A 144,179-nucleotide genomic window follows, 5' to 3' on the forward strand; every position below is an offset into this window, starting at 1 on the left:
GACATAACCCTTGGGTGGCACAAAAAAGAAGACTTTCTAAAGTTGTTAACAAAATTTTAAAAAGGCTTTAAAACTGTAGCTGGTAGCTGATGTCATTGAACTTTTAGTTCCAAGTGCCAGTGTTTCACTGGACTCCTTATTTAGAGTTTGATAACACCCACTTCTTGTCAGCTTGCTTCATTCAGGTTCATGTATAGCACTTAGTCTGGAGTGCTGCAAGAAAGTAACATTTCTCAGCAATCTTTGTGTTTAATTTTTTGACCTCTTGTCTTCACTGCAATCCCACTGTCTTATTTTTCTTTAATGCAAGACTTGGAGCTGTAATGTTATGTCATCCTCTGCTTGAAAAACATGTGATTTGTATGGCACTACTACTTTTTTCTATGAATTATCCTCAGCTTCCTAAACTGATACAAAAATTAAATTCTGGGGAGGAGGAGGGGATTTCCTCTCTTCCTGAACTGACTTCAGATATTTTCATTTTCTTAACCTCTATACTCATGTGGCAGACTATTTTATTACCGGTCAGTTCAGATGTCAACAGAGCTTTGGGAAGGAAACCCCCTAACAAATCTCAGAAGCACCCACCTTATTTTTGGAGTAAATGTTACATTATTGTCTATATAAACCTTCTTTGTTCTCTTAGAGAAGAGTTAGTAACTAGCAGACCCCATTGCCAGGAATCTTTAACATATTGATCCTTTAAAATATAAGACATGTTTAAATCAAATTATTGGGGCAAAATGAGAAATTGCAACCACCTTCCTTATCTTTAGTAATGTAAACTGCCCTATCTAACTCTTAAGACTTATATATGGTTTAAGTGAATACCTCTTCCTTCTTTAACCAGATTCTTTGTCCTGGTATGGTGATGTTCACTATTTCTTTTACTAATTTTCCAGCATTTTTAATTCATATGGGATCACTTGGACTCTAAAAAAGCACTGAAAACAAACCATGGAGAACCTTGGAAATGAATCATATTGTTGTGCTGTATATGCAGAATACAGCAGTAAACCAAATGCATCATGAGTGGAAACCTTGCTGTAGCATGTATGCACTAAATCATTGCAGAGATTTAAGAACACAGGTTACCAAATGCAGGAGAAAAGAGATTTTATTTAAAGATTAAAAGCAAAAAGTCTGTCTTAACCAGCGTCCAAACAGTAAAGGACAATACATTCATGGAAATATATTTGTAAGTACATCCTGCCTTCCCCCACTCAGCATCTGCACTTTGTGCGTGGAGGCCTGCCACAAAGGAGGGCAGAGACACCCCTGGAGACTTCAGGACTTTGTCTTGCAGGTCTTTGCAGGATCTGCCTTCCTCTAGTTGCGAGTTGGCTCTCACCTTCACAGCCCTTATGCAGAAATTACTACAGAAATATTTTAGTCTCCTGATGAAGTGAAAATGTGCCAAACACCCATCTTGGCAGTACTATAAGGGACCCCAGAGGGAAGGTATTATCAGTTAACTAAGTTAAAACTATTCATGAAACAACAGAGAAAGTGCTGGGTAACATAGAGCTTACTCGTCTTTGGTCCCAGCCAGGGGACTGTTGGAAAATGCTGTGAGAAAAAAAGAGAAGCCCTGGGAGAGGAGCTGCTGTTGTAAACAAGATCAATTTTGTCTGGTTTCATTCTGTGTGCTTCAATTACTACATGCAGCAAAACACTCACTGTTCATGAGGTGTCAGTCTCCTTACCTCTGGCTCTCTCAGTGCAGAAGCTTTCACCCTTCAAAAACTCCCTCTTGACTTCAGCCTTGGACACAGTGCTTTCCATGGTTGCACCATGATTTTAATGCAGCAAAGCACACAGCACACCCACTATTAGGAATTTGTTGGTTCAGCTACAGAAAGAAATTGCAGCATCCCAAATCCAGTGCAGTCAATGGGAAGACAGGTAGGTATAGATCTGTGTCAAACTGAAGTAATAAAAAAACCAACAGGGTAAGCTGAGGGCCATTCAGACTGGTGAAACAAAAGAGATGAGTACTCCAGTTTTTCATTCCTGAAAGAATGGCAGTCTTCATTCTTCTTAAAGTGGAAGGCTATGTTTCCCTTACTCCTACGTTCCTGGGCTATAACACTTTCTACATCCTAATTGTCAGCTCTCTAGCTAGACTTGGCACTGGCAAGCTGAAAACATTTTGCATTACTTATATATTTATGCACAGGGAAACGCTATTAAAAGAAAGGTTTAAATTAACAAAAGCTCTTACTCTTATCTGTCAATGAAGAAGTTACAATTTTATTTATTTATTTGTTTTAAAGGACTATGTGCGTGGAAGCTTGAAAATCTTGTCTTTAGAGTTGCAGGTAGCGAGGAAAAACAATGTTTTCTTACAAGCTGACAGACCTTGAGGAAAGGAAGAAGGATGATAAATGACCCAGCTGGATCAGAAGAAGAGTAACAGCTAACTTTAGACAGATTAGGAAGGCAGGAGTAATTTTGAAAGTCCTAGCAAAACAGAAGATAACTGTGTTCCTAAAGGAACTTGGTTCATTTTAATACTAAAAATCACATCCCCTGAGATAAGAGACCCTTGCCCACAAAAATCTTCACTCACTGGATGTGCATAATGAAATAAATATGTACTGTGTCTTAACACAGAGAATGTGGAAGCCAAGATATATATTATAGATATATAATGCTATCTATGTATATAGAAAACCCTGATTCTCACTGAAATGTATGGAAATAGGTAACTGGCAGACTGAGGGTGTGCTTGCTTTGTGGAGTTATCACCTAACACTCACCTTTGCATAGACACAGAATAAACAAATATCTCAACTTTGGGTACTAATCGGCTCTCTGTGCACCAGACAAATAACCCTGATTTTGGGGACAACATTATGACTATGACTTAATTAAAGCTTAGTATTTACATGGAGATTAAGTTTGCCTACTTAGTCTCTTTCCATAGGATTTAGCCTTTTCTTTGCTGTAATCAAGCAGTTGACTGCCGCTGTAATCAAGCAGTTGACTGCCACTGGAATGATGCATTTGTCTGTCTTGCATTCTCTTTGCAGCCTCTGCCCAATTACTTCTCTGTCTCTAACCCCCAAATTATACTGACCCTGAGGTAGTGCTTCAACAGCATTATTCACAAACTCTGGCAACCTGACATTCTGAAAGGATTTTATGTTCATTTAACAAGGGAAAGGGCAAAGCAAAATGCTGCAACAAACTGAAAATTTAATCTGGTATGTTTATGAACTCATTCTTGGTTCTTATGCAGATTTGGCAACTTCTGCTTTCCATTTAGAGCACAGCAGCCAATAATATAATATTTTTGTAATCTTGGTAGCATAATGAGGCCACTGAGCATGAGAAAGAAGTACCTGAGTGTAGGTTATTCCTACTTGTGGAACTTCATTGTGTCCATCCTCTTCTAAGTTAGGGCTCTAGATTCTGACATCTTCTGCAGCAGAACGTGGAGAGGTCTATTTTTAAGCTGTTCGTCAGAACTTCTAAGTTAGGGCTCTAGATTCTGACATCTTCTGCAGCAGAACGCGGAGAGGTCTATTTTTAAGCTGTTTGTCAGAACAGCCCCATAGAGGAGTAAGAGGGATGAAGATTAGTCTATAACAAAGCAGCATGTAGTGGTGTGTGACTAGGTCTGCTCTGCCCCTTTTTAATCAGAGCTGCAGTGTAGCTGTATTTCTCTTTCATCATGTTGCAGGTAGGCTTCTTGGTACAAGAGGTTGCACCATATTTATACACCTTGAGAAATTAGGCATGTGCAACCAGAGTTATTGATGGCATTCTGCTAAAGGCAGAATATTTGAGCTGTATTATATTTATCGTTCACTGCAGATTATGGTGCTTGATGCCAAGCTGAAACTTTTCATGGTTGTGGTGTGTCAGCGCCTTAGATCAGTCAGATTTGTCTGGATACTGTATGGCACTCTGCTTGAAAGGCTGTAGCAGTTCTCAACTCACAGGTAGGTATGAATTCTGAGGGGGAAAGAAAATTGACTAACAAATAATTGTGATAGATTCCAAATTGTCAGTGAGTGGCCTGTTACAAGAAACTAATTCCCAAAGTGACCATGCTATTCTGTACACAATCAACTATGGTTTGGAAAAGAAGTATGCAAAACAAGTGTTCTACATTTCACTGTACCTTTTTGTGCTGAGGGGATGTCTCCTAGTGCCACCTCCAGGACTTAGGAACTGAGTGTAATGTCCCAGACAGAAACTGCTTCCCTTAGAAGAAACTGTTCTGATGATAATGAATGGAATTCTGCTTCCATCCTCTTCACTGCAGTCTTCTCATTTTCCCTAGTACCTGCTGGATTTGCACTTGCATCATTTATATCCTGATAAAGATACAGCACTTGTGACTTATTCAGTACTTGGTACTTTTGGTCCAGGTGGTCAGACTGCAGTATCCCACCCCCTGACTGAACTAAAAGATAGGTAAGTCTCACTGCAAGCTGTATCTGGATCTGTAAATTTAAGTTACACAGAGCTGTAACACAAGCAAGACTTGGTAAAGCAATACCAGTTCCACAGCCTTAAGATCTCAATATTTTGTCAACAGAAGGCCACAGTGCAGGACTTACAGTTTTGGTTGGCAAGAAAAGAGTGATTTTGTTATTGCTAACTGTTTTTCAATTTGATTTCAGACAGCAGGAGACAAATCATGGATTCAACATTTCTGTCTGAAAATGGCTGTCTTGATTTGCTGCACAGTGATATCGATCCATCGCATCTGTATACTCAACTTGATCCTAAGTTATCTGGAAATGAAGAAGGTGACTTCTCTGCAGGTTAGTAAAACACTAAAAAATGTTAATGCTTGATTAGTTTAGTCATCATGCTGAAAGTTATTACCATCTCCTCTCAATTGCATAGCCATCTAACGGCAGTTTATCATGGTGGCTGAACAAAACACAGCAACACATGGTCTTATGATAACTTTGTTCATATCTGTATGTAAAATAGTGACTACTTCCAGAAACTATCATGTTTTTGAAACTACATGTTTACAGCTTCCTGCTCAGTGAGTCTAAGAATACATACTATAGATGTCATTCATCAAGGTGTGGGATTAATGTATTTGGTTTGGATATCGTTCCTGTAAGTAGTTTATTTGCAATTGTTCCTATTGTAAGCTGGTCAAATGTAATTGTCCACGTTTTTGTAGCTTCAAGGTAAAAGCTTTGAAAAACAGAGACTTTTAGGTGAGTTTGTGAGGAAGCCAGTCTGCAAGCAAACTAGCATTTTATTTCCTTCTGAGATCCTAAGGCATCAACTTTCATTAACGGTTTCCATTTTACAGCTTTTGGGGGCACAGGCCAATGATTTCATGATTCTGTGCTAGAGGAGAAAGCAGAAGGGCCAGGACACAAAGATGGTAGTTTCTTCATGTAAGTTCCTATAGCTAATCAGATTAGGAAGTTGCCCTGGATCTCAAACATTCTGCTCCTGAATTTGTGTGGAGGTTGTGGAACGTTCTGCTTCCCCTGAGTTTGCCAGCATAAGAGTATGAAAGTGAATGTGTGCTGCTAACTGTGTAGTGGAGCAATAAATGAGCTTATTTTAAATGACTGAGCTGGTCTGTGGGTTGAGATTGGCAATGAAAAGAGAACAACAGAAGCATGCCAGATATGAAGACCTATAGCTCTGCTTGATAGGTGTAAGAGATTACCAAATTGGAGGATATCACCTTGCATCCTTGCTTTAATGAGAGACCAGGGTCAGCAGGTACATGGGCAAATCAGTGGAGAACTGAGCACCAGAACCTGGAATCATCTTTGTGATTAATTATTTCCCAAGTTGAGCTTTGTTCTCTCAATTTCTGACTGTTAATAAAACCTGCAGGAGTGTTTCTTCACTCCCATCGTCTTACTTGCTCAGTGAAAGTAGGATGAGTTGGGGATCAAGGAATGGCTTTAGTCGTATCAGAGATGTTTCACTGTTTTGAATACTTCTAAGCCTTAGCAATGTCTGAGATGATGTAGATAAAGTAAATGTTGTCAGGACAAGGCACCAGTTATTGGAAGCTGAGTATCTCTGCTGTGAAGATGTTGGCATGGTCTCTGGTATGTTTCAGCCCTATTCAACTAGCAGCTTTACAGGCAATTTGTAGCAGTAGCTCGGGGGTTAGCATGGACCCAGCATTTTTCCAAACAAGGAGTCTTGGATGGTACCACAATATCCTGAAGAATAAGAAGGTTTAATAGTATTGATGAGTCTGGGCCATGTGCATAGGCCTTAATGGCATAGAATGGATTCTAGAACTATTTTATTTACTAGGAAAGATGAAGTCTCAGAGTTGAGCAAAAGTGTTGATTTCTGTTGATATATTACTGAGAGTTCAGTTCTGTTCCTGCTTAACCAACATAAAAAGAAGAGCCAAAGCCTTTTGCTGAAGTAACAAATCTGCCTTTTCTGCATGTACTGAGATCTGTTTTTTACTCCTTTGTTATGGTATTCATTGAACCAATGTGTTCTCGTTTTTGCTTCTAGATTCTGGATTTGATGCCAGTGACTATGATCAGTTCAATATGGATTTCCTGTATACAATAGAAAACAGTGAAAATGGGGATGAATTGGATCTCTGTTCCACCAAAGAAGCTTATGCTAGAATAGGTATGAAAGCAATTTTTCTTTTTTAAATCCTTGTTTTCCAGTCACTTGCTATAGCTATTTCTTATGAATTGCATTTTCAGTCTAAAGCAGTGGCATATACATAGTGTTCTGTTCCTCATGCATGGCAGATCTAGCCAGGGTACATAAACCTGCACTTTGTGGGGAAACAGATTAACAGTAGCTTGTGGTTGTTGGGGGAAAATCTCTCTATTAATGGCTCCTTCTGCTTAATACTTCCTGTCTCAACTTCTTCTTTTTCATTTTCTTAATTTCCTGAACAACAATTTACAAGAAAAACTTAATTTACCTCTGCAGAATTCTGTTAAAGAGGGTAAGCTTACAGGAGTTTTACTGTGAAATCACTGTGTGTCCTTACTATGTTTCTTCTTTCTTTTTTTTTTTTTTTTTTTGTCCCCTTCTTGCTAGCTGGATTAGCAGAATATGTGCTCCAAGATCAGCAGGAGATGCAGGTGGAAGACGCTTTTGGTAAGATTTATGTGGAAAAGATTAATTTTCTCCATTTTCTCCACATCCAGTGTTCTGGCTAACATCTGCACTGTACTTCATCCCCATGATTTGAACCGTAGTAAGGTTTTTATATATCTGGTATACTCTTCTTTCCCCCTTGAAACTGTATCCCAGGATTTTCATGGCAGACTTTGAGGATTTTCTGTATTGTTGCAGGCCTTTCTCAAAGATGGCAGTTTTGTCTCTGAGCAGTTGCCGATCACATCGCTATGGCTATAATGTGTGTACAGCTAGTGCAGTATATGCCCTCAGAGTCTGACTTATTCTAAGCACAACACAAGTGATATGCAGAAGTTCATTAAAGCTGAACCACCCAGAGGACTTATCATGCATTTAAGTTCTGTTCATGCATGCTCACTTCTGTCCAGGATGCAAAAAGCTGCCTGAGGAAGCATGTTAAATTTTACTTCTCTCCCTGATCAGTGCAGCAATGCTGTAGTATACATGTGGTAAATGATTCCTTCATTCAGTGCTTGACCAGAGATAATTGCTTGACTTTTTACTGTTCCCTGGTATGTTTAAAAATCAAGGCTTTTTGCACCTAATGTCAAAATTTATATTGGTTTTAGAGGAAACAAGATACAATATTAATGCTGAATTATTTGCCTGTAGAAGAATGGTACAGATAACTTCACAGTTCTTACAACACAAAATGTAATCTCGTAAAGGATCTAATCCTTTTAGTACCAAAAATGAGTAAATAACTTTGCTAGTACTGAGATTATGCTGTGATACAGCTATGATGTTTTATCCTTTTATCCATCATTAAAGCATTGAGAAGCGTTTAAGTTTTATTAGCCACTGAATTAATGGCAGTAGATTAATACCTCACAGTTCAGAAACCAACACAGGGTAACAGAACCTGCATTTAAAGCTCCGTGGGCTTTCTAAATCCTCTTGATCTGAATCTGTGTTTTATTGCATTTATTTGGAGCATGTTTAATCTTTGCCACCTTTTGGTATGTTTCTGTTACCTTTTCTCTTCCTATAATTTTTCTAGGAGAGCAAAGGCTGACATTTTTACATATTTTTAGCAGGGAACCTTATTTTGGATGAAATAGCAGCTGAAAACACTGAGATGCTTCCTGATGTAAAGGTGCAGAAATGTCACAAACGAAGTAAGTGAAAAACAGTGAGAGTTTGAAAGGCTGCACAATTTGAATCCTAAATTTGCATTTTGACACTTTGGTTTTAACCCAGCCTCAATGCATCTCTCATGTAGTTCTTCACTGATACAACCAGATGTGCTGCTTCTGATTTTGCTTACCCTCTGTGGGCTGGAGGTAAAAACAACTCCCACAAGCACATTCTTTACAATTTGCAGAACTTGTTGTCCTGTAACATTAAGTATGTTGTATTTCTTCCCTTCATCTGTGTGACACTGTTAACTTTGTTTTCAGTGACTTTCTCGCTTCGCAAGCATTGGCTGAACAATTCCCTCTTCAATATCAAGAGCAGCGCAAAAATCTGTACTGGCACAAAAATCTGTAGCCTAATTGAAACTTCACAGTCAGAGTGAAATAATATGAGGCTTCTCACATTTGTATTTTATATATTGGCCCCAAACATTCTGAAATAGCTGAATTGAAACTGATAACATCTCATTCTGCTTTAAAAGATTAAAATAAATTTCCATGGTGGAAACTTAAAGTTACCAAGCTGCTTCAATTTTTGTCATTTATCATCACTTCTCTTTCAGCATTCTTAGGCTCTGCAGAGAGTTGCTCTGATGCTTCAGAACCCAAATACAGGAAAATAGGTAAGTTGTTGGCTTAATAGGAAAAGATTATTGAACATATATTGCCTTATGTTCCAAAGTCTCATCCTCTGTTAGATATTTGATGATACAGCATCCTCATCCATTTTCATGTTTTTACTTCCAGCAGAGTAAAAATCATTGTAGAATCACATTCCTATGCATCTTGACTAATTTATGATGCAACAAATCTGTGCCCTCTTAATAGCAACTATTAAACTGCATCTTAGGACCAACTACATGATAGCCTGGGAACCTTTGGATCCTTACATTTCAGAAGCATATGTTCCTGATGTGTGATAGAAAAATTACTTCCCTAGCATCAGATGAGGCCTAGTTGAACTTCTCTAAATATGTCTAAAATCTGAGAGAAGAAAGCAAAACAGTGGAGGATTTGGTCAGGGTCAAATTTTGTTGTTTTTGTCACATATACCTTTTGTTTATGATGGGAAATGTGTCCCAGGCCATGGTTTGTTATTTCCTATATTCGATCCTCTTTGTTCTAAGCGTGTCACCTCCCAAAAATCTAGTCAAACATCCTAGTGAAAATAGTAAATGTGAAGAGACAGCTTCTTGGCCCAGCCCATGCTATACAGCTCTTTAAACCAAAGTAAGCATGAGAGAAAGGGAAATGTCAAGGTGCTGCATGCTGTTTGACCACCTACATGGCAGTACCTGCGGCCAGCAGACAGGCTGAAACTTGTTTCCTAGGTGTAAACTGGTGCTAGAATACTTAGTCTGGAGCCTAAATGGGTGTCTCAGGCATAGATAAACCATCAAAATACTCTTGCAAAATCCATGTGAGAGCAACCATCTTTGGGTGAATATATTATACTGTGTTTTGAAGTGAGGTATGTATTATTGTATGTTAGCACGCTTCCTGAGAGGAGCTCTGACTGTATGAAACCTGATTGGCTGTGTGCATGTCAGGGTGGGCAGCCAAAACCAGCATGTGTAACCTAGAGAGACATGCAGAGAATGCTTGGATTATGGGACTGCATCTCAGCAAAATTCAGCCTGACAATTGCCCAGCAATACTCAAGGAACTGGTATAGACTGGAGGAAATCCATCGAGAATACACACATGCACTGGGACTGTGACCCAAGCTGTTTTTCCAATGTTTGTGTGGATTTCAGGAGGAAGGAGGGAGACTGAGCCTCCGTTTATGCCACACTAACAATGAGAGTTTTCATTAAGGAAATGATACATTAATTCCTGATTTAGAAAGAAAACCAAACCAGTAAAAATGTCTCATCCTACAGGATTTGCATTTCAGTCTACAGTATCATCACAGAACTATCAGGTGCTTTGTAAAGCTGCACCTATCCTTTTCTTGACAGGTGGAAAGTGCTCAGAATATTATCAGTCTCTACCTTACTGGCCCATTGAGGGTGCTGAGGGAAAGAATATATATGTAAGGTAGTATACGTACTGGGCTAATTGACAAAAAGATGAGCTACATAACAAAATCAGGAATTTATTTAACCTGTCATAAAATGAGTGTCACAGAATGATCCTGCAAAGGGAAATGCATCAGGTCTTCAGAAGTGTAAGAACATGTGCAGTAAAGAGGCTAATGCGTACTGAAGTTCAGAGTGGTAAGCCAAGGATGAGATTCTTTCAAAGGAATTGAATGGAATTCATCTTTAGATTTGCCCAGCTGTTTGCAGCTAGCTGTAAGAATACCTGATCTCCTCTGACTATATCAGTGCAGCAATACTTACATGGGGAGTATATTTCAGAAAGCTATTGTGAATTGGTTCTACTTTTGGAAAATCAAAGCACAGCTGATCAGAATCAAGTGGTTTATGGTATCTCTTGAGACCTCTTCTTTGGCCCCCTTAACTTTTAGCAACGAAATAACTTTCTTCTTTTGGTTTGCCTTTGTTTTTTTTTCTCAAGTGGAAGTCCCTGCAGTGTCTGCAGGGAACGGCAGTTTCCTTACTATGCCTCTGAACACCCATCCAGCTAGCTCCACCTCACTAACTAACCAGCACATGTCCTTTTCTCTTCTTGCTGCCGATGTGTTGGAAAGGAGTTTCATAATTTCTGGTATGTACAGTAGAGCTACAGGTGTGCACCTGTACATGGGTTGATTTATACAGGGGGAAAACTCTCTTATAAATCTGGTTATTGACCATGAACAATGGTGGGGTAAACAAGCTTGGCAGCTGATTCAATCGAGCACTGAAAGTATGGCACTCACTAAAAGAATGAAAAATATTCGAAGGAAATTAAAAGCCCCTAATGAAACAGTGAGTCTTTCATTTGACTGGTGAAGTGCAGGTTAACAAATAAGAGAACACATTTATTTGCTATATGCTAATCTAAATAACTACTTGCTTGTATTAAGAATAGGAAATCACAAAATTTTCATTCCTAAACTTTGGGTTAGTTCCTTTCATCCAGGGGCTATCCAGAGGACAATTGTATTTGTAGTAGGAGAGAAAAATCTAAGTTGGAATTTTGTTTGTAAAACCTGAATACTAACCCAAGTGATGGGCTGTGTAGCCGCCTTGCCTTGACAACGTTGAGTAGCAGGGGGTGCTCATAGTACACTGGCAAGTGCTAATGACAAAGACAGAATGCAACACCTTTCACTGTTAAATCTATGCTGGAAAGGAACCAAAAAGTAGTGGATATGTTAGAAGTCTTGAAGTATGTAATGATAGCTGAAATAGCACAAAGGAGCAAAAGAAATTCTGTCACGCTTAGAGAAGCTCAGAACTATGGCTGATTAAATTGCAAGCACTGTATCATCAAAAAAAATTCCTAGTGCAGGTTCAGAAGGAGGATCCTTGCTAGCTGCTTGTACAAACAGCATGATGTGCAGTTATGTGGGAAAGATGTAGTGCAAGGGATGGTTAAATTAATTCAGGTGCACAATATCTATACATTTCCTCTCTTCTGGGTCTCTGGTCCATACATTTACAGATTTTGCCTTAGGCACCATTTGTTATATTAATAGGATTTCTCTTTAGACTATCAAAACCGGTAGTTACTAAAAGCTGGGTAATCCCTTGTATTTCACATTCATAGTACCTGTTAAGATTTTTTGAATAATGGATTCTGTGGACTTCATGTGAGCCTATGAATTCTGGTTCATTAACTCTCCACTGGGAATATTTGCCCAGAAGCTGCCAGAAAGGATATTTTCTTTAACTTGAAAACCTTTAGAAACCAGGAGCCTTTAAAAACAGAAGAGTTATTGCTCTGCACTCATTTCAGGACCTTCAGCACCTCTGATTTCAGAGTGTCTATCTGTTGGCACGAAAGGGAGCCAAGAAAACGCAGGCTTTGCAGATCCTCCTCAGCAGATACTTGGCTTTGTTCTTGGAAACGGCACATCTGATGTTCTAATATATCCAGGTGAGAGCAATACGCTTTTACTCACATAAATAGGCAGAAAGTACTGGAAAGTCAATACTGTCAACAAAGTATGAAGTTCCTTCATTTCAGATACTGACAGTTATGATAGGCTGAAAACTATCACTTTTTTTCTTGCCATCACTGACTTCTCCCACTGAAACATTGATATCCCCAAGTTTTCTATTTAGTTCATGTGCTACATAGAGAGCAAATTTGTATGTATACAGTACTCTGGATTGGGAGAGGGAGCAGATTGCTTCTGTCCAAAGCCAATTTTCCCCTTTGGGCTTTACTCATATTGACCTTATTGAGGAAAATAAAAATTAATGGTATTTCTTTGTATTGTTCACTGGCTGCTTAGTCTAGTTCAAAATACAGAGCAGATAAAGGGTTGTAGAACTAAGGATGTATGCTACGAGATGAAGTCTTCTTGTCCAGTTAAACAATACAAAAGGCTAGTGTGCGTCATCAGAAGTGGAAGTTGTGCTGGTACTGGCATGGCCTGAGCATCTTAAATGCTTGGTGCTGGAAGCCATATTGCAGTCAGTTAAAATGGAACCTCCAAAGCCAAAATGATGACTCAACTAAGCAATACAGAAGCATAATATACAGAAAGTCTTATAAAGAAATTGGAGCTTTGGTCAGGGTGTAACAGTCCCACATGTGGTATGAAGCTTTCCTCAGACGCTTTTCTTCCAGCCCTCAGAGAACTGTTACAACAGAGAGTTTGATTTCAGTGGGTGTTTAGTTTCTGGCCTTGCGGACCCTGGTAATTATTGCTGCTTGCTACAGCGTTCTGTTGCCCTCTGGTGGCAACAGAGCCCAAAATAGCATAATTTTAAAGTGGGGATTAACACGCAAATACCCATGGGTTTGGGGAAATACTTGTACTTTATATATACTGTTTGTGTGAACACACAATACTAATAATTCCAACTGATTTACAGCAGCACAACATTATATGCGTATGTCACAAACATCAGAATTCCAAATGCAGCAGAAAAATTATCACTTTAGCTATCAAGTCAGTTTCTTTTCCTTTTTAGAAAATTGTTAACATCTGATTGATTTGACCAATGCTGCTTCCCATCTAAATATCTAATTACAGTTTTTCTTGGTTTTCCGTTCTGTTGTGTTTATTTAATAAGTAATAAACCAAAACGAGACATTTGCCTGAGAACAGGCATGTCTCCTTGTTATTTAATATCTTCAGTAGATTTTTCTTCTACAAGGAGGCGAACTCTCTCTATCAAATGTATTCTTTCACTGGAAAAAGGACTTGCTTATTAAAAGTCTGAGACTGCTTCCCTGCTAGAAGCAACCCTGAACTCTAACCATTCCATCTATTGCTGGCATGTGGGGTAGGAAATAGTTTTCAGATCTCTGAAACTTTATTTTGTTTTTTAAATAACTTTCTGTATCAAGATGAACCAAATATCATGGTAATAAACAATTTGTCCAAATCTAGGTAGATGAACCTGTTGTAGTTTGGGGTTTTGCCCCACATCTCTGCTAAGTGTGGTTTCCACAAAACTATCGGTGAAATTGGGTTTGTTACAGCCTCTGTCAATTTAAATTCTGTCCTGTGTCTGCAAAGTTTTTCCTACCAAAAGTTTTGTCAGAATTGATACTGTCACCACGAGTCTGTAGAAAATATGCTTTCCCTGAAAAATTCCCAGTTATGTGTTCAGCAGAGAGGTGGCTCATCTGACCAAGTGCAAAAGATTGCAGTAGTTTGAAAACAAGCAGGCAAAAATAAAGAAAATTGGACAGTGACAGTACTTCATCAGGAAGAGCTATGGGTAAATTCTGCAACCAATAGTAATTTCTCTGTGACTTTCATCCTTAATGCTTGGTTACAAGATGTGGAATAGTAAAAGGAAGCTATTGCTTCTGATGATATAAAGAAGACCAGTGTGTGAACATAAATTTATGCAAACCCCTGACCTTTGAAAAGAACAAGGGATGTCACCTTGTTATGATACGTCTTCTGCTTCTTACAACACTGGAACAGCTGTCATCTTGTGTGGTGTCATGCTGCCTGTGACAGTTCATGTCAGCTGAATTGTATGGCTGAGGGTATTTTTCCTTTCCCTTGTAAAATAAACAAGACCGCTCTTTCTCTGGATGATCCATACTATATATGTTGCAATGAACTTGAAAATTTGCATTAGTCTTGATGTTAAGATTAGTAAAGCTGCATCAGTGACTATCTAGGTGTCTTCGTCAAGTATATTGTTTTGGTTTTTTTCAGGTTTAGAAATGCTCAAAGAAGTCCAAGTTCCCATAATTCCTTCTGAAGAACCTCTCAAAAGACCAAGTGAGTTTAGATCTCTTGTACTTAAAACTTCTGGAGTTTTTTGATTGTTTTTTCTGTCTTTCATTGCATAAAGAAAAGCTACTTGTAGGAATTGTCATTCAACAGTTTGTGAAGCTGTTCCAATTTTTTAGCACAGTTCCTGTTTTTAAGATGTTAGATTTGTCTACCTCTATATATCTAGCTGTAGTACCTACCTAGAAGGTCAGTGTACCTAGCTGGTTATATCATATGTGTGGATACCTCCAAAATTTTTCATTTCATGGTCTAAAGGTGTCTATTGTGCCTGTACTCCAAATTTAAGTACCTGCAGTTGCATGGGATAAATCCAAACATAGGCTCTTTACAGGAACTGGTATATTTTGACCATATTACAATTATGTACTTAAACCACTAATGTTGTAATTTGCGAACAGTTTTCTGGAGTTTATGTGTGCTTTCTATTTCTTTAGAGCCAGTGGAAGCTTTCTGTACATCACTTAAGCATTATTTTCAAGATGTCTGCAGATCTGTGGCCATGGAGCGTGAAGTAGCTCTTGATCACTTGTTTATCGATGGGACACTTGTTCAAAGCCAAACTGAAACCAAGAGCGGGAAGAATAGCATAAAGGCAATGGAAAAGGAGCTGGTAACATGCAGTCTGCAAGGGAAGGAAAAAGCAGCCCTTAAAATAAGCCAAATATTTCAAATCCCAGGAAGTAAAGATTTAGAGACTAGAGTGATTGTGGTGCTGGCAAAAGCAGGAATGGGCAAAAGCATTCTTGTTCAGAAGATCTGCCAGGACTGGTCCAATGGAGAATTTTCTCAATTTGAATTTGTGTTTTGGTTTGACTGCAAACAAATAAGCTTGCCTGAGAAGCAATATAGCCTGAAGGATCTGCTGCTTGAATTTTTTGTGAAACCTCAAGAGGGAAGCAAAGAGATCTTTGAGTATATCTTGCAAAATCCTGCTGAAGTCCTTCTGGTTTTTGATGGTTTTGAAGGGTTGCACGATCATGAGAATTTTCTTCGTTGCTCAGCCAGCCAGCCTGAACAAGACTTGTGTACTATAAAGGAGCTGCTTTCAGGGCTCATACAAAAAAAGATACTCAATGGTTGTACTTTATTACTTACAGCAAGACCAAAAGACAAGGTGTACCAGTGTGTGTCCAAAGTGGATAAGACTATTGAAATAACAGGATTTTCCCCTCAGCAGAGAGAATTGTACATAAGCAAATACTTTGAAGGATTACCCTACAGTGATAATGCACTGAAATTAATCAAGGAGTGTGAGTACTTGTTCAGTCATTGTTACAGCCCTGTTATGTGTAGATTTGTTTGTTTTCTCTGTGAGACAGTACTTGAAACGGGAGATAAGTGTCTTCCTTCAACTCTTACTACAGTCTTCCTGAAATTTCTTCAGCAGAAGATAATACCTATGCAAGCAGATGCTGCAGCCATGCAAAATCAAGAAAGTCTTGCTACGCTGGCCCGTATAGCCTGGTATCTTGGAGAAAAGCACCGAAGTGCCATAAAAAGTGATCTTCTTCCTTCTAAGGAAGTTAAAGAGTTTGCTCTGAAATACGGATTTTTCCTGCCATTTGCATTCCCCAAACATTCAGATGGAGGAGAAGAGGCATTTGGGAGCACATTCGCTGATTTTGTCATTCAGAATTTCTTGGGTGCACTTCACCTTACATTAGCAGAAGAGATCAAGGATAAAAGTCTAACAAAGTACCTGTCTTTTCCATCCAAGAAGAAAAAACCTTATAATTGGTTAGATTTAGTGCCTCGATTTTTGTGTGGATTGCTCTTCCTCCAGGATGACCCCTACTTCTGCTCCCTTTCAAATAAGATTGTAAAACAGTTGATCAAGAAGCAGAAAACACTGTTGAAATGTATTAGAAGGCTGCAGATAAATGAGCTCTGTCCAGAGAGGTTACTCAAACTCTTACAATGTATTTATGAAACACAAAGCAGTTATCTTTTGCAGCATGTGGCCTTAAGGCTCAAGCCAGACCTGTCTTTTTTGGATGTAGTTCTAACACCACCTGATGTCCATGTACTGCACTCTATTTTAAAAAGGTCAAGAAAAGAGTTTTCCTTGGATTTGCGAAACAGCAGCATTGACATGCAAGGCCTGAAAGACTTGGTTGGCCTGAAGAATGTGGCATCGTTCAGGTCGGTCATTCTTTGTAGATAGTAGTGTCATCCATAGGACTGTATGACTCGTTCATGCAACAGCAGCAATCATATCTGTTGATTTCACTTCACAGGGCCTCCCTCAGTGACACAGTCAGGCTCTGGAAGTCTTTAGAAGAGGCAAAAGACTATGAACTGATGAGAGCATCAACAGAGAAATTTGTTCTTGATCCCTTTAAGGCAAAGACAATGAAGGATGTCAGTGACCTTTCAGACCTTGTGGATATACAGAAGAAGATGATCAATTGGTAGGCTCATTTATGATCTTAATATACTAGTGATTTAAGAAAATGGGGGTTTACTGACAGTGCTGGAAAAGTGGAGTCCTCTGCTTGTCCAAAGGAAAAGTGACTAAGGCAGTACAAGCTCTTGTATCATCTCAGGGTGTTCTCCTACCCCAATATGTGGTGGTTGTCAGGGCAGGGAGAAGCAATGACAGCACCATGCAGAACATTTATCAAAACTGCCAATAAAAAAAGCCGGCTGTCATTTTTTTCTTCAGATTCCTTTTTAATCTCGGAGTATGCTGCTATCTTCCAATTGCTTTCACTTACACAACTTGGGCTGATTTTTCTCCCCTGTAGCACCTGGGCCATAAATGAAGGCTTGTTTTGCACCAGTCACAAATGACCTGAGTTGGCCCTTTAGCTCAGGAGGTAAAAGTTTGTGTTATGTGAAAGCCTGTGTTTCATCCCTGCTCATGATGTTGCATGGGGACTGGTTGCAATTAATAGCATGCATAAAGAAAGTATTTTGGTTGTTTTTGAATAGAAATGGGGACTTCCATTTTAACATGGGCAGAATATTTTGATTAAAATATATGCAAATTTTATGTTTGACAGAAGACACGATTAAGAAGAATGTGTTTTTAAGTTCTGTTGGAAAAAGAGCAGATGACTGCACTACAAAAGGTGCGGTCATTTGAAATTTATTTCAATCTGAAAATTGGAATGAATTGAATGAAGAAAGGTTGGAGCAGGAGTTATTCTGAAATTTCTGGTTCCTCAGTTAATGCAGAAGTGGTTTATTTCTTGTAAAAGTTTACTATGAATTTATATGTAAAGCGCTGTTTTGGTTGCTAAAATATTTATCATGCTCTGGTTCTGCTGTGATGTTTTTAGTGTGCAAGATGCATCTGGTTGCAGCAGCTATGAAATTCCTGCCATCAAAAACCTCAGGAAACTAGAATTTGCGTAAGTAATACACTTCTCTGTTGATTGATAGATGACTGCATTTAAGACTCAGAAGAATTATGGATATTGGCTACAGTCATTGAACTGATATACAATTAGTTTATGGTAAAGTATTAAGTAAACCCCATTTATTGCTATTTTGCTTTTCTCAACTAGATATATTAAGTTATGGCCTGAACTCACAAAACCTAATTTCTGGCTCCTGCTATGATACAGATTAACATGGTTTGATCTATTTTGTTTGATTTTCACTACAAGATAGCTCCTTATCACCAGGTGCAGGTCTTGTGCCATAGGGTATAAAGTATCTTGACTGTGATCCAGCTACCTGGGAGATACCTTTTTTTCCCCAGAACTGCTCAACATTTTTATCAGAGTCTTCTGATGTAATTTTCTGACCTATCAGAGCTTAGGCCATGAGAGAATAAGGTCAGAGAATGCTTCCCAAATAAAAAATTTATCACTATTTTCCTGGAAGAAAGAAGATTCGCTTGGAAACACTGACTTTAAACATGAGGCGTAGTAACATTTCTTCTTTCCTACAAACTGTAAGCAGCTTCCAAGGCTGTTCTACTGCTTAAAGTTCCCTGCCATAGTGTGTGAATTAGTTTGGGCAGAAATGGCACCAGTGCAATGGCGTACTCTCATCGAGTCTTCATCTGTTTCCTGCTCTTCACATCTGACCCAGTCTAGAGGGTATGCTTGGCCTCACTTCTGATTTCATGCTGCTTTCCCTTCCTGTTTCCTCTCCTACCTTCCATTTATTTTAATTTAATTTTTTTTTTTTTTGTTAAAATTCCAATCCTTTGACTAGGCTGAACTTGTTCTGATACCAAGGAAACTCCAAATAAGAGCTTAATGTCTGAGGGACAAATGCTTGGAGCTGGAATATTCCATTTAAGCTTTAAGCTGCAGTAAGATGTTGATCTTAAGTTAGTCTGAATTGCCAACAGCTTGGGGGGGGGATATATAGAGAGATTTTTTTCATGTAGATTATTAAGATTATAATACTTAAAAAAAAAAAAAAAAAAAAAGAAAGAGAAAAAACCCTGGAAAAATAGAAAAAGATCAAAAATACAAGAATCTAAACCAGGTAAGATGAGTCTCACAGAGTAAAAAAAAAGTGGCAAATGCATGTTCTGCTGCTTCTGTGCAAGCAGCTCTGTTCTGTCTGATCTTAGCCTTGTGGGGTTCTCATCTGGAGGCTTTGAAGCAGAAATCCTTGCTGCAGATGGTAGGGAATGGCTGTTTCAGAGGACTGTAAACTGGCTTGCATTTGGGTCTGCAGGGGAAGAACTGAAAAATTCATAACTTCTGCTGTTTCTGAGCATGTGAAAAAGCTGCTGCATGTCTGTATTTCTTTTCTTGCAGGCTGGGTCCAGTATGTGGCCTTCAGGGATTCTTAAAACTCGTGGAAATTCTTGCAGCATTTCCATCACTGCGGTATTTAGAGTGAGTAATGCTAAAGATGACATTTGCTAATGTTGCTCCTCAGCAACCCATGACGATGGGGGAGCCAAGAAGACCACTTGCTTTGAAACAAACTAACATAAAAACATTCAGAGAATACAGCAGCAGACTAAAAGCTAGCACTCTTCATCCTCCCTTAAAACACTCGGTAGTGGTTTGATACCCTTTCAGTCACTCCTGTGTGTTTCTCAGTGGTTAAAATCATGTGGGAAAGGTTTTCCACAGAGCCCCACTGGGTGCTCTCCCCTCCTGCCACAGCACTACCTGCATATTACTTCTTCATTCAAGCTCCATTATATGCCTGAGCCTCAGGCTCCCTCATGGTGAGGTTTCTGAGGGACTCACAGTAGTGTCTGCCACAGGAGAGAACAGGCTCCCTCTGGAACCAGAAGCAGTGTAAATTTAGGGGTTAATTTCAGTATTCGTGCCAGTGCTGTGCACCTTCCAGTGTCAACAAACATCCTGAATGTCTGGTGGAATTTGTAAGAGATTGAGCTGTGTGGATTTGATTCATATAAAAGGTATAAAAAAACCATACTCAGCCAGTATCTGCTTTGGTTCTGCCCATGTATCTTCACAGAGCCTTTGTCCCTTCCTTTACCAGGAGCAGTATTAGAAATAGGATTTTAAGAATTCCAGTTACTCTTCATTGTCTTGTATCCATGACAAACCAGCTGTCTGAATTTTAAGCTGCTTTAGGCTAGAAACCATTGTAGCAACAATAGTCAACATTCTGCTGTCGTCTCGTGGGAAGATTACCGGGTTTTGAGAGGGCCTTACTGGTTCAGCTCATGGGACATTTGTCTGTATTGTATCTAGTGTTTCCATGATACTCTGGGAAAACAATAAAGCTCGAAAACTGGAATAAGTTCGATGTATCTCAGCATTACCTGTCATACTAGAGGGGATCCAGTATTGTGACTGTAAAACTCTTTCCATCTCAATACCTGAATGAGGAAGAACTTCACTTCTAATACTCCCTATCTGGAGAAGGAGCTGGTTAGGCAGAGATTTACAGTGTCTGCTGCATTTTCAGTTCCATATTTTTGTGTGCACAGGAAATCTTATTTCAGCATAGCTGGAACACAGCTATTTCATAACCATTTAAATAATCTTGCATATCAAAGGAAATGGGTCAAGCCATTCAACTAGTAAAAAAAAATAAATCTTAGGCTGTAAATTTGAGAAGCAGAAAGCTGCTTATTAGGGAAGCTGTAATTTGTGTGATGCTTCTTCCTGATTGAGGCTACTGCAGAGAAGGATCTTCTCAAGATAGATAGAGTGGTCTCTGAGGTGAATAAACCACAAAAATTTAGATTAAAAGGGAAGCTAATTCTCTCATTGTCATCACCCAGCCTTGATGCTCTGAGTGAAAATGGCATAGGAGATGAAGGAGCAAAGAGTCTATCTGAAGTCTTTCCAACCCTGACATCACTGGAAACATTAAAGTAAGTGCAAGGTTAACAATTCTGGGAAATTTTGAAAAGAAGTAGATTAAACCTAGAGCCTTAAGGGACTGTGTGTTAACAATTACGGGCCCAACTAACCCATGGGGATGGAAGAACAACGAGTCTATGGACATAATCTACATTCATTAACAAATAGGTTAATCCTATGGCAATTTCTCATTTCCCTTCAAGGCCTGTAATTTATTGTTTCCCTGTATTTGGTCTAAATAGACTGTCCAAATCATACATAAAAAGACATAAGAAAAATAATTGTCTCCACATCGTAATAAATCAGAATAAAATGTGCTCAACTAACAAAGTGTTCTCACTTACCTACTGTAGCTTATCACAGAATAAGATAACTGATGTGGGTGCTGAGAAGCTAGCTACAGCTCTTCCTTCCCTGTCTTCATTAAAGACACTAAGGTAAGTAGTTGTGTCCTGTTCAGTTGTTTTATACAATATACCTCACTATCTTTGCCAGAAATTGCTGAATGTAAAGCAATTATGTACACTGTGCAGCAGCCAAGCTTTTGACTTCATTCCTGCATAAAGCCTTTAGAAAGGAGAGGAGAGGGATGTATGACCAAGCATAGACGTATGGAAGGGTATCTCAGGAATATAATGAGGACTGTTCTGATTCTTAAAGCCAATCAGTAATACCCACTTATGTACAAATGTGCACCCAGGGCCATGATCTGCTGCAAGCTTATGTGGAGCTTACTAAGCCCTAAGCCAGCAATAAGGTGGTGTGTGTTTGCTGATATGGGACCCGTGATCCGTCCCATTTCATTAAAATATCTGGCATAGGCCTGAGTGAAGTGTCTCAGTAGGGAATGCAAGAAACTGTGGTGTGCAATTCTGGAATAATATGCTCACATGTGAATCTTTTGAATGCTGTACCCCAGATATTTGAGCTTCATTTTCTTGCAGATTTTTAATTTGATCTAATGTAGACAGAAATGTCCCATTATTCATTAGGAATCTAGACTTGGTTTTGCTGTAGCTGTGCTAGCTGAAGAAGGATGTTGCCATTTGCCTTACTTGATACAGAAAACTGTTTTAAAGTAACTGCAATTAGATAAGGATAAATTGAAAGTTAAAATGTACCAGCCATTTCTGAAATTCCTTGATCTAATATATAATCTGTTTACATTATCCATTATTCAGTTGTGACTGTACCACTTGGCTTTTCTGCAGCTTATACAACAACAGCATTTGTGATTTTGGAGCAGAAAATCTTGCCAAAGTTCTTCCTGCAATGGCATCTTTGAGAGTACTAGAGTGAGTATGAAATCTTTTGAGATGGCCCAGGGAAGTTTACTTGCTTGGATAATGAACATTCAAATCTTCTGTGCTCAGGATAAAGGAATCAGAAATTGAGGAAGAAAACTTTAGGGAAATTTCACAGGCAAAATGTACTTATGCAGAGTCCAGATAGTGGTTAGAAAGGATTAAGGATAAAAAAATGAAAAGAATCTGGCTTAAGATGGGAGAATAGGATCATGGGGAGTTGGAGAAGGACCTTGGGTACACAGAATAAGGAATCCCTCAGATGAACTAACTGAATAAAGTTCCTGTTTGACATTTTGAGTATTTTATTAGAGGTTTTTTGAATCAAGGATCTCTTTCATTATTTTTCTTTTCCCTTTTCCCCTCATCTGCAGATAAGCCCATATGGTATTTTTTATTTTGAATAAATGTTTGATTACACCACTACATTTTGTGATCTGCTTTAACAAAGTTGGGTTTTTCCTCAGAGTTCAGTATAACAAAATAACTGGTGCTGGAGCCCAGCAGCTGACTGACAGTCTGCGAAAATGTCCCCATATAAAGAAATTGGTGTAAGTTTCTTGATACGCTGTTTGCTCTGTCTTCATTCTGTACATTTGGTTAGAATTCATGCTAAAGCTGTGTTCTGCATTTGTCACTTTTATAAGAGGCACAAAAAAAAGACATCAAGATACAAAAGCAGTTACAGACATGTTAAGAACTTCTGCGGCTTCAGCTGCATTAATTCCCATCATCCCAGGCAAGCAAGCTTCTTCTGCTTTAACCATAGTTTACATTGAGCCTCTTTTTATTATCTTCTACCCTCCCCCAGAGTGTGTGACCTACTCTGTGCTGCAGGACTTGTATTTGAATGAGCAGCCATCATTACAGGTTAAATAGACTGAAGCTGCCAGTACACATTCAGAGGAAGGGAGTTTGATAGTAAGCTGAAGAACAGTTATGGAGACAGGACTGTAGTGTGTCCTGTAACTAGAGTGAGCCAGGTTTTGGAGGAGTGAACTGCCTTCTTCTAAATGAAAATGCATTTTCATTTGTTCCATAGCTTAAATACTTTTATTGAATGATATTCAAAAGAAACAGGCAACTTAGCAACAAAATATATTAAAAAAAACCCAAACACAAATATACCAAAACCATAAAAAAACCTGAAGCAAATTATTATTCTTAAAATCTCTTTCCTTTCTGAATTTGCCCTTACAGGATGTGGAATCCCACCATTCCCTATGGAGTTCTTGAACACCTTCGGCAGCTGGACTCTAGGATCAGTGTGTAGATTCCAGATGATCAGATGATAAAGGTAACATAAACTCTGGCTCCCTGAGACAAAAAGATTTGTTTCTGTGGCAGCTGTTGATTATTGTCTCACTGGCAGCAGGCACAGTAACAGCACCAACGTATACATGGCTGAGTAAAGAGATGCTGCCCTAGAGTGGTACAGATCAACATCACATCAGGTCCATTTCTCCCCACTCACCTTGCACACTCTCATTTTGCTGGCACAAGCACTAGCAGATTGCAAGAGCTGCATCACCAAGAATGGACTTCTAAAACTCTTAGTTCAGGCTTGTTTAGCATCCGGCAGCTGGCCTGCTTACCTCCTCTTTTCTGTTGTTGAAAATTATATATTCCTGTGTACTTGTCATGTTTAATAGATGAGTTCTGTGCTTCTTAGAGATTGTTTTGTGTTGGATTTTAGTAAGTTCTTTCACTTCTGTTTAGTACAAAATCCCCAATAGCTGCTTGTCTCACTATGAAGCTGGGCCTATACTGTACTCGGAGCAAACTACTAATTCCTGCATGTCTTGTTCTCAGCCTGGTTTGTGTGGGTTTCTGCTATTTCTGCTAATTTTCTGCTACGTGCTTCCTCTTAAAACTACACACAATGCATCAGTGAAATGGTTGCAGTGAAGAATGAGGAGCCAGAATCAAGCCAGACACAAGATGCCCTCCAGCTTTCTTATCTGAAAGAAAAACACATTGCAAAGTGATCACCAGCTGTTTGGCTGTGGCTTGCATGGTCCTGGCACTGCTGCAGTTGGCAGTGGCTCCCTAAACTATGCAGTGAGCCAAGCTTTTGCATGACTCTGCTCTCAGTGCACTCATCACCGGATATAGACTGAGCTGTACATATGGCACTGATGAGGCTACGGGGTGTGGAAGACTCAGGTGCCACACCACCTTCACACTAGCCTGATACAGCAGGAGTAGAAAATTGTAGAGATCCTTAATAGCCTACAGTATAGCTAACTCTGTCCTGTTCAATAACTACAGCTACTTGGGAAAGGACACACTTGGTATATGAACACTGTCAGAAAACCTTACAAAAGCAAAGCTTTCTTTAACCTCCTGTGTCAGTCATTCGAGGAGAGCATGCACTAAATGTCTGAACATGTGGGTCAGCTCCCAAGTGACCTTGGTTCTCCTCTGGACACAGAGCAGTGGCAGTCAGTGGTAGAGAGCTCTGTCCTGTGAAAGTCGGTGGTTCTTGGATATTGATCAACTTTCACACCAAGCAAAAGATGTGTTTAACACAGTTCTGCATGAACAACCCCTTGCATCTCTCTCCACTGCTGTTCCATGTTTGCAGCATGTGCCTTTGGCACCAGTCACCACTTTAGTATCTGAGTATGTGAGGAAACACTCTTCTTCATTAGCACTGAGGACAAGTAACAGCAGGAACTCTGGATGCTCTCTCCCAAACTTGAAACATCCAGTATCTACCAGTCGCTGTTGTCTGTTTTCAGAGCATATCAAATATATGGTTTTGGTGATGTTCATCGTGTATAAGCTGATGGGCATACCCCTTATACTTTGTTTTCATCATTTCACAGGTAACAAAGCAGAGGGGAAGGTGTCCTCTGTATGTTCCCATCTTTTTGCTGCTTTATGAATTGGTGGCTGATTTTCATGATGGTGACAAGATGAAAAAGGTCACATTCAAGCTTCTGAGTGATGCTTGGAGTGGGTGAATGACGGAGTTAAAATTTTTTAAGGGTCATTTAAAATGCTACTCAAAGACCCAGTTGTGTTTCTACTGAAGCGATGAAAAGTTAAGCAACATCACATTTCAAAGTTGAAAAGAGCATCTGGAACTTGTGATCACCATTAAAGGTGACCAGGAATCACCAGGATACTACAGTATAAAATTTCATCATCAATTCATCAAAGAATAGACTGCAAGCTGCTGGACCTGCAACAGTGACAGATCAAATCTAGGTGTTTTCTGGTGTGAGTGGTAACTACAATCAAATTTGGTTTGATTTTGGACTTCCAAAGCTCCATGTTACAGATTTCACTTGTCTGTCTGGACTGATTTGAAGCATTAGTGTCGGGAGCATAAACAGAAATGATCAGTCTTAGAAAACAGACTGGGATTGCAAGATTATCCACGAGAATCTCAAAGTGGCTCTTTTCTTGATGCTAATCACCAATGCTCCCTTAAGGGATAGAAAAATATTTTCTATCCCTTTCTTGTTATATAATCCCTTAAAAAGACTTGGGGGTGGGGGGGGAGTTATTAGTAAAGAGAAGAAAGGGATTAAAACTTGAAGTATATTAAGGATTTTTCTGACATTATCGCAGAAGTCCAAATGCATGCACATAGGTTCAGTTTATTGCACAAAAATCCTCAAAGTGATGACAATCTTCAAAGGTGTTTACTCTGTCTCAAATAAGAACTTTAAATTCATATGACTGGATTTGGATTTAGTTTCTCACTTGTATGTGGCAGCATAAATGTACAAGCATTCATTTTATACTTGGCAGTGCAATCACTACTGTGTAGGGTTTATGTGGCCCTTCTTTCACAGAGCTATGAACAACTAGGCAATGACAGCCAAAAATGTATTCTAAAGCATTATCGTGTGTCTGTGCTGCTGGTCTCAATCATATATGGGCCAAATACTGGCTCTGCTGACTGCGATAGCAAACCAATTGTCTCCTTGTGTCTTCTATTTCAGCTCCATGAACTAGCATACTGACTCCCTGTCCAGATACACTCCACAGACCAAAGCTAGGAATATTTGATATGCCACAAATTGGGGTGGGATGTCTCTACTGCATGCTTAGTTCAACAGCCTTCTTGAAATCTCTTCTAGGAAGCACTGACAATACTGACCCAAGGATCTACAGAAACTGGAGTCTCTCAACTAACCTCTCAAATACGTTACTTGCTTTTTAAAAAGTCTCCAATTTCAAGAGTTCAAAACCACAATCTGTATGTTCTTTCTGGCAAATTATACTTCTCTGCTAAAGTTTCAGTGTCCTCCTCCAGAATCTTGACAGCAGGAATAAAGGGTGAACAAATTGAAGAAGGAAGGAAGGTCTGCTTTGTTTACTGTTAATCAAAGGTGTGCAGAGAACCAGCCATAGGATGTGAAGGAATAGTATGAGAGCAAGGTGGGAAAACTCTATGGAGAATATAACTGTAACTAGAAAGTGGTATTTTTCTTAACTTTCTGTATGTTTCTTCTCTCTAGCCAGAGTGATAGAATAAAAACTCACACTCCCCTCTTTCAGCTTCTTGAATGGGAGATAGCTTGAGCCAAATGCTCCCATCAGCCTGCAGCACTCCAGCTGTTCAGATCTGTGAGCCTTTTTCTTGGTTTAACTAAGCTCTGGACAACAAAATGCGCTTTTAGGCATGTGTTCTAGAGCTACCCTCCACTGTGACTCAATCTGAGGATGTGCTAAATATTACACAGGCAGCTGAATGTAACAGGACCTTGTCTGGACTGATCAAATCATGTTGGTTATAATGCTGTTCTCTTTCTGTGGGTTAGTTGGAGATGTTTGTTTATAATACAGGTTGTAAATCATGACATAGTGTTTTGACTGTCTTTATACATGTTGTTTTAAAGTATTAATAAAAGTGAGTGCTCCTTTTTACAGTAGCTTGTAGTACCTGTTGAAAATTATTTTTTCTGTTGGCAACACTATGAACCCACTGCTGGCTTCTGAACAGAACACCACGCTCTTCCACATATTTAATTAGGAATTGAGGATAGAATAATGAAGGTCAAAATGAAACTCGAATGAATGAAATGTGAACCAGAGCAAACTAAACTAGAGAAATTTCATTTAACAGAATTCATGGCAATGAATACATCTAAGAGCCATGCATTTTTATATTCAGATAGCATTACAAAAACATTAGCCTAACTCAAAAAACAGAACAAATATTTAATATATAACCTATTCCACGCTACAAAACAAGAGACAGTGATAACTAAAAGGGATGATTTTTTTCCCCGAGAGTTTACTAATTGATTGATCTGCATTTGGGGGAGGTGTCAGTTCCCTAAATGTATCTTTACATGTCAGAATATGACATGTAAGTGTCATCTTATATGTGACTTCATGTAAGTCCCCTAAGTGACTTCATCCAGGACTTGCAGGACAGGTATTGTATGGAACAAAGCACTTGTCAGTGTTTTAAGACCCCAAACTGTTTCTAATGGGACCTATCTTGGAGAAAAGCTACCCATTTCAATGACAGTGCTTCACCTCTTGCAGGAGCAGCTGGAAGTTGCATTTGGAGCACAGAATTATGGGGACTGGGAGCTAATTTCTACTGCAGTAGGAGTTAAAAAATGCCATTTGAGTGCAACAAACTGAGAGCATCAGGAAAAAAGATTTTGATATGCAAGTTTCTTTGTCATTGTCTCAAGAGAGATCTGAGCCATCACTCCCTTGTACCCTCATACTGGCTGTCAAGAGACTCATGACACCATCTGTCTGGATCTGAAAGCCTGAGCCGGGAATAGATGGTAGAGACACAGACTGCACAGGACAGACATAACGCACAGAGAGTTCAGGGAAATGTTTTCCTTTCTGCTTTATCTGAAATGTTCTTGATGCATCGACTTGGCTTACCAACTGCAGTTATGAAAATCAGAATTCAGGTCTGATTCAAATACTTGCTTCTGAGAAGGATTATCTATGCGCTGGCCATCTCAACCACCTGGAGCTATTTGCAGGTGCTTTTCCTGGAAAGCATATTTCTGTTAGTTTCTGATCAAACTGAAAAAGAACAACTCCAACACATGACTGTTTAACTTTTTCATGGAAAAGGTCAGTCTTTATTGTATTGCTTTCACATCTGTACATAGGAACATAGCTTAAACAATCTGCAAAGTATCTCGTGTTAGATAACGAATCCATCTGACTTATACAAAATTCACTCTCTGATCTATGTCAAAATTCACAATTTCAATAAAATATCTTACTAGCACAGTTCTTGCCGTAATGCTGCCCTGAACAGACCCTCCCTGCAGTCACTCCTGCTGATTGTCCCCTGAGAAAGCACTGTCTTTGAAGTACTGGCTGGTAGAGTTTCAGTGTGTGATTGTAACACTTGCTTAAGCAGTATGTAGAGCATGTCTGGGTAACATGGTATTTATTCAAAAGTTTATCAACTCTGAGTAACATCTTGATTTTCTGTTATAATAGAACATAGCTTATATTATTTGTTCATACAGTCCATCCCAGAATTACCTACGGAAGCCAAGTACGGTGCATGAATCACTGCAGTTACTGCACACTCAAGAGGCAATGACCATGGAGAAAAGTCATCACTGACAAGGTCAATGACAACTCTTCTTGTTGTCCCTTTGTCCTTCTTTCCATCTCCACATTTCAGAGTATAATTTCTTTCCATGATTGGATCCATGCACCTGCTCATAATCCATGTCAGGTGTTTAATGAATCTGTTTAAAAGAAAACACATAAATGCAGAGTAACCCTCTATACTTAAAAATGAACAGAGAAGTCAGTGTGTAGGTTAGGTACAGCACCATGCTGTTGACTTCTTAAAAAAAACCCCTCAAAACCCACCACAACAAAAACCTCCTGTGAATATGGATAATAACTCTGTGAGAATCACATTTCAGAGAAATCAAAGTAACAGTTTCTGTTCATGAGAGGGCACACTGGTCCTTACTGTAATTTTAACAGACATGAAGATGTTAGCATGCGGGATATGAGAAGAAGCTGTCAAACATGGGCCATCAAATCAGTTATAAGGGCTGCTTTTAAGAGATTACAACCAGCTGCGACATACAGTGGGACAGCCTATTTCATGCTAGGTTTGATAAATCAGACCTATCAAAACCGATTTTTGAACTGACTACATTTTCTCAGCCAGATACTGTTCATTAACACTGTTATTATTTGTGTAATTGTGTTAGTTAAACATTGCCTATGTTTGACACTGTCTGATTTTGGTCACTTTCTCTTCTTTAGAGTCACTTTGTTCAAAGCATTTTGGAGCCACTGGTTAGTTACAAGGTTAAATAAAGTGCAAATTCTTGGTCTTACTGACAAGAATCAATGCCTGTTGTAACTGCTTTATCCCAGTTTACGTAATTTGCCTTGACTGGATCAAAGTATCCGTTGGCTATTAAGAGGTGATTTTTTTACTATCTTCAGAGGTAAACACAAGGCCTGAGAAGCCTTCTTTAAGTAGAGCTAGAGCTGTGGATTACAAAAGTGCTGGGCACTACTGACTGTATCCATTTGAATCACAGAACGGTAGGATGGTTTGGGTTGGAAGATACCTTAAAGCTCATTCAGTTCCAGCCCCCTGCTACAGGCAGGGACACCTTCCACTAGACCAGGTTGCTCCAAGCCCCATCCAACCTGGCCTTGAACACTGCCAGGGATGGGGCAGCCACAGCTTTTCTGGGCAACCTGTGCCAGCGCCTCAGCACCCTCACAGGGAAGGACTTCTTCCTAATGTCTAATCTACATCTATCTTCCTCTACCCCTGGATTGGTATTGTGATCTTACAGATGAGTAATTAACATAACATAGAATGGGGTGGCTCTGAGAAGGGATGGTTGCCTGGGGATGAATCTGTGCTGAAGGAGAGTTGAGGTACAGCAGACCAAGAGCAGGTCCCTAGGCTGCCTGCAGCTCAGGAGATCATCTGCACTGTGTGTCTTTGAAGGACAGCTCTTCCCTCCTTCCATTCTGCAGGTATGACAGGCCTCCTGCACAGTGTGGGAAGGCAGGGGACCCTGCATGGGAAGGGAGCTAATCTGGTTGTATAATGGAAGAGAGTTTGTGGTACAGCAATAACAGCCCTGCTAACAGATCTGTAGCTCTGTGAAAAGGCTCTCGCTGGGCTGATGGCACAACACAGCCTCCCTCCTGTTCTTCTCCTGCTGTGCCTGGAGCAGAGGCTCAGCAGATCGCATGCCAGGGTGTCTGGCACAAGGGGCCTTGAGGCATGAGAGCTGTCACCATCTTGGGTGCAGAGGGTATAACAGTCTACAAGAAGTCTGAATGAAGAATGAAATATGATGGTTGCATGTTCTGCATGAGCATGAAGAGACAGAGGAATGCGGTATCGTGAACAAGAGCATTACAGGCAGCCAGAAGCGAACAGGTTGACACAGTACTGAAGGAAAGCAGACTGAAAGAGTGACTCCTATGGATTGAAAGCAGACTGAAAGATTGGAAGTAGAGAATAAGGCTTGGTAGGAAAGAAGTCAGTAGCAGCTGTACCAAGGACCAGCTTTTTTCAACATCACTATTAGTGACCCAGAGAAGTGAGCGAATGGAGAATCTTCCTTCCAGACTGCAGAAAATAGGCTCTTTCAGGTATTCAGATGCTGTACTGACAGCAAGGAACTCTGGAAGGATTTTATAAAATGCAGTGGGCAAAAGGTGGCAGATTCAGGAAACTTTTGCAAAAGGGCTGGGCAGCAATGTGCCCTCTAACATCCCCCATTCCACCATTGTGGATTCTGAGAAGTACAAAGAGAACAGGCTGCAGAATTTGGTCAGGATCATGCACTCTCCTGGAGAGCATCCTCTGCTGCTGTCAGTGGCAGAATACAGCGCTGGCTGAGAGTGGTCTGACTCATTCTGACATTCTGTATGTTCTTGTGTGCCACTTACTGTAGATGCTAGGTCAGAAACAAGAAGCACTTTTGCGTTCAGTGAGGTATTTCTGTCAAATGTCTGTCAGTTACAGCACTCTGCTAACAGTAGTTGTGTTCAAAATCCTGTTTCTCACACTAAGAACAAGAGAAGGGGAAACAGCAGCTGAACAGGTTACTCATTTGGTGTTTATGAGATTGCTTTCCAAGTTGATTTAAAAACTCTGATCTACAGCAGGTGGTTAAGGGGAATTGTTACTATTCTGCATCGTAGATCTAATTTTAGGTTGGCTTAAAAATAGCATAGCAAAACGTAGTGGGCCTCCAAATTAAAGTATAAAGCTTTCTAATGGAAGTTTCAAATATTGCTGAAGGGCTGCTAGTCTAAGATTGTAATTTGTAGTGGCAGATATTAAATGGGGTGTGAATGATACAATTAACCAGGATATTCAATCTTGCCTTTCTAGTCAGCTGATTAAGTCTTCAAGTTTCAGGTAAGTCTATTTTTAACAGAATTTAAAAAAACACTGGGAAATGAAAAGGTAGCAGGTATTTTTAACATCTCCAAACTATGGTCTTCCAGTACCCTAAAAGATTGCTGTATTTAATGGAAGGGCTATTATAGCCTACCTCCAGCATTAGAAGAAGAAACTCACTCATGGTATTTTTGTTAATTGTCTGCGAAGTTACTGCTCTTCACAACTGAGGCTGGACCAAAGGAAACACTGTGGCTCTGTTTCATATCCTGACATTGCTTGCTTGTTTCCTGGCTTCCTGCTGGAGTTCACTGCATTCACTGCACTAGAGCTTGTACCTGCCACGGACCTCTCAGTGCACTTCATAATTTCCCATTATACTGTTATCTTTCATATATGGCTGCTATTAGTCTATAACCTTTTTAACACATATATTAGAAACATGTTTGTGTTCTCAGAGAGCATCATTCAAACTATTTAGCTAATTTCTTCCCCCAAGTTTGTAGCCAAAGTACTAAAACTCAGCTGGGAAAAGACAGTTTGACAATTTTCTTGAAGAACTGGAAAAACTTGGCCACTTCTGTGTCCTCTTTAATTCTCTGAGACAGTTGTATTCCATATAAACTAGAATCATTACAAGCGGTCAAATGCCAAGAGTTGGACTGGCCAAATACACAAACTAAGTGTCTCTAAATTGCTCTTTTCTTCTATTTTAGGATTGCCAGTTGCTAGCTGAACTACAATGTCACTCCTTCAGAGGAAACAAACATGAAGAATTAAAACAGATTCATTTCTTAATTCCTTTGGCAGCTTAAAACTGGTAACTGGCGACTGCCTCCTATTGAAGCAAGTAGATTATAGTAAGCTTCATTTTTTGTAGGGAAGAACCATAGATTATTATTTTTTAATTATTCTTCTTTAAAATTACTTGTGACTGGGGCTTTTAACACATGAAATACTCAAGCCTGAACTATTTCTCTCCTAAATGGAATGTGTCTCTATATTCTATGCCTCATTTCATGTTATTAACAACAGCTTTTGGAAAACTTAAAAAAAATCTGCTTTCTCTCTTTGCATTACATAAATGAATGCATTTGGTAGGAAATCCCTTAGGACTGTCCATGGCTGTGGTTAATGAGTCTGTACAGACAGTTTATCAGTTAACCATCATTTTGTCTTCTCTCCATCTAAGATGGAATTCCAATTAAGAAGAGTCAAAGTACAAAAGTCTCTTTAAAACAGAGCTATCAGGTGAGTTGGAGCACTTCTATTAACTTTAAGAAGAACTCAAAACAGTTCTAAAAACCACAGCTATTGCTCTTAAGCCTGTTGTTACTCTAACTTATATAAACTAGCTGCCAGACTCAAAGTCTGAAGGGGAAGAAGTCAGGATCTGACGTGTTTTATGTGTATCCTGTCAATTCTAGTGGTAACATTCTTCTGATTTGTTCCTTCACCTGGCACCTCCATTTTAGAGAGACGGATCAGAGGCACGAGTTAAGCTCACAGCAGCCATCAGTAGCAGACACAGGAAGGAGTCCAGCATGCTTACTTCCCTCTCCACTAGGCCATGCTGTCTGTCATAGACACTGAGCCTACATTTCTGATTGGCACTATATTGATGAGCTAGTGAGTAAAGCTATGTCTTTGATTCAGGACTTAGGTGCTGGCATTCAGCAAAAGTTCTGAGTCACAAGATTTTGAGTTCTAAATTCTGCTCACTGAAGATGTTCATCATAAATCACACTGATGAAAAATATAGATAATGCTTCTACTGTAAGATTAAATAAATCCAGTATTTCCTATTCAGCCTTCATTACTGATTACTTTTGCTCATTTTCTTTCTGATTAGAATACTTTGTGAGGAGTCACATCTGATTTTAAGAAAGTTCAAGGAGAACGGTTGGATCACCTTATTCCAGGGGACTTAAAATATAATAAGGAACCTGGCACACTCACACTAAAACAGTAGATGACATGAGCAAGCTCAGTTTATACAAATGGATCTCTCCATCTGAATAGGACAGGGAGCTTCTTTCATCTGCTTAGTTGTCTCCCTTCAACCTCTGCCACCAGTTATGCCCAGAAACCTGGATGTAATTTTGCTTCTGTTGAGTTCTGTCAGCTCAAGAGAGGGGTTTGCTGCAAGAAAGAACAGAACTTTTCTGGTCCTTGTGCTCTCTTATTTTTACATCTCAATTAGCCTATCCACATTTGCTGAATCGCCTCTTGGGATTTCCCCCCTTTGTCTTCCTGTCATGCTGCCACTCACCTCCTGGGTGCAAGGCATCATTGCAAGGAGCACACTACAAGGTTTCAGCCAAGGCTAATCACAGCTTTTTAGTTGTTCTCAGTAATCACTGGTGAGTCACAAGAAGAACACTCCTTATATTTAACACAAAGCATATGCCTATGGATTTATCATCTCTGCTGGTTAGATTCTCATCTGAGACCCATTCTTTCCACAACTTCTTGTGAATGCTCAGCACATCTGGGTCCAAGTGAAGAGGTCAGGTGGGCAGCCTGTGTTGACACTCAGAACAGTACAGAATTTAGTACAGAGCTTAGGGCACTGCAGGCTAGGCACAACAGGGGTTTAGATCTTCTCTTTTCAGCGCCTGCCTTCTGCTCCCAAAGCAGAAAACACAGCTCCAAATTAGAGTGCTCTTCTGCCTGCCTTCCTAGGATACTGGTGAGGAGGAATGCCATGGAACAGCGAAGAAACCTGTAACCAGGATATTAACACAAATTCCTTTTCATGGTGACATGTTGAGTCTTTGCTTGGTAGCTATATAATTATGCAGTTTGTGGCCTGGCTGCTGCATACACAAATATCATTAAATATATAAATAGACAAAGCACAGTAATAGCACTTTTTTTTTTGCTCCCTAATAATTGATCTAACTTTAGGCATCTATGGTTTGATTCTCAGTGGCAACCACCACTAACATGACCACTTCCAAATTAAATGATCCCTGCTGGAGCTGGGACGTGTGCAACGCTCCATTACCTCAAGGAGGACATAAACCAGAACTCCTGAACTTTGTAAACACGTCTGCATTTTGATTTCTCCATGTGGAGGTGATATGGTTTTATAGTTAGAATATCAAGAAGCTTACAGAGCTGCTTATCCCATTCATATGACGGAAAAAATTAAGAAACCTATTTATACTGAACAGAACTGTGTTCAGGCCCTATGCTCTGTTAAACTATGTGTTCACGTAGTAGGAAAAATCCACTGAAGAAAATTACGTCTGTTTTTCTCCTTGGGTCTTCCTGAAAACTAGATGCAACTCATCATGACAAATCCTAGTCAGCAAAAAAAAAAGATTAAAAAAAAATGTTAATGCCTGCATTAGAATGGTGTCGGAGTCATCAGGTTTGGAGAAAGGGATTTTTTGCATCAAAGATTTTGCTTAAGTTCCATTAATTTTTATTAATTTCTTCCCTGGAATATAGAGCATTTGTAATGCTCCATGTGCTTCTGACCAAACTTTGTTCAGCTGTTTGTGCAATTAATGCTACTCCAATACCAAAAATTTCCACATTTCCCTCTGAACTACTGACCAAAATCAGCTACTGTTGCTTTATATGGAATCTGAATAGACATACTTAGGAGGTAGTTTCAATCCATACGAAGGGCAAGGAAGGTTGGTTTCTTGGGGTTTGGTATTGGATTTCTGGTTTTCTTTTTTAATTAGAAGTCTGATTAAAATCGTTTGATAGCTGTATGGTATTTCTATAGTATATTCACCAAGGTGATGTTTGCAACCTTGCAACAGGATTTCCTGTTTGCATAATTTCAAATAGAAAACAAACACGTATCCTGATCCGGTTTTCAAACTTACAAGCAATATTTTGCTAGAAATTCTACTGGCAGATTTGCTAACACATTTGAATTTAAACTGTGAATGCTTTCATGAACATACATTTGGCACAGAAAGTCCTAGCTAGAAATAGTGATTTTCTTCCCAATTGCATTTCAGTTTTTTAAAATGTTAAATCCTTACAACATTTCCAGAGTTTTAGAATCACTCAAAACTACAACAATAAATTGATCAAGCAAACCCTCCTGCTAGGATTACCATGAGAAGTACAGGGAGCTGGGTAGGTTTCTTATTACCCAAGACAGAGGTTTTAAAGGGCACCTGATTGAGATGTCTTTCTGGCTCGGCTCGATTATGGGCTCTGAATTTTAATAAACATTACCCTGGATGTTCAGTTACGTTCCGAGCTGCTTTCAAGAGTGGAGCAGCAAAGTTCTTTACCAGCTGTAAAGGTAACACCGAGTATAAGAGCTGCATTGGCTCACAACTGTGAATATCGGGCCTTAGGGAAAGGCATTCCCTCGCCGCGCCGCAGAGGACACGGAGCGGTCCCTGTACGGTGGTGCGGCGGCGAGAGGGTGGCAGGAGCGCAGAGGGCAGCCCTACCCCTGCCCTCAGAGCGCCAGCCCCAGCCCGCAGAGCTCCAGCCAAGCCCCGGCCCCGGCCCGCAGAGCTCACCCGCCTTGGCGGCTGCGGCGGTGCTTGTCCCGGCGCAGGGCCCGCTCCCTGCCCTTGTCCTCCGCCGCCCCGGGAAGGGCTGGCCCCGGCCCCGATAGCGTGCCGGGCGGGCCGAGGGCCCCACTGACCGGGACGAGCCCGAGTAAATGACTTACTTCCTCGGCGAGCCCTCGGCGTGTTCGCGGCCCTGCCCGGCGGTAGTGGGTCCCGGCCCCCCGCCCCTGCCCCGGGGGTGAGGGGAAGTGGAATTGTAAGGGAAGATGCTGCAGAAGGAGTCGAGCCGCAGCGACGGTACCCCGGGGCCGCGGCGGTTCCCTAGCTGCGGCCATGCCGGGACACACAACCTCAGTCCGGGGCCGGACGGCGTCACCCCGCAGTCAGTCGCTTTGGAGCGCCCCGGGGCGTCATTCCAAGTACCCATCAAAGACATCCAGCTCGCTGTCCGTCTCGTAGAGCACTGAGCCAGGGTCAGATAGCACCCCCAGATCCACCAGAGCCTGGTCCATATCCTCGGGCAGGAACACGATGCCTACATTGAGAACGATGTACTCCATCAGGAAGGCATAGTACAGGATCAGCACGTTGACAAAGAACAAGCCCACGTAAAACATATAGGGCAGCACCAGCAGCGCATGGAAGGCCCAGGACTCCAGCGAATCCAGACGTGCCGACACCGCGGCGGGCATGCAGCCGTGCGGGGCTCCGGCTCGGGCACCGACCTGCCCGGCCGGCCCGGGGGAGGAGCGGGGCGCGCAGGACAGCACTCCGCAGCCCCGGTGACGGAGAAGAGCAAAACCCCAGGGCCGGAGCTGGATCGAGAGCTGGGGAAGACGCTAGCCCCGCTGAGGCGGCACAGCCGCAGAGCGGCCGGTCGGTCCCCTCCTTTCCCAGGGGAAAAGGAGCCCCCGCAGGCGGGTGGCCAGCGCGGCTTCAGCGCCGCTGCCGCAGGCCCGCCGCTGGCAGGAGGCTCCGCAGGGGCATCTCCAGCGCGGCTGCTGCAGTCCCGCCGCGGCTCTCCTCCTCCGCCCGCCCGCAAACTTTGCGGAAGGGGCCCGCAGGCGCGCTCCCGCTGAGCATCTGCCGCCCTCAGCGAGCCGCCAGCCCCGGCCTGCGCGACAGGACCCACTCCTGCCCGCCCCTCTCCTCGCCTCCCACCGCTACAGCCAGACCGCTCACCAGCATCGCATCCCTCCGCAGCGCAGCCAGCCCGCGGCGGGGCTGACGGCCACGAGGGAACCGCCGCCTCCCGCTCCGCCTGCCCGGAGGCCAGCGCGTCGGTCTGGGGAGTTGGAAGCGTTGTGCGGTACCCGACCCCCGCCTCCTTCCCCGCAGCCGGAGGGTGGGGGCAGATTTAGGGTGTTCCTGTGCTCCTGGAAGCTGTTCTGTGTCCCGGGGGCCTCGGTGGGGGCGTTTCTTTGCTGATCAAGGCTTTACCCGTATCTATGTGCTGCCAAAGGCAAGGTTAAACCTGGGGGCTATCTCGACAGTGGCTGACAAACTCCTCAGCTGTACCAGGTTTAGTTTATTTATCCACTTAAAGTAATAATTCTAAGGGCAGACCAAGACGGTCATTAGTGGTCTCTTCGTCCCGCTTCGATTTTGTTTTCAAGCTGGTTCAAAAGTATGCAAGCATTACTGGAGGAACTTCGGCGAAAGCAGCTCCAGCCGGCGCCTCTCGTCGCGCCCCGCAGCTCTGCCACGGCGGCACGGGCCGCGGCACCGCTGCCCGCAGGGTCCCGAGGGCGCACGGCGAATGCTGGGCCCCGCGTTCACCTCAGGTCACCGCGCGTGTGGAGCACGAAGGCGCACTGAAACGCTGTTGTGTTGTTCTGGCTAAACGCGGCCTGCGGTACACGGCAGCGCGCCCGACCCCTCACAGCCTGACGGCGCCGCCACTGCCGCGCGGGGGGCGGAGTGGCTCCTCTCCCACACGGCGCCCGAGAGGGCCCCGCGCCACCGCGTCACGTGGTTCACCCTGAGGGGACCCGCGGCGGCGCTGCTCTGTGATAATCTCGACAGGAAACGAGGAAGCGCTGCGCTTCCCGGGGACTTCCCCGTTTCCTTGCGGCTGGGCGTCGGGCCCCGGTGGACGCCCCCCCGCAGTCCAGCTGTCCCGGACAGCGAGGGCCTGTGGTAACCGCTGCCCGCGCCAGGTGAGAGAGGACGCAGCTCTGCCGGTCCTTACGCCACTTCCCGCCCGGGTGACGAGCAGCGGCCGCACCGCAGTGCCTGCTGGGACCTGCAGTCCGCGGTTCGCGGCCGGGGCTCTCCGCCTCCCAGTGTGCCCCTCCGGCGCATGCGCCGTGGTGGTAGTGTCCGCTGCGGTTCAGGTGCCTTCCTGATGTGGGTCTTCTTGAGCGCCTGTCGGTCCTTACCCGTCCTTCCCCCCGGGGCCATGAAGCACTAGAGCCCTGCAGGTGCAGTAATCCTTCGCTGCCAGCATGTTCGGCCGCTCCCGCAGCTGGGTGGGCGGCGGGCACGGGAAGGCCGCCCGCAGCATCCACTCCTTGGATCACCTCAAGTAAGCGCGAGGCCGACGCGGGCTTGGGGCAGGTGTGAGGGGAGGGGTAGCCTGGGGGCGCGTGACCGCTGTGGCGGGGAGCCGGCGCTGGGCGGCTGTCTCCGGCTCTGAGGGACTCGGAGGGTACGGGGTGGCGGAGCTGCTCGGGGCAGGGTTTTACCTCAGAGAGGGCGTCGGAGCAGGGCTAGGGGAGAAGGGGCGCGGAAGGCGGCCCGAGCGGTCCCGGGGCTGTTCACCTGAACCAGGTGCAAGAGTAAACTCTGAGCGGTGCGGGTTGGTGTTTTTCTCACGGAAACTTGCCTCATCGTCCCAGAATGTCCTCAAGGCAGACGCAGTTCCCTGATGCCATGCTACGCTCAGGGCTGTGGTACTTGTCTGTTTGATTTTTCATCTTTTTCTTAATAATGTCACAGACTCATTCAGCAGAGTAGAGTGTGAGAGGTGATAAATACAGGAAATAGCACATTCCTCAGGAGGGAGAACTTTATTTGTTTCCTGATAGTGGCAAAGATAGGAAAGCAAGGAGCCTGATCCCATCCTGTACAGTACAATACAGACCTTCTGAGGGGTGTGTACATTTTAATAGTCAGCAGTGATTCATGGTAGTCAGGTTGGTGGTTTTGCAGGTCCAGGGACCTGCCCTGGTTGGAGGGCTCAGGAGCTGGCATAGAAGTACAGCTGTTGAGCTGGAGAATCGTGACGTTTGTCTCTGGAGGCTGACAGCCTTGTGTTACTGCTGTCTGCAGAGTGTGGAATAGTGTTTTTCTCTAGTTCTGCCACAGGAGAGTTGGAAGGATGGCAAGGGGTAAAACATTCCATATTCCATTTTAAGCATTTTGCTATTGTGAGAAAAACAGGATTCTCTATTATAGCTTCTTTTTCTACTGAAAAAGAGAAGGAGGTCACTGTAAGAGGAAGCATTTATAAATTAAATCAATGTGAATACATAGCTCATTGAGAAATGAGTGGCTGGTAGTTTACAAGTTTTGAATCTTGCAGTTACTTTATCAAGGTGATTTATAGATTCTGGTACTTGTCTTCAACTAGAAAAATGCTCAAAACCTTCCAGACTAATTGAAATGCATTATTTTTTACCAAAGATGGGGAAATCAAGTCCATAAATACAAAACTGATGAGGCAGTAGCACTGCAGAAAGTCATTTTGAAGCATGGTAGGTCAGACTAATATGTCAACATAGTCTGGCATTGCAGGAAAAAGGAAAACAGTCATGTTTGGATATAAACGTAGGAATGTTCTATTTAACATACAAGGGATAGTCACTGGGTGCTACTCATTGCTCATGGAGTTTTAGGTCTATATGGTCTATATGTTACACTTGAAGATAGAGCAAGAATGCTGATGCGTGATGAAATTTGAAGCAACTGAGTTAAAGTTTAGAAAAAGTAGGCAGGTGAGGGGGAGACTTTCAGATGTTAGAATCTTTCAGGCAAGAAAAATGTGATCATATGTTCTCTTGGGTTCCCAAAGGGTCAAAAAAAGTGATAACTCTGATTTGCAGTAAAAGGGACTTAGGCTATAAGTGTTGTTGCTTGTGGTTGACTTCTTGTCTCAGAATGAAGTGTATCATTCTCTGCTAAAATGCTAGCTTTTGTTTGTTTGCTTTTTTTGCATGTGATTTCTTTAATCATAAATTCTAAAATGGTAGTAAGTAAAGGACAGTCAAGACCTTTGATCTGTTTAGACTGTGTATTTTAAGTGTTTCTTTATCTATGCTGTATTAATTTCAGTTTGCAGCTACATGTCGACAGCAAAGGTAGCTGCCTACTGGTAAAGTGAAATTTAGGGCTTTTCTAAGGTAACGGTCAAAGTGGATAAAGCAACAGAAGGAAAAAGAGCAAAGAACCTTTGTTTTGGGGTCATGAAATGAAGTCTGTGACCTTTCTGTGTTCTCATCTCAAACCACCATGTTGTGTTCCATGTGAATGAGTAGAATGCACCAACATTGCTATTACAGGTTAGCTTAGCCTATAAAAAGTGTATTAGGCTGTGTTGCAAGAGTGAAATTAGCCCAGTCTGTCCTTACAGGAATACTTCCTTCTGCAAATATGCTGTAGAATGGATTGGCTGGAAGAAAATCATGAGGCTGCCTTAAGTGTTTTGATACAGTCTCTTGGTCTAGTCAAAAGTTACAGTATAATCCAGCTTTCTAATAGTTGCTGAATTGCAATCTAGAGAGGCTGTGAAACAGTACTATGCACTGTCTGAGTGCTTCTGACTGTTATTTTTCAGAGAACTTGGTATTTTTGTGCCCTTTGGTTAGTAATTGAGCAAGTGTCAATAACAATAAATAGAGAAAGTCTAAATATTCTTGAAAAGAGAACAATGTTAAAATGTTGTGAAAGTGCTGTGAAATTACTTTTTTATCTTTACATTAGGTTGTATCTGAAACCAGGCTGAAATCCACTTCTTAAAGTTGGCATCCAACAGTTTAAAATGAAACCCTGTTTTCCTTGCCTTTATGTAGTCCTCTGTTCATTGTATGTTTCCAGTTCTAAAAGCAAATACATCAAGGCTGGTCTACCTTTGCACGTAGGCTGGGAGTTCTCCTGTAGGTTAGGATTTCTTCCAGTTCTCTCCAGCTGCTGACTGTGATAGTCACTGTTCTCTGATTCTGCAGCTCCTCATCTTAGGAGCTGTGACCTATGGTTAAAATACCAGAAAGTCTTTCATATTTCCCAGTTGAGGGTAGTCTAACCTTAGTAGATGTATGATGAGGATTTATTAAAAGCATAATGGTATCTTAATTCCCCTTCTGTCTACAAACTTTGACTTTGCATTGGAACAGATGAAGAGGATTGATGTCAGTTCCCCCATATATAAGTGGTGATATCTTAAATGTTTCTGTGGAGTTCATCTGATAATACCTCTGGTGTTCCTGCTAAAGTAAAAGGCTTTGGAATTTAGGAGTAGTATCTTTGTTTCTAGATATGTTCCCCCCCCCCCCCAGTCTCATAAGTATTTTACATAGCCCTGTTGTTACATTCAAGTATGCTTCCCATTATTGCTTCTACACATGGTATTTTAATTCCATACTGATTGCTCAAAAGGTTTTATACCATTAGAGATGGATGCTGAACATTTCTCATGACTTGGTCAGATGCAGTGTCCATAAACATGTATGGTTGAAGACCTGCTTCACAGTTGGATTCATTTCCTGCAGTACTGTCCATGCTATAAATTGAGTTTCCTCTATAAGAACAATATGTGATTGCATAGTTACAAGCAGCATGAAGAAACAAGCATGTTATGTTTAAGTCTGGGCATTCTGAGTGCTTGACTTCCTAAACTCTTCTCTGTTCTAGTGCTTTTTTGTAAGTAATAAATAGGAAACTCATTAATACACACTTTCTGTATTCATGAGTTATGTTATCCCTTTGAACATGGTTTCTTATCATAAAATGTTCAGAATTTTGTCTTGTGAAGTTGCTGGCAAAATCTCCCACAGATTTTGATGATATCAGGTGCTTTGATGCTTCCTTTATGCTTATTTTTTTTTATAGAGTTTTTGTTTGTTTGAACCCAGTTTTGAGATACAGAGAGAGATGACAAAAGCCTCCTTGAGGGCTTGCCATTTTGGAGCAGACTTGACCCTTTTATAATAAGCGTTTAGGCATAGGCTTTAAGGATTTATGTAAATACAAAAATCTTGTTTCTGTCTGACACTTTATGTTCTCAGATGTGATATGTTGCATGTCTACTGAGAGAAACAACCATGCACATGGTTTCTCATGCATTTTCAACTAAGTAGATAAAGGAATAGCTTGAAAGTGAAACCCAGGTTTTCTCCAAGTGCAGCAGATCAAGGAACTTTGCAGTAATATTGATATTAAGTAAATTAATTTGGAGTTAATATGTTCCTGACTTAAATGTTTCTTGCTTTTTGCATCTCAAATGTCCTATGTTCCATAGATTCCTGAGGTGAAGTAATAGCACATAATTCTTTCCACTGCTTCCATTCCCAGTTCTGCTGTTAGAGTAAACTTTATTCCCACGTTTGCATAGTGTAACTTATTAATGAGAAATACATGTTCACAGATGCAAGAATTTTTATATTATTTCAAATAAATCATAGAATCATAGAATAGTCAGGGTTGGAAAGGACCTTGAGATCATCTAGTTCCAACCCCCCTGCCACAGGCAGGGACACCCCACACTAAACCATGCCACCCAAGGCCTCATCCAACCTGGCCTTGAACACCGCTAAGGATGGAGCATTCACAACCTCCCTGGGCAACCCATTCCAGTGCCTCACCACCTATCAGGAAAAATACTTACTGCACAGATTGCTGTGGAATGAACTTTTGTGATTTAATTGCCCTCTGTCTTCAGCTGTTCACTGTTCCATTAGCTGATGCATGCTCAAAGCACTGACTTAGCTTTTGCTCTATTTTTTGGTTCACTGTCCTGACAATACATGCAGAGCCATAATGGATGGGAAGCTTTTGCAGGCCTTGTGTGGTGTTTGCTTTTTTTAGAAAGCCCTAGGAATTCTCATACGTGGCCACACTTCAATTCTCACGTCTTGACTGTGAGCCATCACACTGTCAGTCTCTGTAGAAGGAATCTTGAATCGTGATCCTCAGGTTAGTTGAAGATTTTCAGGTGCTCTTTGACTTGCTATTTAATGACTTCTGTTACGGTACGACACGTGATCAGGCAGTTTTATGACTGTAGGATATAGCTACAAATCAACTTTTCCTAGAATGGTTTCAAGCTTAGCAGTTTCTGTTCTGGATTTGGAAAATGCGTATTGATTTATGAGGGGGAAAAAACAGCGTGAAGAGGGAAAGAAAACTTTACTGGAAAGAAAAAGTATGAAAAGACAATATTTTTTCCCTCTCCTGCAGTCTATTCTGTTTTTCTTCCTCTTTCCTCTGCTGTGTGGTAGGTCAACTTTAATATGATGTAGGCTTTATCACACTGCTGATTCTGGGGGGGGAGGGAAGGGAGAATGTGGTATATCAAGTTTATTAACATGAAGTTCGGAAATTTGTTTACCTTTTGGTATCCTTGTGCAGTAAAATCGGTATTTGATGATTAAGCAGTACCAACATTAGCAAACATACAGCATTTTACTATAACAGCATCATAAACTTCTCTGAAATAGCCTCTGCTTCCTGCATTGCTCATGAAGATGGCCTGTGTCTTGCAACCAGTCCTGTGAAGCTTTGGCCAACTGAGTGGCAGCTCAATCGTTGAAGACTCCCCAAACCAAATTTTGCAAATTTAAACTAAACTGAAAATATGATCAAAAAAAAAACAAAACAAAACAAAACAAACTTAATTCAAGCATGAAAAAGGTTCTGAAACTGGGTAATACCTTGTTTTGTCTTTTAAAGTCTGATAAGTAGCTGGAATGGCCTGATACACATGTTCAGTTAAAAGGCATTTTAGTCTCCAACTGCATGTTTGCCCTGTGCAGTGGTTCACTTTCCTAGTGTGCATAAGATTGATGGGAATACTGTTTTTTTGAAATGTGATTTCAAGTCTGGTTTTGACCTGAATTTCTAAAACTTAGCCTTAAATGAGATACCCCAACATTTTGTGTCAGAAATGCACACTGTTTCCTTGAACCCTACAGTAGCTTGGCAAGATTGATGTTTTTATCTTTTACATAATGCCTGCTTGAGGTCTTTGGGTCTGGTGCTTAAAAATTGGCTTCTTGAACTTCTAAACTCCTGCATCTTACTAATAAGATTCCTAGAATTTGAGCCTGAATCATAGAACAAACATTCATGGAATCCAAAACAATAGACTACCGCAGAGTCAGGACACTCAGGCTGTTTTCCTAGAAATAGATTCTGGGAGTTTTATTAGCTCCACTTTTCATGGAAAGGTTGATAGTATGGAAATATCTCCCTTCCTTCCCAAACACTTGTGAGTTTATTGCCCAGATAGTCCTGAACACTCAGGATTATCCACAGATTTTGCACAGGTTGCAGTATAGCAATATATGATCTGTGTTTAGTAAGCTAAACTCTTGCAGTTCTAATTTTATGCAGTTTCTCAACACGAAATAATGACTTTCATAATTGTGCACCTTTCTTTCATCTATCCTTTTTGTTTATTACTCTGTAAACAAATTAAAAAAAAAATAGGCACCAAACAAAGGGAGAATAGCAGTGGTGGTTCTTGTGCTTTTATTAGCATCCCCTCTTTTGTTTTTAGGACAAAAAGAAATAATCTTTGTAACATTTTATTTTGAAGGAAAAAAATAAATATGCTTCATTGAGTGAAATTGAGACTTACAAGCCTTTCCAGTTTTATTTAGCTTCCTGTCCACTGTGTAAATCAGACATATGCTTTTGTAAACTTCACTGGGCAGCCTTAAACTTTGAGATGGTAAAGCTGGAGTTTGCTGCCTTTCCCATCAGTAGCTCCATGCTTGAAGGGCCAGAGATGTGATGGTGAAGCTTTGCCAAGATGAATAGCCTTCGACAGTCCTGATTATTGACCATCAAGTTGACATGAGTCAATCTGTAAAGTGTCTCTGCAGACAAGAGTGGGGATCTAATTTTTCTAGTGAGATCTGCATGTGTCTTCTTCCACAATTACACTTTTCACACTGGCTAGTTATGGATTTATTTCATTTGGCACATACTTTGCTTAACAATTACTTTTCTCTCTGCATCAATAGTAAAAGGTATTTTAGGATTTTTAAGTTGTACAATGATGAGGCATAGTATGTGTGTGTCTATATTAAATTACAGTGACTGAAGATAAATGTGGTGCATGTGACAATGATGGGATAACCACATTGATACTTGTGATTATTTTTTTCTTTTAGGTACAGGTATCATGTTTTGACTAAAAATACAACAGTAACAGATCACAACCGCAACCTGCTGGTAGAGACTATTCGTTCTATAACAGAGATCCTTATATGGGGGGATCAGAATGACAGCTCAGTATTTGAGTAAGTATTCCAGAGAATTTTGACTGGTTTGTTTTTGAAAAATGATGAAAGTTGCATAGAGATCTTGTTCAAAAGGCTAACTCTTCCAAGACTGTACTTCGTGAATGTAGGTACAAAGCTGTGTCCTGTAATAGACAGGTAGGCAGGATCATATTCTTGTCATACAAAGAAACAGAGAATTTACTACTTCTAATAAAAAAGCATTCGAAGTCCAGAGCCCCTTTCGTGTGCTGCTTTTGTTTAACTCTGAAATCTTCAATATAAACACAAAATCAGGCCTGGTTTAGGGCCCAGATTTTCTCAGTACATCTATTAATATAATATGACTTCAATTCTTTCAATTTATATAAGATACTATAAATAGATATCTTATTCTAGCTATGATATTTAGAGCTTTTGTTCAGATCTTATTTTAATTCTCATAAAGTAGCAGGATAGAAAAACTTCAAAACGAGCATTCAGAGTTGCAAATCTGACTTTATTAATACCCATTTCTTGGCTGTTTGCTTGAAGATGCTTGCTCTTTGATCAAGGCAATTTGTGATTGAGATAAGTAAAGCTAAGGTGTTTGTGTTTTTAATTAACTTATTTAGGGAGTGGTTGGTTTCGACATGATTGGGTTCAGAACAGTAACTTACTCTGATTATTCATGCCTATACTGTAACTGCATCACATTCCTTACTGTCTTCTCTGCTTGGGAGAATTTTAGTAATTAGGAGGTTTTTCTGCAATTAAGGTAAAAAAAACCAACATAGATATGTGTTTGTGGTGTCCTAGTAGGAAGGAGTCCACACTGTTCTATTTAAATTGCATGCATTTCTGGTTTAAAACACTGCAAGTATTCACTTCGTACAATAACCCATGAAATGCTTGCTTCTGGTGTGGGGAAAAATAATTAAAGTGGATCACAAATAAGGTCTACAGTGTTGAAGGTAAAAAGTGTGTTAGCTTAAAAGGGGCAAGTGAACAAAATGTAACCTTCATTTAGAAGCTCCCCCCTTCAAAATGATGATTGCAAGGTGGGGAAGCTGCCTGATAAATTGCATATACTAAAAATAAAGAAGTCCCTGATTTCTTGACATTCCTTTTCTGCATAATTTGAGTGTTGAAGTGACCTTGTTAGTGTTTAAGGTTATTGGAAGATACTCTTCCGTTGTGCAGATAAAACTTTGCTAAAGAATACTTTATAAATGTAAAAGATGCTGTTTGTTAAACTTGCCTAGAATCATCCCTGATCTTAGTAAAATTATACTCTTGTTAAAGACAATAAGTAACTTAATGACACCTCTATTTTACTTCAGCTTTTTCTTGGAGAAGAATATGTTTGTTTTCTTCTTGAACATCTTGCGTCAGAAGTCTGGTCGTTACGTGTGTGTACAGCTTCTGCAGACTCTGAACATCCTTTTTGAGAACATCAGTCATGAAACATCACTGTGTAAGGGCATGCTTTTAAACTGTTCAGGATTAAATGATCAAGATGTGATTGAATTCCCTTTCGCTTAATGAAATTTAGTCCTAGTGCACCTTCACAAAAGAACCTTATGTATTCCTGAAAATCTTTGTTATTGAACACTGAAAATACAATGTAATTTGATTCCTAAATACCTTTTAATAAACGTTCAGTATTACTGAAACATTTAGCACATTTCAGGGTGTTTAAGTCAGCAAGTTCGTTGTGGTCTGAATTGTTCGCCTTCCTACTGCAGATGACATGGTGGAACTCTGTTGTGTCATTTGTACTGGGACTGTTCTGAGGTCATTCGGGCTGGCATTCAGCCTCCTACCTTTACTTAAAGGTTTTAGAAACATGTAAAGAGCGCAGGGAATTAATAAAGTATTCGACAACTATCCTGGAGATAAGCCTTTGAAACTTATGATATTGGGAGGAAAAGAGAGTTGTTTTATGTGTTATTAGTTGCAAAGGCTGCATAAATAAAAAAATTGAGGAAAGTCAAGTGTATTCTTAGTTTTCTTATTCTTAGCAGCAAAGACCTTTGTAGGGAACAGTTTCTTTACATTACTGCTTGAAGCCATCGCTTCAGTTGTTTGGCTAAAAATGTGGATCTTCAGTCATCAGGTGGTTTGTTGCTAGCAAGTACTTTAGATACAGCTAGTTAGCGTATTTTTTTCTTTCTGTTAACCTGTGTAATGTTTCTTATTTTTCAGACTACCTGCTCTCTAATAACTATGTAAATTCTATTATTGTCCACAAATTTGACTTTTCTGATGAGGAGATCATGGCATATTACATATCATTTTTGAAAACTCTTTCCCTGAAACTCAACAATCATACTGTACATTTCTTTTATAATGAGGTAAGTGAAAAAATAGTTGTAGTATAATGATGACAGGACTTTAATTAGAAATAGATAGCAGTTTGGTACGCATTCTAGTTAGTCTCTTCTTTTGGCATGTCCTACATTTATTTTTATAATGTTAATATCAGTGGTTGAGAATTCGTTTGTGGGGATCTCTGCAAAAACACAATAAAGAAGGTCTTTGTCCTTATACAGCTATTATGAAATAATAATTTGGAAGTTGGTTTATATTGGACTGTTTTGGTATTTCTGAAGTCTACTTCTGCGAGAATTCAACTTGTTTATGCCTTGTTTTCCTGTGCTTTTTTAGACAGGATCTTTTCTGTTGCATCACTTGGTTCTAAGAGTGTTAGTCATAGTCTAAAAAAGCCTGAGTAGTCAAAGGTGGCAGTGGATTTTAACTCGCTCCATTCCATATTTTGCCAGAAGATGGCAATATAGCACTGAATATGGGCAGAGTTAACTTGGAAAGCTCTGATGCTTAAAGCAGTGTATTTTAATGCAGAGGTACAAATGCAGCTGACTGTGCATTGTAAAACCATTTAAAACACTTAAGTAGAAGGTAAAAATATCAGAGCAGTACATGGAAGACAGCTTTCATGCAGAATCCCAACAGATACTCTGTACATGTTTGGATAATGCCTAAATACTTTCCTTTTGTTACAGCACACTAATGACTTCGCTTTGTACACTGAAGCTATTAAATTTTTTAACCACCCAGAAAGCATGGTCAGAATTGCTGTTAGGACTATAACTTTAAATGTCTACAAAGGTATGCTTTTTACATATTAAAAAAGGCATGTGTACAAAATACTTGTTTTGTGGTAGTTTAGTTTTCAATTATTTACATTTAAAGGTTTTCTGTCTTTTATGAGATTGAAAAGCTTGACATGTTGACATGCTTCAAATACATTTTTTTTTTTTTTTTTTATGAAACAGAACCCCAAACCTGCAGTATGTACTTGTAAATAGTATTGTTTCCTCAGAGATTAAACTGTTTTGAAAAAACAAGCATGTACAAGGAACTTCAGCTTCCCTTCCAACAAAGATCAGAATGTGGCTGTACTTAAACAAACAAGAAACCAACCCCAAAGCTGAAGTTCTTTAAGCCTATCAACTACTTTTGACTTATGAACTTGAGCTTTATAATGTATGAAGTAGTAACCTTGTTAGCTGCATCACTTCCTTTTGGATTTTAAGTGCATTAGAATACGATTATAGAGCTTGTAGGTGCTGCAGTCTGACGAAGAGCTAAACTGTTCCCAGAGGGCCTCAGTCAAGGCCAGGAGGCTGCTGTCACAAATTTCTGTACTGGCCATTCCAGTAGGACATTAGGAAAAAAACCCCAAACTTCTCTGTGAGAATAGTTAAGCGCTGCAGTAGGTTTTGCGGCAACACTGAGTAATCTGTACTGCCTGAGATCTTAAAAACTGAACAAGATCCTTAGCAACCTAGTTGAACTTCAAAGTTATTGCTACTTGGAGAATGCATTTGAACTAGACAATGTCCAAAAGCCACTTCCCCCTAATATTATAGGTGGGGTGTATAAAATCTGTAATAGGCTAAAAATATCACAGTGATCTCTGTAGAGAAATTGGTGCATATTTAGAACTCTCACCTCTGAAATCAGCATGCTGTAAGATAGGATGCATTATGGAATATGTTCATGCAGGGCTTCTTAGTCTTTAATCCATTTTAAATTAAGTTGCATTTTAAATTTACGCAACTTTCTATCAAGAGAAATAGTGATTTGATAAGTCTTCATCATAGAAGAATGTAAGATCTGTTTGTTAAAACAATGAACGATTTGCTATGCAAATAACTGGGTAGCCTGTGTAGCTTAGAGGTTCTTCATAGTGTTGACTGAAAGGGACAGAAATATCTTTCTTTTGTATGTTGTGAAATGGGCAATTTGTACATGTTTCTACTTCAAGGAGCTGTAAACCCAAGTATGAGCTCACAAAAAGAGCAGAGTGCAGGGTTTATATCCTATTAGTTATGTATTTATGTATCTAAGTATTTTTGTGGTAAAAAAACCCAAAATGCACTTTTTCTAGAATTTTCAGTGGATGTTATAGCTATATAAAGGTTAGAGTTGAAAAAACACAGATGTTCAGGGTTCATAGTTTTCTGACTATCCATTTGCATATATTTTGATCTAACACCTACCCTGTATCTTTTAGTTTAGATGCTTTGTGCTTTAGCTTTTTAAACCCTTTTGGAGGATGTCACTATCCCAGTTCCTAATCTTGTTAACTGTTGTCTGTTTCTTCTGCCCTTCCTTCACTGGTGATTCCCGTGTTCCTTAATGCAGTGTCATGTAAGTCTAACTAGCTTGACTTTCAGCATTACTGCTTTATTCTTACGCTTTTTTCTCTTCTTATTAATACAGAATGTGCTAAAAAAAACCTTTCTCAATTCCATTAGATTTGCTTATCTTCAGACCTATGTAAATATATCAGTATTAGGCTCATTCAAGCTGATTAAGAATTGATACGATGCTTTTGTAGATGTCCATTTCATGCATAAGATCATGTCAGGTATATACACATATGAAAAGCTAGCATGTAATCAAATTGAGAAGATACTTCGTTGTATTTGTTAAAAATTAATTACAAAAGTTGGCAACTGATTTTTTTCTTTTTAACAATTGCTCTTCAGTGGACAACCAACCTATGCTGCACTACATTAGAGATAAAACTGCTGTCCCTTATTTCTCCAACCTCGTTTGGTTTATTGGAAGCCACGTGATAGAACTGGATAACTGCGTGCAGACTGATGAAGAGTAAGGTTTTACAAATGCTGGGTATTGAATGGAAATACTTTTTCCCAGGTCTTGATTCTCTCTTTATTTTGTCTGTAGTGGTCGGATCAAGTTAGTTTCTGAATACGTTCCACTGTAGACAGTTAAAGCTTTTCATTCTTGCAAAGTTTTTTAGTGATCCTTTGAATTGATAGTGGTTAGTGCTGTGTGTCCTTTCCATGATAATATACAGATAGTAAATTAGTAATTGGCAACATGCTTTTTCTTCATCTTTATTCTAATTCTGCTAAATTTTGTAGATATCCAGAAGACACAAAAGGTTTGGTTTTTTTTTCCGCAATCTTATTAACTATATCTTTTTAATCTTCCTTTTTTTTTGTGTAGCATCTCAATAGAACAGCTTTCTGAAAAGTTTCTGGGAAAAAAAATCAAATTGAAAAGGTGAACTCTCATTAAATACGTGAACTGTCAGACCTGAAATGCATGTGTAATCCTCCACTATCATCTACAGAAATATTTTGTTGGTTTAGATTATTCTTGGTTTGCCTTCCCACCCCACCTTAGAATAGGTCTCTGTTTCTTGCTTTCTTAAAGTGAAGAAGTGAATGTTAAATACAACATAGATTTCTTCTTTTATTTTTGGAAACAAATCTTACAATTTATTTTTTTTATGATTGGCTTTTGAAAAGACCCTGGCAGTCGAAAGTGAAGTTTTAAAACAACCACTGCTTCTGAAAACTTGGGGAAGAACTTGATACATGCATCCTAAACCGCATCTAAGCCTGATGTGCTAGCTGCATTAGTGGACTTTACTAAAAACCTCTTTAGGCAGTTGATCTGCATGAGGTGCTGTGTGGAAGGGATGCACATTAATTCTTTCCTCAAGGTTTTTAACACTTTTGACAATTGATTACATCTCAGACTTTCTTTCTGCTCTTTTTTTCAGGCACAGAAATAGGGGCAAACTGAGTGACCTAGTAGCAGAACATCTTGATCATTTACATTACCTTAATGATATCCTTATCATTAACTGTGAATTTTTAAATGATGTGCTGACAGACCACCTACTTAATCGACTCTTTCTTCCCCTATATGTGTATTCACTAGTCAATCAAGACAAGGTAAGTTAATACCTGCAAACAATTACAGGTGTTACTTCCAGTATAACAATTCAAGTATAACAATTTCAGTATAACAATTTCTTCAGCAGGTGCATTCTGTAGTATTGTTAATGTTGTTGATATCTATGTGTGCTTTACATGAAACAGCTTAAATAGGATTAGTGTGGGAAATATCCTGAGACTGAATTTTAACGTCAGAATAGATAAAATAAGCAAATTATAATACATTTTCTCAGTATCCCTGCAAATTTTCCATGGTGTAAAAATCCACGCCAGGTAGAAAATACAAATTTTGGTTTTGGTACTTGATTATTCTGTTTGCAGATAAGCTGTGTTTGAATGCAATACACTTGATTTTATTTTTCATTGAATCACAGACTGGTTTGAGTTGGAAGGGACCTTAAAGCTCTTCCAACTGCAACCCCCTGCCACGGGCAGGGACACCTTCCACTAGACCAGGTTGCTCCAAGTCCCATCCAACCTGGGCTTGAATGCTGCCAGGCATGGGGCAGCCATAGCTTTTCTGGGCAACCTGTGCCGGTGCCTTGCCACCCTCACAGGGAAGAAATATGTCCAATTTATATATACCCTCTTTCAGTTTAAAGCCCCTTGTCTTACCACTAGTTGCTCTTAGAAAAAGGTGGGGTTTTTTTTGTTTTGGTTTGGTTTTTTTGTAATGTATAATTGAAAGCCAATTTTTAGTGAAATAGAAACTGTTCTTTTAAAACCTGTGCAGGTTCCTGTGTTCACTTGTATTTTAAGAAAATAATTTTTTTTTATTTTTTTTATTTTTTTTTTAAATCTTACGTAGTGGAGTTTGTTCTTAAGATAGACAGTGCTTTGTGAACGTCAGCATACTTGCATTAGCCAGAGGTCAGGTTTCTTGCAAGTTAATGAATTCAGTATGTTCCTTGTGCACTGAAGATTGAATAACAATAAGCTTCTTGTCTTGCCATTGAAATAGGATGAAGCAGGCTTTCCTGGCTTTTACTTTCATTTCAGCTGTTCCAACTTTTTCCGTTCACACATGTACAGAAATCTGCTTGTCATCCTGTTTTCAGGCACTTAGCTTGTAAAATGAGGCTGTTCTTGCCTCTTGTGATAACTGATGAATTTATTTGGTGATGGTTTTTTAAGGTATCACTAATTTATTTTTAAAAATGTTTTCATTACTACTGGTATATAAATTTAGCAGCGTTGTGCTCAAATTATACAGATATTTTTGTCCAGTGTGGTTTACTTGATTTAGAGAAGTGTCTATCAGGAAAATGTTTTTTAAAATGTAGGTAATATTTCATTGTTTCTGAATAAGCAATTTTTAAAGGAAATTTTTAATGAAGGTTAACTGAGAAGTAGTTTTTGAAGGAACAGTAGCATTGTGAAACACCTCATGCTTCTCAGATACTTATCTGTTAAATTTACATTACCAAAGTGACTGTGAGAGACAGTAATCAATAGCAATTTTTTTAAGCATGTAGATTAAGGGACATGCTTATTTGGAGGATCTTCAATTGAAACAGTTTACAAGAAGTGAATGATAAAAAGCATGTTACCTTCTGAACATTTAATAGCAGAATGTGTGGAACAGCACCTTATTAAAAGTTTTGTTTTAACTAAAATATTAAACTGTAGATGCTTTGACTTTGTGTAAATAAATCAGCATTTTTCATTATTTTTTTTCCATAGGGCGGAGAGCGTCCAAAAATAAGCCTTCAAGTTTCTCTCTATCTTCTTTCGCAAGTAAGTATTTTAAGTATTTTGTCCTATTGCTGAACATATTTTTGCAGTAGTGTTATGATTTATAAATTATTTTTGGCAAATCTATTAAAGACATTTTGGCAAGTAAAGATTTAAATCTATCAGTTTCCATTTAAAAAGGAGGACCATTTGTCTTCTTATGGACAGACCAAGCAGTTTCTTACTTGAGCTAATATCCTTCTTCTGAGGATCCCATATCACAGGGTAGCCTTTAGAGCAGTCAGTGATCATAGTTTGTGTACACCACCTGACTCATGGTGCATAACAGAGCCATGCAACACACTAGGACAAAACTTGGTAACATTTCAGGTGAAGTTTAGCTAGATGCTGCATTGCAATTTGAATGCGTAAGCAATGGAATATTCCAGGTTTGAATAGAAACAGGAGGAACAGTGATCTCATGTTTTGTTTGTTTGGTTGGTTGGGGTTTTTTTTCTCCCCCAACCAACCACCCTGCCACTCCCCCAAACCACCACTACTTAAGCCTCAAGCTTTCTCACAGTTTGAATTTCATTATGCATATATCTTAAATCTATATTTAAATACTTGCAATTTCTTTTGGTTACCAGTGCCATGTCCTTTTTTCATACTGAGTTTCACAGTGGGATTTTTTTGTTATTGTAGAGAAAAAGAATCTTTTCTCCCTGTAGTCTTCAGTGCATGGGTAGGAGGCTAATTTTCTTAAATTACTTTCTTGGAAAATAGTTTTGCCTTGTATTCATAGAGTTTATTCTTCTTTTTTCCTTTGAACTTACGATTTTACGGTCTGGCCCATAATTTCATCTTCTTTAAGAACTTTTCTGAAAAATATGATTTTTTGGGATAATACAATTTGATGCTTCTTAATTTAAACTTAAAAAATTATGATGATGTGGTAGTTATTTACCACAGATAGAACACTGGGAGGAACAACTTATAGCTAGAGGGGTCTGCATCACAAGGCTGTATATGCTGACCTCTTTTAACCTCCTTGATTTCAGTGGAAGTATTGCCTAGGTATCACTTCAAGATTTAGATCCATGTTCTTTATTCTTTTAAATGGAATGCTTTCCTAACCATAAAGAATTGGGGAAAAAAAAATTGTGTCAGAATGGGATGTGATGTAACAAATAACTTTTTCTGTAACTGGCAGAAATACATCTTTTTCTACCTCTTTTTAACCTGGAGTCTGTCTTTGGAGGGGGACCTGAAAAAGTGTACGCTGAGTATCTGAAAATCCTTGTTAGCTCCTGTTATTGAGACCAGGCATACACTTCAGGCATTACTCATATTGGAGACAAGTGCTTGAAAGAGTCATACTATCAGATTAAATTCTTCTGCTGTGGATTTTCGTCCACTGTTCACAAAGTGAACATGTAACATACTTACACCAAAACATGCCTGTGTGTAGTCAAGCTATGTTTTCTGAATCAGAAGAAGCTGGAGTGGTTTGTGAGGTTGTTCAAAGTGTGTTGCAACTTTCCAAGTTTTACTTGGTCACCACTGCATGCTAATAAGCACTTCACTTTTGAAGGTCTGTAATGGTTGTGACTTTAACCAGAAAACCTGTGGAGGGCATGTTTAGCTAAATATTGTCAAAACAATGATAAAGTTTACTGATTTGGGAATTACTTGGGGATTTTTCAGCTGGAAGCACTGTTTAGGCTTTGATACTCCTTTGGAGAAAATGGTTATAAGCTGACATAAGGCTATTGCGGCTGGATCTGAGCTGGTTCTGTTCAGGAGCCAATTGTTTGCTGGCCCAACCTTGCAAGCCTTGCCTCAGAATAGAGTGCTTAATGCAGAGAACTCTGTTAAAGCACTGAAGCGCTTCTGCAGAAGTGCTTTAATATTCTAAGCAGTATGGCCCTTATTCCTCTGTTATGTAGCCGCTCTGTTGCTAGACCATAAGTCATTGAAAGAAATAACAGCTAATTCATAGCAAGTAAAGCTGCTTCTGATCCAGTTCAGCTTCATTTACTCATGAATCACTCCAAAGTAGTTGTATGCACAACAGAGAACTTACTGGAGTCCTTCCAGTTGCTGGCATACAAGAAGGTCTGTGAATGCTCTGTACCAGAATCAGTTTGTGTAGTTTCTCAAAAAAAAAAAACAAAACAAAACCACAAAACCAACCAAATTATCCAACCCAAAAAAATCTCCAAAACAAACAAAATCAAAAAGAGGCAAGTGATCTCTCCACCCCACCACCCCCCCCACCCCCCAAAAAAAAAACCCAGCCAAAAATCCCCCAGTTTTCTGGAGCAGTTTTAATTTGGGGTGCTCACTAGAATATCACAGATTTCATCTTGAAGCTGATGAGGAGAGAGAATTTTACATTTCTATAGGAGTGAAGAGTATGAAGAATTATTTAAACTAGGTAGCTTAAAATGTGGAGAAAGGTCGAGGTAGATTTCATGAACTGTCAGTGTTACCAATTGTACTTTATATGTAAAGTTACCAGTTTAACAAGGTCAAAGTATGTTCAGTGACTGAAATTGTGAAACTGTGTGTTCTGTAATAGATGTCTGATATTTCTTTCCACTCTTCTTTTAATAGGTTTTTCTAATTATACATTATGCCCCTTTGGTGAACTCATTGGCTGAGGTTATACTTAATGGTGACCTCTCGGTGTTTTCTTCTAAAGTTGAGCAAGATGTACAGAAAAACTCGGTAGGTGGCTGACTAATTTTGAATATTTTTGGTTTAGAGAAAACATTTGAGAAGTAGAATCAGGCATCTGGAAACTGGTAAGCTAAGGTGGTTGTGCTTAGGAGAGAAAAGCAGCAGTAGGTATCAGCTTTTGTTGTTGGTTGCTGGTAGCAGAAAAATATTCTCTGCAACTTCGTGTATTCTGTGCTTGTCAAAGATGCAATATTTTTGTGCATGCATATGTATTTCCAGTAGTGGTGTATGCATGTGTAGAACACGTATTAGAATACTTAGTTGCTTCTGCAGGGGTCAGGCACTACACAAAGGCTTCTGTTGTTCTGATGGAACTCTCCTGTAATCCAGTCTTCTGTGTTATGGAAGTGAGTCATCACAACTTTCCTGTGAGATTACTTCCTTACACAACTTGTAGAAATGAGAGACTTACAAAAACTACATGGCCTTATAGTAAATCCTTTGGATATAGAAGGAATTAAGGATTTTGTCTGAGTAGTCAGACTGGTTTATCAGTAAAACTGATCATCTCTGAAAGCATGCATCCATGTGCATGAAAGAACAAAGGCAAGCCATTAATAGATGGGCGTGCTATCACTTTGTCACTGCCTTTGTACCTTCAGATTTAATCCTGTGTAGATGTTGCTGGATGCTGCTGCAGCTAGTGTTTTTTCTGTTTTGTGTATATGATTTTTTTCCCTTTTGTGGTGCGTTTCACAATTTGTTACTTGTTAAAGGCCTAATGGGGGATGGTAACAAGAAGGGATACAACCTTACTTTCGTTAAGAGGCTTATGAATGTAGTTCTGTCTGAAGATTGAATGTGTTCCCTGATTTCTGACTGATCAGCAAAGAGTTACTGCATATTTAATTTATAACAGGCAATAGATTGGTATGTTCTTGTACATGTTCTTTCCCAGCTATAGCTATGAGAGTTTCAAGGGGGAGATATGCTTCAAGTTTTCCACAATGCAAGTCAGCTTTTCTACGTTTCTTCTACTGTGCAGTGGAAGCTGTGTGGACTTATCTTAGCTAGTAGCTTTTGGATTCTGGTATTTTGCACTGTTGACCTTGATATTTAGAGTCTAATCTTTTTTAGAGTAAACTGCAGTGGAATGATAGGACTGGCTGAATGCTTTAAGATAAAACTATCTTTTGTGTTAGCAGATGTCTGACCACCTGCTGGCTGTGCACTTAATGTTGTGTGTTATTACTTGTGCAGTAGCAGCTTTGTTACTAGGAAATTTGTGGCGAGAGGGTGTGGCACCAGATGTTACAGAAGTGAGATTTTCTTTTTCTGTCATAGCTACTGTAACAGAGTTGCAAAATTTCTGTAGCATGTGTTTGCGTGCTTGCACTAATATTAGGAATATTAGGGCTTTCCCATGAACTTCTGTTACTCCATTCTTTTATGTTTGTAATACTGTTTAGATTGCATCTTATTACTGCTCTTAAAGGTCCTCATGGCATGTAAACTAGTACTTCTGTCATACCTGACCAGTGGTAAATAAGAGGGATATTGGCTTTCTAGGATAGACATTTAGCAAAACTGCTAGAGGTGGATATTTGTTACAAGGAGAGCAGAGTGGTGGCACTTCTGGTGATCAAGGAAGAAGCTTTCATGGGAGAAATTTAGTTTTTGGGACATTCAACCATATTCTTCAGTGAAATCTTAGAGGAGTGAACCTGTACTGTCAGAAAGGCTACTGGTGCAGAAAGAGCAGGGAGTAGTCTTCAGCAGAATTGCTCCATGTGCTGCATATGTTGCATGGTGTTTTCTGCTGGTACACAACTCAGTGCAGTGAGACTAAAGTCAGCTGTAGATGGGGCAGCATGGACAAGTAAAGGTGAGGCAGTTCCTTGTTGCTCTGTGATAAGACTTCTTAGAGCAGAAAGTTGATTTTTGAGCAGTTGGCCATTTCAGGGGTGCATTAGGATCATTGCAAAGTTATTGCTGTGATGCATTCTGTTGTGAAGAAATTACAAACTTCCACTGAATAATGGAAACTATTTCAGAAACTACTTCAGAATTGCTTGGTTTGGGGTTAGTAGAGAAATGTGATGAGTAAAAATTTTTTTTTTTTTTTTTTTTTTTTATTTTTGGCTGAGTTTAGATTTGTGTTTGTTCTTAAGTCAAACCCAAATTTATCTTTTATTACTTCCTTTCTGTTACAATTTCCCATAGTAATCATTCTGATACTCTCCCAAGCTTCTTGTTTCGGGGATATTTCTGTGTGTTATGGTGAGCCACAGTTCTCTCTAAACCCCTGCTCTGTACCTAACACCGCTTATCCCTTGTAACTGAGATGTCTTTATATATTTAAATTCAAGTGTGTCAGTTTCTAACTAACACGTAGTTTCTAAAACCTGAAGTAGAACCTCATGTCTATATTAATCTTCCTAATAAAATGAATTGGGGTAATGGGTACAAACTGGCACACAAGAGGTTCCACTTAAACTTGAGAAGAAACTTCTTCTCAGTGAGGGTGACGGAACACTGGAACAGGCTGCCCAGGAGGGTTGTGGAGTCTCCTTCTCTGGAGACATTCAAAACCCGCCTGGACACATTCCTGTGTAACCTCATCTAGGTGTTCCTGCTCTGGCAGGGGGATTGGACTAGATGATCTTTTGAGGTCCCTTCCAATCTCTAGCGTACTGTGATACTGTGAATTAAAGTGGAATGAGCTGTAGAGAACATGGACTGAGATTACCAGAAGCAGGGTCATGTGCCCTCATATTAGGAGACTGAAGAGTAAAGAACACTTAACAAAACTAAAAGGTGAGAAGGGTTGCAGTTGCTGTGTATAAATGCAACATATCCAGAGTTATTTAAGGCAAAAGAGCAGCGGTAATTGTCTGGAACAAATTGTACTGCTTCCTGTAAATCAGTTTGTTGAAAAAAATCACCAGCAGATCTAACTTACGATAATTTATGAATTGGCAATAACCAATCTGTGGAGATCTGCTGGACATCATAGGGCAGTAGTGATTGCCCAGCCTCCATTGAACAGGTTCTCCACCTCAAGTATAGCAAATGATGATACAGTTTTCTTTCTATATTTTATCCCTGTATTTCTGGTTTTAGGTGGCATGAAAAGAAATACTATCTCTTACCTCATGAAAAGAGTTGAGTATGTGTAACCAACAGAATATATTTAAACTTGTTAGCAGTCATCACACTAAGGTTTACCTTAACTTCCTGTGAGATCTGTTTCTCTGCATAATTCTGATGTGGGCCAGTTCTACTTATTTCATGTTTCTTGTTTAACCTACTTTCTCCTTCCCGTAAAAGCTGTTACAGTTACTGCCTTATTTTACCAGCACACATTGCACAAGATAAACCATAATTGAAAGCATGGTTGAAAGACATTTTAGAAGTATGAAATAGCAGCATCTCAAACTGTATAATCAACTTAGATAAAACATATACTGTGTAAATTATTATTAAGTCTGATTTGAGAATGTTTTAAATATATAGACTTGTTATATTTAGCAGGATAGCATATGTTGACTTTTCTCAGCATTCTGTCTTGAGATGGACTAGATCATGGCTCAGTGCTTACAAGCACATTGCTGTCTACTGGTCTCAGTAATTTTGCTCTTACGGCAGACAGCGTCTTCAAAATGCAAGGATGATAAGTATGGGCATTCTTAATAAAGAAAGCAGCTACAGGATTCTAGGAAGCAATTTTCAGAAGTGAATGCAAGAAGGGAAAAATGCATTATGCAACTTGCATGGTACTTTTCCTTTTTTCCCTAAAAAATAGGACTTAATGAATTCTTCCCTTTTCTTATGACTTTTCTGACCGGAAACCGTCAATTAAAGGTAATCTGGTTGTAACTCTGGTTGGTTTAAAACCTTCCTGTGTTGCAGTTTGATCAGTCTAAAAATACATGGGAGAGGTTACTTGGGGACATGAGTGTGGTAAATTTCACATTGTGGGTTTTTTTGGTGTTGTGAAAGGTACCTCCTATTGTCTGTTTCTTTTCAGTGCCAAGCGCAAGGAGGTTTATGCAAGATTTCTGTGAAACCTATTAAAGAAGTCAGAAGATTCAGAGAAACATTTGACTTGTACAAGGCTTCTTCCCAGATCTCTTCCTAATATCTTACTTTTTATGTATAGGTGTTCCTTATTCAGTGAGGGGAGGGATTTTTCTAAATGTTTTATGAAGTCTCTGTTGTTAGGATGGCGTGGATAGTGCAGACTCTTGGAAATAACTTACTCTGGGAGAAATTTGTCATCTAAATGAATTTTCTTGCTCTGTAAATTAATAATCAGTAAAATCAGGTGGTGATTGCTTACTGTTTGAATTTGTGTGTACTCACTGTCTTACCTGTTCAGGAAGTTAAAAGGAGGGGAAAAAAATCATAAACTTTTATTGATGAAATAAGTAGTTCTGTATCTTCTGTCTCAAAATAGCGTACTTTTTAATGAGAGGTCTTTAGGATATATTACTTTGGAGGGGATTGTTCTACTGAAAATTTGATACATCTTGAGGTCTGCCTTTTTGTAGTTTAAAATATATTGGAGAGTTTTAATGGCCTGCTAATTTTCATTCTAAACCCCCTCTTTTATGTGAACTGAAGTTTCTTTATCAGTTGGAGTTAAAAATGTGTTGCTATAACTCAGGGTAAATTTTTCAAATTTACAGGCGAAGTCAAGTATCAGATGTTTCATAAAACCAACAGAAACACTTGAGAGGTCTCTTGAAATTAACAAACAGAAGGGGAAGAAGAGAGTGCAGAAAAGACCCAACTATAAAAATGTTGGTGAAGAAGATGAAGAGGAGAGAGGATCTGAAGATAACCAAGATGACCTAGATAAAACTAAAGGTACAGAAGCAAGTTCAAAGAGCATCCGAACAAGCAGTGAAAATGAAGGCGAGTATAACAATTGTATGTATATGGATGATCAGGTAGTGAGGTGGACTGCGAACTGCCTGAAGGAGAGAAGCCAGAGAGTTGTAGTCTATGGGGCGGAGTCTAGTTGGAGGCCTGTATCTAGTGGAGTGCCTCAAGGGTCAGTACTGGGACCAGTATTATTTAATATATTCATCAACGATTTAGATGAGGGAATTGAGTGCTATCAGCAAGTTTGCTGATGACACTAAGCTGGGAGGAGTGGCTGACATGCCAGAAGGCTGTGCTGCCATCCAGCGAGACCTGGACAGGCTGGAGAGTTGGGCAGGGAATAACTTGATGAAATATAACAAGGGAAAGTGTAGAGTCCTGCATCTGGGCAGGAACAACCCCAGGTTCCAGTATAGGTTGGGGAACGACCTGTTAGAGAGCAGTGTAGGGGAGAGGGACCTGAGGGTCCTAGTGGACGGCAGGATGACCATGAGCCAACACTGTGCCCTTGTGGCCAAGAAGGCCAATGGCATCCTGGGGTGTATTAGAAGGGGGGTGGTCAGTAGGTCGAGAGAGGTCCTCCTTCCCCTCTACTCTGCCCTGGTGAGACCGCATCTGGAATATTGTGTCCAGTTCTGGGCCCCTCAGTTCAAGAAGGACAGGGACCTGCTGGAGAGAGTCCAGCGCAGGGCAACTAAGATGATTAAGGGAGTGGAGCATCTCCCTTATGAGGAAAGGCTGAGGGAGCTGGGTCTCTATAGTTTGGAGAAGAGGAGACTGCGGGGGGACCTTATTAGTGTATCTAAATATATAAAGGGGGAGTGTCACGAGGATGGAGCCAGGCTCTTCTCAGTGGCAAGCAATGATAGGACAAGGGGTAATGGGTACAAACTGGAACACAAAACTTGAGAAGAAACTTCTTCTCAGTGAGGGTGACAGAACACTGGAACAGGCTGCCCAGGGGGGTTGTGGAGTCTCCTTCTCTGGAGACATTCAAAACCTGCCTGGACACATTCCTGTGTAACCTCATCTAGGTGTTCCTGCTCTGGCAGGGGGATTGGACTAGATGATCTTTTGAGGTCCCTTCCAATCTCTAGCATACTGTGTGATACTGTGTGGTATATACTGTTATGTGAGCATAACAATATAAATTAAAATGACACTATTTGGATACTTAGTGTGTTTATCACAGTGTTAGCTGTGATCTGTTGCATCACCTGTTCTCTTGTTGCACTAGGTGAGTGTGGGCCTATTAAATTTGTTTCAGTCTTTGGCTGTAATTTTTTTTTGTCATGTTAAATTATTCTGACAGAGCAGGTGCTTCTAATCTGATTAAAAATTATGGAAATGTTTTCATGTCTTCTGTAGTCTTCAGCCCTTACCATAAGTGCATGCTTTGCACCTGTGTGTATGTGGTTATGGGGAGCTTTATAAGTAGACTTCAACTTTCTAACTTTCCCTTCTGTGGTAAGGCAAATGGTGTAATCACTTCACCTACACGGTAAAGGTGGTCAGGAATATTTTATGTGTGCTAAAACTAACAGAGAGTGATAGAAGGTGGTATTAAGTAGTTCAGAACGGAAAAAAAATGCTTACTTTTTAATTCTTAATTGAATGTTTTCAGGATTTTTGATGTAATGCTGACCTTAAGAATTGGTTTTATAGGATGAATGGTCTCACAGCATATTGTAACTGTTTTATTTTATTAGTTAGTAACTGTTAGAAGAATGTATGCTAGAAACTAATCTTCAGACATAAATTGAGAAAAATGTGGCAGAATTTCATGCAAGTAATTCAGAACAAGAGTTTTATGCTTTGACAGCCCTCTCTAAACATGGTTGCATTTTGATTTAGGTAAACAGTCTGAGAACGCATTTCATTAAATGGTGTCAGATAACTGATGATTTGTTGCCCACCCTGATTTGAAGAAAATATGACATGATCTACTCTTTAAACAGGAACCTTTAGTGGTTATCTTTGTCCAAATTCTTAAGCAAAAGCTAGACTTGGTCCTAATACTTTTACTTAAAGCCAATAGGAATGAAGCACTCAGGTCCAAATAACCTGTTTGCTGTAACTGTAGAGACCTATTTGCACCCTCTATGAAACTTGACGGCCACCCATGCCCCAATCTCAGCAGCATTTTTATAGAGATTTTTCTTTTTTCCCAGAAGGAGGTTCTGTGTGTTTTCTTCCTGTGGTTTGGAGGGAAGGGGGATTGCTGTTTCTTGCTTATATGCCAAAATCTATATATTGTCTTTACATATATTATATATGTGCGTAATTTTCGTATAGCAGTTAAATTACTTAAAGAAATGTAAACAAACTATTTTAATGAGAAGAAATTTTGCTTATATCTATGAATTCATTGACCTCTCCAAGGTTCTGGTTGCACCTCTAAGATGTAATTGCATCAGTCACTTTTAATGCAAAATGGAAAGTACAAAAGAGCTTGCATAGCTCTTCGTTAAAAATATAACATTTTTTTGGTTTGGTTTTAGAAATAGAGATGGTAATCATGGAGAGGTGTAAACTCTCAGAATTGCCCATCTCTACTGTGACAGAACAGAATACAACAGATGAAGAAAAGAGTGCTGCTGCCTCTGGGAGTGAGATAACAAACTGGAACAGGTATTAAGATACTGCATTGTATTTTGCTGGATTTCTTCCTCACTTGCCCTCCTGTTAATTCTCTCACTTCTCTTAAAGGAAGTTTCAAATCTGCTTCCAATTAAAATTGCAGGGGTTTTTGTGGATCACAAGTAAGTGAGGCAACTTGTGGGATGAGAAAAATGGGATAAGACCTCTACCGACCAGTTTTGGAAATAGTCCTGTTCCTTTGTTCCTTCCTTTATGGTAATTGTGATGCCTTAAGTTAGTAAAATTAAATTACAGAATATTAACACAATAATACCAGAATATAAATGTTTTAATTCCAGAATTTTCTAAAACTCTAAATTAAGAAATTTTCTTAATGACATATATACAAAATTGGCAGACATGACCATATACCTGTAGGGAGGAAAAAAAAATAATTCTTCTGATCAGGCTGAATTTGGCAGAATTTTAGAAACAGTAGTTGTGGATAAAACCCTACTAACCTATGAACAGTTTCCAAGGTCCATCAGCATATCTTAGGGTTATTGAAGACTTCTGGAAACACAGCTTCTAAGTGTTTTGGGGAGCAGAAGTTGCTCTGACTTCAAAATTTAGACTTGGATATATTAAATGCCCCATAGGCACTTCCTCAGTATGAATTTTGCACTCTTGTTATTAGAATGCTGAAGAAAAGAAACTGAATGTGCCATCTCTAACCCAAAAGTAATTGCAAATGTGTCCCTTGGGGAAATGCACATTTTTAATAGGATTTGAAATTTATTTTTAAACTTGGGAAATGCTGCCTAGTATTCCCAGAATTTCATTCTGTCTCCATTATAGCTTTGACGTAGCTTAGATTACATTCATTAATAAAGATAACAATTTCACTGTAAAAGTGAAATTGAACCTTGACTTGAACTGGCTTTAAAATACGTTTTTCTAGATTATTGATATTTTGACTAAAATATGTGCCAAATGGCTTTTAGAAAGAAATTGGCAATGACTTCACTGAATACTAAAACAACTAAGGTGCTCAGGTGGTGAAAATTGCAAAATACTTATGTGTGAGATGCCAATGCATTTGGCAAATACATGCATTTCAGGATTCTTTTGGTCTGCAGATATGATCTGTCAGCATCCTGCATCTTTCCTAGATATAAACAGCATCAAAGAATGTGCAGAGCTAAAGATAGTTTTAAAATAAGGATGGAACTTGTGTAGGGCATTTCTGGCCTTAGTTTTGTACAAACATTTTTGGAAAATGTTTGGTGGATAAATTGGTACAGCTTAAGATTTTGTGTTATTCTGTATGCCAATTGTAATATTTGAAGCAGTAGCTAAATTTCTCAAAACATTTGCTCAAGTGTGTGTAGCTTCTTTCTTAACACTGATTGGAGTGGCTGAGTCTTGTGAATAAGGTGAGCCATGTGGTAATAGAAAATACAGTGATCTTTTATGTCATGCTTGAAGTGGGAGAAACTTTCATGACTGGAATAATCATTAATGATTATGATGATAGTGATTCCTAAAATGTTGCAGTTTTCAATTGTGGACACAGTCTACAAGAATAAATAATTTGAAGAATACTTGTATGGCATTTAACCTGTTTCTCCTATCAAGTCACTAGTAAAAGGCTAATAAAGGAAGAAAACACAGAGTTAAGAAATGCAATGGAAAATACTTGCCATATGGCTATTATTAATATTTAATTAATATTAAAATTGGGTTTTAATATTTGTCCAATAGTTGTTGAAAATAAACAGAAAGCAGTGGTATTTGCAGTTTAAAAAGCTGTCGCTGTAAAAGGTTTTCAGTCTCCCTTAGCCTTTTTACTACTGTGAAGAACATAAAAGAGAAAGTTCAAATATTTTTGGTGTAATTTATTTTGATGTGCCTCACTATTGGAAAACTTAAGCCTAAAGGCTTGTTTTAAATTAACTTCCTTTTATGATATGTTACATAGTAAAGTTTTTTCAAGAATGCAAAATCTTCATGCTTATGTAAACATTTAAACCAAGCTTTTGCTTATGTACATGCTAAATGTGCTACAGACAACTTAGTAAATGTGTCAACAGCCACTTCTTCGAAGGTATTATGTAACAAATCCCATTAAAACATGAGAATTTATGTCAGGATGTGATAATGTAATACAAAGCTTAGCTATAATCTGAATACTCTTAAACAGGTTCACTTTTGTTTAATGCCTGCAGATGTGCATTACTGTAATTTTGCCTCTTCCATTAGCTACATTTAGAACAACATAGTTCCTTGTTTTTTCTGTAGATGTCTTTTTCTTCTGAACAGTTGTAAAATTACTCCTTCCCACAGGCCTTTTCTTGATATGGTTTATAATGCACTGGACTGTGCTGAAGATGATTACTATGCCCTCTTTGTGCTTTGTCTTTTATATGCAATGTCACACAACAAAGGTAAGCAATGTTTGCTTCTTCTAGGGAAACCAATGAGGCACGTGGTTTTAAACAGCCAGGATCTGTTTGTAACTTCTGTTTATGCATGCCTGAAAGGATGAGAAATCCTTTACATGGGGGAGGAAGAAATAAGTATGCTGTAAGTAAAAACAGTTGCTAAGGATCGCATTTTTAAGAACAACTTGGTAGAAAGCTTTGTGAACATCAGATAACTTTTCTTCCCTTGGTTTCTTGGAAGTGGAATAAGACTGTTCTGTTTAATTTTTCATCTCTTAATATCAGTTGAAGCCCACTATATTCAATCTGCAGATATATGGCATCCAGTTTTTTCCCACTTTGCATATACTGTGATTGCTACATGTAAGCCAAGTATAAAATGTTCCAAAACTTGCCACCATATGTTAAAATTAAATCTTTGTGTACTTTAAGCATGTAGATACTGCCCGAGGCCTGAGAATCAGATGTGATTATGAAAGTCATGTACTGCCTATTTCTATCCAGCTTTGGCAGTCCTTCAGTAATTCTTTTTGAACTATGCAATTCCTCACCAGCTGCCTCATCCATTGTGCCATAATTGATTGAAAGTTTATTTAAGTTGTCAGTGTTCTATGCCATAAGACATCTTGCAAGTCTCCCAAGGAGCCTGGACTATGTTTATAAACTAACAAAGTACACATTTAACATACGTTTGCTATAATTCAGACAGTATGAGAATACATAACCTTTTCAAAGGGATGGTTATGAATAGCTTTTGTGCTGTTTATCTTTCTGTGCATTTTAAATAGATTCCTTATGGAACGGTAATGTAAATAGCTCATACATGGGAATAATGATATACGTCATGAACTGAGAGCAGAATTTAAATTATTTTTAGCTTATGAGTATAGTTTCTATGACATACTAGTTATTTAAATGAATTAACTGCTACAGTTTATTAGTGCTAAGTAAACCTAGCAAGAGAGCCATCAGGTGTGATGGCATGCTTGAAAGCAAGGATACCATTTTAGCTTCAAGGTACCTCTAATGGGCAGGTGGAGTGGAAATGGAGTCTTGAGGGAACTAGCTAAGATAAGGGTCTCCTACTCTCCTCCATCCTCTTGATGGCTTTATCTTTTTCCAACAATGCTTCTCTGAGATGATAATTACAGACAATTCCAGGGCTTTCACAATCTCTTATGACAAAAGATAATAACACAACTAATATCACCCAAGAGAACACCACAGTCTTGCCATGTTCTAGCCCTCTCTGACTCGCATCTCTTATTTCTCATCCCACCCTACAACCAGTATACCTCTTCCAAAAAATGTCTTTTACTAAGGCCCTTTTGAACATCACTGTGCTAGAAAACCCTGATGTCAGAAATTGATTCTCTTTGCTTAAAATTCATTAGTTGAAGCTGTGAATAGCCAAAATCATCAGCTGTAGCTGTTACAGCTTCAGAATGTCCCCGGAAGCCTTTCAATGTCATTGTAAAGGAGTAAGCATGTACTCTAGGGTTGTATTTCTTAAGAATTCTTCTATTTAAGACTATAGTCCTTCAGCCCACTGTTTTTGCCTTCAGCATAATTAGTCACTATTCAATATCTTGTTCCCAGAAAAGAGTCTGGCATCCTCTCTTGTTTCAAAGATGATTTGCTTACATCTGTAGTATTGCTGTAAACAGTGAAGAATGCAGCAGATACAGCCTCTTGCTGCTTAGTTTCAGCAATCTCTGTGCTCTTTATTTTCCACCCAATATCCAGGGTTACCAAGAGAAATACAACAGGCAGTGAAATATCTAACTTTCAAGAGACTAAACATTTCCTTGCCCTAAACTGGAGGTACCTGTTACTTGTTAAGAGGTCAAAATACACACTTCCTTCTTTGGTAGTCACATCAGCCTTTTCTAAATGAAAAATTCTTTAGGCTATATTCATTGGCTTTCTTTGTCAATAGTTTACATTAGCCTGGTGCTCTTTGGAAGCTATTTTCCCTTCTCCTCATATCCTTGGCCCTAGGTTTTAGATGCTAGACAGATAATGACATCCAGCTTTGGTGGTCTTGTCTTTCACAAGCCCACTCTTCCTGTGCCCTGTAATAGACTGCTTTCAGCCTTAGAGGCCCAAAGAATCAGTGCATCTGTCTTGAAGAAGAGGGGTTTTACAAGCTGTTAATTTAGTGCCGCTGTTTGATGCAAGAGCGAATGTTGTTCTTTCAAAGTTCAGGAGCTGTTAAAGAGCAGCTGTTCTGTTCTATCCCAAATTCAGTATCAGTCATGGAAGGTGCCTCAGGATTGAGCTGGAGCCAGTGTGTTTATATCTGAATTTAATATAGTGCAAGAGATCTGTCTACTTACAGACTTTCTCAAGGTATGGGTCAATGACCCTTTTCTTTTACAAAAGGGCATGAAGGTCCAAAGATGGAGAGTTGTTTCCCCAGTTTCAGGAAGCAATAACTCTTAAGAGTTGTGTGTCTACAATCTGATTACTTGTTTACTGCCTGACAGAGATGGTAAATGTTGTAGTGAGCACTTGAATCAGTTCAAACAGGTAATGAATTGGAAATCTAGGATGATTTCTTGTGGCTGAATACAATACAAACTTGTCCTGTCTACACCACAGGAAAATGAGTTGTGGTTTTCTATTTCAGTATATTAGCTATTTCAGGTCTGTTTGCCTAGCTGGTCAGTTTGAATTTCACCATTCCCCCCAATCCTGCTCACTCTGGTACAGTGGTGAAGGCTACAATAGAACACATTCAAAAAGCACTGAATTGCTCTAGCTTAACCAAGAGCTTTGATTTGGGCCTTGCTTCTAATGGGGCGGCCTTCTCAGTCTTGGTCACTAAATGTAGACACCTTTTTGAGGCTTTTGATCATGATTCCTTCCATTTGGATACTGAGTCTGCATTTTGCGCCATGTGCTTGAATGAGTTTAAAGAAAATATGCTTGGTCTTCACCAGCAAGAAATATCTATGTGAACAGAAAAAAAGAATCACAATTTGTAACACGTCTATTTAGGTGCCTACATGTACCTCTTGGCTCTGAGAGATCTTTAATCCCAGAAGGAACCCTTCATATATGTTGCTAGAGCATGTGCTGTATCTCAAGAATGCAGAACTAGGCATCCTTGGCAGCAGACAACCAAAAGAAAGATGCTGAATATGAATTCTTTCACTGTGATTTCAATTTGGTCACTTTGTTGAGTACCTGTCTGGTCCTGCCTTATTCCTCCCACATGTTTTCTTAGTCTTCATAATGGTTTTATGCTGGTTAATGACTATGTCCTCCTGTGAAAATTTAATCTGCATATAGGTTTTCTCTAAGAAATATTAACTTGTAAGCAGCTTTTCTTCCCAGAAGGAAAACTGTTTCTTAACATTTCACTGAACCGTTAAGATTGTTGTGAACACTAGGACTCTGATTGCCCTTGTTCCTTAAATGCTTCCCCTCCTGCCCACCTTTCTTTAGTCTCATCATGACATTTGTAAGACTGTCATTAATCTTCAAACAGACCTTGCTTAGTGAAGAAATAATTCAGATACCACGAATGGTGGTGTTAATGTACTACAAGTACAGGTTTTGAAGAAACTATAAACCCCAAGATAGTAATCTTCTGTTTTATGGGGTTATTACCATTCTTTAAAACAAAGACAGGGAGATCCTCAGCAGTCCATAACTTAATTTATTTTTAAGAGTCCTTACAGTAACCAGTCCGTTCTGAGAAATAACTTTGCTATTTTAGAGGAAGAAATTGAAGAAAGATGGGTTTTATTTCCTCACGCAAATCAGTGATAATCTGTTGGGGAGGGTACTAAATAAAAGGCCACTAGTTACTAAATAAAATTCCTATTTTCTTTAAACGTAAATGAACTGATCACTTATTCCCAGAGCAGAATTTCAAATCTGACTTCCATCTTTTCCCCTGTAGCCATGATGTTCTTCAGATATATGACTTGACTTTGGTTTAGATGCAAACAAATAGTCTGAGAATTCCAGATGCGGCAAAATGGCTTGGATGTCACCATCCACCTGGGATTTGAGTGTCTTCACCAAGTAGGCTCCATTTAAGACAGATTTTTCAGTGATACATGAATGCGTTTAGTCTTTCTGCTGTTCAAAACTAAATTGCCCAGTTTTGTATTACCGCTTCTGAGAAAACTACTGCAGTATATTAAATACTTACCTCAAGGCATACCTGTTTCCTCATTTACCTTTCTTCCTTCATCTCCCACAAAGGAATTGACCCAGTCAAGCTGGAGAGAATTCATCTTCCAGCTCAACATGCCGAAGAGAGAAATTCATATAACCATGTACTTGCAGAAGGGCTCATCAGGATAATGAATTATGCTGCACAACCAGGTTTGTGGTGGTGGGGGAAAAATAAAACAGTGTTGCTCCCTAGCCTCTTGTCTTTGAGGGGGAAGCGTCTGTCTCTTCCATGAACAATAAATAGATACAGTCTGTGAGAGACAGCAATTCAGGTTTTTCTTGGTTGGTGAGGAACCAGGAACTCTGGATTTCTGCTGAATAGTTGCTTTCATACTCAGAGTACTACATGATTCTGTTGTCTTAATTCCTACTTTCTGTGGCTTTGAATAAAGAAAAGTGATGAGGTATATAGTGATTTCACAACCATCTGGCAGGGACAGTTGTGGTCTCCTGAGGCCCTCCCCTGGGCTTCAGACTTCCCAGTGCCTGGGGAGAGTGTCTGGTGCAAATACATCATGTTTAACCCCAGTCGGCAACTCAGGGCAAAGTCCTGAAATAAGGACAAAGTGTATGTGCTTTTGGGAAATAAACAGAATTAATAGAAAATTATAAATGTGGGGGTGGTGAGGCCCTGGCACAGGCTGTCCAGAGAAGCTGTGGCTGCCCCAGCCTGGCAGTGTTCAAGGCCAGATTGGATGGGGCTTGGATCAACCTGCCTGTGGCAGAGGGTAGGAACTGAATGAGCTTTAAGGCCCCTTCCAACCCAGACCATTCTGTGATTCAGCATCCTGGATATATGATTTGTGGCACCTTTGCTTGTGAAAGTAATTCCAGTGGAGTAGTAGTCTTGAAAACTGTATGATAGCCTTTGCTTATAGCATCTTTTGTCTCTAGAGGTGATAGCGTATTTTCCTGTGATTTTTTTTTTTTTTTTTTGTTTGTTTGGGGGTTTTTACATTGTATTTCCAGTTTCTGAACTGTTTTGCAGAAAACCTGGGGTTTTTCCCTGAGTTCTACTTTTTTTGTGAAATGAGGGATAAGTCTCAGTGACCTATTCCATGGAAACATGATTGTTGTTTAAGCCACAGCTCTTCTCACTTCACTTCCCGTATTAAAACTTCAAATGAGTAGATGTGGTTTTCCCCTGAAACTGACACCCAATCAAATTCCTGGTTGTCTGCAGGGTAAAATCTAATGCTTATTTGACTGATCGACAGAGTATTAACTTGAGCTGATGTGTCAGTCACAAATTAAGAGCATGTTTATATATAAAGAGTTTGGACATACTGGAGACGGAAGGAGTGCAAGATGAGGAAATGCATTTATTTAAACAAAAGCACTTCTGGGGAGGGGTGGAAATAATGGGGTATAAGCTTGCTAAATGCTGTGTAGAACATTTCCTGTTCTCTGCTTTTTGAGGGTACTGACCTATGTCTAGTTTCTGGCAGCATGCTGCTAACTTGTAAAATAGTAGATGGGGTTGGGGTCAAAAGCTAAAATGTTTGTCTGTCTCTTTAGTATTGATCACTGAACTCCAACTGCACATTTCTTATATATAATACATATCCTAAGGATTATACATATATTAATCCTTCTGAAATACAAGCTTAAAACCTCAATGCATTCTTTCACTCTGACTTCTTCAGATTTCAGGTTGTATTTGAATCCTGTGGACTTTTTTTAAGGAAAAGCTGTGCCTTTTTAGTATGCTATATACACAACTTCCTTTTGTCCTGTAACTTTATCCGTGCCAAACACCCGTGAGTCTTTTGAAATTTCAGTGTAATTCAGTTCTCCCTATTCAGATTGACAAAGGCATTGTTTTCAGCTTCTTTTCTAACAGTATTTATCTTTACTGCCTTCCTATAGCACACTTCTGCTTTCAGTTTTCTTCTGCTTTGAATTACTCTTCCAGTTTTGGGGTATTTTTTAATAACCATCAAAATTGTAAGTCAACATTAGCACTCATCCTTCTCAGATACGGTGTGTATGACAGACGATCAAAGTTTATGACAATTGCAGAAAAGAGTAGAAACATTTAAGAACATCTGGTAATGAGAAAAGCAATACTTGGACTGCTGCTATTTTGTATATTGAAATTTTCTTTTCATAGATGGAAAAATCCGTTTGGCAACTTTAGAACTTGGCTGCCTGTTGCTGAAGCAGCTTGTGTTCTCTAGAAACAGCAGCATCATAAAAGATGTTCACCTTGCTTGCCTTGAGGTAAGTATTTTCTTTCACATTAGCAGTCACAGCATCACTTGTCTTTGAGTCTTATAGTTGAATAAATTTGTTTAACTTGTGATTGCGCTAAGCATAAATGTAAAATTTGAGCTTCTAGAACATCTTTCCATTGGTGACTCTGTGCATTGAATATAGAGAATCAATACCCTGTGTTGTGTTCTTAGCTTCGCTGTTATCTTTCTTAACTTCTCTAGCAAGGTTACGTTGACATTTGTCTCTGAAGTCTGTATGTCGTCCATCTGAATGATATGGAGTGCTTTTGAAACTAACAAGCTTGCATAAACTGTATTTTTGGGAGTGCAAGAACTGTGTTCTATCAAATTCTGGGCTGAAAGCTATGAGTATTGGGACATTAATAGATAATCTCTTATGTATGATTTTTTGGGCCATTTTTTTTGTTTAAAGGTGACTTTTGAGTAAATGGTGCATTTACTTCCTGAAATAGAATTATTTTGTTTTTCCTAGGGTGCAAGGGAGGAAAGTGTTCATCTCCTTCGTCGTTTCTATAAGGTATATATGCGAAAAGCTGCAAGAAAAAAATCTTTTACATAGTGTGGAATTAGAAGCAAGTCTGCATCCCAGTCTTTACAGAGTGTCCAAGACAGCAGCACTTTTTAGGAGGAGCACTCCAAATGTGTGATAGAGAAGAAACTGGTTTTGGAGGATTCTTCTGCTTTCATGCCGTTCCCATACCACACTGGCATAACATCACAAAGTCCCACAGGGCTTGTGCTGGAGATCAAGTTAGCAGCCATGTGCTTTTGCTGTAACTGGCATGTACTTTATGTATTTCATGGAACAGAACCACACTATTAGAACATTTCTAATACAGAATGTGTTTCTTTTTGGCATTGCTTTTTATTCATATCTTATCTGAAATTATGATCTAAAATTTTACTTAATCTTCTCACTGAAGGCCTCTGCACCCCCAGACATTAACTTCTGTATAATGAGTGGTAAATCCATGACAGATTTCAGGTGTCTAAAGCCTCTTTGTATTGTTCTTAGAATTCTCTTGAAGGATGTCTTCTCAACGTGGCTTACATACAATAAGTAACTTGAGGTGGTGGGTTGACCTTGGCTGGCTGCAGGACATCCACCTAGCTGCTCTCTCACTCTCCCTCCTCAAGAGGATGGAGGGAGAATGTAAGATGAAAAAATATTATGGTTGAGATAAACAGGGGGATCACTTTTCAATACCATCATGGGTGAAACAGAACCATTTGGTGAAAATTAATTTACTGCCAATTAAAATACATGTTGATAGAAACAAAGACAAATTAGCACCTTCCCCCCACCCCTCCATTTTCCCTAGCTCAACTTTGCTCCTTCATTCCTGACTCTTCTACCTTCTCCCCCTGAGTGGTGTACTGGGGTGGGAAAGAGGGGTTGGGGGTCAGTCCATAGCAGTTCATCTCTGGCCCTTCTTCCTCCTCACCCTTTTCCCCTGCCCCAGTGCAGGTTTTCTCCTCAATGGGCTGCAGTCCTTCAGGAAAGTAACCTGATTCAGCGTGGGTCCTCCACAACAGCAGTTTCTTCAGGGCATACTCACCTGCTCCACTATGGCCCTTTCCACAGCCTGCACAGGAATCTCTCTCCCTTTCCCAAACATGTTGTCCCAGAGGTGCTGTGACTGTTGCTGAGGGGCTCAGCTGTGCCGTGCAGTTGGTGGTGGCACTGGAACACCCAGTACGTGATGAAACAAAACAAACATGGCTTCATGTTTGTAAAGATTCATGGTCTGTCCCTATCCCTCTTTTTGAAAGGGAGAAGAAATTTTTCTGGATATGTTCGAAGATGAATACCGGAGCATGACTGTAAGTGACACCCCTTCCACCCTGCCAGATCCTCAAACCCAGATACAGCACAGCAGCAAGTACAAGTACTTACTGCTAACTACTGACAGTGCTGGTATCTTTTTTTCTGGGAATAGAATAACAAAATGTGCATGGCTTTTTTGTGTCTGAGGAGTTGTCTCTACAGTTGCATGAATAGTTTCTGTGACATTTTACAGCTCTTTGTTTAATAAAAGCCCGTTGCTTTCGGAAAGTGATTATATAAAAATTGCTTTGTCCTGGGAAATGAGACGTTGGATTTTATTTTTTTTGTTTAGGTGTTAAACAATGTGAAAATCTTCCTATGTCTTACTTTCAGTTTCCTTTTTTTAACATTCTTCAACTTTATGTTGTAAAATACTGTTTAAACCAGTGTACACACATGAGTTGCATCTGAAGTAGTTATTTATTTGTTAGGAATTTTAGTTCTGTGTTCTCATTTGTTCATTGTTGTCATGGTTTAACGCCAGCCAGCAACTAATTACCAGAGAGTCACTCACCCCCCCACCCTTCCCATGGGATGGGGAAAAGAAATGGAAGAAAGGGTAAAAAACTGTGGGTTGAAAAAAGAACAGTTTAATAAGAGAAATAAAGTAAAATATAATAATAATAATAGTGATAATAAAAGGAAATAGCAGTAAAACAAATAAAAAAGGAAAACCCAGGTGATGCACAGCACAGTTGCTCACCACCTGTTGACTGATACCCAGCCTGTCCCTGAGCAGCCATCCATCCCTCTTGGCTCACTCCCCCCAGTTTATATACTGGGCATGATGTACTGTGGTATGGAATACCCCTTTGCCTAGTTTGGGTCAGGTGTCCTGTCTGCTACCTCCTGGCTTCTTGTGTGCCTCCTCACTGACAGAACATGAGACTGAAAAGTCCTTAACTTAGTGTGAGCACAACTTAGCACCAACTAAACCATCAGTGTTATCAACACTTTTCTCAGACTAAAGCCAAAATGCAGCTACTAGGGAGAAAATTAACTTTATGTCAGCTGAAACCAGGACAATTGTCTATGTAGGCTTCTATATCTTTTTACACATTATTGAATTTGTTAATGCAGTGTTTTAGACACTGAAGATGAGTTGTTCTGAGATCAGAAAAATGGGCTAAAAATTATTTTTAAGTCTGTATGTGTGCAAGGCAGCAGTTAAAACTGCGCTGTGAAAATTCTGGACCTTGTTTCAGTCTGCTACTTTTATGGTATGTGACCATGGCAAGGTGGCCAAGAATGCTTCCAGTTACAGTTGGCTATTTTGGAATGCCTACATGACTGCATTTTTTCTTTTGAGCAGAGTATTGTACAAGCTGTGGAACGGGCTTTTGTCTGTTCTTGCCATTCCAACTGGCTTCCTGACAAAAAGAAGCTCGTGTCTCCAGTCATGTGTATGTAATAAGTCTTGGATGAAATTGCCCAGAGGTATAGAAGTATAGATATTTTAGACATCATTTATTCATGAAAATAGGCAGACATGTAAAGGAGAGACTGTGTTAGTGGCACAGTTGAAGGGAATTGTCTAGTGTGAAAGTAACTGCATTACTTGATACTTGAGAGTTCTTTTGGAGAGAAAAAGATAGGAGAACTTTCTTATGATTGAAGTTGCAAGAATGTGACAGGATTTTGTTTTTAGTACTCATGAAATAGCTTTTTGTCTGTAATTTTTCAGAGTTATTTTCTCGTGTGTTCTTTTCAGTATGGAAACTTCAACAGTGTGTTAGGGAATGATAAGCAAATAAAATGGAGATTGTGTGTAAGGATCTCGAAATAAGGTAGATGGTATTAAAAAAAAAAACACCTCAGAACTCTGACAATTACTTCCTCTTAAAATATGCAACCATGAATTGTATTTGAAAGTAAAGATGCAGATGCTTGTTGTTCTGTATAGTGATCAATGTTAAAATATTTTTATAGATTAAACCCATGAATGTAGAATACTTGATGATGGATGCCTCAATCTTACTGCCTCCAACGGGGACACCACTGACTGGTATTGATTTTGTGAAAAGATTGCCTTGTGGAGATGTGGAAAGAACACGAAGAGTGAGTCAGACTATTTTTCGTATTTTTTTTTCTTGAAAGCTGCTTCATTAGAAGCTTCATCCATAAAATCATGAAGACTTTATGAAGGCAGGTCTGTGTGTAGAGTATATAATATTTACCTGTCACAGTGAAAAAACTTCTCTACAATTTCTTGTGTCTGATCAATTCAGTATGTTCTTGCACTGGGGATTTAATGTTTTAGACCATGTGGACAACTCCGTAAGAAGGCGTAAGAAGTTGTGATGACATATATTGGCAGCTTCCTTTTGTGATCTGTTATCTCAGTCTGTTATTATATTCCTATGGTAAGAATCGCCACTGAAAGGCTGGCTGACTTTGTATTGCTTGTCTTTCTTAGATATTGAAAAAAAAAACCCAAGCAATTTACTCAGGAGTGTTCATCTTGCTGATGTAATTCATGATAGGGGTCTTGAGAGTGAGGAGAAAAAAAGCAAAATACTTATTTTTGTGACTGGCACAATCTGTAGAGGTGATATGGACCTGAATAACAACATCATTATCAGCATGCTTGGGATAATCCCTTCTTGGCCCTTATCTGGCAGTGTCATAATAAGCCTTGTGGTGCCAGTAAGTCTTTAAGATATTTTATTGCGCAACATTGTCATTTGAAAAGTGTTATTCTTTGGGTAGCTTTGCACTTGCATGTCTGCATAAGTATATTCAAGTGCTCTTGAAGAAAAAAACATATTTCCAGGAATCTTCAGAAAACCTTTGCTATAATTACTTCTTACAAGCCATGAAACTTTTTTTATCACAGGAAGTTTGATGAAGTACAGTGAATTATCTTGAAAAGTATTATTCTTAGAAAGCAAAAACGTTTCGCAGAATTTCCTCTGAGACATTGAACAAAATGATACTTAGAAATGTGTTAATAGAAAATGATTGCTCCATGGTTTTTCATATGCTAAGTAAGGAATAGCTTAACTTCTGTTGGTGGAAATTCAGAAATCAGTATTAATATTCCTGTAAATCCTTTGGGATAGAAGGGTCTTTCTTGTCAGCAAGAACTCCCAGAATGCTTCTTTGTTGGTCCTCTTTCCCCTGATTGTATTGCTCTAGAAGGTTTAGAGTTTGTTAGAATTTCTGGGCTACACTTTTCCTGCTAGGCTCTCCTAGGCTGAATTGCGATAGCAATATGCTGAATTTCAGGTGTACCTTGTGACAAGGTGTATCTTGCTGCTGCCACTTAACCTGCTGGAAGTCCTTTTTGCTGACAGGTTCAAATGGATAGTGACTCAATTCAGACAATCCCATGGCATGATTCTAAAAATGCTTTATTTCACTAGCAAGTGAAAAAGTCCCATACTTTGATTGGATTGTATGATGAGTTCTTAGCTGTTAGTGATCAGATCCTTTTAGGCTCTCATTTCTTTTGCTATGGAAAGTGCCTCTAAGTGGCAGTTCTTTTGCTCTTTAATTTTAGCAGGAACTCTCAGAAATCAGAACTCTCAAGTTATCAAAGGCACATCTCCAAAATCCAAACAGCCAACCCCTCTGACTTCAAACATTAAAATGACCAGAAGTTTCTAGGCTGCTTTGTGAAATCAGCTATTACTACTTGATTGAGCCTTCTGCCCGGAATCAAATGCTCTTTGGAATTGTTGACAATTTGGTTACGGTTTGTTGGTTGTATCTCTTCCTTCTGATTTCTATAGTCCTAAAGGTGGTGTTGCTACCAATCACCTAGAATAATGCAAACTCACTTATATGCTGATTTGGGAAGCCATGAACAGTATGGGTCATGCACCTCTGCACTTTGGAGTGCATAGCAAAGGCTTTGAGAGAAGGTTTTGAGCTACCTGTGAGAACACTAGTTCATGGGAATGTAGGAAGATACTGGAAGGTTTCCCTTAAAATTGCTATTTCTTTGCCTGTGATAGGTATATGAATGAAGGAATCAGTGCAGGGTATACCTCATCATAATGCATAGTTCTTTGTGTAGATAGCAATTCATATTTGTTCCTACTTAACCAAGAAAACAGAAATCAGCTGAAAGAAATTCTAGGCAACTGCTCTGCTGTTTTATTGAGATCTAATAAACTGCTATAGGAAGTCACAAATCACATGCTTTTGGGTTTATATTGATGCTGCTAGCAAAGAAAGGGCTGCCAGTATTGCAAGAAGCACAGTGTAGTTCCCTTTTCATCTGATGTTCTTGATTATTCTTTTCTTGCAAAGGCTAAAATTCTAACTTTTTTACCCATTCCTGTAGTAAATAGGATTACATGTTTGGAGTTGAGAGACATTAGTTTTATAGGGAATGTGAGGAAAACTAATGCTCTGTGTAGGAGGGGAAGAGTGAAAGCAAGCTAAATGATGGCTGCCCTCTGAATTTTTAAACCACTGGTGGATTTGACTTATTTGAGTTACCAAATATGCAAGGATGTTGCTGTTCTTGATTGAACTTGGAAACTTTTAAACCCAATACCATGAATTCCTCTTGAAGCATCTGGTAGTAAAACTGCTTTGTAGTAAGTGATCCTATTTAATTTCAGTAAATGCACAATATGCAGTCTGACTAAATGGGAGAGATCATGTCCCATGAGGAAGAGACTCTGCTGTTATTCATAAGGCAGTGTTAATATCATGGTTTTGTTAGATACCCTTGACATTCTCTGCTCAGAATCACCATTTTGCCCTGTTAGGTTTCAACAGTATACCACATTGATCAGTTCTGGGACAGTTTATGGAAAAGCCAGATACATGGCTTCCTTTTCTTCATCCCTGTTCTGTCAGAAGTTTCTGAAAGCACCACCAGTATGATATTAACTGCCAAGCATTCATTTCTGCTTCACAGGAGCCACAGTTTTGTTGGTTTTAAAAATACAGGGCTGAAAGGTTTTGTCTTAAACCAGTTTAGATTTGTTTTTCCTAATACTTCCTGCATTCTGGGGGTTCCTAGGCACTGCAGCTGTTCCATGAATTCAGTGCTTTTACTGTGAGGCAGCAGTTAAATTACAGTATGCCACAGAATTACTACGTAAGAAACTGTTTTAAAACCAAAACACCAGAAGTAATAAAAAATGGTTTTTTTTTTTTCATTTGCTGTACTGAAAATACAGTTCTTTTAAGGGAAGATGATTATAAATGGTGCTTTTTAAAATGTGGATAATAAAATGGTGACACTTTTTTGGCACTTTATCTAGTCTTTGCATACTATTTGTCATTGATTTCTAAATCAAACCAAGAATATTGATTTCTCACAGCAGCTGTTGAAAGTTTCTTGAGACTGGTGCAGCTTTTAGAATGCATTGCCCTCATATGACCTTCTGAGAATGCAGATGAAGTTCTCCGAGAATGCTATATTGCAGATGATTAGTTTTGATGAACACTGCAAATGAAAACTCAAAAATCCCCAGTTTTCTCTGAAACTTGTAGATGTCTTGGCTAGACTCTGACAGAAAACTTAAAAAAAACTTACTACTTAAATTAAAACTTATTACTTAAATTAAAACTTATTAATTGTGAGTCTCTGAAGGTTGGTTGTATGGTTGTCTGTAGTGTACATGTAAATACAATTAGTCTTCAAATAATGATAAATAAAAAAAAAGTCTAATATTGCTGATTTTGCTTTAACAACTCCTGTAATCATTTGCCTGTCAGTCACAGTATGTGTAAGTGTGCCAGTGGGATGAAAGTTCTGTTTCTTCTACTTCATTAAAAATAGCTAGCCTGTTTCAACTTTTTCTGTGTCCTTTTTTAACTGACTTTGAAATTCCATTCTACTTTCTGAATTTAAAAAGTAGATTTACTGTACCGCAGCAAACTCCAAGATGTGAAAGTGAGTATACGTGTGTAAGACTGTTAAAACCTGTAGTACTGAGTGCAGCAATATTGTAATATTCTTTTTCCAATTTCTCCAGGCAATTAGAGTTTTCTTTATGCTCCGTTCACTATCACTGCACTTACGAGACGAGCCAGAAACTCAGTTACCACTCACGAGGGAGGGAGATCTGATAAAAGCAGATGATGTTCTTGACTTGAGTAAGTAGTCCCTTGATTTCTCAAATAGTCCATGACTTGGAAAAATTATTGGCTTTTGTTTGGGTTTTTTTAAGTTATATTGCTACATTGTTTGTGTACTGACTACCAAGGAGGATGTTATTAAGTTTGTTTTCTGCTGGATTTGGACTACGTCTTGTGGTAGTTTTTTGTTTGTTTTAAGAGGCTGTTAATAAATATTCCAGGGTTTAAATATTAGCACAGAAAAGATTTCATCTCATTCATCTGCTTTCCTGGTACATTGGTTTCCTAAATTAACTGATCCTAGGAGGATTTTCTTTTATCCTGCTTTCACTTAATTAATTAATTTTAAGAGATTAGAGGTGATTGCTCCAACAGCTACACTGTGCTGGTTTACTAATACTGGGATTTGGTCACCAGTGTGTGTGTGTGTGTGTGTGTGTGATTGTTACCCTGTCCTGTCCATCCCCCAGAGTTCTTTTTCTTCACATCTCTTCTATCATTTTCAAGTTGGTGTATGGAAGATATACTCCCATAGTTGAACAGGATGCTAAGCTATTCCCAAGGGAAATCAGTCTGTAATGTCCAGAATGTCATTGGGATACTAAGTAGTACTTATTATGAAGTAAAGGTGAAGTACCTTCTTTCTGCAGTAACATGGAGAAAAAAAAAACACCCAAAAGAATTGGAAGGAATAGAATCATGAAGTATATATTTGTCCGCAAAGTCAATATGCTAGTGTTTATTTGATATCAAAATATACATCTCCAGATGACCTTCAGTGTTACTAAACGGTACAACTTCTAGAGTCCAGACTAAATCGTAAAGCTGTAGTTTCACTGTCTACAGCACTGATATTGTTTGAGAAGTAGTAACATGTCGTGTTCTAAATCAATTCTATCATAGTCTGAGACATTTGTTTTTTGTTTAAAGGCTTAAAATATGTAGAAAAGTGTGCTTTTAGGCTAGAATTTAAAAGAAAGCACATGACAATATAAATAGTATTAACTCCATTGCCTGCAATCAAGACCTAGAAGATTCTGATATATTGGTGTTAGTTAACTTCTATAAGTAGTTAACTTCTGTTCAAGCAGTTGTTTTATTAAGAGCTTGGAGGTACAATTTGTAGCTTTAGAGGGCTCGTGATTGCTAAAACAGTGTGTGTATTTGCTAGGGGTTTAGACTTTGAAGGTTCTTTAAAAAGAAAAAAAGGGGGGTACTTGATGTTTTAGATGTTAAATTTTTTATTGTCTTATGTTTAAATGCCTGTTGATCTTAGCTAAAAAAATAGTTGCCTTAGTTGCTGTAGTAGATGTTATATGATTGTGTCCAGTATCTCAGAGACCTTTCTGTGCATCAAGTCCATCAAAATATTAATTACCCCAATAAAGGGAAAACCAGCTTAAGTCTTTTCATTGCCCAGTAAAGAAGAGAATATCAGTATTTTGATATGCTGTTGCTTGGTGCCGTATCTTGGAAGGAGACTTAACAGCTGGCGAAATGTGACCCAAAAAATTATACTTATGTGCCTTTTTTTAATTATCACTTTGGAGATATTTTCAATCTGACAAACTCTCCTCAATCTATATTTTTACAGTGCTTTTTAAATTTTTCTGAACATTAGATGCCTCCAGTGGTTATGCTCATTTGTCTACATATAGTGACAAGAAGTAGAAGTTAATAAGATCCAGGAATTACTTCAGCTACTGTTCAGATTTTAAAATCTCTTGCAAAACTCATGTTATCAAAATGCCTTTCCCTCCCCATACCGAATGCAATGCTAGTGCAGATAGATAAGAAAGGTTAGAGTTTCTTGTACAGAATCATTTTAATGTTTTGATGTACATATGTTCATTGTAACCCTTTTAAGTGTAATTGCAAGGTTGTCAGCGCTCTATATGACTCTGCGTTTAGAAATGAGTCAGATATTCCACAGAAGGTTCATTCCATCTTGCTGGGTATGCTGCTACCACAATGATATATACTGCTACTTTTCAGAGTTGTTTTTTACTGTAAATAGTTTTGAAGCACTCATGTGTTATGTGATAACAGCCTGCCTTAGGCTGCATGTGAGTTTATAGGTGTCTCATGTAGGTGGCTTTTTAATCTTGTTCAGCATTTCACTGTTTGTGTGAAGTTCACTGGCAGCTCAAATTAACAGTTGTGGGGCTTAGTTTCAGGCTGCTGATTCTATTAGTGACAATGTTTTAAATGCCATGGCCAAGAGGTAAATGATGATACATTTAAAGCCATTATTTCTTTGCTAAAACAGGAAAAATTAATATTATAGGTAAGACTCCTTGTTCACTCTTGTCTCTATCAAATAAATAGGCTTTATAAATAATATCATAATTTTTTTTTAATAAGATTTGAGGAAAATTTATCATAGAATAATTGAGGTTGGAAGGAACCTCTGGAGACCATCTAGTTGACTTCCGTGCTCAAAGCAAGGTCAGGTAGAGCAAGTTGTCCAGGGCCCTCACCGGTCAGGTTTTCCATCGTTGAAGATGGAGATTTCACAGTGTCTCTGGGCAACCTGTTTTACTGTTTGACCACCTTCACAATAAAGAAAGGGTTGTGGGGTTTTGTTGTTGTTTGCTTCTCCCCCCGTGTTTCTGTGAAATTTCCTGTGGTTCATTTTGTGCTCAGTGCTTCCCATCTTGTTGGATACCACTGGTTTCAGCTTCTTTACTCCCTCCAGACAGGTATTTGCAGAAGTTGTCAAGAGGTTTTATCATAGGGCATTTAATTTTTTTATTCTATTAAATATCTTCCAAGGGATATAACTTAGTAGTAAAGGAGAATAGCATACCAAATGGGCTGCATGCTGTTGGAAAAACTTTTTTATGTAAAGTGGAAGGTGGTACATTTACTGTCTGCAGCCTAATCCTTATTTTAGACTGCCAGCTAAGCACACAAAGTGCTGAAAGTTTTCTGTAGGAGCTTTTAGTGTCTACACATGATTTCTAGAATTATCATTACTATAAATCATAAAATCATTAAAGATCAAACCCTGGGGTAGGTGAGGCATATTTAGACCATCTCCTAAACTAGCTGTTACATTTGTAAAGACTTCATATAATACAGTCTTCACAGGCAAATGTGTCCACCTAATTTAAGTCTTCTTTGCTGCAAGCAGTTGAAATCTTCAAACTCTCCTTCCTGGTCTGTATTTTCCTAAAAGTTGTATTTTTCTTGGACAAAGTCCAGAGAAATCTTGGATCCATGTCTTGGATGTGTATTGTCTGAACTGATTGCAGACTTTATTTTACATGAGGAAAAAATGAGCATTGCTGTTAGTCTTGGAAATGGCAGTACACTTCTTTGCAGCAGTGTCATGTCAGTGAACCATTCAGTCTGTGGTTCACTTTAATCCCCTGATCAGATTTCAATAGTATTTAAGTTTACTGGGCTTGAAATTTTTACCCAAATGTGGTTGGATATCTGTAACTGGTTTATAGCTTAGCTGTAAGCTCAGATCAGTTCACTGGAAATGTGTTTAACCACATTTTTTCTTCTGTTTTTGTCATAAAGGATGACTGTACTTTATGACCCTTCAGTAGCTGTGAACAGTCATGTAAATGGGGTACATTCAGTTGTATAAACTCAAAAGATTCCTGTAACAGTTTCCTAATAAATGAGTAACTGGTTTTTCTGTTTTTTCTTTGATAAACTTTAACAGTAATGCTTTACTTGAAGTTTTTGTCACATCTAAAATGAAAACTTTCTGCTCTGGAAAACAGCTGCTTTACCTTATGTACTGCATTTCTGTAGTCCGGTAGTTCAATATGTACAGCAGTTATTTCAAGTACATTAATCTGCTTGCAGTTGCACTAAAAACTGTATAAATACTGGACAAAACCAAGTATTCAAGAACTTCATGACTATACTGGGTGTTGTGGCCTGTATGTTGAGAATCTCGCAATTCAGAAACCTCACATTACTTATTTGGAGGTGTCAAAATCCAGCTTCTTTAGGTCTGGAGAAGAATATGGCTGTTCCACAAACTTGTATCGATGGAAATAAATGTGTTGATGAGCTAATTGGATTAAAGAATGAAAGAGGCAATAAATGAAGGATCCCAAGAAAAGCAGTAACCAGACATGTTCGAGAGTCCTGTTTTGAAATACAACTGCGGAAAGCCTTAAGGGCTCATTAACACTGATAAGACTTTATGCTTGTTACTGAGACTGACTCAAAAAAGATATTGGCTATAAGAGCTCATGCAATGTGGAGGATAGGCCCTAATAAGCCCATCCTTGTTTAGTCATACCAACTGTTTGAGAATTAATTTCTTCTCAGTTAACAGCTATATTTATAAGGATTCTCTTGGATTTTTCTGGTTTCTATGGCTTGGAAAAAAACAGTGTGTGCATTCTGTATGACTTCTGGGGAGCTAGTTCTGTTTGACCCAAAGCGTATTCCTAGAAAAATGTTTGTTCTTCATTAGAAACTTTGTCTTGTGAAGGGACAGACTATCAGTTGTGTAGGTTCATTAGTCACTTATTTTCATCATGGAACTGCTGCCACTTGTAGCTTTTGTCTATTAGACTTGGACCTGCATTGAATTTCTTACCCATTTGTACCATTTATGTATGGATTAAAATCTTCCTCCTAGGTATTCTTTAAATGAAGTTAGTTGAATTATTAAGGTTTTTGCTTTTTTTAAAAAAAAAAAAAGTAAATCTAATTTTCATGTCAGTTTTTGTTGTGGTAGTCTTTCAAGTTTCTTTCAGCCCGCTTCTTTCAAACTGTGTGTACTTCAGCTGGCAATACAATCATATGTTTGGTTTATGCCTAAATTCACAGGCCAGTACAGAATAAATGACACTTGCATTATTCTTGTTTTACCATGACTTAGAAACCTTTATAATAACTTCAGGCTTTCCAGTTATTAATGAAAAGGTGAAATAATTTAGGTATTAGAAAGTAATTTCGGGAGGGATGCCTCTGTTACCACTTCTGGATGTGTAAGTATAAAATATATACAAATACAGATAACACTTCAGGATCAAAAACTTAGAGCTTTTGATGCATTTAATATACATTGTTATCTTTTATTGTTCAGATTAATAGAATGTCATTGATACAATAATATTTGAGTAAGATTCTGTTTTCTCAACACATAGCCTACATTGCCATTTTAGATTTTTATTATTTTCTGCCTGGTGTCTCTGCTTCTTCTCTACAAAGGAATAAAGCTCCCATAGGCTCCAAGAGTAAAGCTTGCTAAACCTTTATGGATTTCTTGAGCTTTCCAGGGCATCTGAGTAGGTAATAGTAATCAATCCTCATGTAACTGAATCGTGTCCCATACGTATTGCAGGAAAGTATGTGTTGTATTTATTGATTAAACTTGTCTTGAATTTCAAAAGCTCACACTAAACTCACATTGGATTAGCATTAATTATCTTCTTCTAAGCATATTAGGGTTCCATATTTCCTTCTTTTCTCTCCTACTACCCGGTCAATTTTGGATGGATGCTGCTGGTAAATGGTAATTGGTAGAATAATAGGAATGTTAGTTGGAAGAGACCTCTCGATTGTGGTGTGAGAGGGATCTCTTATGGGGAAGAGGAGGTTGGGTTTGTGAGTAGTATTTCTTTTGTTCTTTTGAAACTTGAAAACTTTTGGTGCTAGAAATTCCACAGCCTTCCTGGGTAACCTGCTGAGCTGTATTATGCACAAAAGAATTTCCTCCACCTTCCAAACCATAATTTATGGCTGTTGTCAGTAGTTGCATGACCTGCAAAAACCTGTATGCTTCCACTTGTAGCTTATATCTATCCCACAGATGTTTCTAGTATGAAGTACAGAGTTAACTACTGCTGCAGCTGGATTTTGAATGCAGGAGTGCTTGACATTCAATATGGAGATAAGCATTAGAGGTACTTCAGTATTAGAGATATGTTGAATTCCTTCTGTCAGAATAGCTCCCTTCAGATAGGTATAAAAAATCTGAATAAGAAGGTAGCCTTTTTAAAAGATACTTACCTTACTGGAAATGATCCCGTTTATCAAACTGATGTTGGTATATAGACATATGTCAAAAATACAGCATCCTAAAAAATACTACGTGTCTGTGGAATAGGAAGGGAAAAATAGCATTGTACAGCTTAACAGCAATTGATGCCTATAGTATTGAGCCCTCATTTAAGAAAGGCTGTTTGAATAAGTGACTCTAAACTGCTGAGTCTATTGATACCTTAGCAATACTAAGGAGTGGGTGCTAAGAAGGACTGTGTGGAAAAACTGGCTAAGGTAGAAACAAAATATAGAACTCATGGCTTTCAAGTCCTATGGTTTCTGTCCTAAAAAAGCCAACAAACAACAGACCACCACAAAACTCAATCAAAATTACTTCAGCAAATAGTTAAAATGCTGCAACTTATCTGGCTAAACCTATCAAATTATGTGGAATGCTATCTAGCATTGCAAAGATGATGAACTCTAAAGGACAATAAGCGTGGTCATAGAATCTTTTACTTGCTGTAAAGTTGCACTACATGAGAGGACAAAGATCTGTGTGTATTAAGCATGTGAACGAACGTATCAATTTGAAGTAAAGGAAAAAGCTAAGATGAGGTCTGCTGTGAGGTGTCAGTGCCAGTTTATGGGCAACTTAGTATACTCTGATGTAAAGAATGTGATTTAGATTTTCAAGATTGATGGTTTGAACTGGAACAGGTGCATTGAGGAGATGCAGGAGGATCAGGAAATGGTGTATTTAAAGCTCGAGATCTGTATGTTGGGGCTTGTTTGAGAGGTGCTAGAATTAATGATTAAGAAAGGATATGTTTATTCAATATAAACTAATAAAGTTGGTTGGGTAAAAGAAAAAAATGTCATCTCACTTAACAAATACTGGCAAAATCCTCATTCATTTAATCTGGAGCATCCCTATAGTCTTGAAGCTGAAAGGCTTCCAACAGTCAGAAAGTCAGGTTTTAAACCTGTAGAAATGGAGCTTGTGTCAGAATGGAGGTGAAGTTTACACTGATGTACAGGCAGTTGCCTGCAGTGCTGCTGTGCCTCCTACACGGAGGGTATCTCTGGTCTTTGGACAAGACTTTGAGACTTTAACTTAGAGAAATCAACACTGTTGCAATTTCACCCCTAAAATGAAGTGACCTTTTATACTAAAAGGTAATGAAGGTGGTAAGAGAAAGCAAGGTACTTATGATACACATCTGATACATAACTTGTAAGATACCTCAACCACTGCTATTGAAATATATTCTGGCCTTTCTATGTAACTATAAATATGATAGGGAAATGCAAGGGTTAGGGTTAAAAAACAGCCTTGAATAACTTCAAATGTGTGTTGTAAAGATGATTACACTTTTATACATTAAAATTATGTCATGTAAAACAACCAAAACGCAGAATCCTTAACTTCAGTAGCTAAGTTATGGAATTCTTTTTCCTTCCTTCAGATAACAGTGATCTAATTGCTTGTACAGTCATAACAAAGGATGGAGGTCAAGTTCAAAGGTTCCTGGCTGTGGATATATACCAGATGAGCTTGGTTGAGCCAGATGTTGCCAGACTTGGATGGGGCGTAGTTAAGTTTGCAGGCCTTTTGCAGGTAAGAGGAGTTTTAATATGGGTGGTTACTTTTTCTCAGCTGAAAATCTACATTTATGTTAAATAGTAATACCAATATTAGCTTGTATATTTAAGCTCTGTACCATGCTTACTTGTTTCTTCTGTTACTAGTCTTTTTTTTCTAGGTTTTGCCTTTTAAACTATTTCTGATTTTGTGAGGAAGTTTACATAGCTAACTAAAGACAAACTTGAAAATAAGGTAACTTAACTTCCCCGCATATATTGGGCTGTGTTCATTTGAACACTGGAATCATATACAGTTAGGATTGAGTCCCAAGCACTTGCCTTAAGTAGCACAGTAATGAACTCTCCTAGAGTTCTGGTCTTACTACACATGTAGGGAAGATGACAGGTTGTAACTTCAAAATCGTCTGTGCTTTTCTAGTTTATTTCAAAAGCTTTAAGAAGCTTCCCTCATTTGTATCTTTCTTGCCTTAGCCAACACTGTATTTCCTTAAAACTTGCTATGGCCAAATAACTCAATTGAATTTTAAACTGACAATCTCTGTAAGTACTAATTTCTGAAGAGCTAAATTCAACATTGTACAACTTGTATAGTCCTTTTTCTTAACACAGAAACTGTTCCTAGGTGCTTTAGTGAACCATTCATAGGGTTTTCTTTTAATGTCGGTATTTATAGTTCTAAAATGCAAACTTTTTTATTAACCAACTTGCTTTCTGTTTCTTTTTAGGATATGCAGGTGACAGGAGTAGAGGATGACAGTAGAGCTCTGAACATAATAATTCATAAACCTGCCTCAAGTCCTCATTCTAAGCCCTTCCCTATCCTTCAGGCTACATTTATTTTTTCGGATCACATCCGCTGCATTATTGCAAAGCAGCGGCTTGCAAAAGGCCGTATCCAAGCTCGGCGTATGAAAATGCAGAGGATAGCAGGTGAGCCGTTAGTTCAAAATGATTTTGAGAAACAAGACTTGGATGTCATAGCAAATCACTCTGTAACACAAGCATGTGTTAGAAAAATCTAAGTAGTGGTGTGCCACAGAAAACTGTAAACCAGTGTCTAGTTTCCAAGCAATAGATTTTCTTGGAGTAAAATGTGTTTTCACATTTAATGATAGATGTGTCAAAGGAAGGACGAAAAAGGAGTCTTGTTTTGTTGCCGCTAGCTGCCAGTCATCTCACAAAACTCAGCATTTCTCTTTAAATGTGATTCAGTGATTCAAAATTCAAATGCCCTACTTAAAAAGCAGATGTTCTATTGCCTTAGGACTAAACTGGAACTGAGCTTGCCTGAGTCCCGAGATGGATGGTGTCCCAGTGGTGTTACTGTAATGTTTAATGCTTGGATGAGCAATCCTAAATGTTGAGTCAGCAGCTATATTTCTGTGAGTGAAGGAAATGCATGCAAAGAGATGAAGGAAAGAGTTAATTTGAGTAAATAGCAAAGAGTGATTAAAATATTAGTCTAATATTAAGTGACTGAAGAATAAATTGAAGCTTACCAGTAAACTGAATGTATTGGAGAGTTTAGAAAAGGAAACTCTGAAGTACAGGAGGGAAAATAGCTGGACAAATGAAAAGAGACACCAGCTGTCTAAGTTACTTGGATTGTCCAGTAGCGGTAATGAACTAATCAGAGCTGTGAAAAACACAGTCATAGCTGGTATTAAAATTATTGAGTTGGCCAGAGAATTTCTCTGAGTATAGATGATTTAAGATCATTTTAGTTTCTTATGGTTGTGTAGGAAGCTAAATATAAGAGTGTTTTATGCTTTGCCTTTACAGAATAGATATGTAATACATATATGGCTTGCTTCATGTAAAAAAGTGCATAGCAAGTTTGAGGTTAATACAGGTCTATTTTGATACTAAAATTTTAGGTTGAGTGGTAATGGGAATGCTTTTTTTTTTTTTTTTTTTTTTTTTTTTTGCCAGTTGACAGCAGATTGTCTCTTTACGTGACTTTCTGCAATGTTCAGTTGTAACTAATGAATGACTATTTGTACAGTGAAAACCAGAAGACTTATTTTTTATCTTTTAAATAATTCCAGTGGCTTACTTCATGCAAGGAGCTTACTTTAATCCTTTTTTCCTCCTCCACTGTATTCTGAGGCTTCCTTAGCATGAATGTGTAGACAGCAGTGGTAGGAAAGTTTGCCATAAATGCTGTGTCTCTTCTTTTTCTAATGCAGTTGTAACCATAATTAAGAGGTAAATGCAGGCAAGTCATGTCAAACAATAGGGTTCATTCTCAAGATTCTGAGAAAACTATCAATTTTATTTTCACCTACTCTTCCTTTTATGTATTTTTGAGTAACAAAAATTATCAATTGTGATTAAACATAGTTCTGCTGGATCTTCCTGTTCAGCATTCAACTGCAATTATGAGTTTTGGACACAGTTCTTCAGCTACAGCCCAACACCTTCCATTTAGATTTTATGATCAGTCACGGCGTGGTAGCAGTGATCCTACAGTGCAGCGCTCTGTTTTTGCATCTGTTGACAAAGTTCCAGGTAAGATTAGCATTCCTTAACAAGTAATTTCTGCTTTGTGATTTGAATCTGCAACAGCTGAACTGTAACTTGTATGAGCAATGAAGAGCTTACTGTGATAGGTTTCTGAACACACAACTCCAGGATAAGACTTATGGAAAAAGTTACTGTTAGAGAAACAAGTAATACCTGGGTGTGAATTCCAGGTACATTGTGAGCAATATCTGTGGCAGTTTGTCCAACTAAACTGAAAGTGTCTTAACGCATTGCCTTCCTTTACAAATTGAGTTAAATTGTTCCACGTACTCAGTATTTTTGCAGCTTCTGTCAGTTGTGCATAGTTCCTCCTTTAATTTGGTTATGATCATTTTCTTGCCAGTTTGAAAAGTAGCTGGGATACTGTGTGCTGCTTCATCTACCGTAGAGGTAGCAGAAGAGAAAAGGACCACCACAGCTACGTAGCTTGAACATTAGCACAGAGCTTGGAATTGGGATTAAAGGTAGTTTGTTCAACCAACCACATAGTTACTTTGAATTCCAGGAAATGGAAACTTCCACTGTATGCACATGCAAATCAGGAGGAAGAAGTATTTTGAAGTTTTATTTGATACTAAGTGCAAGAAACTGGGCACAGAACATGAAGTATTTCAAATGCTGTGTTTTTGAAATGCATTTGATGACAGCCAATAGTATAATAAAACTGGATTGCTACACTATTTTACAGCTGGTTACCAAATGCATATCAAAGGCCTCTTCCTTCTCCCCTTTTCTTCACTAATGAGTGTATGAGGTTTCCTAGTTACAATTGATTTTCACAGGAATCTCTTTGTGTTTATCCTTTAATCAGGCTTGGAGTGGTTTTCACTTTGAGAGTGATTTTGCTCCTTTTAAAAAAAAAATTGAACAAATTGTAGTTACTACCTTTGTGTATCCATTTCTTAATGCTCCAGCTTTTAAGTGATGCTTGAGAGTTCTGCAAATGTCACATAGTCTGTTAATTTGATTGTACTTGTAAGCAACACGTTATGCTTTCCTTCGATGATAGTGGGTTTTGCCAATTTAAGGGAGAGCCATTGTTTTGGCAATATTTTTAGAAGATGAATCACTTTCCTTAGTAGGACCATGCCAGCTGAACATCCAGGGTGGGTTTTAAGAAATTGGCAGTGATATAAACGTTTTCACCCCTCCTGGAAATTTCACTCTGTGGAGAATTTTGGTACAACTGTTGAATCAGTTTGCTAATCCATCTTCTCATTGAATGTAGAGTTTTCAAGAACTTTTATTTCAGCCTGATCTGCCTCATTCTCTATTGTAGTGCATACACAAAGCTCTACATATATCACTAGAGAGCATGTAGTTATCTTATTGTAGTCAACCTGTGTTTCACTTTGTTTTGTTGTTTCATGGTCCAAAGTTAAAATCTGATTTAAAAGCGCTTCTTGATACCTCGGAAGAAGAAGGTGGGAGTTGTTATAGCTTAAACCCAGCTTTTGTGCAAGGTGGGTGAAAGGTGGCAAGAATGGACCACGCTTCAGAACATCCCAATTCAGAACATGCTAATACTCCTTACGAAAAGTATGGGTTAAGCAAATGCAGTGAGATGATGTAACCATCCCAGATGACTGGCTTGAGAAACTGGGCAGTTCTGATCAGAGGAGAACAGAAGGAAGAATCCTTATCTTGATAGATTTTATCACCTCTTGAAGCTCTCTTTATAAAGGACACCATTTTCAAAGAAACAAGTGGATTTGGTAGATGTCCTGTGAACATAGGTCTTATATTGAAAGAAATCATCACTTCCTCTCCAAGCAAACTCAAATACTAGGTTCAAATCAAAGCTGTTTACAGATACATATATATATATACACACACTTGGTGTGTCTAAAGGGTAATCTTGATGATTTCCTGCAAAATCTACATCTAAATATTTTAACAAGTGAGGTCACTTCCCTACTGAGAAAATTTATATTTGAAAGCAAATTGAATCACTAGATCTCTCTTAATTTTTTCTTCATTTTTAATACCTTAGTATATGAGGATGATGATGATGATGGTAAAATTTTTGGAGGAAAGGTCGGAAAGCTACTTTTTGTTAGCGTCAGTCTGCAAGCACAGTATGGCCATCCTAATTATAAAATCTGAAGGAAAAAATTGTCTTCTATAGCTATGTAGCCCTTTAAATGAAAAAGAAAATGTAGGCAAGAATTCTATGTAACTTTTTCATCACTTGTTGGGAATAGGAAGGCTTTAAACAACACCCAAGAATTGTTTAAACAGTGCTTGAGATTGTTCAAATTTATGTGAAGAAAGTTTATTTTAGTGTTATCAAATATTACTCATTCTAAAAGCATATTATACGCTTAAAAAATGGTGTGCCTTTCTTTAGTGATTCACCACAGGCTGGTATAAAATCGTAGATCTTTATTTGTGGGTTTTTTAACTAGTACTGTGTATGTATTCTTGAAATAGTCAAGCTTTTGTAATTTATTGCTGCCTTCATCAACAGTAAGAAAACATACTTTTGATCAAAGTACTAACGAGGAGCTTGACATTCTCAGCTGATGAGCATCTACTCTTGTTACTGATTTTATGAGGTTAGATTGCTCAGCACATTTGAATGTCATACAAGTTATTTTGGAACTGCACTGTGGGACTCTTAACAACCCTTTCATGTTCATCATCAAGCACAGCTACTGGAGGAAGGTCAGATTGGAATAGTTTAGTTAAGTACTTCTAAGTTACTTCCAGTGTGAAATAGTTCAAGTATCCCATTCTCCATAATTCGAGGATACAGTTGCTTTTACAGCCCATGAGTATACATAAAGTATTTTGTTAATCATTTGTTCTATGCAGGAATAATGGAGGACAACTGCTAAGTCAGTTTGTCACCTCATTTTGTTGTTGTTGTTTTTAATTAATATTCTTTGAACCATAAATTTTTATATTTAGTTAGATAATTAGTTATGGCAGCTACTTTTAAAGACGTAACTCTGCTGCCTTCTTACATGTATTTATATTGCCTAGTCATCGGAATTGTATAAGCTATATAGTAATCTTTCTGTCATGATCAGAATGATGTAGAACTGATTACTTCTGTGCAGAGGTATTCAAGCAGAAGTGCCTGTTTAAGGTAGTTTGACAATGCTAAGATTATACAAGCTACAACTAATTTGATTTATGTAATATTACTGCTTGTAATATTACTTGCTTGTGTGCAAGAAATGAAAGATAACATTGAAACTGAGTTAAATAAGCAGGGCTACTATTTAAGATTATTTGGAAGCAAATGTTTCAATGTAAGGACGTGAGTCTATGAGCACTGTTCTGCAAAGTCTTTAGATAGGCAGTCCTCCTGAATGTGAGCAGCTTTTCACAGATGGACAGATTAACCCTTGTTTGTTTCTTCTACCATTTTGGTGAGGATGGAAGGTTTATCCTCCCTTGGAAGTGCAAACCATTTGTGGATATAGAATGCTTTGGATGGGTACAGCTTTTTCCAGCACTGTAAGGGAAACAAAATAGATTGATGTAAAAACTCCTATACCAATGGCTTTAGTAACTGTTCCAAAACCAACTTTCATTCACTTTAAAAGATGTCTTTGCCTCACTTCTGTGGTCACAAGTCCATTGATTATTCCTTGTTTCCTATCCTAACTGGTATTTCAAAATATGAAGTATGTATGAGAAGCCTAATGCATGTTTGCCATATTAAAAACTATATGTATCAGTGGCCCTGAGTGCTATAGAAGTCTTTCACATTTGAGGTAGTTTAGTTTGTGGTTAACTTTTTGCAGACTATCAGGCGTCACTGCGTGTGACCTCAGTTTAACTTACCTAAATGATTGTAGAAGATCAATCAGTTGGGTTTCTGAAATAAAATACATGGGTTTATTAACACTTAAGAAGTAATTAGCTGCTTCACAAACTGTTTTATTTTTAAATAAAATAGGTGTCTCCTGCAGTGGTGGTTATTTAATTCTTTCAAGTGGTATTCCTCTTGGACATAATGAATTGTAACTTCAAATAAGAGAAAAGCTTGCTAAAAGTGGCATTCGCCCATCTAAAACTGTGATGCAAGTGCTACGGCTATTCAGATGGCATTGTGTTTCTGCAAGTGGTTTTGAGTCTAGTTCTTGTGTATAAGGATGGAGAGTAGAAGGTAAGAAGTGGGACTGCAGATTAGGTCAGACTGTTAACAGGGCTTGTTAGCTTTTGTTTCTTCCTTTCTTCATCCATTCTGGGGTTGTTTTTTTTCTGTGCAACACAACCTGTCAGTGTGTGTTGCTGCTAACAGCATTTTCCTGACATGTCATGTCTGTGTGTTAAAGCTTTCATATGCTTCTTGTAATGAGTCCATTTAAATTGTTTTGACTGTCTGCCTGCTGTGTGGCACCAGCAAATTCCCCATATAGGATATGCTCTGAATGAATCATCCATCCGGTGCCATGGGAGATTCTCCATTTAAAAGAATAAAGAAGTGTGCAATGGTGCATTTGCTTTCATACCTGATTGTCAGATGCTTTCCTGTTCAGTGTTTACTGTGCAGTTGAAGGCAACAAGTAGTACATTGTTAGGTGTCTCACAGTGCATATTGTGGCCACTTTCAATAATTCGGGGGACTGCCAATAAGAAGTCAGCTTAGCACCACTCTGATGCAATATTTGCGCTTCCCCTTTCTCAATTTGTTCATATGGGTTAGCTCTATCAAGCTGATTATTAACTCATAAACTTCATTGTCCTATTTTGCAGGTTTTGCTGTAGCCCAGTGTATAAATCAGCACAATCCATCACCACTCTCATCACCATCACCTTCCAGTGGCAGTGGGAGTACAGGGCGTTGTGATTCAGTGGCTGCAAGTTCAACCTCCACCCCTTCTGCTGCACAGAGCCCATCAGGTATTAAATCATGATTTTCAGCCTAGACACGTTAAGGGATATAGGATAAATCTATAGGATACTGTAAAATTAAGTTAGTGTATTAATAGATTAAAATCTGTAGGGCTTTATGGTTTCAGATCATGTGATCATTCAACTAAATCGGTTAAAGTAAATTGTGAAGCTTTCTGGAACACTAATGAATACTTGCCATCTTTCAGCAGTGATTTTAAGTACTGGTGAAATAATGTCCTGCTTGTCTGACTTGTCTCCTAGCACATACAACTTAAAAGGTTGTTGTTTGTTTTTAAACTGAAGTATTGCTTTGCATGAATTTGCAATGTATACTGTTAGCCTTTCACCACAGTGGCTAGGTTGAACTCCACATGAAGCATCTTTTTTGAACTGGGTGACATTTGCTTCTATGTTTATCTGATACTCATGTTGATTTGTAACAATGGGTCAAACATGAAATACTTGAGAACAGTTATTTAGGATGCTGATGTTGTGAAGCTTTTGCAATAACACTGTTCTGGCTGAAGCCACCACATTCGAGGAGGCTGTTTCACTGGTGGAGAAGCAGCTGCCATAAAAGTATACTGACAGTGTAACTTTCATTAATGTAGCTACTACCATGTGTTTGTGTGGTCAGTATGTTTAGTATGTTTATACTGAGACTTCTGTTGCGTTAGAATGCCTTCATTCCTCCTTTTTTTGTGTAGCATTTATAGAGAATTTGTAATGGTGGTTGTTCTGAGTGCAAATTATGTGTGAGGTAAAGCCTCAAGCTGGAGACTAAACAAGAAGTAACCCTGAAGGATACATACCACAGTGTTTTCATGCTGGAACAGACCTACTCTACCTCAGTTTAGTTATAAGGCAATAGAGGTAGCTTGATTCTCAAGACCTTTTAAAACAGACCCCTCATTTAACAGTCACTTCCAATGTTAATCACTCCTTGGAATTGTTGTTCTGCTTCCCCCTTCTAAGACATACACCATTTTGCCTTTATTGGAAAGCTCATGTAGATACAAGCTTTATTGCAGTTCTACAGAAAATTGTGCAATCTTTGTTGGGCATTTAGTATATTGTAGATTTCATTGAACAGCATCAGGAGATCAATGTACATTTTATGTCCAAAGTGACCATCCCTGCAAAAAATGTTGCTGGAAAGGGTAAGAAAGGTTACTTAGGAGGTTTATGAATGATATGCAAATTCTAGCACTCAGAATCTAGATTAAAACACATCTGTTGCTGTAAGAGACATATAGTCAAAATATTCCTGCAACATGTGTAATTCAAGAATACAATTTGGAATATTTTTCTATGTGCAGTCTATTAAAAAATTTGGAAGGACCTAATTTTATTTCCTCTGTTGGTAGGTGACTGTTGTTACCTAGTCTCTTGATGACCTAGATAATATGTGGTGTTTACACAGAGAAGTGGTACCTTTTGTCAAAAGTGTCAGTATAGGTTTGCACCACAAAAATCATTTGTTTGACTGCATCTTTCTCCTTTGCAGTGTAAAAAGTCTAATTTATAATGGCCTTCTATTTGCATCCTCTATGATGAGGAAGTGAAATGCAACTGCAAGTTCTTGGCAGCAGTGATAACAGAAAACTGGGGTAAAGGAAATGAAAATTAAAAATGTAAATTATTTTTGTTGCCAGAAGCAACATATTAGTTCAAAGAAATATCCAGCAAGACCATACTCCATGTTTCAAACTGAGTACATCCAGAGCACATAATTGCTTATCTAGCATAAAAAGATAGTGCTTTATAACCAGAGACTATAGTTAAAATCTACTTACACAATATGTTGGCATCTATATAACATAAAGTTCTGTTTGTTTCCTGGAATTTAAAAAGCTTGGTGGCAGGAGGCTGCTTATTGTTTTCAGAAAAAAACCCAAACAAGTAAATTCTCTCCTTAGCACTCAAAAAACCTAAAAAATTCACAAAAAACCAAACAAAATACACACACAAAAAAATAACCAAAAAAACCCCACCAACCAAAAAAGAGGGGAAGGTTGGGGTTTTTTAAATACCTGGTTTCAGTCTGCGCATTACCAGTTAGGTTGCATGAACTGTCCACGTTTAGTATGATCTGTGGCTTAATCATAAAGTATGTTCAAAATGCCACATCAGGCAGGAAAACAGTCTTTAGCTGAGTTTTGGTGTTTTGCACAGGATCTAGGTGCAGTGATGTAGATGCTTTAGCAAATGTAGTTGTGAAAATACAATTCTGTCCCCTACCACTATGAGCAAAGTCTATGGAAATTAATGTGAAAATGTGCATCAGCTACTTAAGTCCCAGGTCAGCAGCTTACGTTAGGCTGCTGCCGGGATGACTTCTGAGCTCAGCTCCTGGATTTTGTACTGCTAACTACTTGGAGAGCAATAACAAAGAGGAAGACAGTGACTGTATGTGCATGAGCAGGTAATTCAGTGCAACTGGAGGATGGACAGTTGGTACTGAGGTGCATGTATCTGATCTGCCTGTAGTTTACAAATTTTGTTGTAGACTATATTTACTCTACCCTTTAGGACCAGGCATCCTTGCCATGTATGTGATTGTCTAAAGGACCAGTTATTAGGTCAGATGTATATTGCTATTCAGATTTGAAGTGTATTTGGTGCACAGTTGCAGCATATCATATAGTTTGGTTTCTTTGTGAATGCACAGAAACTGTTCCTAAAAATCAGACTAAAGCAGTAAGTATACATAATTCTTCAAAGTTACTGTTGGTTAGTACCAAACTGCTAATGTAACTGCAGCCAGTAATGGACAAGTAATGTTTTAAGTAGTTATAGCTGAGTGGTTAACAGTGTCTCAAGGTCCTTAGTATGGACTAGAGAGAGTGTTGAGATCCCTGGAGCTGGGTCTTTGCGGGGTGGAGGGAGGATTTTCTCCAACCCAGGGAGCTTTGTTGACACTTTTTGCTGATCTTCAGTGTCAGATTAATTCTTTTGTCAGTTCCTGGGAACAGTGCTTCTTCATGAACTGATTTAACCACTTCACTGCAAGTTTGTAATATTTACAGTGTTTATATGTAATTATGATCTATACTGGGAACTGTTGCCAGGAGCACAACCGAGAAAGAGATTATCTGTTTGGTATGCCCAGATCCATAGGCTTCTGTGTGGACAGAAGTGCGCTGCTGAAAGAAAAGATAGTGTCTTGACCACTGTCTGTGTTGTATCAGGTTTTACTGACCACTCACTGCTTTGGGGAAACAGTTGTTTGGTATTCACCCACTTGAATGTAAAACAATATGGTTTTCCCTTAACCTTTTGAGGACAATTGAAAATAAACTGCCTTACTTTGCTGTGAAGCAGAAGAGGAGGCTTGCATGATGTGAAGTGGCTCCTTCAAGAAGAAAGTAACAGGTAGCTGGTTAACAGCAGTTACGTAGATCTGTTTTATGCCCCAAGGTAGCACTTGAATGTTGCCACCATCTGTCACATTTGAATCTCCCTTCTCATTTCCCATTCCATTTTAAACACACTCACGTGAGCACACGTATGTGCTCTCTATCCCTCCTTCCTTCCCTGCTCCCATGTTTGTTCTGGCAACTGCTCAGGTTGTTGACCATGAAGAACCTGCTAGATTACTCATAAACTTCAGTCAAGAATGCCAGACAAGGTAAAGGGGAGATGTGTATGTGGCCTTCCAGGAAACTCCCTCAGCTACCTTCCTTCAGAGCAACATCCTAAACCACAACAGCTGTTTCTCCTGTACACTTGTGTTTATAGTGTCCTAAGCTACTGTCTGCTGACAGATTTAAAAAGTTTGGAGCTTGATACATCTGAGATGGTACTTGTAATCTTCACAAAGTTGTTTCAGGAAATAAGATTTGGAACATACACACTGACTTAGTTAAAGCTGATAAATGAGAACAAAATACAGAAAAATTGCATAATGGTTAGTTGAGAGATAAGTTATAAGATAGAATCATAGAATAGTTAGTGTTGGAAAGGACCTTAAGATCATCTAGTTCCAACCCCCCTGCCATGGGCAGGGACACCTCCCACTAAACCATGCCACTCAAGGCTTCGTCCAACCTGGCCTTGAACACCACCAGGGATGGAGCATTCACAACCTCCCTTGGCAACCCATTCCAACAGCAAAAAAGCTTTCAAAAATGTTTCACAGAAAATAAATTAATTTTGTGTTTTGTAGAAATCCTTTCCTTGCTATCACTCCTGCCTGCATCAGTCACACAGTATTTTAATGTGAGGAGGGAGTTTAACTGAGTTTACATAAAATTACATGACTCCTGTGCATGTTTTAGTCATTGTAAGAGAACAGTCATTGCATTAACAGCATTGTGATGAGTAAAATAAGCTGTTATGATTCCTGAGTTTATCAGCTGTCCTACCTGCTAATTGTCACAATACTTCCTGGCACAGATACTTTAAAGCCTAGCAGCTCCCCTATTTGCAGTATTTGGGAATTAAGCTGAGCCCTTTACAAGATCTCCATTCCTTAATACTGAGAAAGCAGAAGTCATCCCTTAGAGATAGCAGAAGCCCTAGCAAGACAGAAAAGGCAGTATCAGATTCTGCAAATGCTGTTATCAGGTTGGGTTTTTTCCTTTGTATTTACATATTTGGTTTTTTAATTTAACATGTCCATTTGAAGTGTTGTGATGCATAAGGTAAAGATGTTCTCTTGCTAGGCAGATTATAATCATCAAGCTTCTGAGCTTGGAATACAGGCTCTTCTTGGCTACATTTGCTGGAGCCATGTTCTTCTTTAAAGTGCTTATTTATATATATGCCAAGGATTAAGATAAAGAAGCTCTCTTACTGTAAGTGAGCAGTCTTCCAGAATTATGTATGTGTAATGTCATCTACGCTGTATTTTATCACTTTTGAAGTTGTCTTAAGCTTTAAAATGCGATTGGCTTCAATACTTAAGAAAATGTTTACATGGGAGCAGTGGATATTGAGGACTTCGGAAGGCATTGATCTTCTATGCTGCTTACACTGTATTTCACACTACTGGCAGATATTGATGGTAAAAGGTCTAAAATAAGTACAGAGAGCTGTCCCTTGTTGCAGAGAATATATTCAATTCCAGTCAGTAAATTAAAATTTATATATTGCAAGGAGTGGAGGATTAATCAAGCATGGAGAGCCTGTAAGAGCAGTGCCTGCCATCTTACTGAAACCATCCCTGTCTCTTGCCTTTATAATCAGTAATGTAAATGTGGTTTGATCTCCTCTGTTCTATGATGCTAGTGATTTTCTAACTAGGTGAGGAAATACTTTTGTTTCTAGAAAGTTCCTTTTCTAGAAACTTACTGTGCACCAAGCATCATCGTCTGAACTGCTGCTATCTTTAAGAACACTAACATACACCAAATCTAATACTTCAGTTTCGTATCATAGAGTATTAGGGCTGAATGGTCTGAAGTATTGCCACATGCATGGTAGTGCACCTTTTATAATTTGTGGCCAGTGGATATCAGAATAATTCTCTGTCACCAGAATTGGTGATAAACAGCTGTTCTAAAGATTTCTAAAGCATATGAGTAGATTGTCGTGCAAATAAGCGCCTGCCAGTCCTTCCTCGGTGTAAATACTGTTGGTGTTGCAAGACATAGCCCAAACCTCCTTTTATGAACATTTCCAGATAGGTAAGCAAAAAATTAAATTCAGTTAAACTCATTCCTAAAGAATTAATTCCAGCTTCAGAAGTATTTCCCAAACTTATAAGACTCTTGGTGTGGTGTCAAATTATATTCAAGATACCAGCAGTTATGGATGTGTCCTTGTCACTTATTCTTGTTGCTACTCTAACATTTATCCTTTGTCTTCATTCCAGTTTCACTTCCTTGTTTCATTGTTAAAGCCTTCATATGATATATCGCTGTGTTTTCCTCTAGTAAGGTCTGGCAGGAAAGGACGTCGGCGGGTGTTTAGTCTGTCGGAGGCTGACAGTCACGGTGGACACTGGGTTTAGGTCTTCAAGCAGCAGCTGCAACAGAAACTCACGCAATATCAATTCAGGCAGGTTCCTCCATAAGCTTTCAAAAGGCCATTGACAGTTGATAGAACATGTTTGGTTTCCATGCTGACACCATGATGGTGAGGTAGGAAAGTGAAGAAAGCATCATAAATCTAAGTCTCTACTGGTTTTGGGGAGGGAATTGTAAAACAGTAATTAGCTGGTTCTGAAAGCATTATCTGCAGTTTCTCCCATGTTTCTTGGTTCTCTTGACAAAGATGGAAATTCTGCTCTCAAGCCTCCAGCTTCAAAGCAGCTATGTCTTCATTTGCACAGGGGCAGCCATGGCTGTAGTGGAATGTAGTAAGTCACAGGCTCCTGAATGGACAGTAATGCAGTATTTGGCTAGCAACAAGAAATCTACAGCTTGGGTAAAATGGACAAGCATTCAGCATAAGACTGTCCTTGGACTATGATGGCACAAGATTAATGTTTCTATGATCATCAAACTCAGGCAGATGGGTTTATGGACTGTTTAATTGCCTGAGGAGGTGCGGAGGAGAAGCAGATGCAAAAACCACAGAAATACACTTGAGGCTACCTTCTTATTTATATAACCTGTTTTAACTTGTGTCTAATTTTTTTTTCTATCATGGCATGAAGATATTTTTCTCTGTTAATATTATATAAACATCCTTTTTAATCTTTATTAGATTTACTTTGCATCTTTTCACCTAGTGTCCAGTTGTTTATATTTTTGTTATCCTTTCACAGTATGTTGCTGTACAGTTTAGGACATGTCTCTGTAGATTATATCCATTCTTTCCTTTTCCTGTTCTTTTCTGTCTTCTTTCACTAATGATCATCCTTAATATAAGTTAATACAACAGAAGTTGAGTGATTTTGGTTGGATTTTTTGGCTGTAATGGTAATATTGGTAGCATTACAGAAGTGCTGAAAACCGTCTAAGGTTGCTGAAGCCACTGCAACCAGGGAGAGATAATAATACCCAAAAACTTGCTAAACAACACCCTGTTTTCAAACCTTGTTTGGTATTTAAATTTGGGAATGGGTGGGGGGTGATTGTTAGAATAAATGTTCATATCACAACTGTTTTAAGAAACTGATTTCACTCTCCCTGGTTTTGTTGCAGATCTAGCTTTTTATTTTTTTCCCAGAACACTTTGGCTTAAATAGATGGGGGTTGGGGAGAGGTGAATAGAAGTGCTGTTCTCCCATATTAGGTGATAATTTTTTGGTATTTAAAAAGTAGAACATATTTTAGTAAGTGGAGATTTTATTCAGGTAAAAATTACAATTATTTTTGCTCTTTTTGTCCGAAAGTCAAGCTGGAATCCAGTGTTAGGAGTTCGGGTTTTTTTGAAAGGCGGTTAGTATTTTTATGTGCAATATAGGCAGAAATTCCAGAATTATGATAAACATATGATATATGTTTAGAGAACAAGTATATATCTGGATGCCTTGAAACTCTTTTGAATCAAGAGCTTAATACCTATCTGGATTTGATAGACATTCTTCTAATAATCCCTTCTTGAATTTTTGTTTCAGCTACGGTACATCTTTTTGCCAATTGTTTATTCCAGTTTCAAAGACTAAGAATTCAGATCTCACATAGTGTAAATTTATCTACTTGGATCCTTCTCAGAATTGAGTATGACTTCAAAAGCCTTTGAAATTTTGAGCCTCAAAGATTTTCTCATTATTAATTACTTTCCTGAAGCCATGCATTCAATTAACTGGGAGATGTTACATATGAAAACTTTTTACATCAAGAGAGTGGTCTTATTTTAGATTGGAGATTTTCATCCCAACATGTGGGATCTCTGTAATCTATTTTCTGTTTAGTTTCTTTCATCTGTAGATTAGGGTTGTTTTTCCCCATCCTTGTATCCAGAAGATATGGGAGATGATCATGACCTAGCAGAAGCATATAGGTGCAGTTTCAAGCTTAAGTATAAGCCTCAAGTAAGGGCCTTGGTTGCAAAGGTTGAAGTACCATTCCCACAGCCGTAGTTTATAGCTGTGACTGAAGAATAGGATTTTTAGTTAAGCATTAATCCAGAAGGGACAGTATATTGCAAAATAGTAGTGAAAGCTGTTGACCTATTCTAGACAATGTTAGAAATCCTCTCTCCCTCCCCTGCCCCTTTGTGTAGTGGTATTTGCTTTCTGCCCCTGCAGGAACTAGGGGCAGCTTGCAAATACCTTGTTATTTTGGCAGTAATGCCATGTTAGGTTACAGAAGTCTGTTGCTGCTACCCTTTAATACAGTAACAGAGAAAGGGAAATGAAGCTTGGACAGTGACTAAAGAAGTAGTGAAAGTAGAAGAGAGACAAATTTCTATCAATAGTAAGTAAAAGCAGGAGGGAAACATAGAAGAGTTCCAATTTTGTATTCTGTATAAATGCTGCAGCTAAAATACTGAACAAGAGTATGTTTAGATTTTTTTGATATTTTCATCTTTTTTCTAAATGCTATTTCAGCCTTTTGGATAGAAAATTTGGACTTGTTGACTCCAGAGCCTTTTTTTTTTTTTTTTTTTTAATGGGGACTTTTTTCAAATGCTTTCTTTTTCTTTGTGGCAATAAGAAAGGAGTCACTTTAGCATTAATTTATATCCTGTGTGAAAGGATTTGGGAACAGTACAGCCTAACAAAAGAGTATGTACATCTGTCAATTTTAGTAAATGAAAGTATTGAGAAAATGTATTAATATTTGGGTGGGGTGGAGTTAGGAAATGAACTGCAGAGTCAGAAGTGAAATAGCAGGACTGCAGTAGGAACGTGCTGTATATACCATTCCTGAGCAGAATGCATTTGATTGCTAATTTGCCAGAATGTCTTTGGTTTCTGAATCCTGAATTTTGGTGCATATTCATACTAGAATCAAGATTAAAGAAAAATTTGGAAAAGAACATTTTATATTCTTTTAAGATTTTATAATTTCAGAAACGAAAATCGCTTCAGAGGCACACTGTTCTGTGCATACTTAAATGTTAGTATTTATCTTGGAATCCAGAAAAATGAGACCATGTTTTTAGCAGTTAATTTTCCATGCAAGTCTTGCATCTCACTTCCTCTGTTATCAGTCGCTACATTCTCACTAAAGCTTCTTGACAGCTAAAAAGAAGAATCTGCAGAGTCACTTTGAATCTGTCCTTGTTTTTCAGAAATAACCAGTGATGTCTCCTTTATTTAAAAGGAGACTTTTTTTACAATCTATAAATTCTGGTTTTGTTAAAGTGAGAAGCTTTAGCCACTGATTCAACAAGTAAAACTGAATGGTTTTCTTAAGTGAGAATACACCATTGTCTGGGGTTATCTTACCAGAAAGGTTAAAACCCCAATAATCTTACTGTTGCCAACTGAAACCTTGCTGATATCCATTCCATTTTCAGCTTTGTTCTTTTTTTGTTTGTTTGGTTTTGGTTTTGCCTTATGTTCATGCTTTCTGTTCTTTTACAGGATTATTTGGAATCAAATTGAAATGGAAATATTTTTAAGGTCACTGAATATTAAAAATAGAACCTAATTCTTACCTTCTGTATTCACTACATTGCCTTGTAGACTTTTCTGCAGATGCCTGTACATTTGAACACATGCTGTTTCTTACAAGAGCTTTAAAAATTATCTGTCTTGAAGCTGGAAACCTATAACTTTAATGGCATTTATTACTCTAGTCTGAAAAGAAAAAAAAAAATCCCTGCCTTTTCTGGGCATACAGATAAGGCTGCGTTGTCTTATGCCCTCCATTCACTATCCATCTGAACCAATTACTTGAGAGTTAGCTAGGATTTTAAGGGGGAAAAGGGCAACACAAATAGCTGTTAATGTTTTTTTGAAGTTGGGAAGGGCGAGTGTCATTGTGTGGGAAGGTGCAGTAACGTCCCAGTTTTCTGTGGTAAGAAATGCTTATCCCCATTTCATCTGGGCTGTATGCTCCATGCTTAGGAGCACCAAAAAAAAAACCACCAAAAAAAGTCATATAACACAAGCCTGTATAATAACAGGCCTGTTTTGCAGCATCTTTTAGTTACAGTGAGCACATCATTCTCCTTGTTTTTCCATAGTTCTGCTTTCTATGGTTAAGGTGCCACTTAAATGTGTTTTTTTCCAGATTCCAAATTTTTGTAAGAAACAAGCCACTTCTTGGGAAAACTAGTTATACAGGGGTTTGGCATTTTAATTTCTAAAGAGCTTCCTGGTCCTGATATGGGGTATCTATTTATTTTAGTCTGCACTAAATACTGAAGAGGCTTTTTTATTCTTCCCCTTAATTTCCTTTCTTTAGGAATATTTCTGATATTGCTGCATATTCTGATACTAAATGTGTAAAATTTTCTGGTTCCTAATTTGAACACATTCCTGCTGGCATTTTATGTTGTGCCCTTGTAATATTTTGTTTCATTTCTAATTACTAAAAAGTTAATGCTAAGCATAGTGCTTCACAGAACTGCGTTTCCCACCCAATTATTCTGAAATATTTGTAAGTAATAGCATGTTGTTATCCTTAATGTATGTAGTAAGTTGAATGCTGATTTTTTTTTTTTTTTTCTTTTCTTGGTGTTTTCTTTCATTAGATGATGCTTCAGCTCCAGAGCAGCCTCAGATGACCATTTCTGGTCAGACGATGTTGACTGATGAAACTCTTTCAACTGTCTCAAAGTCTAGCAAGAATGCTGTAAAGAACAGTGACACAGAAACAGCAAACCTTTCTCCTAGCCTGATTCCTGCACAGCAGCCCACAATATCATTAATAACAGATGACAATACGGATGCACTAAGTGTAGAGTCACTCACACTGGTGCCACCAGTTGATCCACACAGCATTCGAACATTCAGCTGCATTCCTCAGTCCTCTTTGCAATCTGAAGCTGAAGTATGCAAGGTAAAAGAGGTGGAGGAAGAATGTTCTGACTAAAGCCAACCTGCAGACTGTGATAAACAGTGAGCAAATGCAACCAAATTCTTCATTGTTTTTCCTTTGGGAGTGCAGATACTTCTTGAAGCCTCAGGGGCAGTCTGGTCCACCAGAAGAGGCCCATCATGAAAGAGAATGTGGGCAGCTTTTAGAGTAAACATCAGATGTTCAGCATATTTAAAGAGGAGAAGAAAAAAGCCCAACTTTTAAATCTGGACTAGTTATTCCATACTAATTTGTGTTATACAAGAACATGAAAGTATTTCAGAGCACCTACTTTCTTTCTAGTGTAGAGTTCCAGCCGCAGGAACTAAGTTAATTGTAAAAGGTCTACAGTATTATAGCAAAATGGAGACATTTTTGGATAACTGGCTTCAGGATATTGTATCATTACTTCTCTGAAACTGGAGACATGCCACCGACCAGAAAACAATTATATATTGTAGTACAGAGATAACATTTCCATTTGAGACATGGTGTGTTTTTCAGCTTGGGTTGTTTTGTTGTTTGTATTTCAAAATCTTGATCTCATTCATTTGGTGGAGGCCTGCACGATACCAGCAGGATTGGCCACTTTCAGTATTGTCTTTGTTAGGACTCCAGTCTTTAGTATTTGTGTTTTCCATGTATAATATTTATTTCCAGGTTTGATCCAAAGCAAGGCATATATAAAATGATTTTTTTTTTTAAGATAAAAGCCTAAAATTTAATGACAAATGCTTATACAAATTAACATAAGGGAGTTTTGAGACAACTTCAGTCTTTGGTTAATCAACTACAGAGAAATGTGAAATATCTTACAAGATTGCTATAACTTCTTTCTTTGCTTCTGACAGTCAAATTGCTACACTTCTGAGGAGTCATGATATCCTTTCTACTAAAAGACAACTTCTAGATAGAAGCAGTTTAAAGAGGTCTTTTAAATTTTTCGTTTTCATGTAAGAAGGAGGTCATCACATCTAACTGATAATTCCTTTACAAGTCTGAAACTTGAAAGGTATTGTGTAGTTCTTTTCCTGTCTGGGATAGTATTGCAGTTAAACAATATTGCTACATAAAAATGATTCTGAGTTTATGCTTGCCTTACTTTGCTGCCTAGATCCTTGATACCAAGTTGACAGTAGTGAAAAAGTGTTGATTAATGTTTTGGAATGTTTGGAATGTTCCTTGCTGATGTGATACATAATTTAACATTAATGGAATTTGAGATTTCTCATCAATTTCCATGTGTGTTAATTGAAATTAGTAGTAAAATGAGCAGACTTTCACTATTGCTGTGCTCCTAACATTGGGTGCTTTCTAGCTGCCAAAGATTGAAGACTACTGTTTACTTGGTATTATGATTTCAGTCATCAGTGCAATCTGTTTCCTCATTCATTCTCTACTAACATTGATTTCATATCAAGTAGGTGAATCTGGAAAGTTTTTACCTACTTCACAGTCTTTTATTTTACCACTTCCTGGGCTGTCACATGGAATACTTGACGGGATTTTAAATGTTATATTTATGTATGAGATTGACTAATCCACAAGTGTAACTTTTGTCACTTCTTCAGTCTTTTCCTTCACTTAATAATCCTTGTAAAACGTGTATACAAGGTGTCTTCTATTGAACATCAGCAGGATTTTTTTCTTCTCTTACTAATTTTTGCATGCAATTCTGCTGATCTCTAATTTTCTGTGATTTCTACTTTGTCTCAAATTGGATTAACTAATATTCCGACCATTCCAGAGTGGCCCAAATTCTAAATGAATTCTGAGAGTTGGGTGTCCTCAGCACTGCTATAGATATGGGATGAGAATTTGGAATTGCTGGAGTAAGAGCCTACCTTTATTTTTCATCGTATACTTAGGGTGAGTTTACACCTGCAGTCACTGCTGCAGCTAATGTGCATGTACCTGAACAAGCTTAGACATCAGTAGTAATTTGGGCACAAGGACCACATAAATTTTTGTTAGCTGAACGAATCACAGTCTAGACTTCTTTCTAGTATGTTGCAGCATTACACTGTAGCCTCAGTAATATTTTGAAGATCATTATAAAAAATGCCTTACTTAATTTGAAAGCACCTTAACTCATGACCTAGATTACACAAATTGCCGCTGTGCAGGCTGAGTTCCCTTAAATAGAATTAATTTTAGACAGGAAAACCTTGATCTTTCTTTATCTAATTTGAAATTCAGTTTTAGCAAGATTAGGACCATGCACAAGGAGTCTTTGTAATGGTGTGTATAATCTTACCCGTGAGCTGTACTGCGCATGAAACGAGATGAAGGGAGAGAAAGCTGTCTTTGTGCTTTTCATTGCCTTTGAGTGGCTTTTAAATCCCATGACCAGTTATCTACCGAGAGCTTCACAGGAAATGACTGAGATAGATACTAGCTTTAGGAAAATAGAAGGCTTGTCTACTGTCTAGTCCATTGCTGGCAGAGCCTTGCTGGTCAAGGAGTGGTAACGTAGGATCTCTTTTAGGAGTTCTATCCTAAAGCTCCCTGCAAAGATGAAGTTACACTGGAAAAGCTCTGACTGCACCAGCTCTACCACTGTTGTTTTATACACGCAACTGGTACAGACCAAACCTGTATCTCTGGTTATGCCACAGAAGGAACTGATTTTTTATTTTTTTCCCCCTGTTATTTGCTTTTTTATATTAAGGCGTATGATATGACTGTGCTTCATGCTGCATTAGGAGACTTCAGAATGTAAAAGTTCTGGAGATGCCGAAGTAATCTGTCATCACCAGTCTGTTATCTCTGCAAGTATGGTGTTATTCATCTGCAGTTCCTTGAAGAGTATCACATGTGTCTCATCCTTATCAGAAAAACTCTAGGGCTGTTTCCTTATCCCCCTTTCACTGTAAAAAGGAAACTCAACCAAGAAAGCATGAGCACATCAGCCACAAATGTAATAATTTTTTTCTAAACAAATGTTGATGTCAGTCAGTGTAACATCCCTCTTTTTAACCAAATCCAAATACCAAGTTGCAAATGATAGTAGCAGCTAAACAACTGGCTATTCAAAAGGCTTACTATTTTGGTGTAATACTGCAGAGGGAGGTAGAATCACTCTAAAATAAATATAGCAGTGCTCCAGAGAAAAATGCCAAAATTTTGGAGATGCTAAATTCTCAGTATTTGTTTGTAGAGGCTATGCGTGTCTTCAGCCATATCCTCTTAACATAAAACAGTTCTGTTCTTCTCTTTCTTTTGAGAAGAGAAGCCAAAGAAGCTAAGGCACACTAAATGTTACTTTGCTATTTTATGGTCTCTGTGGCTCATTTTATCAAATTTTACCAAAATATCACTTGTTTAATAGAACTGTGTGTTGCCTTCACTGTTAGGTCTCACTGCCTCTTGCTGTTTCCTTGGCTTTTCTGTCATGCAGTGTTAACGACAATGAACAAGACTCAAGCTTTTCATCTGTGAAGGTGTAATGGCAGCCTACACTTGGTAATTTGGTAAAGAAGGGGAGGGAAGAAACATTAGTGCCCATTTCTGATGTCCGTTTCACCATGGAAGTAATGCTCACGGTGTGAAACCTGTGTGTAAAAATTAATTGTTTTGCAGAAGTTCTTTGATGTAGGAAGAAACCAAAGTTTAAGCTTCTTGTGTTCCATTTTACAAGCTGTATGGATTAAACCAAATTCATTAGAACTGTGCTCATATTTATTAATACTGAAAGCTGTATTTTGTGTGTGAAATAATGAATTATATATAAGGACTGAGGTCTTTTGTATTCCCCACTGCTAATTGATGATAAACTAAAATTCTGACTTCTCTTCCTTAAATTAAGCTGAGTTAAATAAATAAGTAAATACAAAGTGGCACCTGTTAAAGAAGCTCCTCAGTGTTCTTCGCTTCACAGTACAGTTGGAATTTTCCTTGAGGTCGCTTGGTAAGGAAAATTTGGGTATGTCTTCCAGAATTAATTTATCCTTAGCCAGTATTGTTGCTAAAGAACAGGTATATGACATTTAAAAACTCTTCTTCTGTATCCAGAATTTAAGACTCAAAGCTAGATCACTATTCAGAGTTTAAGTCAATGTCCAGCGATTCATATGACCCTTTTGTCTAACAGAGATAGAATATAGGGGGAAATAATGGGGCTTTTTTGTGTGTAGAATTTGAAAACTGGTGGTTAAAATTGTTTGTTTGTAGCAAAACCAGCAACTTTAAGACTGAAATTACTGGTGAGGTTTTTTTTCTAATTAAGCAGTAACTATAATTTCCACACTTCCTGCACGTGGCCTGGGATGATTACTTTAAGCAACTTAAGAATTCAGTATTTGTCCTGCAGTTGAGTGTCATTTTGCTAGTGGTAAATTAAACTTCAAGCAGTATGCTTGAAGACATAGGTAAGCTATCAGACAAGCAAGTCAAACTGTATGTATAAGTATGAAGCCACTTTATGAAAGTAAATACTTTAATACCATGGGCTGCCAGTGCTCTGGTGTAATCAGTCACTGTTTGCTGCATGTGGTATAGGTAAATGACTACAGAATAGCCTAATGCATAGTTTCGGTAACCTGCATGTAGTACTCTTAAAAAAAAAACCCAGAACACAAGGCTAAACATTCTGATGTTGTTCACTAACCAGCTAAAGTTAAAAGGGGAGTTGCTTTTAAAAGAGCATTGCACAGGCAGCTGCTGTATAGGAAACTGTTAGTCAATTGAGTCAAAGGAACATCACACAGGGCCGTCAGTATCAGTGAGATCTAGACATTGTGCCTCAAAGATAATGAGTCTCCTTGATGAGTCTTCTTATTTTTAGGCAACCTAATGTTAGGCATCTAAATGTAAGTTGAAGATCCTCTTTCTATCTGTTACTCTTCTTGAAACAATTTTTTGGTATGTCACTGTTTAACCATCACTGGCTTATCGTAGGATGTCACTAGCCTGGGCGCTGCTTTTCTGTTTTCTAGAAGTCTTTGGAGTGTTTCTCCTGTGCTTGCCTGCTCTATTGCTCTGACCTTTCCCAACATTTGCAGCATGCATTAGAAAGAAATACAATAATTCTTACTGTCTCTGAATAATAACTCTTTCTTACTGTCTCCTATTGGCTTCTGAAAGGCAGATACTGATCCAAGCAGGGCTTGTGGGGGTGGGATGTTTTTAGGCATGGGTGGGGGGAAAGTGCTTGAGTTTTTTCCTACTGCTCAGGACTTTCTGAGCAGCAATGAAGACAAGGGAGATGCAGTTCTGGACTGTCAAACTGAAGGTTCTTTCATATGGAAACGTATTTTTATATTACATTTGTACAGAATTTTCCCTATTTTGATCTCCCAAAATTTTTAGACTTGTGCATTGCTCAGATTTGATTTCTTTTGCGAGTTGGTATAAAATATGTGTTTTATTTGTTAATGTATTATAAATGTAAAACTGCATTTTGCTTGTGTAATAAATGTGCACTGTGGCGGTATCTGGTTTATTGTTTTGCTAACTTGAATTCATTCTTAATATGAAAAGGCAAAACTTGAGTCATTGTTAGCATAAATGTGTGGAGTGCATTTACTAAAAAGGGCTTAAGAAGCAGGTAATGACTAAGTATACTTGTTGATAACAAAAGTTAGAGTTCAGTAAGGTGCAGACTAGTATATAGCATTCCCAGGATTCTATTAGATTGCAGTCTTAAGATATATGAGGATTGGTTTTTTCATCTTGTTCCTCATTACTTTTTGGTTATGAGTACTCATACTAAGGTGAGTTTAAGACATAATAAGTACTGTCTTATAACCCAAGTATGTATGAGCAGATGAGGTGGTCTGAGATTTTGTGTTCAGGTGTGTTCAAGAACTATGTAGAACTATGCAGAAATATGTACAATGAGCATGAAGATCATTTTGAAAAGGATTGAGAATAGATTCATGGGTGCCGATTTAGAGACACTTAGAATTTCTCAGAGCTTTGTTTTGCCCGGTGATAGCACTGAATAATACATTGTTACGGCTCTAGGGAACCTGCTAGAAGCATTTTAGGGGATAACTTGAAGCATCTCCACTTGTGAATAGGTGTGTGGATAATTTTGTTGCAAACTTTTTACTTCATTTTGAGCTGGTTTTTAAGTTTGATGGTTTTAAGTGCAAAGAGGAGGAAATGTATTTTTCTAGAAGAATGAATGTACCTGGTATTTAAACACTACATAAAGCATTTAATGAGCATGAAGGACTACCTTCCTATGGAATGTATTTCAGTGAAGTTGTGTCCAAAATGTACTTCATTTGAAAAAAAAGAAAAAAGTCCTGACCAGGCACTTACATTGACATTGAAAAAAGCCCAAAAACAGGGTGAATTGAAATCTGAAATATCTTTCTACAGGCAATAAGTATTAATTATTTAATGTAAGTTATGTTAGACATTTAGAGTAAATGTGACAATATCTTATGTTAAAGAAAAATGTAAATAAGTGTCTGAGAAGAGAGCGAAATTAGAAAATACTGGTGTATGTTTTTGAAATCCAGATTTCTATAGCTGAGTCTGTATTTGCTGGCATTAATCATGTGTTGTGGCTATTGAAAACCCGGGCAAGAATGAAAAATGGACCTTTCTTTGTAAATGGAACTTGGCAATAAAAATGGTGTTACTAAGAAAACTTCCTTCCCTTTCATGTTCTGTTGCTGGATTTGATGCACAAGGACATTCAATAACAGTGCAAATGTGCAGAAGCTTGCTTTTGTTAAGAGTGATGCACATTTGTGAATGTCAGGCATTTTAATCTGTAAGCTGAAAACTGAAATAGCCAAGGCATCTTTGCATTGTGTGTGCAGGAGAGACATAGCATGAGGAAAGAAGCCTGCAGAGGTGATGGAAACTAGATGAGACCAAGGGTTAAGAGTGTCTGGGCAACATTTTAAATGTCTGTGAACCACTTTGAAAGGGCCTGTCATGTGTGATTTCTTCCCCAAATATATCCTTGCACCCTCTGCCTCCTCCTTCTGGTGCATGTTGCCAGTTCAGTATATGGATTGAATCCAACCAAGTTATTAGTTGGATTCTTGTTAATTAGCCTTTCCATCTATAGGAATTAATTGCAGTCAATGTACATTCCTTGTGAAATGTTATTTCTCAAACTAGGCATTGCTCTAGAAGCTTTCTTAGGAAGAGATTAAATCACTTTGTACTGTGAAATAAGCAAGCTAAGTATCATAGGTAAGAGACAATACTGTGGTTGACTATAAGATGGAAACATTCAAACATGGTGTACTGGAGAAAAGGAGCATAAATCTGCTCCTGCAGTTGGTCTGTCCACATCATGCCAATAATACTGATTTAAGCATAACAATTTTGTCATTTGTGGCCAGGAATGTCCCTTCTGTTTGAAACTGGGGTTCCTCTACCCTTCTGGTGCATTAGAACTTTTGCAGACTTTTGTCTTGTCACTTTTGCAGACTTTTGTCTTGTCACTTTTGCAGACTTTTGTCTTGTCACTTTTGCTTGTTCTTTTTTTTAGACTTGGACAATGAGTCAGGTTCAGCATCTTGCCCTGTATTACTAATGGTCAGAGATGGAATGAAAGCACAGCCTGAAGCCCTCTTCTCTTTCTGACTGAAATGAAATTGGCAGAAATGCAATGCTGTATTAGTGCACTCTTAGTCCTTGTGAACACATAAGTGCCGCCACTTGAACAGTCCTTTAATGTATAAATCCACATCTTTATCATTAAGATGATTCATTCAGCATAGTTAGATAACTAAGAAAGTGAAACTATATCAATATATATGTCTTCGTCAAAATAACTCTTGTAAAGATGCAGCATTTGTAGATTGATGTCTTTATTCCTTGACACCTAAACTGTTTGGTTTGTTTCTATATGGAGGCAAGAGTTCACTGAGATTGCATGAATGCAGCTGGTTGGCAGGGGGGAAGAAACTGCATCCCTAAGTGCATGTTCATGCTGCCACGTCAGAGCTGGTGTTCATTTTGAATATGTGATAGTACAAATGGGAATGCAAGCTCACTGTTTTATGTAAGTGTATTCCCTGAAAATTCCATTGAATTTTAAGCTGCTATGTTTTATCTTGTAAATAAGGAGACGTGGTGAGAGTTGCAACATCTGGAGTTCCAAATCTTCACTGGCAGAATTGGAAGAAAGGTCTCAGGCAAGTGTTCACACACAGTTACGGCAGCTGAGCTGATGGGGAGTAACTCAAGTGTGGCTGGATGGTGTTCAGTTGTATGTCTGGTTTTAGTTCAAGGATTCTCTCAAAGCTTATCTGCAAATATGTCTAGGTCCTAAAATTGTTACTACTTTTGGATGCCAGTTCTCTAAAATGAATCTTAAGAGGTGAGATTTTTAGCTTATCAAGTGCCTTATTATTCAGCCTTAGGTTATGCGATCTTACGAATTATGTTGAAAGCTTTTGCTTGTCCTCAGAGACTCATTCTACAAAGTTGGGAAACGTCGTGTTTGTTGAATAGGAAATACTGATCTCATCATTCCATCCTCACTGTCTTGCTCCCAAATAAAGGTTTATATTTCACATAAGCCACAGTTTAATTATTTTTTGCCCTGTTTAGATGACCGATAAGGACAGATGAATACTCAGGCTGTGTTTCCTGGTTACACATCATTTTTCTCAGCTTTAGTTTGCAATAAACATTGTGACACAGGATGGGAAAACAAGCTGTTGTTTTATTGCAGAAATAAATTTTGACTTTATTAGTTGAAGACATCTTTGTGTAAATTTGTCCTCATTTTGGATCATTTATTTGAAGCAGATTTAAGTTGCTGAGAAGCTTAGAAAAATGTCTAAAACTACAAGGTACACTTAAAACTTGTGTAGGTTGAGTACTATGAACAGTTGCAGTGACCCAATTGTCTGAGCTAACCAAGTTGCAGGAGTTAATGTGATTGGCATAGGAGTAAAGAATGACAATTTATTCTAGGCTGTTGCCAGAAGACTTACTAAAACAATTGTTAGAAAATTTGGGGAGGAGGTTTATTTTAGTACAGTTGTTAATAGAGTGTTTCCTGAGGCTTCCTACCTCTGCTGCTCTTCCAAAATGGGTCATTTATTCCCAGGAAACATTGGCTCTTTACTGCAACAACATTGTTCTTGTCAATGATTTAAATGGGCTGAGACTTCTAGATGAAGCTGAAACAATAGAACAAAAGTCTGCACAAAAGTAAAAACTTAACTGAAATCTGAGCTACCTTAGTGTACATACCAGTACCAGTGTCCCCACAAGCTGTTCCTGAATGTCGCTGTCCTGAATGATAGTGAAAACACTCTGTCCAGCCTCTGACATTGAGGGGAAATTGGTTTCATCTACTCTCTCCTAAACAAAAGCAGTAAAGAAGCCAGTAGACTATGCAATAAGAATCAGACTTAGTGCCGGCTGGCACTTGGGAACTGAACTGACTGTACTCACACTTATCCAATGTGCTCTACTCTTCTGACACATCCTGATAGACTACCAATGAATAGTATAACATTGTTAATATGCTATTAAGGCTAGTAGATAAGGTCTTTGAGATTACACATTGCTGAGAGGGGTAAGAAAGAAGCCGAAGTCATCTCTGTAGATAATGACAGGTACTTCTGTTGAATTTTGATAGCTTGGTAACAGAAGTTGTTAGCAGGTGAGAATTCCTTACCACCAACTGTGGCATTCCCCACTTCCAGTCTTCTTGTCCTAGTTCAGACTAAGGGAGGTAGAGGCAACAGGTCAAGACCAATTCTACGGTTCCTGATCAGGGAGGATATCCCTCACAGCAGCATGAATTTGCTCAGAGATTGTAGAGTCCTTTGTATTGATGCACTTTTGTGAGAAGATCGCAGTTTTTGTTTTGGAGTGGATTTCCGGAGCCTTCTTTTTCTGACTTGTCACGAAGGCTCAAAATATTTTTATTCACCAAGAGATAAGGTTTTCAGGTAATACTATTCCAATGTTAGGATTCTAAGAACCTTTCTGTAATTAAAAGATTTAAAATCACAAGAGTTTGCAAGACCACATGTTCTGTTAGTGCTCCTTTGACTCTGTTTTGCATCTTGTCTTAGGTGTAGGAAGGATGTAACCATGTATCACCTTTTTCATTCCAACAGGCTTCATGCACTTGATAAAGCAGAGTTCCTCTTGCAATTTTTGCCACACATCAGGGTGAGGTGAGTAATAACATGCACAGGAAGTTCTACTCAGTATTATGTACCAAACAATCAGCTTCGGAGGTGGATTCCTTGGTAGGGAGATGGCATACTTAGGACAAGCTATTTGAGTGGAAGGTGGGACTGAATTACAGAGATAAGGCTTGCGTTTTGAGTGTGTGACAGGGACACTGGGGGTTTTGGTGGCTGGCTTCAGTGTTTCAGTTTCAACAGCTGTCGTTCCTAACCTTCCTTACAATAAGCAGGTGGAAGGAAAGTCTCATCAAAATGATCAAAGTAGAAATAATAGAAAATTCTCTGTCAGCCTCTCATTTACTTCTTCTAGTTCCTCAGAAGGGGCTACTGCAATTTCTAGTTGCCCTTCTCTCTTTTAGGTCACTTTTTTTTTTTTTTTTTTTCTTTTTTTAGGATATGGACAGGAAGCTTGATAAGGTTTTTTTTTTTAGTAGTGTTTGTTTTGTTCAAGGCTTTAGAAAAATCACAAGATGGGAATCCTTTTATGTAGGCTGGTAAAATTGAGAAGAGCAGTTTAGGAAGAGCTGCTTTTTAATTCTCTTTCTACCAAAACACTTCATTCTCTGAGTTTCTTTTGAGGAAAACCTTCTCAGCTTGTTCAAGCTACAAAATACTAAAAAAGAGAAAATATGACAAGAAGCTAATAAAAAAATACTCAAGAAGTGGTGAAATACCTGAAAATGGTTTTGCAAAATTTTCCTACCAGTTCCAGGCTCTAATAAACAGATTTGGCTTGCATAGTTTTGCTTTAGGATAATATTCTGAAAGTGGAAATTCAATTTCGGATGGCTAAAAAATGAACAAATACCCTAACAGTTCTGCTACAGACCGTAGGCAGCAAGGGAAGCTTGCTTTGGAGGGAAGCATCTCTCTTAATAGTAGATTCCCCTCAGTAACAAGTATTAATTGGGAAATTGTGATTAAGGTGAGAACTTCAACAGTTTTTGCAAATATCTGATGATGAGTAGATTTACCCTCTGCTTTTATGAAGTACAAGATGGGAGAGGGGGGTTTGCTGGGGAATAAAAAAAAAAATCACCAGTAGAGTTGATTTTTTGAACCAATAGGCCGCTATTTCCCGTTATTATTTCTTAGCATATCTTTTATTGGCCACACTATTTAGAGGATTTATTTTTTCTTTGTGATGTTGCTTCATTCTCTGGTATGTTAGTCGGAGTCTAGGAGTGTTGTGAATCACTGTTGATTCAGTGTGTGAAATGGTTTGGCATTTTGCTTTTGTTACTGGTTTCTATTTAAGATCTTTATCCTCTTTTTCTGAGCACTGAGAATGCAGCATTGCAAATGTAGGTAACTGTTCTTGAGGTGTGCTTGGCTGGCATGCTCTGCAGTGGAGTGGGTTAACTGTCATCCAGGCCTACATCCATCCTGGGACAGGCGAAATAGCGCAAGTGGTTGTTATAGCAAATCTGGTGAGGGGGGTTGCCCATGATTAAGAACAAAAACGTGAATAAAAAGACTGCAAAGTAAATGTTTCTGATTTGGAGAGACTTCTGGCTTTGTAGCCCTAAGGGGATCAGGAAGGAGTTACCTTTGTCCAGGTGTTCATAGAGAACAGTACTGGAGAGCTTTGAAGTGGAGTTATTCTCCTAGAAATAAACTAGACATTTCTGTTGACAGTGTTGTCTACTCAGGTTGAACTGAGTTTGAAAAGTCTTAGGTTACTACACAGGTCTGCTGTGATTGGGTGATCTAATAGGACCAACTGCATCTGGTCTGTCATGAAGCTCTCTGCAGGTTCACCTGTCTTGTCCTTGTAAGAGTTTACAAAGTACCAAAGCAATCATGCATAGTTTAAAATAAACTTTAATGTCCTATTCAGGGGAAATTTTCAGGTCGGATAGTAATTGTCTTAATATAATTGATTTTATATACTTTACCTAAGACCTAGATGGTTCTTGCCCAGTGATTCATTGTTGCTAGTGATATGTGTTGAGATCCATTTAAATGTTTTGGAGCGATTTCAAGATTTTATACCAAAAATTTTGGCTACTTGATGTGTAATTTTGGTAAAATGGAAGAGCCTGATGGAAAATTTGAAGTTAGTTTTTTTGGGTTGTCTTTTCTGTATAACCAACCCAGGAGGTTTCTGCGTACAGTTCTAATGGATGAGAGTTAAAAAGTTTCTTATGCTTAAAAAGAAAAGCTCAGGTGTCTTAAAATAATAGAATAATTTCCAGAATCTTTAACAACAGACAGTGTTGCTTATGTGCTTACAACCTTTTGAATGTTTAGGACATCTCTCAAAACAGAGCTGTTTCCTCCAGTATGCTTAGGAACTCATTTTTCACAGTACGTCATAATTTAAAATGAAGTCCCTTTGCTTTGCCTGGTCACAGGCTTTGCTGTTCCATTTTACAAACCATTCCACAATGCCAGGTTGGACAGGGCTTTGAGGAACCTGCTGTAGTGGAAAGTGTCCCTGCCCGTGGCAGGGGGTTGAAACTGGATGAGCCTTAAGGTCCCTTCCAATCCAAACCATTCCATGATTCTTTGATTTTGGCTTCTCTCTGATAAGAAATTGCATACCCTTATTTAGCCTTCACATAACTAGGTTTTGTTTCAGGTATTAAAATTTTGAAGCTTTTGAAGAGAAAACTTACACGTCATACAAAGAATGAAAATAGTAGCTAATTTGGCAGTACAGTCCAAGAGAAAAGAAACAGTATGTAGCATTTTATATGTCATCTTGACCTCTATGCATGGTATCAGTTGCTTAACTGATACTATAAAAAAAAAAAAAAAAAAAAAAAACAAAAAAAAAAAAAAAACAAACAACAGCAATCTGTAAGAATATCAGATTTAACTGTCCAGAGCCACACTTGAATTTAAGGCGTGCTCTTTCTACACCACATACATATTATCCTATGCAAACCCTGTTGCTGATGTGAGAAGGGTACAACTTAATTCCAGAGTTCTTGGGAACAAGATGTGAGTGGCTTGGCTTTGCTGTTTCTCCATCATGCAGTTCACTTGAATTTTCTTATCACAGTTCATCAGCTTCAAGGCTTTCCTGTGAAAGTGTTGTTTGCAACCACTGTCTGATAGGTAACTTGTAATTCTCACACAGACGCCAAAATGATTTGGAGAGAAAGTGTCTTGCTTGGCTAAATTTTGGCTAAAATAGGTCTTGCAAGCTTATTTGTGGGTTTCTGAACAGATCTTCATATTAGGTCTTTTGTGAGGGAGGGAAAGCTGTCAAGGTTTTTTTAAAACCACAAATCTCTTCGAGGCAGTCTTGGAGCTAAGCTTCTCTGTGTTTTCCTTTGAAAAGAAATGCAGACCCTTTCTTGGGAAATCAGACCTGACTGCATTTCAGAGACCTGTCAAATCAGACCTGCATTTAGATTAGTTCACATGGAGTGCACAATGTGTGTTATCCTGCTATCAGCAGGCTTCACCTTTGCTTTAGTATAATAGGACTTTGGCCAGTTCATCAACTTATCTCTTAGTTCACCCTTTTCAAATATATCAAATAATTAATGGTGCACTTGTGAAATGCAATTCATGTTTATAAAGCACTTTGATGTTGATGTTAAGCATTATTTTTTTAACTCTTTGTCATAAAAGAATGTTTATCTCACAGAGGCAAAAGGATGCTGGGGCATGAATTAGCAGGGCTCATTTGGAGATTCGAAGGGGGATGGGGCTGTAACTGGGCTTGCCCCAGTGGGGCAGCACTCTGGGATTGATGAAGACTGGGAGGCCTCCTATAATCCTAGGGTGAAATCGGTGAGCTCAGCTCCCTCCTTGAAATGCCTGTACACCAATGCGCGCAGCATGGGCAATAAGCAGGAGGAGTTAGAGACCTGTGTTAAGTCAGGAGATTATGATCTGGTGGCAATTACAGAGACGTGGTGGGACAGCTCGCATGACTGGAATATACTCATGGAGGGCTATGTCCTTTTCAGGAAAGGCAGGCCAGCCAGGCGGGGTGGTGGGGTTGCTCTTTATGTGCAAGAGGAGAGCAGCTACAATGTACTGAGTTCTGTCCAGGAACAGAGGACGAGCGAGTTGAGAGTCTGTGGGCGAGAATTAAGGGGCAGGCTGGCAGGGGTGATACTGTTGTGGGTGTCTGTTACAGGCCACCAGATCAGGGTGAGGAAGTTGACGAGGCCTTCTACAGGCAGCTGAGAGCGGCCTCACAGTCACAGGACGTGGTTGTCGTGGAGGATTTTAACTTCCCTGATGTTTGCTGGAAGGACTACTCAGCAACCCAGCCACAGTCCAGGAGGTTCCTCCAGTGTATGGATGATAACTTCCTCATGCAAATGGTGGATCAGCCAACCAGGAGAGGAGCGCTGCTGGATCTCATCCTCACTAACAAGGAGGGTCTGGTCGAAGCAGTAAAGGTTGAGGGCTGCCTTGGTTGCAGCGACCACGAGATGGTGGAATTCAGGATCTTGTGTGGTAGGACCAGTAGAATAGCAAGTAGAATTGCAGCCCTGGACTTCAGCAGGGCAAACTTTGGCCTTTTCAAGCAATTGCTAGGGGAAATCCCATGGGCAAGGCTGCTTGAAGGTAAAGGGGCCCAAGATAGTTGGTTGGCATCCAAGGATTGCTTATTCCGAGCTCAAGATCAGAGCATCCCGACATGTAGGAAGTCAAGGAAGAGGACCAGGAGACCTGCGTGGCTAAATAGGGAACTGCTGGGTATGCTCAGGTGGAAGAGGAGAGTTTACAGGTCGTGGAAGGAGGGGCTGGCCTCTTGGGAGGAATATAAGGCTGCTGCTAGAGGATGTAGGAAGGCAGCTAGGATGGCTAAGGCCTCCTTAGAATTAAATCTGGCAAGAGGGGTCAAGGACAGCAGAAAGAGCTTTTTCAAATACATGGCAGATAAAACTAACACCAGAGGCAATGTAGGCCCACTGATGAACGGGATGGGTGCCCTGGTGACAGAAGATACAGAGATGGCAGAGTTACTGAATGCCTTCTTTGTCTCTGTCTACTCTGCCGGAGGCAGTCCTGAAGAGCCCTGTACCCCTGTGACCTCAGATGAAGTCAGGTCAACGGAGCAGTTTGCCTTAGTCAATGAGGAATGGGTTAGAGATCAGTTGAGCAATCTGGACATCCATAAATCCATGGGTCCAGATGGGATGCATCCACAGGTGCTGAGGGAACTGGCAGAAGTCATTGCTAGAGCACTCTCCATCATCTTTACCAAGTCTTGGGAAACAGGAGAGGTGCCTGAGGACTGGAGGAAAGCAAATGTCACTCCAGTCTTCAAAAAGGGCAAGAAGGAGGACGCGGGTAACTATAGACTGGTCAGCCTCACCTCTATCCCTGGGAAAGTGATGGAACACCTTATCCTTGATGCCATCTTAAGGCATGTCAAGGATAAGAGGGTTATGAGGGGCAGTCAACATGGCTTTACCAAGGGGAAGTCATGCTTGACCAACCTCATAGCCTTTTATGAGGAAATAACACGGTGGATGGATGATGGCAGAGCGGTGGATATGGTCTACCTTGACTTCAGCAAAGCATTTGACACAGTCTCCCACAGCATCCTCACAGCTAAACTGAGGAAGTGTGGTCTGGATGATCAGGTAGTGAGGTGGACTGCAAACTGGCTGAAGGAGAGAAGCCAGAGAGTTGTAGTCTATGGGGCGGAGTCTAGTTGGAGGCCTGTATCTAGTGGAGTGCCTCAAGGGTCAGTACTGGGACCAGTATTATTTCATATATTCATCAACGATTTAGATGAGGGAATTGAGTGTACTGTCAGCAAGTTTGCTGATGACACTAAGCTGGGAGGAGTGGCTGACACGCCAGAAGGCTGTGCTGCCATCCAGTGAGACCTGGACAGGCTGGAGAGTTGGGCAGGGAGAAACTTGATGAAATATAACAAGGGAAAGTGTAGAGTCCTGCATCTGGGCAGGAACAACCCCAGGTTCCAGTATAGGTTGGGGAACGACCTGTTAGAGAGCAGTGTAGGGGAGAGGGACCTGAGGGTCCTAGTGGACGGCAGGATGACCATGAGCCGACACTGTGCCCTTGTGGCCAAGAAGGCCAATGGCATCCTGGGGTGTATTAGAAGGGGGGTGGTCAGTAGGTCGAGAGAGGTCCTCCTTCCCCTCTACTCTGCCCTGGTGAGACCGCATCTGGAATATTGTGTCCAGTTCTGGGCCCCTCAGTTCAAGAAGGACAGGGACCTGCTGGAGAGAGTCCAGCGCAGGGCAACTAAGATGATTAAGGGAGTGGAGCATCTCCCTTATGAGGAAAGGCTGAGGGAGCTGGGTCTCTATAGTTTAGAGGAGACTGAGGGGTGACCTTATTAGTGTATCTAAATATATAAAGGGGGAGTGTCACGAGGATGGAGCCAGGCTCTTCTCAATGGCAAACTATGATAGGACAAGGGGTAATGGGTATAAACTGGAACACAAGAGGTTCCACTTAAACTTGAGAAGAAACTTCTTCTCAGTGAGGGTGACAGAACACTGGAACAGGCTGCCCAGGGGGGTTGTGGAGTCTCCTTCTCTGGAGACATTCAAAACCCGCCTGGACACATTCCTGTGTAACCTTATCTAGGTGTTCCTGCTCTGGCAGGGGGATTGGAGTAGATGATCTTTTGAGGTCCCTTCCAATCTCTAACATACAGTGTGATACTGTAATGTTGTTAAAATTACCGTTTCAGTCTCAGTGCTTGCACCAGGTAATGTAGTTCCTGGTGAGTACCTGAAACTTTGAAAGTCACCACAAAATACTTGTGTGTTTTTGTTTGCATCATAACTCTGAGTCATCTGAACAACTTCCAAATGTTAAGGAAAAAAGCCTTTCTCCAAGCTTCTAGAATTCTTTGACTTAGGTTTTGGTCATAATGTGCAATGGTTCACTATTGTCCAGTCTAATTAATTCATGGAAAGAGTTTTGATGTTTGAAAAAAAGCCTGTTTTATTTTTATTTTAAAAAGGAGAAAAAAAAAAAATCACTACTTCTAGAATCTTGCCCAACCTTCCTGCTTCGTACTACTGGTAATAAGGAAATGATTTATCCTCTAAGAAGTCAAACTGAATGTGTCAGTCAGGCTTAGAATGTTGAAACTGTTTTAAGAGTCTGTCTGTATATAGGCTAAAAGAAATACGAAACTTAAGAAAAAAAAGATTCATAAGAAAAGCAAGATATTGTGAAAAATTGGCCTTAAATTCACCCCTAGCAGCATGATGTACAGGCTGTCTAGGCACAAGCCTTGGATATTAGTTCCACAAAAAAAAAAAAAAAAAAAAAAATGATTTGCAAAACTGGCACAGTTTAGGACAGTACAGAAACAGAGTCACTGGAAAGGAAATTGGTAACATTTATCTGCTTCAGTGGCAGTCAGGTGTCTTAGCTGCAACTGATGGGAGGTGTATTCTGAAATAACATGTAAGGGTTGGTGTAAGTGAGCAGCTCTCAGATAGCCCCTTTTGTTGTCTCCAAGTTGGGACTGTGACAAAATTCGCTTTAGTAGGGCAAAGCAAGAACGTGTTAGGTGTTAGTAACCATGAAGAAATCTTGAGACTGCTCAGGCTTGATCAGTAACAGCATTGAAAATATGGCATTCAAGAGCATAAGAACCTACAACAAAGGTCAAATACAATATATAACTGTTCATCAGAGTAACTGGACAATCCCATTTGATGGGTCTGTTGCACTGAATATCTGCCAAAGACCATGGAAAGTTTGGTTTATGTACAGTTTTTCACGTGGAGCGTTGTCTTTTAGAAAAAGATTTCTCACGAAGTAGCTGAGAATAACTGAAATGAGAATAGAAAGTGTACGCAGAAAGAAATAAGTAATTCCTTGTAAAGCATTTTTAGATATTCCAAAATAAAGAACCAGAAGTGGCCAGCAGTCCAGGTCCTAATTAGCATTAGCATTAGCAATGAGACTTAATCAAGACTCATTCATTACATATTCCTTAGACCAGTAATTTAAACATAATTCTGAGTGAATGAAGTGAATGCTTCTGAGGGAAGCTACTCTGTTGATTTGCAGCTTTTTCAAGAAAACAAACACCCAAGTCCCCATAGCCTGGTGTTAGAATATACCCCTGTCCGTTCGCAGGTTTTCCTCAGCTCTCTTGTTGATAATGTACCATTCCTTCTGAAAGCTGAAATTTCTGGGTAGTTCCATGACTAACCTTGTTAATGTGAAACCCATGGTGCTGTATTTTTTCTTAATTCCTTAGTGACTGTGAGCTGAATGACCAGAAGGTGATTCAAGAACTTCTCATTCTTCACCACTGTATTGCACAGATGTCCCTCATCACACTGAAACTGAAATAGTGTTGTACTAGGTGCTGTACAGACTTGAATTAAACCCTGTTACAAAGAGTTCAGTGATGACATGTGTAGGCTAGGGTGTGTGACTGTAAGGTAGTGGCATCGTTTCCTTATTAAAGATACAAAAATGTATCACAGGCTGATTGCTCAAAATTGTACATGAAGTCTGTGGGTGACTCAAGAACTGAAACCAAAGGAACTGCCTTTGCTGATTACTGTTTTGTGTTTCCAGTGGTAAGAGAGATTATATGTAATAACTGAAGTTAAAATAAATCTTCTAGACAAGATTTTTTTTCTAGTATGTATGAGACAACTTTTCCATGTAATGATATTTCTTAGCATTGTGGTTTAGGGATGAGTGAATAGATGATTTAAAAAAGGTAATAGGACAAACCCAGAGTAATTGTTTAGTCAGTCTGCGTAAGGATCATCTGGAATATTGCCTCAGCTGCCAGTAAGAGCTGATGGAAGAGCAGTTTCCCATCTCCTGTGTTACCTGGAGGATTCTGCAGATCCTCATGGGAATAGTAGCTGAGAAGTGTTCATACCTTTATGATCTTCATACCTTAATGAAAGTTTGCATCTCTTCTTTCCTGTGTAGACTATTTCATGTCATACAGTGTGTTACAGGGAATGGTGCTGTGCCCTAAGGGGCTTATAGGTAAGCTTCAAACATAGCTCATGGTTTGGTTGCGTATGAAGTATCTAAACCAACGTATTTTAGGGGACAGTTATTGAACAAAATCTCTGATTTCAAGTTTTTTGATGGAGAAAATGGAAATGGAGAAGTGGGTATTTCAGAGTTTTCTAATGAGGCAATGTTTCATTCTAAGTGTATTAAGCAACTTTCATGCAAGCTTTCTTTAGCCAAAATTACTCTACTAGAAATCTTGCAGGAAGTTAGACCTGAGGCACAAGGTGCCTTTCAGAGTTCAGTAGGATACACTTTTCCTCTAAAGAGAGCCATTTGAGGGGCAAAGGCAGGCAGACATACAGATAGATTCAGTTCTGGCTAGGGACATGTTAGCTCTTGTTACTCTGTTTTACACATGGAACTGTTATGTCTCTGAATTGCTTCTAGATTAGGGAAACAATAGGAAAGAAAACCACAGGATTTCTCAACTTCAGGAATTATAGTTAGTTCAGCAAAGAGGCAATTTTCAGACATTGCAGTACAAATAATAAAATCCACTGCTTTTCTCAGTGTCTGAGGTGCTGCTTGTGCTTGAGTTCGAGGTCAGTTTTTAGTTTACTGTTCAGATCTTAGTCTTTTTTTGTTTGGTTAGTTGTTTGGGGGTTTTTTGTTTAGAATCACAGAATAGTTGGGGTTCGAAAGGACCTTAAGATCATCTAGTTCCAACCCCACTGCCATGGGCAGGGACACCCCACACTAAACCATGTCACCCAAGGCTCTGTCCAACCTGGCCTTGAACATCACCAGGGATGGAGCATTCACAACTTCCCTGGGCAACCCGTTCCAGTGCCTCACCACCCTCACAGTAAAGAATTTCTTCCTTATATCCAATCTAAACTTCCTCTGTTTAAGTTTGAACCTGTTACCACTTGTCCTATCACTATAGTCCCTAATGAAGAGTCCCTCCCCAGCAGCCTTATACAGGCCCCCTTCAGATACTGGAAGGCTGCTATGAGGTCTCCACGCAACCTTCTCTTCTCCAGGCTGAACAACCCCAACTTTCTCAGCCTGTCTTCATACAGGAGGTGCTCCAGTCCCCTGATCATCCTCGTGGCCCTCCTCTGGACTTGTTCCAACAGTTCCATGTCCTTTTTATGTTAAGGACACCAGAACTGCACACAATACTCCAAGTGAGGTCTCACGAGAGCAGAGTAGAGGGGCAGGATCACCTCCTTCGACCTGCTGGTCACGCTCCTTTTGATGCAGTCCCGGATATGGCTGGCTTTCTGGGCAGCAAGAGCACACTTCCAGTTCATGTTCAGTTTCTCATCAGCCATTTTTTGTTTCTATGTAAGAAAGCAAAATGGAAAACATAATCCACCCCACCTGAAACCAGAAGGCTGGGACATGTTTCTGTAAGCTCTGAGCTGGGCCTTTGTGAAAATACACTTATGTGCTTGCACTGGGATTTAGATCTGCAGCTGTATGCAGCTTCAGTCCACACAGAGAAGTAAATTTGTACCTCTTCACTCAGACGCACCTTTGACTGTGAGAGAGAGTGAGCCAGCTTTTTGAGGGCTTTTGGCTTGCAGTGTGGAGGGTTCCTTTTGGGGGAATTCCAAACGTATCAGTATCATGTTCCTGTAAGATGTTTTGGTTTATTTTTAGGTGGTAGATCTAATAATCACTTCCTCATGGTGAACCAAGAGGATCTCTAGCAACTAACTTGGCAAGTAGGAATAGCTGCACCTTCTTTTGTTAGCTTTTCTCCTCCATTTCAGGAGACTTGGGAGGATGGATCTTCAGCTCAATATGCAATGTGAAATTATATTAAAGCATTATTTAATATTTATTTTATATTTAATTATTAATTAATTTAATTATATTAAAGTTCTTTATATTAAAGCAGGCAGTGAAGGAACCAAATAAAGTGGGAATCTGTAATTCAACCTGCTTAAGCCAAGACAGAAAACAAAAACCTGTTGTATGTACAGAACATAAAATATGTATGTGGCCTTCAATAAACTTTGCAGTGTTGGAGCAAACAAAGCAGCTTGTTGCTCCATGCTGCTTCCAGAGTCAGTCTAGAACATGTAGTAGTTGGAAGGTGGTGGGAACTGTACACTATAAGCAGTATGCAGTAGAGATGGTTTGTAAAATAAGTGGGGATTGCCTTCTTATGCATGAGTATCATAATGCTGAGCAGCAGTAAGGCAGAGGCATCCTGCATTGTACTGTCTACTGTGCCAGGAAACTCCTGGACTTATTTGCTGCCTCTTAGGCTTTGAACCTGCAGAGCATCCTAGCTTTGTGGCTAACAGTTGAGTTTATGTATAGCCCCACTGATTACAGGACCTAGCTATGTAAAAAGCATTTCAATATTTCTCTCATTCACTTTGAGAGGATTTGTTGCCTGTCACAGAGGACCAAGTGACAAGAGGGTGGTTTGGTTTGATATGGTTCGAAGTGGTCCAACCATACCAAAACTGCAGAACCGCATTCCAACTTCCACAGTGTGGTTGCTGACCTCTATTGTAAGATCCAGGTGTAAGATTTATGGGGGACAGTAATTGTGACATGTTAATAGAGGCTATTTATTTGTGTTTGTATTAGTGAGCTAGCTTTACTAACACTTTTTTTTTGCCTTGGGGTAGTGTATCACTTGGTGCACAAGATTACAACTTGAAGTGAAATCTGCACAGCTTCTTAAAGTAAAAATACTGGGGTTTTAAAAAGAAGTAGATTAATAGGATGATGATAAGTACACGTGTACATCCACAAGTACATACGGAGTCAGGAATGTTCTTTGTGTATCTCTGACTTCATGTAAGTCAACAAAAGCTAAAGTAGAAACACAAGAGAGGAAACATAGCATTACCCGTCTTAGACATTGGGTACAGAACAGCACTGACTTCAGTGGAGTGGTTCTAATTTTTACTGCAGAAGGGAGACCTGCTGGGCTGCTCAGTGAGCCTGTTCTGCCTGAGCAGGCTGTTCAGTTTCCCTTTTTTTCTTTTCCAGCTCCTCTAGGATGTGGTTAATTCTACAGTGTTGCAGTGTGGCTACAGGAGCAATTATTGTTTGTATGAAACTGGAGAGAAATGGGTGGTTAAGTCTGCTTCAGATGTAATTAAGCCTGAAATGCCTCAGTGGTCACATTAGAAGCACTAATTTTAAGCTCCCTTAGGTTTAGCCCATAGCCATTTGTTACATAAAAAGGCAAAGGTTGGTTTGTTGATTTTTATTTTTTTTCTCCTTCAAATGATTTTCTGTGGGAATATGGAATTAAAAAAAAAAAGTTTTTCAAAGCATCAGGGCAGTGATAGCCACTACAGCCTCAAAATAAATGAGCTAAGAAACCCCAAGCCATTTTTTGAATGGAAAAAGTATCTAGTCATCCTTTTTTGTTTGTTGGTGAAACAAACCATGAAGTTTATCCTGTGAGTGCCTGTTTCACTCTTTGTGTTCCAGAGATTGACTTCTAATATCAAAGCAGTCATGCAGGAGCTTAAATTTATATTACACTCAGGAGTGTGTTGTTTACTTGCAGGAAATGGTTTAAGAAGTCATTCGCTCTTGCCTTTACCTTGCACATTTCTATGTCCATGTAGAAATTGATGCGACTCTTCAGATTGTGTGTGTTGCAACCAGTTTTCATTAAATGAGATGGATTTGAAAGTACTAAAAGGGATGGGGGGGGGGGGAAAGATGAAATATCTCTTATGGAATTGTTGGTAGGAGTATTTTTGTCATGCTTGATCCATCAGTGAGATAAAATGTAATACCAGACACAAATTTGGCTTAGATAAATGGATCTGTGTCCAGAATTAAAACACTGAAACTTCTGTATTTTGAAGTAGCTGGGGGGAGAGAAGTCTGTTTTATGCATTCCCTGCCAGTGACTTTGGGACACAGTACTTATGTCATGGAAGTTTGCTGGTTCCTATCACAAAATACATGTTTTGGGCTGCTTCAGCAAAGGCTGAATGTGTATAAAGACATTTAAAGCTGACCCACTGTGTTGAACAATTGCTGTGAAGGAGTGGCCTTGCACCTGCTGATCCATTGCTAACAAGAGTAAATGCAGGTGGTCAATGCAGGAACCTGGGAATGTTTCTGGAAATGTTTCCAAACTGAAGGATTCTTAAACATTCCTTGTCAGAATGCACAAAACTAAGGGTGAAGAGGCTATTGCTGAGAAATAGAAACAGAGCTCCTCCATCAGCAGCTGCACCTGGAGAATGAAAAGTGAAACTACCATTAACACCTCAGGGATTGCATCAAATTAAGTCGGTGGTAAACAGCAATTTGAAGTTTTACCTGAGTTTGAACTCAGTACTGGCTCAACTCCTACAAATTGTTATTCTGCTCACCAACCATCTAGCTTTCTGCTGGTGCAGCTGCAGCAGCTAATGGCTCAAAACACAGGAGTGTGGTGAATAATAGGTGGCGAAAAGCCTGTCTGCAGACTGTGCTGCTGCATGCCCAGCACTGAAATAGGTATGTCATCTCACGGTTATTTCAGTTCAGAGTTGCTTTTTTTTTGAAGTGAGCCACCTGTGAAAAATGTATTAAAACATGTATTTATTTCTTTTTAATGCAGTGTTTGAATTCCCAACAAACTAGAGAACTTTTACATTAGCTAGCTTTGGGCCTGGATAGGTCATGCTACTGCTAACTTTAATGACACTAAATGCATAATTTCCCCTGCCTTGCAGCCTTCACAGAAGTTACTTTAATCTTTAGATGACACTACACGCTGATGTGGTTATACCAAAATGTTCACTCAACACAGATTATGGAATTAAGCCTAAGTATCATAAACAGAATTGAGTTGCTAATATTCCATCTAATAGAAAGACAGCCCTACAAAGGTGTCTTTAGAACCCAGTCCTGTAATCTTGCAAATACCGTAAAGAAATGAATCACTCAGCCTCCAAGTGGTGGTGGCTTCTGTTTCCCTTCTATCCCCTGGCAAAACTGAGTACACCACCGAATATATTTCTAAGAAGGCAGCACTAGCAAAAGAATATGAGCAAGATAGCAAGTAAAATGAATGATAAATACCTGGAAAGGTATAAGGGGCATAATCAATACTAGAAAAAGTCAGGAACTGACTATAGAAAGCCAGCCCTGGGTTTTGTTCATTTCCAGAATGTTCTGCACATGTGTGCTGTTGCTTCTTAGCGGTCCCCTGCAGTTCCTTTGCACAGTTTCTCGAAGGCTCTGACAAGTTTGAGTGACAAGACAGATCATGGGGCTTTTTGCTTTGTTTTCCCCAACCCCGTCTCCACAGTGTTAACTTCCTGAATTTGGTGCAGCAGAAGCAAAGACTTCATGGAATGAAGGAAATGAGTGGCTTTTTTTGTTTTCTTTCCTGGAAATCAGAAATATCCCTGCAAAAGTCTGCCATCAGATTACTGACTGAGCATCCATTTAGCTGGTAAGTCAAAATAAAGATGTCATCCGTATAATCTCCAGAAGCTGAGAAGGGCATTTTTACTTGGTGAGAGAGCTTAGATTACAAAGGTCTGAGGAATCTAGGAGCCAGGTATTCTACCATTCATTCAGTATCTTCCCCTTTCTAGCAGCACAAGGCTTTTTGAAAAATGAAACAGCAAAGTAAAGGAGGCCAACTGAAGTCTGAAGAGCAGCTGCTGAAGCTTTTTGGAAAACAACACATTGATGCCACTGACATCCCTGAATTGCTTTCTGAAGCTTTCCTGCTAATCACCATCTCATTTTAGCTGTTTGGTCTTATGCTTTCTCACTCCAACCTTTTGTTTAGCTAATGTACTTTGACATGGCTTCCCAGAGACGATTTAATTCTAAAACCAAAAAGTATTTAGAGCAGATGGGTACCATCACACTGATGTAGGTCTGCTTGTCTTTTGTCCCTTCCCCAGCCTGGGTCTGTTCTGCCTGCTTAGATGGGATACTACTCACCCAGCATCTAGGAGTGACCCATACTGGTTTTTGGGTCTCAGACCTTCTCTAAGAAACAGTGCTCTGAGTGATCAAGTGGGAGGGGTAGGATGGTGTGGAGAAGACTGAAACTTTCATTTCTCTCTTTTCTTGCAGGTTTGCGGGTATGAATTGATGGCATGGAGCAGTAATGCAGGAAGGGGAGAGGGCAGAGTAAGGGAGCTGTGGACTTCAGGGCAAAGGAAGCAGAACAGTAGAAGAAAAAGGACAATGTCTTATTTAGATAGAGCAGCCAGAATATGCAGGTTAGTGTTGAAAGCATCCTACGTGTTCAGTGTCCCCAGAAAAATAGATACAGGTATTTATGCCAGACACACTCTTCTCTGAGCCCAACTCACTCAGATTATTTAATATATTGTCTTCCAGTCACTGAAGATAGGTCACAGAATTCTGGGGAGAGTAGAGTAACATGCATCAAATGTTCAACTTTCAGCACTGAAGGGGAAGCCTATGTAACACTGGGAATAGTTAAACATATTAAATAATTTTCTAGGAGTGGAATCATTCAGCTTCTTACCCAGGAAATGTTCATTTATGCTGTTTGCTCAGGCAGGCAGCTCCTGAGGGCACAGTTTCAGCTGACCCATGTAAGCAATCACATGCCATTCTCTGACAGCACTTGTTCTTTATCAGCCCATTAGGCATGGGCTTTTAGCCAGTCAAAACATCAGATATTTGGCAAAGCATTTATAATTAGTAAGTGTTGTGGCAGAATAATGGAATCTGAGGTCTCAGAAAACATCAAGTGTCCTCTTCCAGCTGATAATCCCATGGAGACAACAAAATGGAAAGTAAAGAATACCAAATTAAAGAAGGCAGTATGCCATGTTTGGATTTACTGCAGAGTTTCTTGCAGCAATCTATTTTTTTTCCAAAGCTGGATACTCAGTGCCTGGAGACCTTACAGAGAAGAAGATTTTCTCCCCCTACCTTGCCTGTGTCATCTTGCCTGTACCATTTATTCGTGTCCTGTTCAGAAAACTTTCTCTGTTTTGACAGATGTGCATTTAGGAAACACGATTTCATAATCTTGAATTTGTTTGTTGAGAACGCAGTCACATTGTCAGGAGGGGTCAGACAGAGGCTTGTATTACGCTTTCTCTAGGTATGGCTGAGCAGGTTTTCACTCAGTCGCAACATTTATAATAGTGGGAATCTCTTCCATTTGTTTTAGCTGATGATCTAGGACCTTTCTTGACAGCCATCAGCCACTTTCTGCTCTCAGGCATGAGATATCCAGACATGGCCACTTTCTGTCAACCATGGTTTTGTTTTTCCCTCTCTTAGCATGCATTTGACAAACTTGCTTTGGTATCATCCATGACTCACAGCCTGGCTTCCAAGCTTTTGACGTTCTCTGGATAGATGTCATCTTCCCATAGCAGAAATTCTTCTCCCTTCACATCACTGTCCATTTGGTATCGAGAGTTAGCCTGTACAGCTCAGACGGAAAGCTTTCCTGCACTTAAGTCTTAAGAGTCTGAAGACAGTGCTCCAGTGGTTCAGTCTGTGAAGGCAACCTTTGTTGAGCCAAGTGGGTTAGCAGTGTTTGAGATTTGATTTATTTTATGCTTTTTCTAGAAGGGTGCGAAGAAAGAACTTCGTCTGTGAAATGGTTTACTAGCAAAGATGTTCAATATCTCCATTCTGTGAATAAAGAATCAAGTGACAGCAGCATGATTTCACATCAGCTTCAGCTGGTTGCCTGTGGATCCTGGCAATTCTTTCTCCTGGCATCCACTGTACAGCACTGCTTCTCCTCTCTTGTGTGTTCATAATATAGCTCTTGTGACTGTGGTGAGGGACCTAATCTGCCTGCACTCTAACTGGAATGGAAAAAAAATCCAAAATAATTTATTTCTTCTTACTTTACCAGACCTTTTCATTACAGAGGAACATAAACTTTACTGCTGGCACAGGAGAGAGATGGGGAGGTAGGGAAGGCACAGGACTACAGCAGCTTGGCTGAGATACACTTAAACTTCTGTGAAATCTTACTCAAAACTCTCAGCATGTCCCAAGCCCTGAGTGCCAGGCATGTGCTTTCTCTGAGCCTACGGTCTTAACTATTACTGCTGCTGCTTTCTGCTGCCTGTTTATCTCTAGAATGAAACCTATCATTCATTTTGTGACTACTGCGTCATTATCCAGTTTAAAGGAAAACCTTAAGAGCTATGATTGTGTCGTTGTCAGGACTTGGTATGTATAACAGTGCTGTGGACTGTAGCCTTCCCTTGTTTTTATCGGTCATACACGTATCTGCATACAAAGGGACAGGATTACTTCTGTTCTTAGTATGAAATATTGAGTGAAAGGTGTTGAGCAGATCTGTGGGGTTTGCACTGGCTAGGGATCAAAGCTGTACTTGCAGTCCTTAATGGGACGATGACAGTATCCTTCCCATTCAAAATAAGGGTGCAAATAATATAAAACAGATTTATTCTAAATGGCTAGATAGGGAGGAAAAGACGGAGAAAAGCAGAACGCCTTATTTTTTGAGTCACTGTATCCAGCCTCAAAGCCAGCAGTCTATACTTCTGCTGCTTGGTTTGGTTCGGTTTGTTCTTGGAAGCATGAGCGACAGTCTAGAAGGGGAAGACAGTGGCTCAACAGATACAGAATATGTGGTCCAGGGGCTTAGTGCCAAGTGCCAAAATTATTATTTCTTATATGCTTGTTTCTGCATTAACACAGCAGGCATGACTGGGCTGTGCAATTAAATTTAGCCTTTTCCCTCTGAAGTCTGGATAGTGTCTCCATCTCTGTGTTGCCCACAGAATCCAGGTCCATGTAAAGCATACTGAGGTACAAAGCACTCTGAGTCTATCCTCCACAGCAGCACATAAGTTAGAGTGCTGGAGGAGATGTCTGGCTGGTCATATGAATATTTTGCGTAACTTTAAATGCAGGAGCAGCAGCATGAACTGAATACAACTGTGCCCATAAACTGCACTTTTTTCTTACAAATGGGGTGAAGCTCTTCTCCCTGTTGAGTATTTGGCCCAGTTCTAGATGTTAGAGTAACCTCCTACAGAGCAAGCCCAGTTGTGATTTGTAGTGCTGTTTTTATGTTCAGGACTGGTGGGAGGTTGCCATTAGTACAGTCAAAGGGAAGGTGTCATTGGACAGGAATTGTAGGGGGTTTTAGCAGGGTAATGTCAGTACTGGCTGGTGCTATAGCCTAGATCTGATTAAGCCAAGCAGAAAACTAGGCTTATTTATTTTCCTTGCCAAGCTTGTAGCTGTACCACGTTAACCCTGATATAACCAACAGAGTCTTATCAGGGCACTGCAGCTGTAGTGACAAGCCTCCTTTTGCGCAGTCTGGATATTAACTGTATCAATGTATACTTGCAAGACTATGACTTTGGTGCAGCTGAAGTGATCTCAGAATGGGAGACTTGTTCATCCAAACTTTTGTCCTCTTGTCCCTTGGCACCAAGCAAGGCTGCTTCTAGCACAGAAGCTTTCCCCAAAACTGACAGGAGAGTTATTTTTCCACTGAATGCTTTCTTGCTTACCTGCTGGTTGACTTAAGGCATTCCTTTGTGTCATATAATCAGAATGGTTTGTGTTGGAAGAGACCTTAAAGCTCATCCAGTTCCAACCCCCTGCCACAGGCAGGCAAGGACACCTTCCACTAGACTGGGTTGCTCTAAGCCACATCCAAACTGACCTTGAATACTGCCACTTCAATGTCACTACTGAACTGTTTTATTGCAGCTTTTGGGGTGGGAAGCCATGTGAGTTTTTCTGCACCTGTTTTGAACATGTCTGGCTGTTGAAACCGGTATGACTGTGTTCTAGTAAATGCCTCAGTTTCTGTTCATCAGTTCCCGAGATGCTGCAGCTCAGGGAGTCAGTTATCTTTTTACAAGACAGTAGGTTTCACTTTCAGGTTCTTGGATTTGCTGCATTTCCCTGATGCAGGGAAGGGTAGGGCACTTGTTTAAATAAAACTTTCCTGCTTAGGTTTTAAAACAGAAATAGTAATCTAAAATTGTTCTGTTTTGTTCAAATAAATAAAAACTTGCTTTCATGAAATAAAAAGATGGACCTCTCCTGATTTCAACATGCACATTTTATTATTTTTCTTTTTTAAAGACAGTCATTTAGAGATATCTACTGCTGTGACATTTTGCACTTGACTCGCAATTTAAGCTAACTTTTATAGCCTTTTATTTCTCAGGGCGAAACCTCTGAGCAAACCTTGGTTTGCCCCAGGGCCATCTCTTTGTCTTTCTCCTCACTGCTCATAGGTACAACCTGAGTAGATGGAAATACTGATGTCTTCATAATTGTGGGAGGAAGCAGATGGAGAAAACGGGTAAAAGCAGAGACAACTTCATTAAGAGAAAACAGTAGATAAGCTTTGGGATAAATAATGAAGTAAAAGTGACCAGGTAGGATAAGGGGCAAAGGCCTTACATTTGAATATGGACAACCTTGTTCTGGAAAATGGCTGATGAGGAATGGATCACAGAGACCAAATGCTGCAGAGAAATATATCCACTGGTGCTTAACTATAAACATTCTACCTCTGCCACACTGATGGCATTAGCCATAATTCAGAAGTCTGTTATAATCCCACCCTTAGAATCAGACCCAAAGCCAGGATGCTGTCTGGAGAGCTGCTCAGCTCAACACACAGTATTTAAAATCTGTAGAAGTAAAGCCAAAAGCGATCTCTGGAGTTAGGAGCATTTTCAGGGCAGAACAATTGTTGAACAAAATTGCACATTCATGATCATAGTTTTGAATTTAGGAACCTTAATTCTGCCATAATCTCACTCCATGAAACTGTATTTCTTGCTCTATATGCTGTTTTTTAAAAATGTCTTATCGGAATGGAAACATCATCCTGTGAAAGACAGACATGAACGTAATTCGTGTAAGTCTTACTGATTATATAAGCTAAGAAAAAGCAAATACGCATAGTACCTGCAGCGAGGAAGAAAGATACTATTACTACCCATCCCCATGCTTTAGTTTGTCTTAATTTTAATGTTCTTTAGAACAAGATGAAATAAATACCTGTGTAACATGTAGCTGTAGCTGAAGGACTGCAAGCAAGTAGCTAGAGAACTTAACCTTATACTGTAATGCCCCATCAACAGCAAGCAGGAAAGGCAATTGTGAATTTGCTTTGTATTCTGTTTTTTCCTCTCCATAAATTCTTCGTAAATCAATCCCTGGTAAAGAGAGGAACTACAAAATGAGGCAGTCTTTTGAAACTGTACAATGCTTCTGGCAGTGGTGCATCAGGGTTTATGCAGGAATTATTTTACCAGAAGTAGAGGTGGAGGAAGGGGAGATACATGCCATATTACTCCCTCACAGAAAAGAAAAATCAATCCATTCTCATAAATAATATACAAAATTCTCAGCAAGATCTAAATTCAATACACTTAAGATGTCACCAGGGTTCTAGGCCTGACTGGCCAAAAAGCTGGCTGGGGAAAGGCTTTATTCAAGTTCAGTTGCTGGCAAAAGCTGGGTGGACATGATCACCCTCACTATCCATTGCAGCCTCTGGAGAGAGAACAGTTTATCTTTCTGGACAGCTGAACAATCAATCAGTGGCTGCAGTAGGACTTGTGGGGAGGGCAGAGGGTTGCTTCTGCCTACTTACTCTAGGAGATTAAGCAGAACAGCCAGGTGAATAGACTCTAATGGGAGGTTTTCTACCTTCAACTGAAAGAATGCCAGACTTGCATAAATACAAAAATTATCCAGTTTAATTCCAGAGTTGATGTGCAGTGGTTTAACGCTAGAAGAAGTTTAATCGGCCAAAAGCTTTAGTGTTCAAATTAAAAATTACAGCAGGCCTTGTTTACCGGAGTTGGGAGGTTTTAACCTGCAGATCTGTTAATTGTACCATTTACTAGCTGCCTTGCCACTTTTCCGCTGTATTTGCAGAGCAAGATGACTGAGCTACAGGTTGTTATGAAAAGGCCATATACAATGCCAATATATTTAGTTGTTTTCTGGATAACTGGCTATATCAAAACTCGAGTACATGCAAAATGGCAAAATGTTGGGTTTTTTTCCCCCTTGGGCTTCAGTGCCTTTATCAGAAATTTCACTGATAGCTCCATAGCCTTGTTTCTGATGTTTGCTTTTAATTTATGTCTTATAATGTTGTAAAAGCATAGGAATTTAAATCTGGCAGCATAAGCAAAGTCAGTAGATCTTAGGTTTTCCGCCAAGTGTAGTTAATTTTTCTGTAGATTCGCAGCCTAATTGCCTGTCATGGCAAACTAGGAGCCAAACTGGGGCTACTTAAATGAGTATGTTCAGGTGTTCCTCAGTGACCCTCCTTTGAGTGCTAGCTTGGTGGACTTTGGTATTTTGAGGGGGGGTTATCATTACTGAAGTAAGCCTGTTGCTATTCGTGCTGGTCCATTTGTATTTAATCTATTGTTTATCAACATAAATTGTAATACGGCAAGATAAAGTGATCTTTAATATTCCAGGGCTAATTAAGAAAGAGTCAGGGCACTCTGGCTCTTGAATGGTGAGCTACACCTCCCTGTGAATTTATCCTGCATTTCTGAGCTCTGCCTCAAGTCTTGTGTAAACTGCTACATTGATGTAATTTTACCTCCCTCCCTGTCTCAGCATGTAGTGGCCTAGCCTCCTACTACTGTCATGCATATGTGTGCATGCACATACATATGTATGCCAAGAAAGCTATCCAAACACACCCTCACAGCACTCTCCACCATCTTCACCTATCTTTATTTAGCTTGCTCACAGGGCAGGAAGCAGTATGTCCTATGGCTGGTTAAAAGCTAAGTAGATGCTGGTTATTGCCTCCCATATATGAGGTAGGCCACTGCAAACAAATCTAAGTTGAGCTATTTCTACTTTTTCCTTTGGGATTAGGTGGGTAGAGAAGAATAGTTTCCCCTCTCTTCACAACTGCAGGTCTTCAAGGGAATGGAGGCAGCAGGTAACTCAGGCATTTCAAGCTTTGTAGCAAGCTGGAATTAACCAATGCATTGAAGCCTTTGTGGCAGGAATAGGAAGCAAAAGAGACAGTGCAGTAACATGATTTTAATTTTCTTCAAAAATCAAGACCATAAACCAGTACACATTGGCAAAATACTGCAGTGTGTGTAAGCAGCTGCCTGATTTAAAGCAAAGGAGCAGTTCCACTGAAATTTCCTGGCTGTCCTATGGAACTGCAATTCTGCCTCTACTGGATTTCTCCTCCAGCTGTTTTTCTATCCTAGACACTCCTTCTATAGTAAGCTAACACTTTTTCCTCCTCCTCCCCCCTCCCCCGCAAAAAAAGGAAAATAAACTCTCCATTATCATTTTCTAGAAGTTACTATGTTGCAGGTGGTTTTAATACCAAGTGTCCTTCTGTTTAGAAATTAAAGCCTCTCCCTTATCTCCAGGCTGCCAGATCTGTGAATAATGGACTTTTTTTCCCTGTACTAGAAACTTGTTTTAAAGCTACTCAAAGAGTCTTTGGCAAATATTTCTCTGTCAGGCAGTCACTGAATAAAGACCGAAGTTGCTTTCCCCCTGAGTTTTTTGTCTCCATTGCTTTTTGCCTATAAATAACACAGAGATAGCTAGAAAGGGAAACCTTTATTGAGAGCAGCTATTGTCATCTGGCAGCTTCCCAGGAAGGTCCTATTGGCTGTAAGTCATTGCTGAGCTTCCCAAAGAAAAAGTTAATGTTAGTTTAAAAAAAAAATAATTAAAAAAAAAAACAAAACCCACACAAAAAACCCCAAGAAAACAACCCAAAACCTATCTTGTGTTTGCTGTTTAAAAGGGAAGGAACAGAGAATGTTTTATTGGCTTGTATAGGCAGGCATGGACAGACTTTAATGCTGCAGCTGAAAGCACTTTTCAATACCTTTTATTACTGGAGATTATGTAGAGCTGGGAATGATACTTACTGTCAGATAGACAACAGCCATGCAAATGGGCAGCCAAAGCACAAAGAACAGTTCTAAGGTTTTTGCCTGTGCAGTGAGTTCCAAGTGCTGGGAGCAGAAACTTCACAGAATTCCAGACTGGTTTGGGTTGTAAGGGACCTTAAAGCTCATCCAGTTCCAACCCCCTGCCATGGGCAGGGACACCCTTCCACTAGACCAGGTTGCTTCAAGCCCCGTCCAACCTGGCCTTGAACACTGCCAGGGATGGGGCAGCCACAGCTTCTCTGGGCAACCTGTGCCAGTGCCTCAGCACTCTCACAGGGAAGAACTTATACCTAATTTGAATCTCCCATCTTTCAGTTTAAAGCCATTCCCCCTTGTCCTGTCAAATTTACTCTGTGCATCTGCATGAGTCTGTCTGTCCCTTGACCCTGTGCTTCAGCTGCAATGCTGCAGTTAAAATGAGAGTCCCAGTAGACCAGAAAGTCATGATGTTTACCTGTAGCTACAGGATATGTCTTTTGTGTTACTGACACTGCCTCTGTGCTCAAAAATAATACAGCAGAAAACTTATGGGCCTATATGCAGACCACAAAATACAAGTTAGCGTTGGTGTAATAGTTGAAAACAGCAGGTCAGCTTACTGCCAGTAGTTACTTTTGCTTGCCCATGCCGAACAACTGAAGTTGCACAATAATCTCTTCCGGCCAGCTGGGCATCCAAAACACACTGACTACTTCTCTCACATCTTGTCCTGTTGTTTTCTTCGTTGCTGTTTTCTGAAATGCTGTTCATTTCTATTCATGCTGTTTTTCTGAAATGGCCTGACTGGGTTAGTATTACCTCATCATGTATTAGGATCGTAACAGTAGCAGTTTTAAAGATTCTTGAATTCAGAAGCTCCTAATAAGAGTGAAATGGTCACAATGGCTTTGTGAAAATGGCTTCCTTACACCTTAAAATGTTAAAAAATGAAGTACCAAAGTTAATTACTTCATAGTCAGATGGATTTTACTGTTTTTTCCTTTTCTCTGCCTAGATAATATAATGCAGTGGTCTTAGCACTCAAAGCAGCCATAGAAGTTAATGATCTTAACACCTTCTCTGGCCTCTCTTTATTACATAGAAGCTTACCTTGGATTTTCAATTAGATATGTGAATGCTCCATCCCTGGCGGTGTTCAAGACCAGGTTGGAGAGAGTTTGGGTGACATGGTTCAGTGGGAGGTGTCCCTGCCCATGGCAGGGGGGTTGGAACCAGATGATCTTAAGATCCGTTCCAACCCCAACTATTCTATGATTCTGTATTACTATAGATATAATAGGATTATATTTCGTTTTTTTTTTTTTTTTTAATATAAATACGGAGGGAGCAAATCACACAAACCTACTCTCCATTTTAGACAGTCTCCTAGCCTGAAAATAACTCTCTTTTTGTAGTCTGGACATAGCCAAGAGCTCATGGTAAACTTAGATAATTGTTTCTGTGCTCCAGGAAAGAAAAGAAAATTGAAAAAAGTAACAGACTTGGAATCAAACAGTAAACATTATGTTGATGGTGAGGCTGTAATTAGATTTGGGCAGAGTCAAATAGTAATCCTTGTCTGAACTTGAACTCTTTGTTCAGTGCTCCATATTAAAATTTAGAATTCTGAAGCACAAGTAAATTAACAGTAAGTATTTGCATTAAAATCAAATCTCTATATCTATATGATGATTTATGCCCCAGTACCTTCAAACTCCTAATGAGTTCTATAAAGCTCCTCTCCAGTTCGCCCTTCCATATATCTTGTCCTTAATATGAAGACAGCCTTGCACCAACTGCAGATGTTTCCATGCAGTCAAGGACTCAAGTGCTGTGAAGGTTTTCTGATTACAATAGATTTCTGATTATATCTAACAAGATTCAACACATAAAAGCCGTTACTGGGGAACAAGGAGGCCATAGAATCCAAACAACAGAAGGGCATATATGAGTGGTTATGTGTAGAATCAACTAGAGGGTGATCGTGGCTCCCAAGAGCCATATGAGCTGCCACCTCTTTTCTCCCATGTATATAATCTTTTCACTATATCAACGCCATTCACACTCTGATGCCTACACCTTGAATGCAGCGTAAGATGTTCCCCATGTTCTCTTATACCATATTCTCCCAAGGCGCTTCTAGTTGGCACCAGGGTAAGGGGAGGAGGACTGGAACCTAGATGAGATGGAAGAAGGAAATAATAGTCTGAGATGAGAAGTGTCTGGAGAAGGGTAGGCTCATCCTCATATCCAGAAGGTAAGCAATTTTGAGAGGATGTCTTGGGCTGCCACTTGACTTTTGAGCTAGAGGTTTCCAGTGCTAGTGAAATTGAAGGCGACTTACAGTCTTGACGGGTATCTGGTGTGCAGGAATGTGTGTGGATTAGCCTTAACAGTAAGGAATACGTTCAGCAGAGACTTTGTTAATGTAAAAACACAGAGTCTTTCATGATTTCAAAATTAAACCACTGCTGCTTCCTCCTTCCTGGTTAATATCACCAAAATTCCCTAGGAAATGTTTCCCAAAGAAGGACTTTACCCACATGCTGTTTCTGCTAATTGTTTTCATTCTGTGAAATTAGCAGATTATTACTTGCTCAAGTGAAGCATTTGGAAACTCTGAAGTAGTATTATCTGATTCATCAGAAAGTGAAATTTGCTTTTCTTAATTGCTGTTAGGTAATAAAATGTAACTGTACAGGCTTTTAACCAAATCCTCAGTCCATGATAAGCAAATATGGCAAAGCCAGAGAATAGCTGGCGGTTTAGACAGTCTTTTCCTAGAATGATAAGGCAATAGATTTCTTTGTTAAAGCTGGTACAAGTCAGGGTTTGGTAAGGGTGCATGACGCTGCAAGGTCAATGCTGAGACATGCAATTGCATTTTAGGAATATAACACCCTGGCTATTAAATGGAAATCATAAGCTAGGACTGACAATTGATTATAATAAGGAAAAGGATAAAAATAAGCCACATTTTCTGTGACTTTCCAGGAAATCACTAAAATGAAGCCTGTAAGGGAGAAAGTTTCCTTTGTGCAAAGCAGAGCCAAGGCAGGAGCATTCCTTTCAATGCTACTGCAATTCCTGGCCAGAGAGAAAGACTTTACCTACCCACTTCTGAGGCTGAGCTCAGCATAAGCATTATGACTGGGGGAGGAGAAATGATCCTGTTCTTCACAAAAGAAAGTACTCTGTGTATACTACAGTCACCCTCAGGATCCTTCTGGCTCTGATAAGCTTCTGTGTCTGTTGAGGGGTGAACCTTTCTCCCAGTGTGCGAGCATTCCCTGGGCTCCAGCTGCCCTTTAGAGGCCACACAGATGCTCACGAGCTGTAACTGCATTTGCAGATGTAATTTGGAGGTGGGGAGAAAAGGAAGGATTAATTTTGAGGCTAATTTTCTTCTGGTTTGGATTGTTTTGGGTTTTTTCTCCTGTTTCATTTGGATATTGTAAGTAAGCCAGCAGAAATCACAGAGAGTAATGCAAAGGAAACTGAAACTGTGCCAGAGATACTGCTGGAAAGTAGACCACACAAGCCAGTTCAGCCTATATAAATATGAGATATGTGCATATCTCTCTTTTCAACAAAGCATTTTATCCAAAGCTAACTAAAGGGAAACTTCTGCAAAACAGAAGGCAGCAAGAAGCCAGAAGGGAGTAGGATTGGGCATAGTGATCATGAGACCATGAAGCTCAGAAAGCTACTGAGAGAGGTTTTAAGAGGATATCCTGTAACTTCTCAAAGAAGACTTACCTGCCTCATCCAGCATACCACAGTCTAGATGAGCTCTGCTGTGCAGCAAAATACCAATGAGCAAACAGTAACCAGATAATCTCAAATAATTCAAATTTGAAATACATCCTCAGACTAGTAGCTTGGGATAAATAATTAATAAGACTAGAGTGAGAGGCATGAGAACATCCCTTAGAGAAGATCTTGTAAAACTCTATGTATGTGTCTGCAGTCTGTTAGGTAATCTTGTTTTTCCTGATCATATAATGTGTAAAGTTTATCTAGTGTCCTGAGAGCTGGAGAGCTTTGGTTCAGGCAAGCACAGATTAGAAAATTATCAGCCAAAACTGTTGAAAAGTTCTTTGACTTTCACCTAGGACAGTTCTACTCTCCTTAACATTCCTTCTTGAGTAGATTCACTGAAAAGAATTGACCTGCTTCTAGTACTCTCTTCAGTAGAAACTGGTGCACACGAACTACTAAGCAAAGTTAGAGGTCAGCTTGTTGCAGACTGTCTTCTTGTGAACTTGATATTCTGTACTGTGTGAACTGTTTCTCAGGAAGGAGCCTTTCAGCATGGCAGCAGAGGTCTAGCTGCTTCTATTAAAGTCCACCGAAAATAGCCCACTTAGCTTTGATTTCACGTATGCCAAACACTGTTACGGTATCTGAGGGAAGTCCTGTAAAACCAACAAGACTTACTTCCTCCTGACTTAGTGGGAGCTATTGTATCTTGTTAAAGAAATCAGTGCAAACTGTGTAGTTCCTGCTAAATTAAGGTTCATCTGGTTTGAACTGATCTGTGCTGACCATAGTGTATCACCACATCCCTGAACACTAGAGCCTGTGCTGATGTTTGGGTTCAGCACCCTCCACAGTACATAGTTCAGGCTAAGCTCATGAGGCTTGTTTCTCTACTGCTTCATGATCCTCTGACTGCTGCCTCTCATGCTATGGCTAGTCTATTAACTTCCCTTAAAACCAGCCAGTCTGTGGCCATAAGATTAAGTCTGTGGCCATTGGTTAAAAAACTAGGATGCTGTTCAGACAATTGCAAAAAGCCCTTGTTAATAAAGTGGTGATCATGCAGCACTTGAATTAGAAAGTGTCCCAAGGAGACAAGTAGATGTTACATCCCTAGCCAGCTGCTGCCTCACTTCTTCCTGCTGCTGTACACGCTGTAAGGGATCTCTCCATTCCCAAGGACCTTTTGTTTGGTTGGTTTTTTTTTTTGCAGAGATCTTTTCATGTTAAAGGTATTAGCAGCTGGATGAAATTCCCCTGGAAATTAGTACAGGCTTGTTATCCAAACATTTCTAGATGTCTTTCAGATATATCCATTTACATATTTTTGTCTTCTCAGCCTGGGCAACGCCCATAAGTTAATTTTAAAGATAATTAC

General features: G+C 39.2%; 3 protein-coding genes across 10 annotated transcripts; 2 read left to right on the plus strand and 1 right to left on the minus strand.

The window, feature by feature from the left end:
* Positions 1 to 3,898: 3,898 nt before the first annotated feature.
* LOC308220820 (MHC class II transactivator-like) lies at positions 3,899 to 25,620 on the plus strand. Of its 2 annotated transcripts, none has more exons than XM_080617300.1 (19): positions 3,899 to 3,950; positions 4,638 to 4,781; positions 6,484 to 6,606; positions 7,033 to 7,092; positions 8,169 to 8,252; positions 8,834 to 8,893; positions 10,794 to 10,943; positions 12,120 to 12,260; positions 14,515 to 14,580; positions 15,030 to 16,737; positions 16,833 to 17,006; positions 17,880 to 17,951; positions 19,323 to 19,403; positions 20,777 to 20,869; positions 21,212 to 21,295; positions 22,070 to 22,153; positions 22,630 to 22,713; positions 23,363 to 23,459; positions 24,994 to 25,620. In XM_080617300.1, exons 1-18 carry the CDS (start codon positions 3,908 to 3,910, stop codon positions 23,433 to 23,435), a joined length of 3,324 nt encoding a protein of 1,107 aa, XP_080473426.1. In that variant the 5' UTR covers positions 3,899 to 3,907; the 3' UTR covers positions 23,436 to 23,459; positions 24,994 to 25,620. The 2 variants fall into 2 exon arrangements, with proteins under 2 accessions (XP_080473426.1, XP_080473427.1); XM_080617301.1 differs by lacking the exon at positions 3,899 to 3,950 and adding an exon at positions 4,349 to 4,428.
* Positions 25,621 to 28,338: 2,718 nt separating this feature from the next.
* Positions 28,339 to 37,144, minus strand: DEXI (Dexi homolog). 2 transcript variants are annotated; one of them, XM_080619923.1, is made up of 3 exons: positions 36,184 to 37,144; positions 33,796 to 34,248; positions 28,339 to 28,869 (listed from the first exon to the last, which is right to left on the minus strand). In XM_080619923.1, the coding sequence occupies exon 1, from the start codon at positions 36,712 to 36,714 to the stop codon at positions 36,433 to 36,435; it is 282 nt and encodes a 93-aa protein (XP_080476049.1). In that variant the 5' UTR covers positions 36,715 to 37,144; the 3' UTR covers positions 28,339 to 28,869; positions 33,796 to 34,248; positions 36,184 to 36,432. The 2 variants fall into 2 exon arrangements, with proteins under 2 accessions (XP_080476049.1, XP_080476048.1); XM_080619922.1 differs by lacking the exon at positions 33,796 to 34,248.
* A 149-nt stretch (positions 37,145 to 37,293) lies between these two features.
* On the plus strand, positions 37,294 to 111,190 carry CLEC16A (C-type lectin domain containing 16A). 6 transcript variants are annotated; one of them, XR_013957090.1, is made up of 24 exons: positions 37,294 to 38,549; positions 45,358 to 45,486; positions 46,788 to 46,921; positions 47,653 to 47,801; positions 48,471 to 48,576; positions 50,466 to 50,589; positions 51,515 to 51,689; positions 53,376 to 53,429; positions 55,986 to 56,099; positions 60,743 to 60,971; positions 63,443 to 63,572; positions 65,868 to 65,968; positions 70,187 to 70,309; positions 72,273 to 72,382; positions 72,869 to 72,913; positions 74,170 to 74,220; positions 76,154 to 76,282; positions 80,167 to 80,287; positions 87,703 to 87,854; positions 88,567 to 88,771; positions 90,185 to 90,352; positions 95,081 to 95,227; positions 105,764 to 107,958; positions 109,490 to 111,190. XR_013957090.1 is itself a non-coding variant. In XM_080619921.1 (24 exons), exons 1-24 carry the CDS (start codon positions 38,470 to 38,472, stop codon positions 106,102 to 106,104), a joined length of 3,237 nt encoding a protein of 1,078 aa, XP_080476047.1. In that variant the 5' UTR covers positions 37,294 to 38,469; the 3' UTR covers positions 106,105 to 111,190. The 6 variants fall into 6 exon arrangements, 4 of the variants coding, with proteins under 4 accessions (XP_080476047.1, XP_080476044.1, XP_080476045.1 ...); XR_013957091.1 differs by having other exon boundaries at positions 105,764 to 107,101; positions 107,837 to 111,190; XM_080619921.1 differs by adding an exon at positions 101,105 to 101,224 and having other exon boundaries at positions 105,764 to 111,190.
* The last annotated feature ends 32,989 nt before the right edge of the window (positions 111,191 to 144,179 follow it).

This window comes from Psittacula echo, assembly GCF_963264785.1.
Source record: "Psittacula echo genome assembly, chromosome: 5".
NCBI classification, from domain to species: Eukaryota; Metazoa; Chordata; class Aves; order Psittaciformes; family Psittacidae; genus Psittacula; species Psittacula echo.

What these genes read in the sequence shown, in the direction of transcription:
- LOC308220820 (XM_080617300.1), top strand. Translation starts at nt 3,908, where the DNA reads ATGGCACTCTGCTTGAAAGGCTGTAGCAGTTCTCAACTCACAG. An exon ending in TCTTCATTAAAGACACTAAG is followed by an intron (nt 21,296 to 22,069) that starts GTAAGTAGTTGT and finishes GCTTTTCTGCAG; the next exon opens with CTTATACAACAACAGCATTT. An exon ending in CCCCATATAAAGAAATTGGT is followed by an intron (nt 22,714 to 23,362) that starts GTAAGTTTCTTG and finishes TTGCCCTTACAG; the next exon opens with GATGTGGAATCCCACCATTC.
- DEXI (XM_080619922.1), bottom strand. Translation starts at nt 36,714, where the DNA reads ATGCCCGCCGCGGTGTCGGCACGTCTGGATTCGCTGGAGTCCTGGGCC.
- CLEC16A (XM_080619921.1), top strand. Translation starts at nt 38,470, where the DNA reads ATGTTCGGCCGCTCCCGCAGCTGGGTGGGCGGCGGGCACGGGAAGGCC. An exon ending in AACAAGCAGTGAAAATGAAG is followed by an intron (nt 60,972 to 63,442) that starts GCGAGTATAACA and finishes GTTTGGTTTTAG; the next exon opens with AAATAGAGATGGTAATCATG. An exon ending in ATGAATACCGGAGCATGACT is followed by an intron (nt 74,221 to 76,153) that starts GTAAGTGACACC and finishes ATATTTTTATAG; the next exon opens with ATTAAACCCATGAATGTAGA.